The following is a 144,179-nucleotide window of genomic DNA, read 5'->3' on the forward strand; positions in this document are numbered from 1 at the left end:
TTATAATGCGTATAGATTCAAAAGTGTGCATACAATATAAAATCTTTGTATTTGAAAATTAAAATAAAAATTAAGAACTGATTATTAACCAGTCCAAATAATTATGACGTCTTGAAAGGCTATTATATTTTTTTTCTTTGACGCCTTACATCAACGTCATAACGCCAAACTCATATATTCAGTTGGACTTTGAAAGGGAATTTACTGCTTTATAAAAACGTTTAGCTGATTTCTCCTCAAGATGCTTCATTTAAGGTGTATAAAATATATTTTTGAACCAAACTCGGTACATTTTGACCAACCTGAATTTCCGGATAATGTAAAACAATGGTTCCGGAAATTCGGGTTTTACCGAGTTTGGTGTAAAAATTATTTTATAATCTCCTAAAAAGAAATCAGACAAACGTTTTAAAAAATGCAGTCGACATGTTCCCGCCTCGGATGGAATTGTTACTTATATTATTATTTCTGTAGGGATTAATTGGAAATATTTTGCACAAACAAACACATAAAAGGTAAGAATTTTCATATATGCATTTTGTTTGAGCCTTCATTGAAAATTTGATGGCTAAATTGGGTCTCAAAGTTGAGAGCAAAATATGCTCTCAAAGTCCAACCGAAAATGGCGGCTTCAGCATTATGACGTCGAAGTAAGGCGTCAAAGAAAAAAAAGAAAATAGCCTTTCAAGACGTCATAATTATTTGGACTAATTATTAACATCAAGTTAGGTTCCTCATCCACAGGTATGAGACAATACACCTTATCGCTAATCCTGAATCTGTCCCGCTCGAACTATGAACGTCATACAACAATCACTTTATCCATTGTGGCGTCAGATATTTTGTATTATGACGTCAAAATTTTACGAGAACCTGTTTCAGGGCCGTAACTACCTATGAGGCAGGGGAGGCAGTTCAGGGGAGGCAACTGCCTCCCCTGAATTTTCTACAACAATATTTTTTTTTGAAGTAATAAAATGAAATATGGACAAGATGTACCCAAAGAACTTGAATTTGTATTATAAACAACACAAGTTTACAGTTATTAACAGTTATCATGATACATGATATATCTGTCATTTGCCGGATTTTATTTATCGAAAGTTAACCATTCCTGAGTCAGTATTTGTTTTAGTTTTTTTTTAGTGTGGCCATGCATCCATCTGTTATACATGATGTATTTCCTACTGTATGTCGTACGAGAACGCTTATGAATCTTTGCTTTAAACAATTTTAAATAAAGCTTAATTAATCACATTTATTTAGGGGTGCATGCAATTAAGCAGAAAAAGTTCCCATTGTATTGTGAATCTTTTATGATATCGGGAATTTGTTACCAACTGAATCAGCTGTTAGATTTTTTTTAACGTGTCTAGTCTAGTCAGACAGTACGTCTCCCGATCAAACGAGAACATTATGGTCATTTAAGAAATAATTCATGGGGGCTTGAATATATCGTGATTTTACCACGGGTTGGCCCTTTATGACAAATATTTTACCCTGAGCGATAGCGAGATGTAAAATATCGGCATAAAGGGACAACCCGTGGTAAAATCTAGATATATTCAAGGCCCCATGAATTATTTCGATTCTAATAGGACAAATACGGCAATTATTTTGGATCGAAGCGCTCTAGGTGATGGCATTATTTGCCGTTCCAATATATAAACGCACTATTAAATTGACGTAAAATAACGGAGCAAACTGAATAAATGATGATGCTTAAACTATTTATAATAACATATTTAGATAATTTTAGATTAATCTAATTATTATCAGTGATTATTGTACTTATATGTCTCATATGTATACAAAAACGGCTATTCTAACATGACGTCCTTCAAACGCTTTGAGTACACACCCGTGGTAAAATTTGAATTTATTGCATTGGCTGTTCCGATCGTACTCCCACGTCATATTCTTTTTTATGAATGAGTTTGCGACGTCATAAAACGATGACGTTAGAATATGAGCATTTTACGGGAAAATACACGCTTGTATTTCCGAAAATCATCACAACATGGAAACATAAACAAACGATGCTAAAAAGTGTTATAAGCAACATTTGTTAAAACATTTAAGACAACTAAGTAAATTATCATTTAAATTAATTCAAAACTATCTATATATGTTACTTTAAATAGTTTAAGCATGTCACTAATTCAGTTTGCTCCGTTCTTTTACGCCAATTTAATAGTGTGTTTATTTCTGGGAATGGCAAATATTTGCCTCCACCTAGAGCGCTTCGATCCAAAATAATTGCCGTATTTGACCTATTAGAATCAAAATAATTCATGGGGGCTTGAATATATCTAGATTTTACCACGGGTTGTCCCTTTATGCCAATATTTTACCCCTCGCTATCGCTCAGGGTAAAATATTTGTCATAAAGGGACAACCAGTGGTAAAATCACGATATATTCAAGCCCCCATGAATTATTTCTTAAATATAACTCATTTTAGCATCATTTGTTAACGTTTCCTTGTTGTGATGATTTTCCGTTTCACAAGCGTGTATTTTCCCGTAAATTGCTTATATTCTGACGTCATTGTTCTATGACGTCGAGTCGCTCATTCATTAAAAACATATGACGTAGGGGTACAATGGGAACAGCCCATGAAATATATTCATATTTTACCACGGGTGTGTACTCAAAGCGTTTGAAGGACTTCATGTTAGAATAAATATTAAACACTCCCGTTCGTTATAGTTCTATACATGTCTGTTCAGCTTTCAACAATATTGAAATTCAAGGTCCTCGATAACAAAACATATCTTGCATTCTATTAGCTTGCTGTCAGTCACTAGTAGGTCTTGTGTGGACAAAATGCACTTCTGGTGTATTAAAATTTTAAACTTGTTGCCTTTTGTTAGCTGTTGTTCGTGTGATTATTTGTCAATTGTGTTCTCCAATTTATTTATATTGTAGTCCTGTAGTGTTGTGTTGTCATTTTGATATTATATTTCATATGGCGATAAAAGTTCGAGGTTTGGTATGCCACAAAAACATGTTCAACCCACCATTTTTTCCTTTAAAAATGCCCTGTACCAAGTCAGGAATATGGCCATTGTTATATTATAGTTCGTTTCTGTGTGTATTACATTTTAACGTTGTGTCGTTTGATTTCTCTTATTTTGGAGTGTAAATTCACATTGCGATAAGACGTGTCACAGTACTTGTCTATCCCAAATTCATGTATTTGGTTTTGATGTTATATTTGTTATTCTCGTGGGATTTTGTCGGATGCTCGGTCCGTTTCTGTGTGTGTTACATTTTAGTGTTATGTAGTTGTTCTCATCTTATATTTAATGCGTTTCCCTCGGTTTTCATGGATTTAGATTGTTACCCCATTTTTATTAGCTCACCTGGCCCGAAGGGCCAAGCGAGCTTTTCTCATCACTTGGCGTCCGTCGTCGTCGTCCGTCGTCGTTAACTTTTACAAAAATCTTCTCCTCTGAAACTACTGGGCCAAATCAAACCAAACTTGGCCACAATCATCATTGGGGTATCTAGTTTAAAAAATGTGTGGCGTGACTCGGTCAACCAACCAAGATGGCCGCCACGGCTAAAAATAGAACATAGGGGTAAAATGCAGTTTTTGGCTTATAACTCAAAAACCAAAGCATTTAGAGCAAATCTGACATGGGGTAAAAATGTTTATCAGGTCAAGATCTATCTGCCCTGAAATTTTCAGATGAATCGGTCAATCGGTTGTTGGGTTGCTGCCCCTGAATTGGTAATTTTGAAGAAATTTGGCTGTTTTTGGTTATTATCTTGAATATTATTATAGTTAGAGATAAACTGTAAACAGCAATAATGTTCAGCAAAGTAAGATCTACAAATAAGTCAACATGACCAAAATGGTCAGATGACCCGTTTAGGAGTTATTGCCCTTTATAGTCAATTTTTAACCATTTTTCGTTAATTAAAATAATCTTTTACAAAAATCTTCTCCTCTGAAACTACTAGGCCAAATTTATCCAAACTTGGCCACAATCATCTTTGGGGTATCTAGTTTAAAAAATGTGTGGCGTGACCTGGTCAACCAACCAAGATGGCCGCCACGGCTAAAAATAGAACAAAGAGGTAAAATGCAGTTTTTGGCTTATAACTCAAAAACCAAAGCATTTTGAGGAAATCTGACATGGGATTAAAATGTTTATCAGGTCAAGATCTATCTGCCCTAAAATTTTCAGATGAATCGGTCAATCGGTTGTTGGGTTGCTGCCCCTGAATTGGTAATTTTGAGGAAATTTTGCTGTTTTTGGTTATTATCTTGAATATTATTATAGATAGAGATAAACTGTAAACAGCAATAATGTTCAGCAAAGTAAGATCTACAAATAAGTCAACATGACCAAAATGGTTAGTTGACCCGTTTAGGAGTCATTGCCCTTTATAGTCAATTTTTAACCATTTTTCGTAAATTAAAGTAATCTTTTACAAAAATCTTCTCCTCTGAAACTACTTGGCCAAATTAATCCAAACTTGGCCACAATCATCTTTGGGGTATCTAGTTTAAAAAAAAATGTGTGGCGTGACCTGGTCAACCAACCAAGATGGCCGCCACCGCTAAAAATAGAACATAGGGGTAAAATGCAGTTTTTGGCTTATAACTCAAAAACCAAAGCATTATGAGGAAATCTGACATGGGATAAAAATGTTTATCAGGTCAAGAACTATCTGGCCTGAAATTTTCAGATGAATCGGTCAATCGGTTGTTGGGTTGCTGCCCCTGAATTGGTAATTTTGAAGAAATTTTGCTGTTTTTGGTTATTATCTTGAATATTATTATAGATAGAGATAAATTGGAAACAGCAATAATGTTCAGCAAAGTAAGATCTACAAATAAGTCAACATGACCAAAATGGTCAGTTGACCCCTTTAGGAGTTATTGCCCTTTATAGTCAATCTTTAACCATTTTGCATAAATCTAAGTAATCTTTTACAAAATCTCCACTGAAACTACTAGGCCACAATCATCTTTGGGGTATCTAGTTTGAAAAATGTGTCCGATGACCTGGCCATTCAACCAAGATGGCCGCCACGGCTAAAAATAGAACATAGGGGTAAAATGCAGTTTTTTGCTTATAACTATGAAACCAAAGCATCTAGAGCAAATCTGACAAGAAGTTAAATTGTTAATCAAGTCAATATCTATCTGCCCTGAATTTTTCAGATGAATGCTGCCCTCCAATTGGTAATTTTTAAAGAAATTTTGCTGTTTTTGGTTATCTTGAATAGATAAACTGTCAACAGCAATAATGTTCAGCAAAGTAAGATCTACAAATAAGTCAACATGACCTAAATGGTCAATTGACCCCTTAAGGAGTTATTGCCCTTTATAGTCAATTTTTAACAATTTTCATTAATTTGGTAAATTTATGTAAATTTTTACCAAATATAGTTCTCTGTTACTAATGGGCAAAGTTCATGATAGATATAATTGTAAGAAGCAAAATCGTTCAGTAAAGTAAGAACTTCAAACACATCACCATCACCAAAATACAATTTTGTCATGAATCCATTTGTGTCCTTTGTTTAATATGCACATAGACCAAGGTGAGCGACACAGGCTCTAGTTTGTTTTTTGTCCATGGATTTATGAGTTTTGAACAGCGGTATGCTGCTGTTGCCTTTATTTGGAAGTTTTTTTTCCAACTTACAAGTATGATTTCTAACAAAAATATAGATAATAAAGCAGATAATAAATGTTTGCAAAACAAATTACTTCCAGGTTCAACCATAACTGGTAAAGTAAGGAAATCGAAGGTAAACGGGCAATTTTTAGCCATTTTATTGAGAGAGAAAAAATCGGCGGACACAATGTATTTAATGTTAATAATTATAGTTCAATGTACGGCCTTTCAGGTCCAAACTCCGACAAAGAAATTTCCAAGTAAAGTGAAGAGTACAGAATATTTTTGCTAAAACCTCAATTGTTTTTATGTTTTACATGTTTAAATTGTAATATATATCGTATTGTTCTTGATTTGTCATGTTTTATTCAAATAAAATACATTTTATATCTTTGTTGTTACGTTAATCGTGTTAATTTGTCCATCTGTTTAGCAATCTTGAAATTTGCCAAGTATTAATAAAAACACAATAAAGCTTTTGCTGTCGATTAAATTGTGTTCCTTGTTGTCATAACTTACTGTTATTACATGTGTTCATCATAGAGAGTTGAAGAAAAGTGTATGAAAATTGAATTAACCACGCTTGTTTTGACAAGATAAATCAGCATTTTTTTCTTGGCTAATCCCGAACAGCAGTCTCAGTTTGTTTTTGCATAAAATTGCTTCAAGGTTCAAGATGAAATATTGATGAATTTTTAAGTAAGGAAATCGAATGAAAATTGGTTATTTTTAGCCATTTTACTGAGGAAAAAAATCGGCGGCCCCAAACCCCTCCCTCCCCTGAATTTCGAACCCTAGTTACGGCCCTGTGTGTGATGCCCAGTAATGGCCTGCAGACAAATAGCGATAGGGTGTATATTAAAGATTTTACATTATTATTTACCACCAAAGGTATGTATACATATAATTTAAACAAGTTATTTCAGAAAATAACAGGTATACTAGTACTGTTATTGGGGGAATTCTTATAGATTTATATCTCCTGTCATGAATTGTGTTGAAATAACCGGTTATTTTACAAAGAAACAATGTCTGTATGTCATGTATGTAATAACGCCTTTCAGTCATCACAGTGGGTCTCATTGGGGTCTTAGCGTGACACAGGATTGGCTGATTTTTGGTATTTGGACACATCAAAGTCAAATTATTGTGCCTGAAAACAGGAAACAAAGTTGAGCGGGAAATGTAAAATTACAAAAAAAATAGAATCATAATTGTAATAAGCGTGAAATCAAAAGTTGTTGTCAAAAGTAGTGATGACTTGTTTGTATGTACGGTTTACAATCATCGACATTCCGTTAATGGTTTTTGCATTTTGGAAAACTGTATCCCTAAATGACTTCTGTACATAAATACCTAATTATAATAAAAAGAACAACAAGATCCAGTCAAAGAGACCAAAGATCAAGAGGTGCATTGCAGGATTCTTCTGTTGAGAAATCTGATTTTTCATTCTGAAAGTAATAAAGACCGAGTTGGGTGGATCCATAAAACAATTCATTTTGAAAATGAAGCATAATTTAATCTTGGTTTCAGTAAAAAAATATACATGTACTTCCATTTATTCAATACTTTTATACGCAAAATATGCACTGCCACAATAGCAGATAAAAGGCACATGTGCAATACAATATACACAACCAAATAATGTGTGTGAAGTTAGCAGCCGGTTCGTTATTCGATATTCGATATTCAATATCCAACCGGCTGCTAGCAGTCGGTTGGATATTCAAAATTAAGTTGAAAATAAAAAAAGAATAATACTTAATAACATTAAAAGCATGATTTTATAGTTAAAAGAACTGATAAGATACGTAGGAAATAGTTTCATGACCTCTTCAAGCTGTCGCAACTTCTCGTTGTTCTCGAATATAAACCCTTTTCTAATTTGCATATTTGTCTAAATGTAATATAGATTGTTGTCAATAAAAAAAAAATCAAAGAGGTACAGTACTTTTATACAGGATTTTTCTTAAAAAAAACAAAAACAAAAACCGATTACTCTAGAAAACAATTAGGATTATAAATAGAAATATTTATGGAAAGCTCATAAAAGAAATATATAGTGAAAAGCTACCTGAGACCGCTTAAATGAGGGTGAGACCCCCCTGGTCTTTCAATGCCCACAAAATTTAAGTAAACCATAGACTCTGTATATATAAAGGTTGTATTAGAAGGATTGCCCAGAATAATGTCATATTCGATATCTATGGAGGGCTTGTATTGTCACTTTTCAGCTAAAAATTATCAAAATTTAAGGACAAAGGGCACAGGGCAATGATGAGAGCCCCCTTATTGTTCAATCTTTCTAATATTATGCAGACATTTAGTCAATAGGTAAATACACACGTGACTAAAAGGAATTTGGGTAGACTTCCTGTCTTTTATGTTTACGGAGCGCCCAAAGTGCCAGTTGGATATTCAAAACATATAGTGAAAAGCTACCTGAGACCGCTTAAATAAAGGGTGAGACCCCCCTGGTCTTTCAATGTCCACAAAATTTAAGTAAATCATAGACTCTGTATATATAAAGGTTGTATCAGAAGGATTGTCCAGAATAATGTCATATTCGATATCTATGGAGGGCTTGTATTGTCATTTTTTAGCTAAAAATTATCAAAATTTTAGGACAAAGGGCACAGGGCAATGGTGAGAGCCCCCTTATTGCTCAATCTTACTAATATTATGCAGACATTTAGTCAATAGGCAGATACACATGTGACTAAAAGGAATTTGGGTAGACTTCCTGTCTTTTATGTTTACGGAGCGCCCAAAGTGCCAGTTGGATATTCAAAATATATAGTGAAAAGCTACCTGAGACCGCTTAAATGAGGGTGAGACCCCCCTGGTCTTTCAATGCCCACAAAATTAAGTAAATCATAGACTCTGTATATAAAAAGATTATATCAGAAGGGTTGCCAAGAATAATGTCATATTCGATATCTATGGAGGGCTTGTATTGCCACTTTTCAGCTAATAAATATCAAAATTTTAGGACAAAGGGCACAGGGCAATGGTGAGAGCTTCCTAATTGCTCAATCTTTCTCATATTGTGCAGACATTTAGTCAAAAGGTATATACACACATGACTAAAAGGAATTTGGGTAGACTTCCTGTCTTTTATGTTTACGGAGCGCCCAAAGTGCCAGTTGGATATTCAAAATATATAGAGAAAAGCTACCTGAGACCGCTTAAATGAGGGTGAGACCCCCCCTGGTCTTTCAATGCCCACAAAATTAAGTAAATCATAGACTCTGTATATAAAAAGATTATATCAGAAGGGTTGCCAAGAATAATGTCATATTCGATATCTATGGAGGGCTTGTATTGTCACTTTTCAGCTAATAAATATCAAAATTTTAGGACAAAGGGCACAGGGCAATGGTGAGAGCCCCCTTACTGCTCAATCTTTCTAATATTATGCAGACATTTATTCAAAAGGTATATACACACATGACTAAAAGATATTTGGGTAGACTTCCTGTCTTTTATGTTTACGGAGCGCCCAAATTGCCAGTTGGATATTCAAAATATATAGTGAAAAGCTACCTGAGACCGCTTAAATGAGGGTGAGACCCCCTGGTCTTTCAATGTCCACAAAATTTAAGTAAATCATAGACTCTGTATATATCAAGGATGTTTCATAAGAATTGCCCAGAATAATGTCATATTCGATATCTATGGAGGGCTTGTATTGTCACTTTTCAGCTAAAAATTATCAAAATTTTAGGACAAAGGGCACAGGGCAATGGTGAGAGCCCCCTAATTGCTCAATCTTTCTTATATTATGCAGACATTTAGTCAATAGGTAGATACACACGTGACTTAAAGGAATTTGGGTAGACTTCCTGTCTTTTATGTTTACGGAGCGCCCAAAGTGCCAGTTGGATATTCAAAATATATAGTGAAAAGCTACCTGAGACCGCTTAAATGAGGGTGAGACCCCCCTGGTTTTTCAATGTCGACAAAATTTAAGTAAATCATAGACTCTGTATATATATAGGTTGTATCAGAAGGATTGCCCAGAATAATGTCATATTTGATATCTATGGAGGGCTTGTATTGTCACTTTTCAGCTAAAATTTATCATAATTTTAGGAAAAAGGACACTAGGCAATGGTGAGAGCCCCCTAATTGCTCAATCTTTCTAATATTATGCAGACATTTAGTCAATAGGTAGATACACATGTGACTAAAAGGAATTTGGGTAGACTTCCTGTCTTTTATGTTTACGGAGCGCCCAAAGTGCCAGTTGGATATTCAAAATATATAGTGAAAAGCTACCTGAGACCGCTTAAATGAGGGTGAGACCCCCCCCCTGGTCTTTCAATGCCCACAAAATTAAGTAAATCATAGACTCTGTATATAAAATGATTATATCAGAAGGGTTGCCAAGATTAATGTCATATTCGATATCTATGGAGGGCTTGTATTGTCACTTTTCAGCTAATAAATTTCAAAATTTTAGGACAAAGGGCACAGGGCAATGGTGAGAGCTTCCTAATTGCTCAATCTTTCTCATATTGTGCAGACATTTAGTCAAAAGGTATATACACACATGACTAAAAGGAATTTGGGTAGACTTCCTGTCTTTTATGTTTACGGAGCGCCCAAATTGCCAGTTGGATATTCAAAATATATAGTGAAAAGCTACCTGAGACCGCTTAAATGAGGGTGAGACCCCCTGGTCTTTCAATGCCCACAAAATTTAACTAAATCATAGACTCTGTATATATAAAGGTTGTATCAGAAGGATTGCCCAGAGTAATGTCATATTCGATATCTATGGAGGGCTTGTACTATCACTTTTCAGCAAAATATTATCAAAATTTTAGGACAAAGGGCACAGGACAATGGTGAGAGCCCCCTAATTGCTCAATCTTTCTAATATTATGCAGAAATTTAGTCAATAGGTAGCTACACATGTGACTAAAAGGAATTTGGGTAAACTTCCTGTCTTTTATGTTTACGGAACGCCCAAAGTGCCAGTTGGATATTCAAAATATTTAGTGAAAAGCTACCGGAGACCGCTTAAATGAGGGTGAGACCCCCCCCCTGGTCTTTCCATGTCCATAAATTTTAATTAAATCATAAACTCTGTATATATTAAGGTTGTTTCAGAAGGATTGCCCAGAATAATGTCATATTCGATATCTATGGAGGGCTTGTATTGTCACTTTTCAGCTAAAAATTATCAAAATTTTAGGACAAAGGGCACAGGCAATGGTGAGAGCCCCCTAATTGCTCAATCTTTCTAATATTATGCAGACATTTAGTCAATAGGTAGATACACACGTGACTTAAAGGAATTTGGGTAGACTTCCTGTCTTTTATGTTTACGGAGCGCCCAAATGCCAGTTGGATATTCAAAATATATAGTGAAAAGCTACCTGAGACCGCTTAAATGAGGGTGAGAACCCCTGGTCTTTCAATGTCCACAAAATTTCAGTAAATCATAGACTCTGTATATATCAAGGTTGTATCAGAAGAATTGACCAGAATAATGTCATATTCGATATCTATGGAGGGCTTGTATTGTCACTTTTCAGCTAAAAATTATCAAAATTTTAGGACAAAGGCACAGGGCAATGTTGAGAGCTTCCTAATTGCTCAATCTTTCTAATATTATGCAGACATTTAGTCAAAAGGTAGATACACACGTGACTAAAAGGAATTTGGGTAGACTTCCTGTCTTTTATGTTTACGGAGCGCCCAAAGTGCCAGTTGGATATTCAAAATATATAGTGAAAAGCTACCTGAGACCGCTTAAATGAGGATGAGACCCCCTGGTCTTTCAATGCCCACAAAATTTGAGTAAATCATAGACTCTGTATATATAAAGGTTGTATCAGAAGGATTGTCCAGAATAATGTCATATTCGATATCTATGGAGGGCTTGTATTGTCACTTTTCAGCTAATAAATATCAAAATTTTAGGACAAAGGGCACAGGGCAATGGTGAGAGCCCCCTAATTGCTCAATCTTTCTAATATTATGCAAACATTTAGTCAATAGGTAGATACACACGTGACTAAAAGGAATTCGGGTAAACTTCCTGTCTTTTATATTTACGGAGCGCCCAAAGTGCTAGTTGGATATTCAAAATATTTAGTGAAAAGCTACCTGAGACCGCTTAAATGAGGGTGAGACCCGGTCTTTCAATTTCCATTAAATTCAACCAGATCATAGATTTTATATATATAAATGATTGTATCAAAAGTGGAATGTTCTTGAACGGGCTGTTTGCTGCAGATCAGATCAGACCAGAACCCTAGGCCTAGAAGAATCGATTACCTAGTTTCAAATACAAACCATCACTATAGGTTGAAGGGAAAATATACAGACCTTTATCACGCACCTTCACACAGCTCACACAGCTTGATGTAAAATCCAGGTCCAAATGCATTGTTGATCGCTATTTTTCACAGACAACTTAGGGCTCCAACACCTCATGCTGACATGAATTGTGTTTGCAAACATAGGAAGGGCTCGCATTGCCCTTTCCGCTAACATGGATAGGAATCCACTTTCTTTTTGAATGTTTTCCTTCAATTGGTTAGTGCTTTTTTCCACTAGAACAATTTTGTAGGAGCTTGGTGATCTTTTCAATCTGTCGCGGGGTAAGCAACGTCTTGTGTACACCTTGCAGGTTTGTGTGGGATAAACGAATGGTGACCGGGAAACCTTTTTTGTCTGCTCTCTGTAATATTTAGATTGACCTTTTATAAAGTTCAAACCGTATTTCGATAAACTATTTATTCATGCCTCGCGAAGATGGAAGCGGATGGTAAGATGTTCTCTGCGGAGATTGTGGAGGATCGCCGTCTGGATCGGTGAGGTATGTCTGCATGCGATTGATGGTTCTCAAGATCACGGGTAAGTACACCATATTTTTTGGGGGGTTTGAATGATCTTTACCCCGGGATCGATTGCGGGGGGGGGGGGGGAGCTTCAGATAGTGGACTGTTGGGTGCCGTGTATGTAGCTGCTATTGATGATGCCACTGTTCACCAGGATGCTGTTGATGCTTCTGATGCTAACAATCTATTCACCCTCTTTGTAACATGTGTTGCCCGATCAAATGTGTAGAGCTGTCTCTTAAATCCCAATGTGGTGTTCGATTCCTTAAATTGTAGTGGGGGGAGAGGGGTTGACCCGAGTAAAAATGCGACTGTCGTTTCCAAAGACAAGGATGGAAAACCTTTGTTTTTGGTCTGTGTTGTGGACGATTTGCTGCAACAGTGTGGTGTCCATTTATCTATTAAAACACGACGTTCAACTACTAACCGACCGATTCGAACTGGAGGCCTAGGACTCCTACGTAGATTGGAAGTGCAAATGCTTCGGTGTTGGCGGGAACATAACGCTCGAATTCCACTCGAATCTGGATGTCCGCTCGGACTGTTGACTTACATCGATGACAAACAGCGGCTATATGTCAATGAAATCAGAGGGGTTGACACCATCGTTACTGAGGAGGGTGTCAATGTTGTAGATTTCTTTCTGAAGTCTATATCCTCCTTGAACACTATGGCAACCTTGTTTTGTGAAAAAAAACCGGCATTAAAGTCGACGGCTGAGTAGCGTTCAGCTTTGAGGGTGACATGGATATTTTGCAATCGACAGCGATTGAACACGGAAGCATTATGGGTTCTGTCATTATCTCTGTCGGTTTGAAAGGCAACGATAATATATTTTGTCTTTTCGTGACCACTATTGGCAGCAAGGCGGCAGTTAAACTGTGAGGCTTGGGGAACGGCTATGAAATCACACTGTCTCATGCGAAATCCACAGAGGATCGTGGATTTTTTCTGGATGGTTTTGTACAGTTGCATCTTGTTTTCGTCTGCAGGAGTGACGCTCCAGAGTTGGTAAGTTGTGCGCCGGCTTAAGGTTCGAATTCGTGAACCTAGTATTAATATTTTTGAAGACTTTCATCGAAGGTCAACCCTTCTGTGATTGTAAGGATGTCAGACATTATGTATTTATTTATAGCATTTGAGGAAGTTGGGATGCTACCGATGCCACGACCAGAGATGAGATTGTTTAACTGGGTTTGGTTGTTGGGCTTTCTGCGTTTAACACTGAGCTGTTGATTGGGCTTGCTGCGTTGGTCACTGGGTTTTTGAGTGCGGGTCACTTTGTCAACGACATGGTTGACGACTACCACCTACCACTCCTATCATGGCTGCATTGGTTGCAGTGCTCATAGGCCTGCTTTTCAATGTCTTGGCAGCAGAGGAGGTGAACATGCGACCAGCGATACTGGCGATAGTGTCAAAAAACTTCTACCACCGTATGCATACTTTCGAGCAAAACCTTTCTTAATTGAGGATATTACGATGGAGTTGCTTATATTCCTTGATGCTGATGTGTTCACCTTTCTTTATGGCATCGATGATCGCCATAATCGCGTTGCACACACCAATGTTTCCAGCACGGTATGCAGTGTTGCACAGATCCAAGCGATAGAGAAGCTGGTCAAAGTCGGAGGGTAGAAACACGGTTTGAAGTCCGCTACAATGCTTATCTTGCTTTAGTTGTGAGACACAATCTTCGTCCACTTTTAGATCTTTATCGCCTTAGGTATCTCGAGAGGGTTAATTGCCTTGATACATGGCACCGGAACTATTCAGGATCTCTGCATAGTCGAAAAGGTCTTAAAAACTTCGGGCTCGAAAGATTCTGATTTCTTTTTCACCATGAGTTACCAGAGGTTAAGGGTTCCTTTGTACCTCACTCCATCCACGAAAATATCATCGTCATCAGAAGTAACTGGTTAGCTTCCGATGAAGATACCATCGTTTTCAGTTTGAGATCCAAAGGTGTGGTCGGCGAAGGGTCGTCATTGATCTGCAAATACTGCTGTGCTCGAAGTCCGAGGATGGTGTCTATAGGTGGTGCAATGGGTAGTGGGTAGTCAAACTTGGGCGGTGGAGGATGGAGGGCTGTCACTGCTGCAGGAAGGTAAACGATCGTTTAGGTGATCGGTGAAGCTGCTTCTCGCTGAGCCTCAACCACAGGCTTAACACCTTGAAAAGGTCCCGGTTGAGTCCAATCTTCCCGAGGCGATGCTGCATGTTACTGGCTTGAATCTTCCGCTTGATCTCTTGCAACTCCCTGGCGAGCGCCTCACACTGTTTAGGGTCTGTCATCTTTATAAACGTTCATTTATTTAAAGCGTTGACGTGAACCTTCCTAAGTGAAGGTTTGAATACCTGTAAGCGTTTGTTTGAACGCCCCTAAGCGTTGGTTTGAACAGTTGTACCTTTCCTGAAACTATAGGCATATATCCATCGAAAGGTTAAAAAAAACCACATGCATTTTTGCTCGTATTTCCATAAATTGAATTGAAAAGGTCGAGCGATAAATATTTGTTGATAAACACTACAATAATTTTTGGACCTTTTGGGTGTTACGGCTATAAAAATACGGACTGTCAAACAGATAAATAAAATATAAAACAAAACATGCTAAAAACAATCTAAATGTTCATATAACCCGAATAAGGAGGCTATATTATTCTTCAATTATCTAAAAATCTATTTCATTGTACAAAAACTTTCATATTTAAAAAATCCACCTTGGCCATAATGCGACACTTAACTTGTAACTGTGTATTGCTACAGAACCTTATCGTTTTTGGTTTCAACTTTATCGGTAAATCAAAGCACTCAAAGTCCGCGTACACTACGACAGGGACTCTCATCGGGTGGGTGTTGTTGACAAAAGTCAGCTGGTATGTCCCTTCTTTGAGCAGCTCTGATCTTGACTGCCTTGTGGTTGACGCAACACTCTTTATTGGTTTTCAGAACTTCCTTGCTATAAACGTGGTTCAAGCACATGTAGCCTTCGATCAGCAGTAAGTTGAGTTCTCTCTCCCGCTGTTCACAACCGTTTGAAATGTGCAGCGGGTATAATTCACTATCATCTATTCTAAATACATTAACCGCCAGGGTGGAATTGGCCTTCTCAAATTAATTAATATCCTTAAGGCTTACCAGATTGAGCTCTGTGTAACCCTGTCCGTTTGTTTTGGGTCTACTTGCAAAGCCGAAAGTATGGCCCACTTGAAACACTCCTCGTCGTTCTTTTTCACATTGATTACAGCCTTCTTGGATTTGATCCACGCCGGCTAATCAATGTACTGTGACCTACCCAGCGGTCGTTAATAATATTGACTTGAAATTTTACAATTGCTTTCGATGTCCAGTCACTTTTTTCAGAGGTCCATTGTGCAATCTTCTCTCCGATCTTTTCATCCATCTTCTCAAGGGTTTCAAGCAAGTCCGTTGTTTAGGGGGAAATCTGGTTTCCCGAGTGAAAGTATCCCACGTTCTCATCATCCATTTTACCTGTTGGGTTAATCTTCACAGTGCAGTATCACATTGACGTGTTATCCTTTCAATGCCCAATCGTCTATAAGTTCCACCCTTGACATTTGAGAGACCTCAAGGAAGGTCTGCACATCCACGTCAATAATAATGGTCATCTTTCAGGTAGTAAATACATCTTTAAAGGCTTTCTGCAGTGGATGTACCTCAATTTTATCCCCAATGATTTCCTATCTTCTCTGATCTGTTCCTGTAACTTCTCCAGTAGTCGATCTTTCGACATCCTGATAACCTCTATCAACTCATGCTGTTTGGCTTGGGTGATAACATCCTTCCTAGTATAGGGTTGGGACAACGCTAAAAAAATGTTGGTCTTCGTTCCGATCAACTGATCCAACTGATTCTTCCTCATCCGGGAGTACCATCGGCGGTGGTTCATTTTGGCAATACCACTCAGGGCTTTGACGTTTTCAACAACTAATTCCAGCTATTAATAGCTATTGGATCGATGTCTTAATCTTTATATCAATCCAAAATAAAATCAATTTGTTTCACCCAAAACTAATATCCACGATTAAATGGTTTTTAGACCCAGTTTTGATCTTTCGATCCTATCGTCCATATCAAAATATATAAAATTCGTGGTAATCATACACGGTGCGCCTGTTTTTTTCATCCCATAGCTCACAATTTGCCGAGCTCAATCGGTCTCTCTCTTTGTCAAGACGCGTACGGTGGTCAGCTGCTTGTTTAATCTCTCACAACCCCAAGTGGGGATAGTTGCCCCCTTCCAACATCAGGTTGTAATTTCTGCCTACCTATTAACTAAATGTCTGCTTAGTAATACAAAGATTGAGAGATTAGAGGGCTAACACCATTACCCTGTGCCCTTTGTCCTAAAATTCTGATAATTTTTAGCTGAAAAGTGACAATATAAGCCCTCCATATATATCGAATATGACAATATTCTGGGAAATCCATCTAATACAACCTTTATATATACAGAGTCGATGATTTGGTTGAATTTTATGGACATTGAAAGACCCGGGGGGTCTCAACCTCATTTAAGAGGTCTCGGGTAGGTTTTCGCTATATATTTTGAATATCCAACTGGCACTTTGGGCGCTCCGTAAACATAGAAGACAGGAAGTGTACCCAAATTCCCTTAAGTCACGTTTGTATCTACCTATTGACTAAATGTCTGTCAAATATTAGAAAGATTGAGAGATCAGGGGGCTCTCACCATTACCCTGTGCCCTTTGTCCTAAAATTTTGACATTTTTCGACTGAAAAGTGACAATCTTAGCCCTCCGTAGATATAGAAGATGACGCTATTCTGGTAAATCCATCTAATACAACCTTTATATATACAGAGTCGATGATTTGGTTGAATTTTATGGACATTGAAAGACCCGGGGGGTCTCAACCTCATTTAAGCGGTCTCGGGTAGGTTTTCGCTATATATTTTGAATATCCAACTGGCACTTTGGGCGCTCCGTAAACATAGAAGACAGGAAGTGTACCCAAATTCCCTTTAGTCACGTTTGTATCTACCTATTGACTAAATGTCTGTCAAATATTAGAAAGATTGAGAGATCAGGGGGCTCTCACCATTACCCTGTGCCCTTTGTCCTAAAATTTTGACATTTTTCGACTGAAAAGTGACAATCTTAGCCCTCCGTAGATATAGAAGATGACGCTATTCTGGTAAATCCATCTAATACAACCTTTATATATACAGAGTCGATGATTTGGTTGAATTTTATGGACATTGAAAGACCCGGGGGGTCTCAACCTCATTTAAGCGGTCTCGGGTAGGTTTTCGCTATATATTTTGAATATCCAACTGGCACTTTGGGCGCTCCGTAAACATAGAAGACAGGAAGTGTACCCAAATTCCCTTTAGTCACGTTTGTATCTACCTATTGACTAAATGTCTGTCAAATATTAGAAAGATTGAGAGATCAGGGGGCTCTCACCATTACCCTGTGCCCTTTGTCCTAAAATTTTGACATTTTTCGACTGAAAAGTGACAATCTTAGCCCTCCGTAGATATAGAAGATGACGCTATTCTGGTAAATCCATCTAATACAACCTTTATATATACAGAGTCGATGATTTGGTTGAATTTTATGGACATTGAAAGACCCGGGGGGTCTCAACCTCATTTAAGCGGTCTCGGGTAGGTTTTCGCTATATATTTTGAATATCCAACTGGCACTTTGGGCGCTCCGTAAACATAGAAGACAGGAAGTGTACCCAAATTCCCTTTAGTCACGTTTGTATCTACCTATTGACTAAATGTCTGTCAAATATTAGAAAGATTGAGAGATCAGGGGGCTCTCACCATTACCCTGTGCCCTTTGTCCTAAAATTTTGACATTTTTCGACTGAAAAGTGACAATCTTAGCCCTCCGTAGATATAGAAGATGACGCTATTCTGGTAAATCCATCTAATACAACCTTTATATATACAGAGTCGATGATTTGGTTGAATTTTATGGACATTGAAAGACCCGGGGGGTCTCAACCTCATTTAAGCGGTCTCGGGTAGGTTTTCGCTATATATTTTGAATATCCAACTGGCACTTTGGGCGCTCCGTAAACATAGAAGACAGGAAGTGTACCCAAATTCCCTTTAGTCACGTTTGTATCTACCTATTGACTAAATGTCTGTCAAATATTAGAAAGATTGAGAGATCAGGGGGCTCTCACCATTACCCTGTGCCCTTTGTCCTAAAATTTTGACATTTTTCGACTGAAAAGTGACAATCTTAGCCCTCCGTAGATATAGAAGATGACGCTATTCTGGTAAATCCATCTAATACAACCTTTATATATACAGAGTCGATGATTTGGTTGAATTTTATGGACATTGAAAGACCCGGGGGGTCTCAACCTCATTTAAGCGGTCTCGGGTAGGTTTTCGCTATATATTTTGAATATCCAACTGGCACTTTGGGCGCTCCGTAAACATAGAAGACAGGAAGTGTACCCAAATTCCCTTTAGTCACGTTTGTATCTACCTATTGACTAAATGTCTGTCAAATATTAGAAAGATTGAGAGATCAGGGGGCTCTCACCATTACCCTGTGCCCTTTGTCCTAAAATTTTGACATTTTTCGACTGAAAAGTGACAATCTTAGCCCTCCGTAGATATAGAAGATGACGCTATTCTGGTAAATCCATCTAATACAACCTTTATATATACAGAGTCGATGATTTGGTTGAATTTTATGGACATTGAAAGACCCGGGGGGTCTCGACCTCATTTAAGCGGTCTCGGGTAGGTTTTCGCTATATATTTTGAATATCCAACTGGCACTTTGAGCGCTCCGTAAACATAGAAGACAGGAAGTGTACCCAAATTCCCTTTAGTCACGTTTGTATCTACCTATTGACTAAATGTCTGTCAAATATTAGAAAGATTGAGAGATCAGGGGGCTCTCACCATTACCCTGTGCCCTTTGTCCTAAAATTTTGACATTTTTCGACTGAAAAGTGACAATCTTAGCCCTCCGTAGATATAGAAGATGACGCTATTCTGGTAAATCCATCTAATACAACCTTTATATATACAGAGTCGATGATTTGGTTGAATTTTATGGACATTGAAAGACCCGGGGGGTCTCAACCTCATTTAAGCGGTCTCGGGTAGGTTTTCGCTATATATTTTGAATATCCAACTGGCACTTTGGGCGCTCCGTTAACATAGAAGACAGGAAGTGTACCCAAATTCCCTTTAGTCACGTTTGTATCTACCTATTGACTAAATGTCTGTCAAATATTAGAAAGATTGAGAGATCAGGGGGCTCTCACCATTACCCTGTGCCCTTTGTCCTAAAATTTTGACATTTTTCGACTGAAAAGTGACAATCTTAGCCCTCCGTAGATATAGAAGATGACGCTATTCTGGTAAATCCATCTAATACAACCTTTATATATACAGAGTCGATGATTTGGTTGAATTTTATGGACATTGAAAGACCCGGGGGGTCTCAACCTCATTTAAGCGGTCTCGGGTAGGTTTTCGCTATATATTTTGAATATCCAACTGGCACTTTGGGCGCTCCGTAAACATAGAAGACAGGAAGTGTACCCAAATTCCCTTTAGTCACGTTTGTATCTACCTATTGACTAAATGTCTGTCAAATATTAGAAAGATTGAGAGATCAGGGGGCTCTCACCATTACCCTGTGCCCTTTGTCCTAAAATTTTGACATTTTTCGACTGAAAAGTGACAATCTTGACCCTCCGTAGATATAGAAGATGACGCTATTCTGGTAAATCCATCTAATACAACCTTTATATATACAGAGTCGATGATTTGGTTGAATTTTATGGACATTGAAAGACCCGGGGGGTCTCAACCTCATTTAAGCGGTCTCGGGTAGGTTTTCGCTATATATTTTGAATATCCAACTGGCACTTTGGGCGCTCCGTAAACATAGAAGACAGGAAGTGTACCCAAATTCCCTTTAGTCACGTTTGTATCTACCTATTGACTAAATGTCTGTCAAATATTAGAAAGATTGAGAGATCAGGGGGCTCTCACCATTACCCTGTGCCCTTTGTCCTAAAATTTTGACATTTTTCGACTGAAAAGTGACAATCTTAGCCCTCCGTAGATATAGAAGATGACGCCATTCTGGTAAATCCATCTAATACAACCTTTATATATACAGAGTCGATGATTTGGTTGAATTTTATGGACATTGAAAGACCCGGGGGGTCTCAACCTCATTTAAGCGGTCTCGGGTAGGTTTTCGCTATATATTTTGAATATCCAACTGGCACTTTGGGCGCTCCGTAAACATATAGAAGACAGGAAGTGTACCCAAATTCCCTTTAGTCACGTTTGTATCTACCTATTGACTAAATGTCTGTCAAATATTAGAAAGATTGAGAGATCAGGGGGCTCTCACCATTACCCTGTGCCCTTTGTCCTAAAATTTTGACATTTTTCGACTGAAAAGTGACAATCTTAGCCCTCCGTAGATATAGAAGATGACGCTATTCTGGTAAATCCATCTAATACAACCTTTATATATACAGAGTCGATGATTTGGTTGAATTTTATGGACATTGAAAGACCCGGGGGGTCTCAACCTCATTTAAGCGGTCTCGGGTAGGTTTTCGCTATATATTTTGAATATCCAACTGGCACTTTGGGCGCTCCGTAAACATAGAAGACAGGAAGTGTACCCAAATTCCCTTTAGTCACGTTTGTATCTACCTATTGACTAAATGTCTGTCAAATATTAGAAAGATTGAGAGATCAGGGGGCTCTCACCATTACCCTGTGCCCTTTGTCCTAAAATTTTGACATTTTTCGACTGAAAAGTGACAATCTTAGCCCTCCGTAGATATAGAAGATGACGCTATTCTGGTAAATCCATCTAATACAACCTTTATATATACAGAGTCGATGATTTGGTTGAATTTTATGGACATTGAAAGACCCGGGGGGTCTCAACCTCATTTAAGCGGTCTCGGGTAGGTTTTCGCTATATATTTTGAATATCCAACTGGCACTTTGGGCGCTCCGTAAACATAGAAGACAGGAAGTGTACCCAAATTCCCTTTAGTCACGTTTGTATCTACCTATTGACTAAATGTCTGTCAAATATTAGAAAGATTGAGAGATCAGGGGGCTCTCACCATTACCCTGTGCCCTTTGTCCTAAAATTTTGACATTTTTCGACTGAAAAGTGACAATCTTAGCCCTCCGTAGATATAGAAGATGACGCTATTCTGGTAAATCCATCTAATACAACCTTTATATATACAGAGTCGATGATTTGGTTGAATTTTATGGACATTGAAAGACCCGGGGGGTCTCAACCTCATTTAAGCGGTCTCGGGTAGGTTTTCGCTATATATTTTGAATATCCAACTGGCACTTTGGGCGCTCCGTAAACATAGAAGACAGGAAGTGTACCCAAATTCCCTTTAGTCACGTTTGTATCTACCTATTGACTAAATGTCTGTCAAATATTAGAAAGATTGAGAGATCAGGGGGCTCTCACCATTACCCTGTGCCCTTTGTCCTAAAATTTTGACATTTTTCGACTGAAAAGTGACAATCTTAGCCCTCCGTAGATATAGAAGATGACGCTATTCTGGTAAATCCATCTAATACAACCTTTATATATACAGAGTCGATGATTTGGTTGAATTTTATGGACATTGAAAGACCCGGGGGGTCTCAACCTCATTTAAGCGGTCTCGGGTAGGTTTTCGCTATATATTTTGAATATCCAACTGGCACTTTGGGCGCTCCGTAAACATAGAAGACAGGAAGTGTACCCAAATTCCCTTTAGTCACGTTTGTATCTACCTATTGACTAAATGTCTGTCAAATATTAGAAAGATTGAGAGATCAGGGGGCTCTCACCATTACCCTGTGCCCTTTGTCCTAAAATTTTGACATTTTTCGACTGAAAAGTGACAATCTTAGCCCTCCGTAGATATAGAAGATGACGCTATTCTGGTAAATCCATCTAATACAACCTTTATATATACAGAGTCGATGATTTGGTTGAATTTTATGGACATTGAAAGACCCGGGGGGTCTCAACCTCATTTAAGCGGTCTCGGGTAGGTTTTCGCTATATATTTTGAATATCCAACTGGCACTTTGGGCGCTCCGTAAACATAGAAGACAGGAAGTGTACCCAAATTCCCTTTAGTCACGTTTGTATCTACCTATTGACTAAATGTCTGTCAAATATTAGAAAGATTGAGAGATCAGGGGGCTCTCACCATTACCCTGTGCCCTTTGTCCTAAAATTTTGACATTTTTCGACTGAAAAGTGACAATCTTAGCCCTCCGTAGATATAGAAGATGACGCTATTCTGGTAAATCCATCTAATACAACCTTTATATATACAGAGTCGATGATTTGGTTGAATTTTATGGACATTGAAAGACCCGGGGGGTCTCAACCTCATTTAAGCGGTCTCGGGTAGGTTTTCGCTATATATTTTGAATATCCAACTGGCACTTTGGGCGCTCCGTAAACATAGAAGACAGGAAGTGTACCCAAATTCCCTTTAGTCACGTTTGTATCTACCTATTGACTAAATGTCTGTCAAATATTAGAAAGATTGAGAGATCAGGGGGCTCTCACCATTACCCTGTGCCCTTTGTCCTAAAATTTTGACATTTTTCGACTGAAAAGTGACAATCTTAGCCCTCCGTAGATATAGAAGATGACGCTATTCTGGTAAATCCATCTAATACAACCTTTATATATACAGAGTCGATGATTTGGTTGAATTTTATGGACATTGAAAGACCCGGGGGGTCTCAACCTCATTTAAGCGGTCTCGGGTAGGTTTTCGCTATATATTTTGAATATCCAACTGGCACTTTGGGCGCTCCGTAAACATAGAAGACAGGAAGTGTACCCAAATTCCCTTTAGTCACGTTTGTATCTACCTATTGACTAAATGTCTGTCAAATATTAGAAAGATTGAGAGATCAGGGGGCTCTCACCATTACCCTGTGCCCTTTGTCCTAAAATTTTGACATTTTTCGACTGAAAAGTGACAATCTTAGCCCTCCGTAGATATAGAAGATGACGCTATTCTGGTAAATCCATCTAATACAACCTTTATATATACAGAGTCGATGATTTGGTTGAATTTTATGGACATTGAAAGACCCGGGGGGTCTCAACCTCATTTAAGCGGTCTCGGGTAGGTTTTCGCTATATATTTTGAATATCCAACTGGCACTTTGGGCGCTCCGTAAACATAGAAGACAGGAAGTGTACCCAAATTCCCTTTAGTCACGTTTGTATCTACCTATTGACTAAATGTCTGTCAAATATTAGAAAGATTGAGAGATCAGGGGGCTCTCACCATTACCCTGTGCCCTTTGTCCTAAAATTTTGACATTTTTCGACTGAAAAGTGACAATCTTAGCCCTCCGTAGATATAGAAGATGACGCTATTCTGGTAAATCCATCTAATACAACCTTTATATATACAGAGTCGATGATTTGGTTGAATTTTATGGACATTGAAAGACCCGGGGGGTCTCAACCTCATTTAAGCGGTCTCGGGTAGGTTTTCGCTATATATTTTGAATATCCAACTGGCACTTTGGGCGCTCCGTAAACATAGAAGACAGGAAGTGTACCCAAATTCCCTTTAGTCACGTTTGTATCTACCTATTGACTAAATGTCTGTCAAATATTAGAAAGATTGAGAGATCAGGGGGCTCTCACCATTACCCTGTGCCCTTTGTCCTAAAATTTTGACATTTTTCGACTGAAAAGTGACAATCTTAGCCCTCCGTAGATATAGAAGATGACGCTATTCTGGTAAATCCATCTAATACAACCTTTATATATACAGAGTCGATGATTTGGTTGAATTTTATGGACATTGAAAGACCCGGGGGGTCTCAACCTCATTTAAGCGGTCTCGGGTAGGTTTTCGCTATATATTTTGAATATCCAACTGGCACTTTGGGCGCTCCGTAAACATAGAAGACAGGAAGTGTACCCAAATTCCCTTTAGTCACGTTTGTATCTACCTATTGACTAAATGTCTGTCAAATATTAGAAAGATTGAGAGATCAGGGGGCTCTCACCATTACCCTGTGCCCTTTGTCCTAAAATTTTGACATTTTTCGACTGAAAAGTGACAATCTTAGCCCTCCGTAGATATAGAAGATGACGCTATTCTGGTAAATCCATCTAATACAACCTTTATATATACAGAGTCGATGATTTGGTTGAATTTTATGGACATTGAAAGACCCGGGGGGTCTCAACCTCATTTAAGCGGTCTCGGGTAGGTTTTCGCTATATATTTTGAATATCCTACTGGCACTTTGGGCGCTCCGTAAACATAGAAGACAGGAAGTGTACCCAAATTCCCTTTAGTCACGTTTGTATCTACCTATTGACTAAATGTCTGTCAAATATTAGAAAGATTGAGAGATCAGGGGGCTCTCACCATTACCCTGTGCCCTTTGTCCTAAAATTTTGACATTTTTCGACTGAAAAGTGACAATCTTAGCCCTCCGTAGATATAGAAGATGACGCTATTCTGGTAAATCCATCTAATACAACCTTTATATATACAGAGTCGATGATTTGGTTGAATTTTATGGACATTGAAAGACCCGGGGGGTCTCAACCTCATTTAAGCGGTCTCGGGTAGGTTTTCGCTATATATTTTGAATATCCAACTGGCACTTTGGGCGCTCCGTAAACATAGAAGACAGGAAGTGTACCCAAATTCCCTTAAGTCACGTTTGAATCTACCTATTGACTAAATGTCTGTCAAATATTAGAAAGATTGAGAGATCAGGGGGCTCTCACCATTACCCTGTGCCCTTTGTCCTAAAATTTTGACATTTTTCGACTGAAAAGTGACAATCTTAGCCCTCCGTAGATATAGAAGATGACGCTATTCTGGTAAATCCATCTAATACAACCTTTATATATACAGAGTCGATGATTTGGTTGAATTTTATGGACATTGAAAGACCCGGGGGGTCTCAACCTCATTTAAGCGGTCTCGGGTAGGTTTTCGCTATATATTTTGAATATCCAACTGGCACTTTGGGCGCTCCGTAAACATAGAAGACAGGAAGTGTACCCAAATTCCCTTTAGTCACGTTTGTATCTACCTATTGACTAAATGTCTGTCAAATATTAGAAAGATTGAGAGATCAGGGGGCTCTCACCATTACCCTGTGCCCTTTGTCCTAAAATTTTGACATTTTTCGACTGAAAAGTGACAATCTTAGCCCTCCGTAGATATAGAAGATGACGCTATTCTGGTAAATCCATCTAATACAACCTTTATATATACAGAGTCGATGATTTGGTTGAATTTTATGGACATTGAAAGTCCCGGGGGGTCTCAACCTCATTTAAGCGGTCTCGGGTAGGTTTTCGCTATATATTTTGAATATCCAACTGGCACTTTGGGCGCTCCGTAAACATAGAAGACAGGAAGTGTACCCAAATTCCCTTTAGTCACGTTTGTATCTACCTATTGACTAAATGTCTGTCAAATATTAGAAAGATTGAGAGATCAGGGGGCTCTCACCATTACCCTGTGCCCTTTGTCCTTAAATTTTGACATTTTTCGACTGAAAAGTGACAATCTTAGCCCTCCGTAGATATAGAAGATGACGCTATTCTGGTAAATCCATCTAATACAACCTTTATATATACAGAGTCGATGATTTGGTTGAATTTTATGGACATTGAAAGACCCGGGGGGTCTCAACCTCATTTAAGCGGTCTCGGGTAGGTTTTCGCTATATATTTTGAATATCCAACTGGCACTTTGGGCGCTCCGTAAACATAGAAGACAGGAAGTGTACCCAAATTCCCTTTAGTCACGTTTGTATCTACCTATTGACTAAATGTCTGTCAAATATTAGAAAGATTGAGAGATCAGGGGGCTCTCACCATTACCCTGTGCCCTTTGTCCTAAAATTTTGACATTTTTCGACTGAAAAGTGACAATCTTAGCCCTCCGTAGATATAGAAGATGACGCTATTCTGGTAAATCCATCTAATAAAACCTTTATATATACAGAGTCGATGATTTGGTTGAATTTTATGGACATTGAAAGACCCGGGGGGTCTCAACCTCATTTAAGCGGTCTCGGGTAGGTTTTCGCTATATATTTTGAATATCCAACTGGCACTTTGGGCGCTCCGTAAACATAGAAGACAGGAAGTGTACCCAAATTCCCTTTAGTCACGTTTGTATCTACCTATTGACTAAATGTCTGTCAAATATTAGAAAGATTGAGAGATCAGGGGGCTCTCACCATTACCCTGTGCCCTTTGTCCTAAAATTTTGACATTTTTCGACTGAAAAGTGACAATCTTAGCCCTCCGTAGATATAGAAGATGACGCTATTCTGGTAAATCCATCTAATACAACCTTTATATATACAGAGTCGATGATTTGGTTGAATTTTATGGACATTGAAAGACCCGGGGGGTCTCAACCTCATTTAAGCGGTCTCGGGTAGGTTTTCGCTATATATTTTGAATATCCAACTGGCACTTTGGGCGCTCCGTAAACATAGAAGACAGGAAGTGTACCCAAATTCCCTTTAGTCACGTTTGTATCTACCTATTGACTAAATGTCTGTCAAATATTAGAAAGATTGAGAGATCAGGGGGCTCTCACCATTACCCTGTGCCCTTTGTCCTAAAATTTTGACATTTTTCGACTGAAAAGTGACAATCTTAGCCCTCCGTAGATATAGAAGATGACGCTATTCTGGTAAATCCATCTAATACAACCTTTATATATACAGAGTCGATGATTTGGTTGAATTTTATGGACATTGAAAGACCCGGGGGGTCTCAACCTCATTTAAGCGGTCTCGGGTAGGTTTTCGCTATATATTTTGAATATCCAACTGGCACTTTGGGCGCTCCGTAAACATAGAAGACAGGAAGTGTACCCAAATTCCCTTTAGTCACGTTTGTATCTACCTATTGACTAAATGTCTGTCAAATATTAGAAAGATTGAGAGATCAGGGGGCTCTCACCATTACCCTGTGCCCTTTGTCCTAAAATTTTGACATTTTTCGACTGAAAAGTGACAATCTTGACCCTCCGTAGATATAGAAGATGACGCTATTCTGGTAAATCCATCTAATACAACCTTTATATATACAGAGTCGATGATTTGGTTGAATTTTATGGACATTGAAAGACCCGGGGGGTCTCAACCTCATTTAAGCGGTCTCGGGTAGGTTTTCGCTATATATTTTGAATATCCAACTGGCACTTTGGGCGCTCCGTAAACATAGAAGACAGGAAGTGTACCCAAATTCCCTTTAGTCACGTTTGTATCTACCTATTGACTAAATGTCTGTCAAATATTAGAAAGATTGAGAGATCAGGGGGCTCTCACCATTACCCTGTGCCCTTTGTCCTAAAATTTTGACATTTTTCGACTGAAAAGTGACAATCTTAGCCCTCCGTAGATATAGAAGATGACGCCATTCTGGTAAATCCATCTAATACAACCTTTATATATACAGAGTCGATGATTTGGTTGAATTTTATGGACATTGAAAGACCCGGGGGGTCTCAACCTCATTTAAGCGGTCTCGGGTAGGTTTTCGCTATATATTTTGAATATCCAACTGGCACTTTGGGCGCTCCGTAAACATATAGAAGACAGGAAGTGTACCCAAATTCCCTTTAGTCACGTTTGTATCTACCTATTGACTAAATGTCTGTCAAATATTAGAAAGATTGAGAGATCAGGGGGCTCTCACCATTACCCTGTGCCCTTTGTCCTAAAATTTTGACATTTTTCGACTGAAAAGTGACAATCTTAGCCCTCCGTAGATATAGAAGATGACGCTATTCTGGTAAATCCATCTAATACAACCTTTATATATACAGAGTCGATGATTTGGTTGAATTTTATGGACATTGAAAGACCCGGGGGGTCTCAACCTCATTTAAGCGGTCTCGGGTAGGTTTTCGCTATATATTTTGAATATCCAACTGGCACTTTGGGCGCTCCGTAAACATAGAAGACAGGAAGTGTACCCAAATTCCCTTTAGTCACGTTTGTATCTACCTATTGACTAAATGTCTGTCAAATATTAGAAAGATTGAGAGATCAGGGGGCTCTCACCATTACCCTGTGCCCTTTGTCCTAAAATTTTGACATTTTTCGACTGAAAAGTGACAATCTTAGCCCTCCGTAGATATAGAAGATGACGCTATTCTGGTAAATCCATCTAATACAACCTTTATATATACAGAGTCGATGATTTGGTTGAATTTTATGGACATTGAAAGACCCGGGGGGTCTCAACCTCATTTAAGCGGTCTCGGGTAGGTTTTCGCTATATATTTTGAATATCCAACTGGCACTTTGGGCGCTCCGTAAACATAGAAGACAGGAAGTGTACCCAAATTCCCTTTAGTCACGTTTGTATCTACCTATTGACTAAATGTCTGTCAAATATTAGAAAGATTGAGAGATCAGGGGGCTCTCACCATTACCCTGTGCCCTTTGTCCTAAAATTTTGACATTTTTCGAATGATTTGTTTTTGTTTTTCTGGCTTTCCATATATATTTCTATTTATAGTTATAAATATTTCTAGAGTTATGGGTTTTTCTTTTTGTCTTAAGAAATATTATACACAAAAGTACATCTTTGAAGTCGTTTTATTGACAAAACTCTATATTACATAAAGACAAATATTTAACATGGAAAAGGGTCTATATTCGAGGACAACGAGAAATTACGACGAGAAATTACGACAGCTTGAAAAGGTCATTTAACGATTTCCTACGTATCTTATCAGTCTTTTTAAATATGAAAATCATGCTTTTTATGTTATCAAGTATTTAATTTTCTTGTAATTTTTTCACTTAATTTTGAATATCAAACTGGCTGCTAGCAGCCGATTGGATATTGAATATCGAATAACGAATAACGAACCGGCTGCTAACTTCACATACATAACCAAATATATAATCATATTACAACATTTTCATTGACACATACATGTATATAAATACACATCCCTTAAATATTTTAATGTATGCTGATGATGTAGTTCTTTTATCATCATCAGAGCAAGGACTTCAAAATTGTGTTAACAAATTAAATAAATTTACAGTTGATTATAAAATGACAGTTAACACAAAAAAGACCAAGGTTCTTGTATTTAACAAATCAGGAAGACTTAAAAATATTAAAATATCATTAGGAAACCAGACTTTAGAATGTGTACAAAACTACACATACTTAGGTATAAATTTTTCATCATCTGGGAGTTTCCAAAAAGCCAAGAAAGAACTTTATAACAAAGGAATGAAAGCATATTTCAAATTAAGGAAGACCTTTTCAGTGGAAAGCCCAAAACCTAGTACTTTACTACACATCTATAACCATACAATCCGACCAATCTTGTTGTATGGATCTGAAATTTGGGGTTATATACCACATAAGAAACAAATACATTTGGATAACTTTATATCAAAAGAAACTGATTATCTTGTACTAGAGAAAATTCATACTAAGCTTTGTAAATTTTCACTTGGAGTTAACATAAAAACATCAAATATGGCATGTAGAGGAGAACTAGGTTCACTCCCTACACTGTATTATGTAATAATGAATATGATAAAATATTGGATCCATCTTATGAAAGATATTGAACCTTCAAATATTATTCTAAGGGAAGCCATAAATCTGTCTCATTCTATGGACAAACATAACCAGGAATCTTGGATAGGAAGTATTAAATATATATTTAAATTTCTAGACTTAGAATATCTATTTGTTAACCAGGCAAACTTTAAACAAAACCATATTCTAAAAAAATTAATAAAAATTATCTTATATATTGGCAATATCTTCCAAGTACCTTCTGTGAAAAACTAATTGCTGTACCCAGGAAGTATTTAAGAAATTCAAAAACAAATATATGTTTTGCAAACTTGGCATGGACAATGAGTTCATAATTCAGGGGTGGATTCAAGAGGTAAGGCGGTCATTTTTTTCTGGAATTTATTTTTGTTCATTTAGGGGCATTTTTGTCATGTTTTGCCTCCCACTCTTTGGCCAAAAATGTAGCTGTTTTTTTTTATTGACAGCTTTTCTCCGATAATTGAAAGATTGTCGTATTCATGCAAAAGTTTTAACTCTTATTAAGAGTTCAGGCCCTCGCGAGTGGGAGAGTCGATCACGGGGAGGGACTGAATTATTCGGGTTATTGGGAAACAAAAATCTTGGGGCCCTATAGTAACACATCAGCCATGAGAAAATACAAGGATTTGTATAGTGAGACAAATCCTTGAAAATGTAGTATTCTAGTAGTTGTGCCCATTTACAAATGGAAAAGTTGCTGAATTTTTCGTTTCCGTTCTCTAACTTAAGTTAGCCTCAACCAAATTTTGATAGTGATTTTACTGTTCTTCAGTTATGTCCCTTTATAACTTTATATGATATGCGAGCGGGGGCAACTTCTGTGTCCCATGGACACATTCCCAATTTATTTGTATATGGAATCATTATAAGGTGTACATGTCCAACTTGCAGCTGTCACCCGAGGTTGACCTCATTTTCATGGTTCAGTCAGTCAACGATATAACTCTCTCTATAGAGTTATTACAGAAAATTAACATACATTTGTTATTGTGGACTAAAAAATCAAAGAACTGTGATAACATATGTATGTTACATGTTTCAAAGGAACAATATACATCATTAGTTTTGTTAAAATGTATACAAGTTCTATTGATATTACTATTGTCTATACTCAACTATAGAAAGATGACCCACCGAATTAGACTATTTACCGGATTTGTAATCACATAAGCAACACGACGGGTGCCACATGTGGAGCAGGATCTGCTTACCCTTGCGGAGCACCTGAGATCACCCCTAGTTTTTAGAGGGGTTATTGTTGTTTATTCTTTAGTTTTCTATGTTGTGTCATGTGTACTATTGTTTTTCTGTTTGTCTTTTTCATTTTTAGCCATGGCGTTGTCAGTTTGTTTTAGATTTATGAGTTTGACTATCCCTTTGGTATCTTCCGTCCCTCTCTTATATAACAGTTCATAGTTTGCCAATCATGCATAGTACACCTATGTTATTACAGAAAAAGTACATGTATGTCTGTAATAACTAAAGGGTGGGGGTGGGGGGGGGGGGGGGCAGATGAAATGTGCCTCTGGGTGTGGAATTTTCTCGCTGTGTTGATGACCCATTGTTGGCCTTTGGCTGTTTTCTGCTCTCTGGTTTTGGTTGTTGTCTCTTTGACACATTCCTTAGTTTCCATTCTCTATTCTGTTTAATCTGTTTACATGTTTTAAATTTTAAAACTTTTTTTTCAGATTTTGATTGACTGATGGCTGAAGGGGTATGTTATATAAAGTGGCATTAAGACCTTGCAGACAGATCTAGACGTAATAATAACATGCTGAAGTTGCAATTACAGTTTGATGAAGGCCCACATGTAATCCCATATTGACTGTTGTAGAACTTGTACCAACAGATTTCACTTTGGGTATTTAATTGTATTGATACTTAGAAATCAGTCAGGGGACTTACTAAAATAAGTGATTTTTAAATAGCAAATTCGAGGTTTTGTCACAAATTGGGATTTTGTAGTTTTTTTCAAAATTTTTAACACATAGGTTTAAATAATATCTTTTAATTAGTAAAATTAAAAAATATGAACTTTTTGCTTCTTTTAAGTAGCAAGGTTTATGCCTTTGATGCAATCATTTAGCTGAAAATTCTATTTTAGTTGAAAAAATGCTATAATAATGGCTTTACATAATGAACTGATACTTTCTTAAAAGATTTTTCACAGCAGTGGGAGTATTTTTCCTGTGAAGTTCAAGGTTTCATCTTTCAGATTTTGTAATAAAATTCTACTGTTCGCGATAAAAATTTCACTGTTCGGGGGTGTTGAAATTAGTGGGGATTGTTAACAGAATGATACTTAAAGAAGTGATTTTTGGGAAGGAAATTGAGGTCTGATACTTAAACAAGAGATTTTTATGTCATTATCCTAGATTTAGTACAAGGTCATCACCTGAAATGACCTGGTCATCCTAGACAACACAGATGTTGGTTCTGATAAGTTTAGAAACATGATTAGTCCCTGGATCATTAGTATTCTATATTTAAAGCTACAATAAGATTAAATCACTTCTTCTAGTGATTAATTTGTACTACTTAAATAGGTGATTATTAAAGAAAGACAACTCTAACTTCCAACCTTTATGGAAATAATGTTACTTGAATCAGTGATTTAGAAAATCACTTGTTTAAGTAAGTCCCCTGACTGACTATAGAAAGATATAACAGTTCATAGTTTGCCAATCATGCATAGTACACCTATGTTATTACAGAAAAAGTACATGTATGTCTGTAATAACTAAAGGGTGGGGGTGGGGGGTTGGGGGGAGAGCAGATGAAGTGTGCCTCTGGGTGTGGAATTTTCTCGATGTGTTGATGACCCATTGTTGGCCTTTGGCTGTTTTCTGCTCTCTGGTTTTGGTTGTTGTCTCTTTGACACATTCCTTGTTTCCATTCTCTATTCTGTTTAATCTGTTTACATGTTTTAAATTTTAAAACTTTTTTTCAGATTTTGATTGACTGGTGGCAGAAGGGGTATGTTATATAAAGTGGCATTAAGACCTTGCAGACAGATTTAGACTTAATAATAACATGCTGAAGTTGCAATAACAGTTTGATGAAGGCCCACATGTAATCCCATATTGACGGTTGAAGAACTTGTACCAACAGATTTCACTTTGGGTATTTAATTGTATTGATACTTAGTAATGGACTTTATTTTAACACGTTTCTTTAAAAATCATCCTTAACCATTTTTCATTTTTTTTTTTAACAAGTTACTGTGAAAGTACTTTTGTTCGTGGGGTACCAATTTTCGTGGTTTTCGTGGGTGGCTCTATCCACGAATTTAAGTGTCCAACGAAGTATAAAGACTTGAGCAAAGTCAAAACACGGACATTTTAACCTGTGTAGAACCGAACTTGGATACGAGTATACAAACAACAAAATAATTTGAGTGCCATTCCTTCATGTACTTGCATTTTTTCTATAGTAATGCAGAGAAAACTATATACAATCGAAAGCTGTACTAATAAATTACAGTTCAAATAAAATGAATAATATTAGTTCAACAATGTTCAACAAAATAACAGATCAATATCACAAGAGCACTATAAAGTCAAATGGAATGTTCATAATAAACCGGCCTTGCGGAAACCTAGCTGAATTAGGTCCTTACGGGTTGACATCTTGTTGTGTGATGACACTATCAAATTGGCGTGTATTGGCTTAAGGACGGAGGTTCTCATGTTGACTACAACGTTGTCAGGTGCAATTTCCCCAGTACTGTCTTCTTGTTCGTTGATCTGGTGGATGACCTCTGCTGAATACCAGTCGTGAAAATAGGATTTCAGCTGTTCTTTATACTCTCTGTTGACTGAGAGATCTAGTGGTTGAAGTCGATCAGTACACGCTGGAACAAACAGAGGAACGATGTCGTTGTCTTTAAGTAGATTAAGCAGTCTCTCACCACGGTGTGCCTTAAAGACGTCGAAGATGGCGATAGCTTTCTGTGTTGTTGAGTTGTTGAGTGGCATAGAGTCTCTGATTTCATCAACATACGGTACTATGACTTTGTTGACGAACTGCATCATAGTGTCCTCGTTGCTCCAGTGTGTCTCTGTGCAGATGACATCCCAGGTTGACGGAAAGTCGACTCCCTTTGGTAAACAACGGTCAGTTTTTCCTGGGTAGATGAGTTGTGGTGGGAGAAGATCGCCACTCATGCTGACTGCAAGAAGAAGGGTAATCTGGCGTTTGTCGTCTAAGCCTGAAATGCTGATCTGTTGCGTACCTTTTTTCTCCATGGTCCAGTCGCCGCCTGGTACAAGCTGACAACCTGTCTGTTCCCAGTTGATGATCAGAGTGTCTGGGATGTTGTGTTTTTCTCGGACATTGTTGATTTTAGAGATGTACTCCTGGCGAATGTCGTCGAAATCATTGGGTAGGTGTTTTACTGCTTTGGTCCCTTTGCGTTTTACAATTCGCATGCGACGGAGTAGTGACGTGGCGAAGGTGTTTGTAATTGTGATGTGACCACCGTAACGTTCTAGACGATGATGAGCAAATTTGGTGACAATTGCTTCTGCAGCGGCCATGACGATCCTTGCGTTGATGACACCGCCGTTGATGCGAACTTTACGGATCCAATCCTGTACTTTTGTGTCTAGATCACCAAGGAGTAAGGGATTCACGCGAGGGGAATGTGGTAGTGTGGCAAGTTCTGTACCAACTGAAATACGAAACAAAATAAATTAAACAATGTAAAAATTTGAAAAATATTTTTATTCAATTTGAAAATAAAATCAATTTCCTTGTGAATTTTACTAGAAGAAAGTTTACCGTTATCATTGATTTTAAGTGACATGATTATGACCCAATTAACACCTTACTGTCTTTAATCTGTAGATCATTTAAAACCCCCCCGGCTATACAAGTGACAATAGGTGTGAAAAATCAATAGTAGAATGTTTACCTAACAATTTCCTATTTATAGCCAATTAACTTTGTAACACTCTCACCCTTTTTGACAATACGTACTTTTGATAATAAATAAAAAATATAAATTTACCATGGTCCATTGAACGTGCTACCGAGTTTTTATACGACCGCAAATTTTGAAAAAAATTTCGTCGTATATTGCTATCACGTTGGCGTCGTCGTCGTCGTCGTCGTCGTCGTCGTCGTCGTCGTCGTCCGAATACTTTTAGTTTTCGCACTCTAACTTTAGTAAAAGTGAATAGAAATCTATGAAATTTTAACACAAGGTTTATGACCATAAAAGGAAGGCTGGTATTGATTTTGATAGTTTTGGTCCCAATATTTTAGGAATTAGGGGCCAAAAAGGGCCCAAATAAGCATTTTCTTGGTTTTCGCACTATAACTTTAGTTTAAGTTAATAGAAATCTATGAAATTTTGACACAAGGTTTATGACCACAATAGAAAGGATGGGATTGATTTTGGGAGTTTTGGTTTCAACAGTTTAGGAATTAGGGGCCAAAAAGGGCCCAAATAAGCATTATTCTTGGTTTTCGCACAATAACTTTAGTTAAAGTAAATAGAAATCAATGAAATTTAAACACAATGTTTATGACCACAAAAGGAAGGTTGGTATTGATTTTGGGAGTTTCGGTCCCAACAGTTTAGGAATTAGGGGCCAAAAAGGGACCCAAATAAGCATTTTTCTTGGTTTTCGCACCATAGCGTTAGTATAAGTAAATAGAAATCTATGAAATTTAAACACAAGGTTTATGACTATAAAAGGAAGGTTGGTATTGATTTTGGGAGTTTTGGTCCCAATAGTTAAGGAAAAAGGGGCCCAAAGGGTCCAAAATTAAACTTTGTTTGATTTCATCAAAATTGAATAATTGAGGTTCTTTAATATGCCGAATCTAACTGTGTATGTAGATTCTTAATTTTTGGTCCCGTTTTCAAATTGGTCTACATTAAGGTCCAAAGGGTCCAAAATTAAACTTAGTTTGATTTTAACAAAAATTGAAACCTTGGGGTTCTTTGATATGCTGAATCTAAAAATGTACTTAGATTTTTGATTATTGGCCCAGTTTTCAAGTTGGCCCAAATCGAGGTCCAAAATTAAACATTGTTTGATTTCATCAAAAATTTAATAATTGGGGTTCTTTGATATGCCAAATCTAACTGTGTATGTAGATTCTTAATTTTTGGTCCAGTTTTAAAATTGGTCTAAATTAAAGTGCAAAGGGTCCAAAATTAAACTAAGTTTGATTTTAACAAAAATCAAATTCTTGGGCCTCTTTGATATGCTGAATCTAAACATGTTCTTAGATTTTTGATTATGGGCCCAGTTTTCAAGTTGGTCCAAATCAGGATCTAAAATTATTATATTAAGTATTGTGCAATAGCAAGTCTTTTCAATTGCACAGTATTGTGCAATGGCAAGAAATATCTTATTTCACAATATTGTGAAATAGCAAATTTGTTTTAATTAAGAGTTATCTTTCTTTGTCCAGTAAAGTAAGCAAGAAATATCTGCAAGATTTTTTTTTAATTGGAGTTATCTTTCTTTGTCCAGAATCAACTTAAATCTTCGTTATATACAATATACAATGTATATTCACTTTTTACTACCAACTGATAAATTTAAATCATCTTTACCATTCAGTGATAACAAGCAGTTTTTGTACATCTTAATATTTTATGATGTATTTAAATGAGTAGTAATTGTTGCAAACTCCATTAGAATATCTTAATTGAAATTAGTTTTGGAAAAAGGGAAAGGGGGATGTGATTAAAAAATTGGGTTCAATTTTTCTCATTTGAAATTTCATAAATAAAAAGAAAATTTCTTCAAACATTTTTTTGAGAGGATTAATATTCAACAGCATAGTGAATTGCTCTAAGAGAAAACAAAAATTTTAAGTTCATTTGAATACATTCATTCTGTGTCAGAAACCTATGCTGTGTCAACTATTTAATCACAATCCAAATATAGAGCGGACTCCAGCTTGAATGTTGTGTCCATACTTGCCCCAACTGTTCAGTGTTCAACCTCTGCGGTCGTATAAAGCTACGCCCTGCGGAGCATCTGGTTTCAAATTAATATGAATATTTATTGAAATATCTTTTATCTACAATTGCCTGGATAAAGTGTTTGCTTTCAATGCAATACCAATATTCTATAAACTTTATTACTGGAATTAATGTAAAAGTTTATTTATGAATTTAATTTTTAAGACAATGAAGCAGTTCGGTTTATTTATTCCAAGTTTTATTAATAAATCAAACATGACAACAATTTCAAATATCGCACCTTTCTTCTTTAATTTGACGTAGGTGTCTCTCATACTACGGATTGTAGTTTCACTGACTTTTCTGCCAAGGTCTGAGGTAAACTTTCTCGAAGCACGTGCTACCCCATTGTCTACTGCATACCGTGCAATCTTAGCACGAGTCTCTTCGTCGTAATTGATGTAGTCGCCTCTCTTTCTTTTGCGTGAAGGTGCAGATACAACTGTATCAACTGCATCATTTGCTGTCTGAACAATCAAAGCATCTTGTGTAGAAATGCACTCAGCTGGGTCAGGTAAACCTGGAGTAACTGGTGTACGGGTCTTAACAGAGCCCGTTTTCAACCACTGAGTAAGCGACATTTTGTAAACTGACTGGTCAATTAATTCCAGTGCTATTTATTGCAGAATTATTAGCTCGGGAGAAACTAAAATTCTTGAGCAGTTTTAAGCTTGGGACAATTCTTGATTAGGCTCATTGTCGGTGTTTTAATATATGGTTAATGACCCAATATCATTAGATTAATTCTTTTAATCATTTTAATTGAAAGATACTTAAAGATAATCAAACAAATTAATTCTTTAGCATGTTTTTATCATTGAAGTATAAATTATAGTGACAGAGAACAAATATAGTATTCTGACGACTATTACAGAATAAGTTGCAAACATATAGTTTGAAATGAACACTTTATTCTGCATCAATGTAAAGGTCATAAATTATCACGCAGTCATATAAAACACAATTTTCGTCATGCTGGATGCTACATTTACGTTGGCAGTCATAATATCTTATCAATTTAACTATTATTTTTTTTTCTCAAAAATCTGAAATCCACGAATTTAAGAATCCACGAACATGCAACTTTTCTCCAAACCACGAAAATTGATACCCAAGAATTAAAGTACTTTCACAGTATGTTGAATTTGAGGATCTTTTAACAGATGTTTTGGAACTTTTACAATGTAATTTGTAATCAAAATTTTGAAGCGTGTATGGAAATTACAAGGAAAATAAAAATGTCATACTAACTGTCTCATTAAATATATTATTCAACGTACAATCAGTGCAATAAGGAAAGATATGAGATGAACATTATATACATATATCGATATATGTGTAAAGGTAGAGACAGGGGTGTCCTGCTTTCCCTTGTAAAATGCTACCTATATTTTTAGATTTTAATCGTGTACAGTGAATCTTAAAATATATATTTGATAAGGCCCAGATATTTTTACCTTTTAATTGTGTATGGTGAATCTACAAATTTATTTTATAAATCCCCAAATATTTTTAGCTTACCTGGTCCGTCGTCTGTCGTCCATCATCGTCGTCCTTTTACTTTTACAAAAATCTTCTCTAAAACTACTGGGCAAAAATTTAACCAAACTTGGCCACAATCATCACTATGGTATCTAGTTTAAAAATGTGTCCGATGACCCGGCCTGCCAACCAAAATTGCGGACATGACTAACAATAAAACATAGGGGTAAAATGCAGTTTTTGGCTTATATCTCTGAAACTAAAGCATTAACAGCAAATCTGTAATGGGGTTAAAATGTACAACAGTTTTAAATCTATCTGCTCTGAAATTTTCAGACTAATCAGACAACCAATTGTTAGGTTGCTGCCCCTGAATTGGTAATTTTAAGGAAATTTTGCAAGTTTTGGTTATCTTAAATATTATTATAGATCTGTAGATAGAGATAAACTGTTAACAGAAATTTAATGTTCAGCAAAGTACAATCTACAAAATAAGTCAACATGACCAACATTTTCAATTGACCCTTAAGGAGTTATTGCCCTTTATAGTCAATTTTTAACAATATTTTTTATAAATTTTTGCAATCTTTTACAAAAATCTTCTTCACTTAATATACTGGGCCAAATAGAATTAAACTCTGTGAGTGAGCTACAATTTTCAATAGGGTATCTTGATTGAAAAATATGTCCGATGACCCTGCCATCCAACCAACATGGCTGACATGGCTAAAAATAGAACATAGGGATTTACTATACAAGTCTAACATGTCTAAGGGAAAATTGTAAAAAAAAACAATTTCAAATGGTCACAAGCCAGTAGCCTGTAATTCAGTGGTAATGTCTTTAGTTGCTGTACATGTATATATCATATTGGTTTTTCGTTTCATGATTTGTACAAAAATCTGGCCTTAAGTTGGTCCGAGGATACAGTTATCGTCCTTTGATTTTCGTTGTCTACAAATATAGTCCCTAGTGTGAACAGTGTATAACTTGAAAAATTTTTTGATACACTTTCCAAATTTATTTCTTTATAAGTTTATATGTTATGCATGAAATATAAAGTATGAGGATGAAATAACATGTGAAAAAAAGATTTGGGTGATGAATTGTAATGTAAAGTAATGATTTTGTCCAGTTGAAGAATTTTGTCTGAAGCTGTCAAACTGAATTATAGACCCCCTTAACATAGAATTGTCCATATTTTAAGTTAGAGCTGGTAGACTTTTCTATAATTTTGATATTATTTGTCCCAGAAGTAGTACACTACACTGTACAAATCTTTTTGTGATGCAGCAGATGTGATTTTTTTAATTTGAATTTATTGTCTAAAAGAAATGCACTACGAAATAAGTGTGTTCTCAGTCCTTTCTCGTTTGAAGTGCTTTACATTTGTCATTTTGGAGCCTTACTTATAGATTGCTGTTTGATATAGCTTTTGCTCATTATTGAAAGCTCTCTGGTGAAGAGTCGTCCCATTAGCAATCATACCACATCTTCTTACTTTTAACAGTATTTTACAAAAACAAGAAAAACATTTCTGACTGACAAACCCAATTTCGACAAATGGTTGCTACCAGCACTTTTACATTTTCATATTATGGATTAAGTAGTACTAGTGCTATCATCATGATCATGGCTATGGTCCTTGTGATTGATTGAAAAATCACCGTTTATGACATTTCTGTGTAATAACTAGCGAAACATTTAACCAAACCTTTTAAAGTTTTAATATTTGTTGTTTCTCATGTCAAAATGGAGGTTAAGTGTGATAGTGCAAATTTTCTTTTATGCTGTTCAGGAGTTATGGCCCTTGATTGTTTCAACAATGACATTAAAATGTAAGCAAAATTTGTACATCATTTTTACCGCATCTATTTAAAAAAGAGTAATTTTGTTTTAAAGTTTATCTGATTTACTTGTATATGGTGGAATGTAATAAAAGGACAAGGTTAGAGGATAATCATAATTTGAATAAAATACAGATTTTATCAACATTAATACTTAAAGGTATTGGGGCAATCTAAATATGACATCATGATTACAACAATAATTGAAATATATATTCCTTGTAAAATTACAACTCCTGTACAAACATGTTTAACCCCTCCTCATTCTTTATGTGACTGTCCCAAGTCAGGAGCTTGTAGTTCAATGGCTATCACTGGTTCTTGTCTGTCATATTTGTCTTTCATAAATTGGTTAAATTGTTATAAATTAGGCGTAAGTTTTCTTAATTGAATTGTTTCATATTTTTCATGTTATGGCCTTTGTAGCTGACTATACGGTATGGGTTTTTAGTTTTCACACTCTAACTTTAGTAGAAATAAAAAAAAATCTATGAAATTTTTACACAAGGTTTATGACCACAAAAGGAAGGTTGGGATTGATTTTGGGAGTTTTGGTTTCAACAGTTTAGGAATTAGGGGCCAAAAAAGGGCCCAAATAAGCATTATTCTTGGTTTTTGCACAATAACTTTAGTATAAGTAAATAGAAATCAATGAAATTTAAACACAATGTTTATGACCACAAAAGGAAGATTGGTATTGATTTTGGGAGTGTCGGTCCCAACAGTTTAGGAATAAGGGGCCAAAAAGGGACCCAAATAAGCATTTTTCTTGGTTTTCACACCATAACGTTAGTATAAGTAAATAGAAATCTATGAAATTTAAACACAAGGTTTATGACCATAAAAGGAAGGTTGGTATTGATTTTGGGAGTTTTGGTCCCAACAGTTTAGGAAAAAGGGGCCCAAATCAGGGTCCAAAATTAAACTTTGTTTGATTTCATCAAAATTGAATAATTGGGGTTCTTTGATATGCCGAATCTAACTGTGTATGTAGATTCTTAACTTTTGGTCATGTTTTCAAATTGGTCTACATTAAGGTCCAAAGGGTCCAAAATTAAACTTAGTTTGATTTTGACAAAAAATGAATCGGTTGGGTTCTTTGATATGTTGAATCTAAAAATGTACTTAGATTCTTGATTATTGGCCCAGTTTTCAAGTTGGTCCAAATCTGGGTCCAAAATTAAACTTTATTTGATTTCATCAAAAATTGAATAAATGGGGTTCTTTGATATGCCAAATCTAACTGTGTATGTAGATTCTTCATTTTTGGTCCCGTTTTCAAATTGGCCTACATTAAGGTCCAAAGGGTCCAAAATTAAACTAAGTTTGATTTTAACAAAAAATAAATTCTTGGGCCTCATTGATATGCTGAATCTAAACATGTACTTAGATTTTTATACGACCGCAAATTTTGAAAAAATTTTCGTCGTATATTGCTATCACGTTGGCGTCGTCGTCGTCGTCGTCGTCGTCGTCGTCGTCGTCGTCGTCGTCGTCGTCGTCCGAATACTTTTAGTTTTCGCACTCTAACTTTAGTAAAAGTGAATAGAAATCTATGAAATTTTAACACAAGGTTTATGACCATAAAAGGAAGGCTGGTATTGATTTTGGGAGTTTTGGTCCCAACATTTTATGAATTAGGGGCCAAAAAGGGCCCAAATAAGCATTTTCTTGGTTTTCGCACTATAACTTTAGTTTAAGTTAATAGAAATTTATGAAATTTTGACACAAGGTTTATGACCACAAAAGAAAGGTTGGGATTGATTTTGGGAGTTTTGGTTTCAACAGTTTAGGAATTAGGGGCCAAAAAAGGGCCCAAATAAGCATTATTCTTGGTTTTCGCACAATAACTTTAGTTAAAGTAAATAGAAATCAATGAAATTTAAACACAATGTTTATGACCACAAAAGGAAGGTTGGTATTGATTTTGGGATTTTCGGTCCCAACAGTTTAGGAATTAGGGGCCAAAAAGGGACCCAAAATAAGCATTTTTCTTGGTTTTCGCACCATAGCGTTAGTATAAGTAAATAGAAATCTATGAAATTTAAACACAAGGTTTATGACTATAAAAGGAAGGTTGGTATTGATTTTGGGAGTTTTGGTCCCTACAGTTAAGGAAAAAGGGGCCCAAAGGGTCCAAAATTAAACTTTGTTTGATTTCATCAAAATTGAATAATTGGGGTTCTTTAATATGCCGAATCTAACTGTGTATGTAGATTCTTAATTTTTGGTCCCGTTTTCAAATTGGTCTACATTAAGGTCCAAAGGGTCCAAAATTAAACTTAGTTTGATTTTAACAAAAATTGAAACCTTTGGGTTCTTTGATATGCTGAATCTAAAAATGTACTTAGATTTTTTATTATTGGCCCAGTTTTCAAGTTGGCCCAAATCGAGGTCCAAAATTAAACATTGTTTGATTTCATCAAAAATTGAATAATTGGGGTTCTTTGATATGCCGAATCTAACTGTGTATGTAGATTCTTAATTTTTGGTCCAGTTTTAAAATTGGTCTAAATTAAAGTGCAAAGGGTCCAAAATTAAACTAAGTTTGATTTTAACAAAAATTAAATTCTTGGGCCTCTTTGATATGCTGAATCGAAACATGTACTTAGATTTTTGATTATGGGCCCAGTTTTCAAGTTGGTCCAAATCAGGATCTTAAATTATTATATTAAGTATTGTGCAATAGCAAGTCTTTTCAATTGCACAATATTCTTTAATTAAGAGTTATCTTTCTTTGTCCAGTATAGTAAGCAAGAAATATCTGCAAGCATTTTTTTTAATTGGAGTTATCTTTCTTTGTCCAGAATCAACTTAAATCTTTGTTATATACAATATACAATGTATATTCACTTTTTACTACCAACTGATAAATTTAAATAATCTTTACCATTCAGTGATAACAAGCAGTTTTTTTACATCTTAATATTTTATGATGTATTTAAATGAGTAGTAATTGTTGCAAACTCCATTAGAATATTTTAATTGAAATTAGTTTTAGAATAAGGGAAAGGGGGATGTGATTAAAAAATTGGGTTAAATTTTTCTCATTTGAAATTTCATAAATAAAAAGAAAATTTCTTCAAACATTTTTTTGAGAGGATTAATATTCAAAAGCATAGTGAATTGCTCTAAGAGAAAACAAAAATTTTAAGTTCATTTGAATACATTCATTCTGTGTCAGAAACCTATGCTGTGTCAACTATTTAATCACAATCCAAATTTAGAGCGGAATCCAGCTTGAATGTTGTGTCCATACTTGCCCCAACCGTTCAGGGTTCAACCTCTGCGGTCGTATAAAGCTACGCCCTGCGGAGCATCTGGTTGATTATGGGCCCAATTTTCAAGTTGGTCCAAATCAGGATCTAAAATTATTATATTAAGTATTGTGCAATAGCAAGTCTTTTCAATTGCACAGTATTGTGCAATGGCAAGAAATATCTAATTTCACAATATTGTGAAATAGCCAATTTTTTTTTTAATTAGAGTTATCTTTCTTTGTCCAGAATAGTAAGCAAGAAATATCTTATTGCAAGATTTTTTTTTAATTGGAGTTATCTTTCTTTGTCCAGAATCAACTTAATTCTTTGTTATATACAATGTATATTCACTTTTTACTACCAACTGATAAATTTAAATAATCTTTACCATTCAGTGATAACAAGCAGTTTTTTTACATCTTAATATTTCATCATGTATTTAAGTGAGTAGTTATTGTTGTAATCTCCATTAGAATATTTTAATTGAGATTAGTTTTGGAATAAGGGAAAGGGGGATGTGATTAAAAAATTGGGTTCAATTTTTCTCATTTGAAATTTCATAAATAAAAAGATATTTTCTTCAAACATTTTTTTGAGAGGATTAATATTCAACAGCATAGTGAATTGCTCTAAGAGAAAACAAAAATTTTAAGTTCATTAGAACACATTCATTCTGTGTCAGAAACCTATGCTGTGTCAACTATTAAATCACAATCCAAATTTAGAGCTGAATCCAGCTTGAATGTTGTGTCCATACTTGCCCCAACCGTTCAGGGTTCAACCTCTGCGGTTGTATAAAGCTACGCCCTGCGGAGCATCTGGTTTTAATTACTTTCACGCCTGGACTGATTCGGATGTGTGTCTATTTTGTGATAAACTTGGGTTTAGTTTTCTGTAATTAGTTAATATTTCAGTTTCATTATGTATATCTCTTTCATATTCATTTGTTAAAATTAACGGTTTGCAATAGCATTAAGTATTCTATATAATAAGGATATTCTTATCCCGTGCATAAAAACAATGCCGTATTTGTCAAAACCTTTTCAACTTTTGATCTTCAGTGTTGTACAACTTTGTACCTTTTTCACGTTCGATCTTTTATATCTAGGCGTTATGTATTCAGGTTTAGTTTTCTGTAATTAGTTAATACTTTATTTTCTTTGTGTATATCTCTTTCATATTCATTTGATAAAATTTACTGTTTGCAATAGCATGAATTGTTCTATATAATATGAATGTTCTTATCCCGGGCATAAAAACAATGCCGTATTTGGCGAAACCTTTTCAACTTTTGATCTTCAGTGCTGTACAACTTTGTACTTTTTTCACTTTTGATCTTTTATATCTGGGCGTCACTGGTTAGTCTTGTGTGGACAAGGCGCGTTTTTGGCGTATTGAATTTTAAACCTGATGCTTCTTGTTATCTATTAATCATGTTTTTCTGTGTCTAATATGTTCTCCTATTTATTTGTATTGTAGTCCTGTAATATTATGTTGTCATTTCAATGTTATATTTAACTTTGCCATTAAAGTGCGAGGTTTGGCATGCCTTAAAACCAGGTTCAACCCACCACTTTTATTCCCCTTTAAAAGTGTCCTGTACCAAGTCAGGAAGATGGTCATTGTTATAATATTGTTCGTTTCTCTTTGTGTTGCATTTTAACGTTGAGTCGTTTGTGTTTTCTCTTATTTTTGAGATATTGAGATAAGACGTGGCACGGTACTTGTCTATCCCAAATTCATGTATTTGGTTTTCATGTTACATTTGTTATTCTCGTGGTGTTTTGTCTGATGATTGGTCTGTTTTCTGTGTGTGTTGCGTTTCGGTGTTGTGTCGTTGTTCTCCTCTTATACTTAATGCGTTTCGCTCGGTTTTGGTTTGTTACCCCGATTTTGTTTTTTGTCCATGGATTTATGAGTTTTGAACAGCAGTATACTACTGTTGCCTTTATATTCACTTTTACTACCAACTGATAAATTAAAACAATCTTTACCATTCAGTGATAACAAGCACTTTTTTTACATTTTAATATTTTATGATGTATTTTTAAAAATGAGTAGTCATTGTTGCAAACTCCATTAGAAATTTGAATTGAGATCAGTTTTGGAATAAGGGAAAGGGGGATGTGAAAAAAAAAATTGGGGGGGGGGGGGGGGGGGGGTGGCAGTTCAATTTTTTTCATTTCAGATTTCATAAATAAAAAGAAAATTTCTTTAAACATTTTTAGAGAGGATTTATATTCAACAGCATAGTGAATTGCTCAAAGGCAAAACAAAAATTTTAAGTTCATTAGAACACATTCATTCTGTGTCAGAAACCTATGCTGTGTCAACTATTTAATCACAATCCAAATTTAGAGCTGAATCCAGCTTGAATGTTGTGTCCATACTTGCCCCAACCGTTCAGGGTTCAACTTCTGCGGTCGTATAAAGCTGCGCCCTGCGGAGCATCTGGTTCTCATTGTTGAAGGCTTTACCGTTGCCTATAATTGCTTACATCCACTTTATTTGAACATAAGTGGATAGTTGTCTCATTGGTAATCATACTGTATCTCCTTATTGTTATAACAATACAATGATTTCTCTTTCTTTTACAGGATATAATGGCAAGTTGGGATAAGGTAAGTTTTTCTTCTTAAAAGTCAGTGGTCATGTGACCTATTTCATGTGACCTATGTTGTTTATTAAATTTACATGAAGGTACAGGCGTGCAGTATTCTTAGGGGGAGAACAGGAGAAATCAAAATGACTACAGTGAAAAGAATTTCAATATACAAAATTCCAGGGAACAAACAAAGAGACATAACATATCAAAGGACATTCACAACTCTTCGAAGAGTCGAAGAGAAACTGACGACGCCATGGCAAAAAATGAAAAACAATCAAAATACAAACAACATTCTTCAAAACATTACATAGAAAATTAAAGACCCTACAATATATATACTAACCCCAACAAAAACTGAGGCTCATCTCCAAACTGATGCATAATGCAATTGTCTAAAGATTTTTCTAAAAAAAAATCTGAAATTATAGACAATTTAATTCCCTCTTCATAGTCTTTGTATTTAATATAAGCTATTGAAACTGTAAACATGTAGCTTATTAAATTCAATTATTACATTTATAATACATTTGTATATTTTAGAGGAAAATGTAAAAACTTTGTTTTGCTTACAGAAACTTCTTAAAGCTGCAAGGGATGGAAATATAAAAGAGGTAGAATCATGTGTAAAGAACAGAGCTAATTTGGAATGTAGCGATGAATTTGTAAGTGAAGTAAAATGTATTTATTATATACATTATAAATAGTACACACAATATGAATCAGTTAAACATTGCTCTTGTTAGTGTTCAGTGATTCAATGTTAATTTCTGGTTATTGCAAATAGTCTTCAAAATATTCATGATATTAAGAAACATTATTACACATCCCGAATGTATATAGAACTCTTGTATTCCACAAAAACAGTGCAAAACATTAGTTCATAACACCAATATATACAACTCCTGTATTCAACACAAACAGTGAGAAACATCAGTACACGACATCAATGTATCCAACACCTATACCCAAATAAAACAGCGGAAAAAAACACATTAAGTACATGAAGTAGAAGAAGAATGCCATGGCCAGACGAAAAGACAAACAACAGCCCCAAACAAACTTGAAATACTTCATTACACTGATGAATACCTCTCCAGTTTGTTTGTCAAAGAGTTGCTGTCTGATACTTCCTAACTGTATACAACTGAAATATTGTGATTTACTTCATTACACTGATGAATACCACTCCAGTTTGTATGTCAAAGGGTTGCTGTCTGATACTTCATAACTGTATACAACTGAAATATTGTGATTTACTTCATTACACTGATGAATACCACTCCAGTTTGTATGTCAAAGGGTTGCTGTCTGATACTTCCTAACTGTATACAACTGAAATATTGTGATTTACTTCATTACACTGATGAATACCACTCCAGTTTGTATGTCAAAGGGTTGCTGTCTGATACTTCCTAACTGAAATATTGTGATTTACTTCATTACACTGATGAATAACACTTCAGTTTGTTTGTCAAAGGGTTGCTGTCTGATACTTCATAACTGTAAACAACTGAAACATTGTGATTTATTCATTACACATGTTACACTGATGAATACCACTCTAGTTTGTATGTCAAAGGGTTGCCGTCTGATACTTCTTAACTGCATACAACTGAAATATTGTGATTTATTTTATTATACTTTATGAACCTTAACATACACTGTCATGGTATTCTATAAAAAAATTCCTTTGGTTTTACATAAATCTTGCATCATCATGACACAAGACATGACACCTGATCATACAATATTCATTTACCACTCCTCTACTGAACATGACATGTAACACCACATCATACAACATTCATTAACCACTCCTGTACTGAACATGACATGTGACATCTGATCATATAACATTCATTCACCACTCCTGTACTGAACATGACGTGCGACACCTGATCATACAACATTTGTTACCACTTCTGTACTGAACATAACATGTGACACCTGATCATACAACATTCATTAACCACTCCTGTACTGAACATGACATGTGACACCTGATCATACAATATTCATCCACCACTCCTGTACTGAACATGACATGTGACACCCGATCATACAACATTCATCCACCACTCCTGTAATGAACATGACATGTGACACCTGATCATACAACATTCATCCACCACTCCTCTACTGAACATGACATGTGACACCACATCATACAACATTCATTAACCACTCCTGTACTGAACATGACATGTGACACCTGATCATACAATATTCATTTACCACTCCTCTACAGAACATGACATGTAACACCACATCATACAACATTCATTAACCACTCCTGTACTGAACATGACATGTGACACCTGATCATACAACATTCATCCACCACTCCTGTTCTGAACATGACAAGTGACACCTGATCATACAACATTTATTTACCACTTCTGCACTTAACATGACATGTGACACCTGATAATACAACATTCATTTACCACTCCTGTACTGAACATGACATGTGACACCTGATCATACAACATTCATTCACCACTTATGTTCTGAACATGACATGTGACATCTCATCATACAACATTCATTCACCACTCCTGTACTGAACATGACCTGCGACACCTGATCATACAACATTTGTTACCACTCCTGTACTGAACATAACATGTGACACCTGATCATACAACATTCATTAACCACTCCTGTACTGAACATGACATGTGACACCCGATCATACAACATTCATTAACCACTCCTGTAATGCACATGACATGTGACACCTGATCATACAACATTCATCCACCACTCCTCTACTGAACATGACATGTGACACCACATCATACAACATTCATTAACCACTCCTGTACTGAACATGACATGTGACACCTGATCATACAATATTCATTTACCACTCCTCTACTGAACATGACATGTAACACAACATCATACAACATTCATTAACCACTCCTGTACTGAACATGACATGTGACACCTGATCATACAATATTCATTTACCACTCCTCTACTGAACATGACATGTAACACAACATCATACAACATTCATTAACCACTCCTGTACTGAACATGACATGTGACACCTGATCATACAATATTCATTAACCACTCCTGTACTAAACATGACAAGTGACACCTGATCATACAACATTTATTTACCACTTCTGCACTTAACATGACATGTGACACCTGATAATACAACATTCATTTACCACTCCTGTACTGAACATGACATGTGACACCTGATCATACAACATTCATTCACCACTTATGTTCTGAACATGACATGTGACATCTCATCATACAACATTCATTCACCACTCCTGTACTGAACATGACCTGCGACACCTGATCATACAACATTTGTTACCACTCCTGTACTGAACATAACATGTGACACCTGATCATACAACATTCATTAACCACTCCTGTACTGAACATGACATGTGACACCCGATCATACAACATTCATTAACCACTCCTGTAATGCACATGACATGTGACACCTGATCATACAACATTCATCCACCACTCCTCTACTGAACATGACATGTGACACCACATCATACAACATTCATTAACCACTCCTGTACTGAACATGACATGTGACACCTGATCATACAATATTCATTTACCACTCCTCTACTGAACATGACATGTAACACAACATCATACAACATTCATTAACCACTCCTGTACTGAACATGACATGTGACACCTGATCATACAATATTCATTAACCACTCCTGTACTAAACATGACATGTGACACCTGATCATACAACATTCATCCACCACTCCTCTTCTGAACATGATATGGGACACCACATCATACATCATTCATTAACCACTCCTGTACTGAGCATGACACGTGACACCTGATCATACAACATTCATCCACCACTCCTGTTCTGATCATGACATGTGACACCTGATCATACAACATATATTTACCACTTTTGCACTTAACATGACATGTGACACCTGATCATATAACATTCATTCACCACTCCTGTACTGAATATGAAATACGACACCTGATCATACAACATTCGTTACCACTCCTGTACTGAACATGACATGTGACACCTGATCATACAACATTCATCCACCACTCCTCTACTGAACATGACATGTGACACCACATCATACAACATTTGTTAACCACTCCTGTACTGAACATGACATGTGACACCTGATCATACAACATTTATTTACCACTTCTGCACTTAACATGACATGTGACACCTGATAATACAACATTCATTTACCACTCCTGTACTGAACATGACATGTGACACCTGATCATACAACATTCATTCACCACTTATGTTCTGAACATGACATGTGACATCTGATCATATAACATTCATTCACCACTCCTGTACTGAACATGACCTGCGACACCTGATCATACAACATTTGTTACCACTCCTGTAATGAACATAACATGTGACACCTGATCATACAACATTCATCCACCACTCCTCTACTGAACATGACATGTGACACCACATCATACAACATTTGTTAACCACTCCTGTACTGAACATGACATGTGACACCTGATCATACAACATTCATCCACTCCTATACTGAACATGACATGCGACACCTAATCATACAGCATTCATTTACCACTCCTGTACTGAACATGACATGTGACACCTGACCATACAACATTCATCCACCACTCCTGTACTGAACATGACATGACACGCGATCATACAACAGTCATCCACCACTCCTGTAATGAACATGACATGTGACACCCGATCATACAACATTTATCCACCACTCCTGTCCTGAACAAAACATGTGACACCTTATCATACAACATTGATTCACCATTCTTGTTCTGAACATGACATATCACACCTGACCATACAACATTCATTCACCACTCTTGTACTGAACATGACATGTGACACCTGATCATACAACATTTATCCACCACTCCTGTACTGAACATGACATGTGACACCCGATCATACAACATTCCTCCACCACTCCTGTACTGAACATGACATGTGACACCTGATCATACAACATTTATCTACCACTCCTGTACTGAACATGACATGTGACACCACTTCATACAACATTCATCCACCACTCCTGTACTGAACATGACATGTGACACCTGATCATACAACATTCATCCACACCTCCTCTACTGAACATGACATGTGACACCACATCATACAACATTTATTCACCACTCCTGTACTGAACATGACATGTGACACCTGATCATACAATATTCATTTACCACTCCTCTACTGAACATGACATGTGACACCTGATCATACAACATTCATTTACTATTATACTGAACATGGCATGTGACACCTGATCATACAACATTTATTCACCACTCATGTACTGAACATGACATGTGACACCTGATCATACAACATTCATCCACCACTCCTGAACTGAACATGACATGTGACACCTGATCATACAACATTCATCCACCACTACTCTACTGAACAGGACATGTGACACCACATCATACAACATTCATCCACCACTCCTATACTAAACATGACATGGGTAACCTGCTAACATGTGACATAGTAATGACATACTTACACCAACATGTGACATTGCAAAAACACTTATATACTCAATACCAACCTCACATAGCAATAACACTCTTATACTCAACTCCAACATGTGACATAGCAATGACACTCTTATACTCAACACCAACATGTGACATAACCATGACATGCTTATCCTCAGCACCAACATCTGCATAGCACTGACACTGTTTTACTAAACATCATCATTTGACCTAGCCATGACACTATTTTTCTTAACACCAACATGTGACATATCACTGACACTCTTATACTCAACACCAACATGTAACCATGCCACTCTTATATTTATCAGAAACATGTGACATAGCACATTGTAGCAATGACACACTTATACTCAGCTCCAACATGTGACATAGCAATAACACTCTTATACTAAGCACCAACATGTGACATAGCAATAACACTCTTATACTCAACCCCAATATGGACATAGCAATCACACTCTTATACTCAACACCAATATGTGACTTACCAATGAAACTTATACTCAACCCCAATATGTGACATATCACTGACACTCATACTCAGCATCAACATGTGACATAGCAATGACACTCTTATACTCAACACCAACAAGTGACATAGCAATGACACTCTTATACTGCTCACAAACATGTGACATATCACATTTATAGGCAACGCAAACAAAAAGTAAAAACATGGCTTATTGAAGTTCTTCACTTATATTCCACACAAACATTTTACATGGAAATACCACTGAATTCTTTTTAAGCTTTTATTCTGAATCAACACAAAATACTGTTAATCGACAGGTTTCATGGAAATTAAATACTTGTTAGAATTATATAAAGTGGGGTCTTATTTTTCCTGTCTCATTAATCTGACTTAGAAAATATAACTCGTTTTTATTTTTCTTGAAATTTTTTTTTTTAATTTTGCTCATTCATCATTGTTAATCAGACAGATTTAATAACAAATATTTGACAGAATTATATAAAGTGGGGTCTCATGTTTATTCGTAACACAGAACTGAATCAGATAGTAAAGGTTTTATTTTGTTTTCTGACGAAAAATTATTTTATAAACATCTGATTTTAATGAGAAGTTGATGAGAATAAGTTGTGTTAACATCTTTAGTCAGATAATGTTAATTCTACAGATCTAATGTAAAACATCTTTTAAAAATAACAAATACTTGACAGAATTATATAAAGTGGGGTCTTATTTTTCTTGTCTTTTCGTACTGAATCAGAAAATATAACTTGTTTTAATGTTTCTTGAAAAAAGTTTTTTTTTTTTAACCTGACAGTTCTGATGGAAGTTCTGACATCTCACAATAAAACATGTTGTTTATTTGTTGTTAATGTAGAATATAAATACAAGTGTGACTGGTCATTTTATTCAGTTTTGACCACTGATTCATGTGTTATATATTTTGTTTATATTTATTACACAACATTGTCCAGTTTATGACACAAGTTTTGATGTCTGTTATATGTTGATATTACAGTTGGGAAGGACACCATTAATGTTTGCCGCTGAGGGAGGACACCTGGAGGTGGTGACCTACCTTGTCAGTCACGGCAGTCAGTTAGAGGCCACAACAAGGGTAATGATAGATATAATCACCTTACTCTGACTAAACATCACTTTATACAGAATCTACACAAAATCATGTTGTTAATCAGACAGGTTTAATGGACAACAAATATTTGTTAGAATTATATAAAGTGGGGTCTCATTTTATTCGTAACACAGAACTGAATCAGATAGTAAAGGTTTTATTTTGTTTTCTGAAGAAAAATTATTTTATAATTTTAATGAGAAGTTGATGAGAACAAGTTGTGTTAACATCTTTAGTCAGATAATGTTAATTCTACAGATCTAATGTAAAACATCTTTTAAAAATAACAAATACTTGACAGAATTATATAAAGTGGGGTCTTATTTTTCTTGTCTCTTGGTACTGAATCAGAAAATATAACTTGTTTTAATGTTCCTTGAAATTTTTTTTTTTTTTAACTTTGATCATTCTACTGAATCATTGTTAATCAGACAGATTTAATGGACAACAAATATTTGGTAGAATTATATAAAGTGGGATCTCACTTTAATTGTCTTGTCCAGCTGAGTCCATTGATATAAATATTGTTTATGTTTCTTGAAAAAAGTTTTTTTCAACCTGACAGTTCTGATGGAAGTTCTGACATCTCACAATAAAACATGTTGTTTATTTGTTGTTTATGTAGAATATAAATACAAGTGTGACTGGTCATTTTATTCAGTTTTGACCACTGATTCATGTGATCTATATTTTGTTTATATTTATTACACAACATTGTCCAGTTTATGACACAAGTTTTGATGTCTGTTATATGTTGATATTACAGTATGGAAGTACACCATTAATGTCGGCCGCTGGGGGAGGACACCTGGAGGTAGTGAAGTACCTCGCCAGTCACGGCAGTCAGTTAGAGGCCACATCCGAGGTAATGATAGATATAACCACCTTACTCTGACAAAACATCACTTTATACAGAATCTACACAAAATCATGTTGTTAATCAGACAGGTTTAATGGACAACAAATATTTGTTAGAATTATATAAAGTGGGGTCTCATTTTATTCGTAACACAGAACTGAATCAGATAGTAAAGGTTTTATTTTGTTTCCTGAAGAAAAAAATTATTTTATAAACATCTGATTTCAATGAGAAGTTGATGAGAAAAAGTTGTGTTAACATCTTTAGTCAGATAATGTTAATTCTACAGATCTAATGTAAAACATCTTTTAAAAATAACAAATACTTGACAGAATTATATAAAGTGGGGTCTTATTTTTTATGTCTTGTCGTACTGAATCAGAAAATATAACTCGTTTTAATGTTTCTTGAAAAAAGTATTTTTTTCAACGTTGCTCATTCTACTTAATCATTGTTAATCAGACGGTTTTAATGGTGACCTAATAATTGACAGAATAATAAAAAGTGGGGTCTCATTTTTCTTGTCTCTTCGCACTGAATAAGAAAATATAACTCGTTTCATTGTTTCTTGAAATTTTTTTTTTTTCAACTTTGATTATTCTACTGAATCAACATAAAATCATGTTGTTAATCAAACATGTTAAATGGACAACAAATACTTGTTAGATTTATATTAAATGGGGTTTGCTATTATTTTTTCCTGTTTTGTAAAACTGAATCAGAAAATATATATTTAGTTTATAATCTTAATCTACCATTTATCACTTTATACATAAGTATAATTGGATATTTTCTTCTCCGATGTTATATTTCTTACATTTTGATAGATTGTTTGACTCCTCTCTTGATTTATTATCACACACCATTAACATGTTTATGTTTTTATATTGTTATAGTATGGACGAACAGCTTTACATTATGCTGCTCAGAATGGACAGATTGATGTAACAAAATGGTTAATAGATCAAGGATGCAGTCCTTGGGTGAAATCATTGGAGGTAACATTCAGTTTCAATCTTATTAGATAGATACTTAATCTCTAAAAACTGAATACAAGTCAACAGAGTACAATTACAATATAAATACAAGTCTACAGAGTAAAATTACAATATAAATACAAGTCAACAGAGTACAATTACAATATAAATACAAGTCAACAGAGTACAATTACAATATAAATACAAGTCTACAGAGTAAAATTACAATATAAATACAAGTCAACAGAGTACAATTACAATATAAATACAAGTCAACAGAGTACAATTACAATATAAATACAAGTCTACAGAGTAAAATTGCAATATAAATACAAGTCAACAGAGTACAATTACAATATAAATACAAGTCAACAGAGTACAATTACAATATAAATACAAGTCTTCAGAGTAAAATTACAATATAAATACAAGTCAACAGAGTACAATTACAATATAAATAATAGTCAACAGAGTACAATTACAATATAAATACAAGTCTACAGAGTAAAATTACAATATAAATACAAGTCTACAGAGTACAATTACAATATAAATACAAGTCTACAGAGTAAAATTACAATATAAATACAAGTCAACAGAGTACAATTACAATATAAATACAAGTCAACAGAGTACAATTACAATATAAATACAAGTCAACAGAGTACAATTACAATATAAATACAAGTCTACAATGTAAAATTACAATATAAATACAAGTCAACAGAGTACAATTACAATATAAATACAAGTCAACAGAGTACAATTACAATATAAATACAAGTCTACAGAGTAAAATTACAATATAAATACAAGTCAACAGAGTACAATTACAATATAAATACAAGTCAACAGAGTACAATTACAATATAAATACAAGTCTACAGAGTAAAATTACAATATAAATACAAGTCTACAGAGTACAATTACAATATAAATACAAGTCAACAGAGTACAATTACAATATAAATACAAGTCAACAGAGTACAATTACAATATAAATACAAGTCTACAGAGTAAAATTACAATATAAATACAAGTCTACAGAGTACAATTACAATATAAATACAAGTCAACAGAGTACAATTACAATATAAATACAAGTCAACAGAGTACAATTACAATATAAATACAAATACAATAGTTGAGTGTAAACAGATGCAGTACAATAATGTAAAATGTAGTACATCTTTATGATGAAATACATGTACAATAAACAGATAAACTAAATATGAAGAAATCAGTCTGGTGCTTTACGTTTACATGGAGGGAATAACATGTTTATTAATATACTTAGTGAATAAAAACAGTTTTTTTCGAGCCTGCGACTTCTGTCGCAGAAAGCTCGACATAGGGATAGTCGGCTTAGGCAGCGTTAGTTCACTTCTTAAAAGCTTTATATTTTAGAAGGTGGAAGACCTGGATGCTTCATACTTTGTAAATAGATGCCTTATGTTAAGAAGTTTCCGTCTGTTACATGTCCATTGTCCTTGACCTCATTTTCATGGTTCAGTGACTACTTGAAAAAAAATAGAGATTTTTTGTAATGTTATTTTCTCTCTTATTATGAGTAATAGGATAACTATATTTTGTATGTTTGTACCTTGCAAGGTCCTCATGCCCGTCAGACAGTTTTCACTTGACCTCGACCTCATGTCATGGATCAGTAAACAAGGTTAAGGTTTGGTGGTCAAGTCCATATTTCAGATACTATAAGCAATAGGTCTAGTATATTTGGTGTATGGAAGGATTGTAAGGTGTACATGTCCAACTGGCTGGTGTCATCTGACTTGGACCTCATTTTCATGGTTCAGTAGTTATAGTTAAGGTTTTTTGTTTTGGTCTGATTTTCTTATACTGTATGCAATAGGTCTACTATATTTGGTGTATGGAAAGATTGTAAGGTATACATGTCAAATTGGCAGGTGTCATCTGACCTTGACCTCATTTTTATTATTTTTTTCTGATACTATATGCAATAGTTCAACTATATTTTTGGTGTATGGAAATATTTTATGATGTACATGTCAGTCTTGCAGGTTTTATTTGACTTTGACCTCATTTTCACGGTTCATTGCTCAGTGTTATTTTTTTGTGTTTTGGTCTGTTTTTCTTAAACTATAAGCAATATGTCAACTATATTTGTTGTATGGAAGGATTGTAAGCTGTAAATGTCTGCCTTGCTTGGTTCATTAGACCTTGATCTTATTTTTATGGTTCATTGGTCAATGTTTAGTTTTCTTGGTTAAGTCTGTTTCTTAGAAACTATAAGCAATATGTCAACTATATTTAGTGTATTGAATGATTGTAAGGTGTACATGTATTTCTCATTTGGTTTATATGACCTTGACCTCATTTTCTAGGATCATGTAAAGTTTGCATATGAATTTGATAGTTGTAGTAAAGCTGTATATTTAGGACTAGCAACATAATATCAATGGTTAGTAAAGAAGGCGAGACATTTCAGCGTGTGCAGTCTTGTCTTAAAACTGATTGTTTTTTTATTCACTATCTTTATTAACAAAAAAATGTCTACATTCTAAATTCATATATAAAACAAAAAATCACTTGATATGATTTGAACCAAGGATTTAACATGGTGTAGGGATCAACAATTATTAACATAAGTCATAAAACTGATAAACCACAATTCAAACAATGTCAGCACAATGATTACCAATAAAATCAAGGCAACTGAATGATAACGAATCAAATTGTAAACTTTGTAAATTGTAAATTTTATACAGTCGACTCTTGTTGTCTCGAAGTCCATTGAAGTCAGCCGGACCAGAGAAATATTTCGAGATACACGTAGTTCGACTCAAACGAAAACCGGAAGTTTGACAGAACAAGGGACACAACTCTTGCTTAGCTTGGTAAAGCTAAAATAAATCGGGATGAATATGGGAAGGGGATATATATTCTGGTATCAAATCGATGTATTTGTATGTCATGGTCTTTCATTATTATAATAACATTATTTTTACTTATTCAATTGTTTCAGTTACAATTTTTTCCTATGGCTTTTATCCGAGAGAGTAATTTCCAATCGATAGTTTTGTTATTCATGTCGTTTATAGTTGACAAAATTGTTTATTCTCGGATACAAGAGACTTTAGAAAATTTATATTCCTCTTCATTTTGTTTTATTTCACTTCTTCTTTTCAAAAGAAAATACAACAAGATTAAAGAAGCCGATTGAGTAGTTTTTAGGTGATCATCAACGGAAGTCATAATCCTTACTTTATACACACCCAAGCTCATTAGTGTAAATCACAATTTATTGTTTTGTAAACATTTTAAATACTTATTCATGAACATTAACAATGTATCACTAATTATTGATAAAATTTCTATAAAAGATAATCTTAGGTAAACACTCGTGGAAATAGCATGTCATAAATACAGTGGTCAGTGACTAGAAATTTAATTACACGTGTATTGTCAGATTAACTCTTCAATCCATTTAAATGCCGGATGTTATGTTTTGACATATGTGTATAAGTTCGAGATAAATAATGAATTTTGAATGCTTTTGTTAACTTTGGGAATCGTAAATTTATTTCGACTCAACCGAAATTTTGACTCATCCAATTTTGACTCATCAGGAGTCGAATTACTTACATTTATATGGAACGAAGTTCGGGACCACGTGAAAACTTAGACTCATCCGAAGTTTTGAGTCAACCGAGTTCGAGACAACGAGAGTTAACTGTATTTAATTTGTGTCATTTGTTGGCTAACACTACTAACATACCTTTCCACCAATCATACACTTGCAACACACCTTCCGACAATCATTCACTGCCAACATACCACCCACCAATCATACACTACCAACACACCTTCCACCAATCATACACTATCAACATACCTTCCACCAATCATACACTACCAACACACCTTCCACGAATCATACACTATCAACATACCTTCCAACAATCATACACTTTCAACATACCTTCCACCAATCATACTCCACAAACACACTAACACCAATCAGTCACTACCAACATACCTTCCACCAATCATACACTACCAACATACCTTCCACCAATCATACACTACCAACATACCTTCCACCAATCATACACTACCAACATACATTCCACCAATCATACACTACCAACATAACTTCCACCAATCATACATTACCAACATAACTTCCATCTATCATACACTACCAACATACCTTCCACCAATCATACACTACCAACATACCTTCAACCAATCAGTCACTACCAACATACCTTCCACCAATCATACACTACCAACATACCTTCCAACAATCATACATTATCAACATACCTTCCACCAATCATACACTACAAACACACTAACACCAATCAGTCACTACCAACATACCTTCCACCTATCATACACTACCAACATACCTTCCATTAGTCATACACTACCAACGCCACCGTCTACCAATCATACAATACTGACACACCTTCCACCAATCATACACTACCAACATACCTTCCACCAATCATACACTAACAGCACACCTTTCACCAACCATACACAATGAAGAACACAACTAAAATCTAATCATACTTTACCCACATAACTAACATCTGAACATACTTAACCCACATAACTACCATATTGTCATATTTTACCCACACACCTACCATCTTATCATACTTTACACACACAACTACCATATTATCATACTTTACCCACACACCTACCATCTTATCATACTTTACACACACAACTACCATATTATCTTACTTTACCCAAAGACCTACCATCTTATCATACTTTACACTGACAACTACCATCTTATCATAGTTTACCTACACACCTACTAGCTTATCATACTTTACCCACACACCTACTATCTTATCATTCTTTACCACACACCTTCCATCTGATCATACTTTACCCACACACCTATTAGCTTATCATACTTTACCCACACACCTACTAGCTTATCATACTTTACCCACAAACCTACTATCTTATCATACTTTACCTCCACACTTAAAAGCTTATCATAACTTACCCTCACAACTACCATATTATCTTACTTTATCCTGCAATTGGGTGTCTTACTATACAGATACATCCCTACAGATATCGCTATGCTGTATCTGTATACTATACAGATATCACTTTAAAGCTCCGCCCACTGCTGGACTGAGTGTTGTATGAACCTGCGTGACCTCAGAATGTGTATTGCAGTCGCATTCAAATGACGTATTGTTTGACCTGATGCGAACTAATGATTACTTTTATACGTTCTGTTTGTTTTCAAACTTTCTTTAGAGCAATAAGAATTAAACCAATTTTCTGATAACAGACAAAATGAGGAGCAGTACTTTCTACGACGACAATCATCGATTTCAAAACTTGGATGTGTAAATGTGTAACAAAATCAACCATGTCAATTTCAGCATGCATGTTAAAAGTAAATGTCAAGTTCAGTTCAAAATTCTGAAGCGTAGGACAACTCGTACACTTCTGTTTCAAATTGGATAATGTTTTGTTATTTGTTTTTACTGTTGAAATTAGTTGTTATGTTAAAATAGATAATTATTCACCTTGAGCAATGTATTATTGTTGACCATTCGAGATTCTTTTTTTGCGAACCTGTCTTCAGCTGAATGTGTGATTTTGATATTACTACGCTGGCCTCAAGGTATTTTAAATCGAAAATAATTGTAAAAAATGTGAGTTTTTGTGTCTTTCATAGCACAAACAATATACAGAATTAATTGGAGGATAAAGACAACCAGAACACACCCGCGAAATTGCGGGCATTTAGAGCTTGGTTGAAAGTATGTAAACTGTTGTAAGGATAATTTTTGTAAACGATTTCATGTCTGGAGAATTTCAGAAAAAGGTATCATAATTCATAGGTACTTGGAAACAGTTTAAGCCCTCTCCCTTGCTTCCAAAGTCCGTTATTATTTGTTTCTGTTAAATTCCATTATTTTTGCGTTTCTGTATGCTATGAACATACATATACTATAATTAAAGTGTATTTGCTATCAACTATCAAATTCAAGTTTCTTCTTAGGATGAATTTTTGTAAAAGATTTTATGTCTGGAGAATTTAAGAAATGATATCATTATTTTCGCGTTTCTGTATACTATGAACATACGTATCTATATTATAAATATTAAAGTGTATTTAATTTTCTATTAACTATTAATTCTAAGTTTATTCTCCATGGCGATCACTGCTATATTATATAGACAGTCTCTATATATTATAGTAGTATATTAATCATTGCAGATAAACGCGAAAATAATTGTCCTGTCCCCGACCAAGTACTTAGGAAAAGTATGTGCAAGTTTAAACCGAGGTATAATAGTAGTGGTTCTTACGATCTAAAAACCACGATATGGACAACGCCCTGATTGGCTTATATATTTTTTATTTTTGTTATCTATCATACGATTGGTTCTCAATGTTAAAACCGGAAGTCATATCTGACTTAAAAGTCCGTTTGAATACAGAATCAATATCAGGACGCCTTTATTTTCGTTTTTCTCCCAAAATAACCCAAACTGAATAGTCATAAGAATGGATGACAAATGGGACTATGCACGGTACCTATAGGACACAGAGGCATGATGATAAATTTATTGTGGGAGGAAGAGAAGCAACACACAAAATGAGGTCTTCTCGTTTAATAGTATAGATAACTGTTTAGTGTCTTTAACTATCAGCTGTATTTGTACTCGGCTCGAAACAGGAGTAATAGCTCGCTAAAGCTCACATTACACTTGTTTCTTAGCCTCGTACAAATACAACTGATTTTTAAAGACACTAAACAGTTATTGTCTATTTACCCACACAACTACCATCTTATCTTACTTTACCAACACAACTATCATCTTATCATACTTTACCCACATTACTGCCATATTATCTTACTTTACCAACACATCTTCCAGCTTATCATACTTTACCCACACAACTACCATCTTATTATTCTCCGCCAACACATCAAACACTACCCACACAACTACCATCTTATCATACTTTATCAACACATCTTCCATCTTATCATAGCTGGTAGGTGTGTGGGTAAAGTATGATAAGATGGTAGTTGTGTGGGTAAAGTAAGATAAGATGGTAGTTATTTAGGTAAAGTATGATAATATGGTAGTTGTGTGAGTAAAGTAAGATAAGATAGTGGGTGTGAGGTTAAAGTATAATTATATGGTAGTTGTGTTGGTAAATAAACTTAAGAATAAAAAGGGGGGATATATCAAAGAGATAACAACTGGACCAAAGAGCATGATACAGGTTAAGTTCTTTTCATATATTTTATGATGGTAGTTGTGCGGGTAAAGTATGATAAGATGGTAGTTGTGTGGGTAAAGTATGATAAGATAGAAGGCGTGTGGGTTATGTATGATAAGATGGTAGTTGTGTGGGTAAAGTAAGATAATATGGTAGTTGTGCGGGTAAAGTGTGATAAGATGGTAGTTGTGTGGGTAAAGTAAGATAAGATGGTAGTTGTGTTGGTAAAGTAAGATAAGATGGTAGTTGTGTGGGTAAAGTAAGATAATATGGTAGTTGTGCGGGTAAAGTGTGATAAGATGGTAGTTGTGCGGGTAAAGTGTGATAAGATGGTAGTTGTGTGGGTAAAGTAAGATAAGATGGTAGTTGTGTGGGTAAAGTAAGATAAGATGGTAGTTGTGTTGGTAAAGTAAGATAAGATGGTAGTTGTGTGGGTAAAGTAAGATAATATGGTAGTTGTGCGGGTAAAGTGTGATAATATGGTAGTTGTGCGGGTAAAGTATGATAAGATGGTAGGTGTGTGGGTAAAGTAAGATAAGATGGTAGTTGTGTTGGTAAAGTAAGATAAGATGGTAGTTGTGTTGGTAAAGTAAGATAAGATGGTAGTTGTGTGGGTAAAGTATGATAATATGGTAGTTGTGTGGGTAAAGTATGATAATATGGTAGTTGTGCGGGTAAAGTATGATAAGATGGTAGGTGTGCGGGTAAAGTATGATAATATGGTAGTTGTGTGGGTAAAGTAAGATAAGATGGTAGGTGTGTTGGTAAAGTATGATAATATGGTAGTTGTGTGGGTAAAGTAAGATAAGATGGTAGGTGTGTTGGTAAAGTATGATAATATGGTAGTTGTGCGGGTAAAGTAAGATAAGATGGTAGTTGTGCGGGTAAAGTATGATAAGATGGTAGTTGTGTTGGTAAAGTAAGATAAGATGGTAGTTGTGTTGGTAAAGTAAGATAAGATGGTAGTTGTGTTGGTAAAGTAAGATAAGATGGTAGTTGTGTGGGTAAAGTATGATAATATGGTAGTTGTGTGGGTAAAGTATGATAAGATGGTAGTTGTGCGGGTAAAGTATGATAATATGGTAGTTGTGCGGGTAAAGTATGATAAGATGGTAGGTGTGCGGGTAAAGTATGATAATATGGTAGTTGTGTGGGTAAAGTAAGATAAGATGGTAGGTGTGTTGGTAAAGTATGATAATATGGTAGTTGTGTGGGTAAAGTAAGATAAGATGGTAGGTGTGTTGGTAAAGTATGATAATATGGTAGTTGTGCGGGTAAAGTAAGATAAGATGGTAGTTGTGCGGGTAAAGTATGATAAGATGGTAGTTGTGTGGGTAAACTATGATAAGATGGTAGTTGTGTCGGTAGTGTTTGATGTGTTGGTGGAGTATAAGGCCAAAAAAATATATATATGTCTGTTTCCTGTTTCCCGACCGACCCTGACTCAAACCCCCCGACCCTAGATCTTTTTATTCAAATTCCAGAAAAAATCGTTTCCGGTCCGGAAAAATTCGTTTCCGATCCAGATCCGCATCTTACTATGCCCAAACAATCACAATGGCTGCTCCCAGTACAAATGTGCTACAATTAAAATTTAAAAAATGTCCGCACTGGGAGGATTATTCAATTAAAGCTTCTTTAAAGGGATTAAATCATTTTGGGGTACAGGACCCTAACCAAACATGACATTTAACCGACTGCAAATCTGACAGGGAGTGCAAAAAAAAAAAAAAAAAAAAAAAAAAATCCCGACCTACCGACATTGATTTATTTGCCTTGGCAGCAGGAAACAGACATTTTTTTTTGGCCTAATAAGATGATAGTTGTGTGGGTAAAGTATGAAATGTATTGCAACAATTACCTATTATTTATCGTTTTACATTTGGATAGGTAAAATTTATTCAACAATTACCTATTATTTATTGTTTTACAGTTTATGAAATAAAAGAAGATGTATATGTGTATGATTGATGAAAGATTATTTGGTTGTATTTCAGGGTCAGACTCCTTATGATATAGTAACAATGGAGTGGTATGACTCTTCTGAAGATAAAAGGAAGAAGAAACATGAGAAAGAAGTGATGGACTTCCTTAAGGTAAATATTTGTTCTTAATGAAAAAGAGATATTCACAAATATTTCACAGATTGTTAGTCACAACAGACTAGGTACAAAGAAGTTTCATTAAAACATTTGCCTTTAGTTGTCTATGTGGTATTTGTTATCAGTTAACAATGTAAGCTGACAATTCCAAGCTTGTTACCTAATGTAGATGTTGGCATATGTGAAAGAAAAATGTTTGAAAACTGTATACTCATCTGTTTGGATATCTTTTTGGTATTTGTGTTGTCGGCTTGCTGTCTTCTTGGTTTATACATCACATCTCCTTTTATTTAAGCAAAATATGTGCATTATGTATCAGTGTATGAAAAGATTGATTTAAACGTTCTCTAACTCTGTGGAAATTGATTCCTTTCCGAACCCATTGTATAAAAAAATTTAATCAACGTATGGTTGCCGGTGATCTCAAAAGATCATTGGATGATTTAAGGGTCATAACCTTTTTAGCTAACTGGATGAATCTAATTATGATAACAGGTGTTAATGAAATTGACAACTTCGTTGAATGTGAAAGGCACACGAAGGGGATTTTCGTTTAACAAAAAAAGACATTTATTTTTAATCATTAGAGAAACAGATTCTGACATAGTTACTCGTGGATTATTGGATTTATCCAATCTCGATAGTTAAATTATATATTTTAAAGTCCTCGATGAGGCTCAGACTTTAAAATTGATAATTTTACTATCTCGATTGGATAAATCCGATAATCCACTGTTATCAATGTAAGAATCTATAATATGTATGTAAGTATGTGATAAACATATATATAAATGCACTTCTTTACATAATTTTTTACATGTGTAGAAAAAACCTGTGTAAAATCTTTTAGAATAAAAAATTAGTAATACAATTACAAGTTAATCACATCATTATTAAATATGCTAAATTCTACCATCATGTTGTATTGCATATATATATAAGAAAAACAAATTATCATAAGTTTTTCAGTGTGTGCAAATACAAATATTTGAGACATTATTTGTAGCTATAGTAATGATGCTCTCAAAGATTTTATTAGTTATAAATGTTACCTCAATATTGATATTTTGATTAATTTTTCCACGTTTAATTAAAAAAAAAAAAGAAAACCTGTGTACAGTAGTTTATATACATACATGCAGATACAGTGAGGTATTTTCAGTTTGAACCTGGTACTCAAATAAAGCAAGTTATTTACAAATTTTAATACATCATGAATCTTGTCCTATGTGATTTATTTGTATGCTAATCAAATATAATAGTATTATAACAAGAAGATGCTTAACCCTTATAATGTAAATAGACTTTTTTGTGGTTTGTAAAAGATTTTAAAGATGTTGTTTTGATTGTTTTTATGCCCCAGCGACAAAATGTCAGGGAGCATATTAATTTACTCCTGTCTCTCTGTCCGTCGGTCTGTTCGTCCGTCCAGATTAGGATACATTGTTCGTTCAGCTATCTCTTCCTACATGGAGGTACAGCTTTAATATTTTGTAGGATGTTCATAATTATATAAACATCATAAAGGTGTGCATGGCCATAGGATTTTGATTTTTTTCAAATATTCTGAAATTGACAGGTTGTTGGAAATTTTGTTGGTACTAGCTGCATAAAGAGATCATAGTTTGTCCGGCTATCTCCTAGGCCTCCTACAGTTACAACATCATACAAAGTGTTAAATTTATAATTTCCTATGGTCAGGCGGAGGCATCATTTGAGTCTTACAGACAGCATAACAATTTCAAGTTGTATGCCAACATCACTGTTTGTCAAATCTAAAATATGTGGAACTATACTCGTGTATATGACAGAGCAGAACAGGGGGTGGAAGCATTGTCCGTATCTAGTATTGTGTATAGTCATGTTTACATTTTTTCATGGTTTTTAGCTCACCTGTCCTGGAGGGCCAAACACTGTTTTTTTCATCACTGTTCGTCCATTTCAAACTGATGCGTCAGATATTTTCAAACTGATATGTTGTTGTGTTGTGTTGTTGCACCACTGTCTCAAGTTTATGGGGATTGAGCAATCACAAACCTGTTTAACCACCACATTATGTATGTGCATGTTCCAAGTATGAAGTCTGTACTTCACCATTTGTTTTTGGTTGCTGTCTGATATATTTGTATTTCGATTATTGATTGCTCGATATCAGACTGTTGATTTTCTCGTCTTAATGGCTTTGCATTTTACCGTGGACACACCAGATTTATGAATTGTTATGTGATATCAGATTGTTTATTCTTTTGTAGACTGTCATGTTAAAGACTCCAGAAGGTAAGTCTAGTTATGATCTGCCAGTGTTCTGTTAAACTTCTGATCGGGAATAAAAGAAGGTTGGGGTTGAGATATCAAAACACTAATTTAAAACCTCAATATATTCTTGTGCCGTCCCAAATCAGAAATCCTGAAAAGTTTTGTATTTATGCTATACCTTTTTCGTTATTTTCAGAATTTGGTGTTTATGGCAGATCTTGTGTTGTATCTGTTTAAAACAACATATATACTAACATTTTAACATCAAAAGTAACTTTTATATTTATATTTGTATACCTCCAAGATTTTTTAAAAGAAAGGATATTTAAAAAGTCACATAAAGACCCATCATTAAGTGGTAAATTGGAAAAGTTAATTGTTAAGGGAGCATTAGCTACGAATTCGATAAGTAATCTAAACAGTTGGACGGCAAACGATTTAATGGCTTCTTAGGTCAAGACATTGGTCACATGACAGAAGGTTAGAGTTTGCGGTTTCTTTTGTAAACGTGCATGCCTCATGGTTTTTATACGACCACAAAAAATTTGCGGCCGTATATTGGTATCACGTCGTCGTCCGCATCGTCCGAAGACACTAAGTTTCCAGACAATAACTTTAGTTTAAGTGAATTAATCTCCATGAAATTTAAACACAAGGTTTGAAATCACAATAAGAAGGTTGGGATTGGTTTTGGGGTTATAGTCCCAACAGTTTAGGAACTAAGGGCCTAAAAAGGGGTCCAAATTAGCTATTTTTTCTAGTTTCCAGACAATAACTTGTGTTTAAGTGTATGGATCTTTTTGAAATTTTGTACCACAAGGTTCCATACCAAAAAAGGAAGGTAAGGGTTGATTTTGGGGGTTATGGCCCTAACTGTTAAGGAATTAAGGACCAAAAAGGGACCAACAACAATACTTTTCTAATACTTTGTATAAATTGCTTATTTCTTGACCAATTTCAATGGTGGTTTTATTCTTGAATTATTTGGGTTCTTTAATATGTTGAATCTAACGGTGTAATAAGTTTTTGGGTTTTGGGCCCCTTTTTCAAACTGGTCCACATTGAGGTCCAAAGGGTCCAAAATTAAACTTTGTTTGATTTCATCACAATTTGAATTATTGGGGTGTCTTTGATATGCCGAATCTAACCGTGTATTTAGGTTTTTTTTATTTGTCCCCGTTTTTAAATTGGTCCATATTGAGGGCCAAAGGGTCCAAAATTAAACTTTGTTTCATTTCAACAAAAAAATAATGTATGGGTTCTTTGATATGCTGAATATATCCGTGTATTAAGTTTTTGGATGTTACACTCGTTTTTAAAATTGTCTACATTGAGGTCCAAAGGGTCCAAAATAAAACTTTTTGTTTGATTTCATCACAAATTGAATTATTGGGTTTTTTTTTATATACCGAATCTAACCGTGTATTATGTTTTTTGATTTTGGGCCCTGTTTTTAAATTGGTCCACATTGAGGGCCTAAGGGTCCAAAATTAAACTTTGTTTGATTTCATCACAAATTTATATATTGGGGTTCTTTGATCAGCCGAATCTAACCATGTATTAAGATTTTTGATTTTTGGCCATATTTTTAAATTGGTTCACATTAAGGTCCAAAGGGTCCAAAATTAAACTTTGTTTGATTTCATCAAAAATTGAATTCTTGGGATTCTTTGATATGCTGAATCTGAACTGTGTATTTAGATTCTTAATTTTTTGTCCCCTTTCCAAATTGTTCTACATTAAGGTCCAAAGGGTCCAAAATTAAACTTAGTTTGATTTAAGAAAAACTTAATTCTTGGGATTCTTTGATATGCTGAATCTAAACATGTTTGTAGATTTTTTGATTATGGGCCCAGTTTTCAAGTTGGTCCAAATCAGGGTCCAAAATTAAAAAAAAGGAATAAATAGGGTTCTTTGATATGCTGAATCTATCCGTATATTAAGTTTATGGATGTTGAGCCTCATTTTTAAATTGGTCCACATTGAAGTCCAAAGGGTTCAAAATTAAACGTTGATTTCATAAAAAATTGAATTACTGGGGTTCTTTGATATGCCGATTCTAACCGTGTATTTAGACTTTAAATGTTTTGTCCTGTTTTCAAATCGATCTACATTAAGGTCCAAAGGGTCCAAAATTAAACTTTGTTTGATTTCATCACAAATTGAGTTATTGGGGTTTCTTTGATATGCAGAATCTAACCGTGTATTAAGTTTTTTTATTTTGGGCCTCGTTTTTGAATGGTCTACATTGAGGGCCAAATGGGTCCAAAATTAAACTTTGTTTGATTTCATCAAACATTTATTTATTGGGGTTCTTTGATATGCCGAATCTAACCGTGTATTAAGTTTTTTTATTTTGGGCCCTATTTTTAAATTGGTCCACATTAAGGTCCAAAGGGTCCAAAATTAAACTTTGTTTGATTTTATTAAAAATTGATTTATTGGGGTTCTTTGATACGACAAATCTAGCCGTGTATTTTGATTCTTAATTTTTGGTCCCCTTTTCAAATTGTTCTACTTAAGGTCCAAAGGGTCCAAAATTAAACTAAGTATGATTTAAAAATAAAATTGAATTCTTTGGATTCTTTGATATGTTTAATCTTAACATGTAATTAGATTTTTGATTATGAGCCCAGTTTTCATGTTGGTCCACATCGGGGTCCAAAATTAAACTTTGTTTTGTTTCAAGAAAAAGTGAATATATGGGGTTCTTTGATATGCTGAATCGATCCATGTATTAAGTTTTTGGATGTTGGGCCCCATTTTTAAATTGGTCCACATTGAGGTCCAAAGGGTCCAAAATTAAACGTTGTTTGATGTCATAAAAAATTAAATTACTGAGGTTCTTTGATATGCCGATTCTGACCGTGTATTTAGACTTTAAATGTTTAGTCCCCTTTTCAAATCGATCTACATTAAGGTCCTAAGGGTCCAAAATTAAACTAAGTTTTATTTTAACAAAAATTGAGTTATTTGGGTTCTTTGATATGCTGAATTTAAACATGTATTTAGATTTTTGATTATGAGCCCAGTTTTCAAGTTGGTCCAAATCTTTAATTTTTACAGAATACACTATGTTAAATCGTTTAACGGGTAAAGGAACTTACGAATCGTATGACATGCGCTGTATGGTTACTGGCCAGTTCGCCGTCGGAAAGTCTACTCTGGTGAAGCTATTAGTGGGGGACATCATTCCCGAAGGAAGACATCCTACAGATGGTATCTCTCTTCTTGAAGGTCGATGTGGCCTTGAAGTCCAGACAAGAGAATGGATTCTTATAAATCCAGGTAAGAGGTGAAATATACAAAATGTTTGTTTATGCCCCTGTGGCATCGGAGAGGAAATTAAGATTGTCCGTTCGTCTGTCCCGCTTCAGGTTAAAGTTATTGATCATTTAGATTTTTGACTACAATTTCACAGTCCACTGAACATAGAAAATGATAGTGCGAGTTTCAGGTTAAAGTTTTTGGTGAAGGTAGTTTTTGATGAAGTTGAAGTACACATGTTCCCTATGATATAATATTTCTAAATATGAAAGTGCGAGTGGGGCATCCATGTACTATGGACACATTCTTGTTTGAAACTGATATACATGCTCATTACCACAAAATTAACAACAATTTGAATTTTGGTGGCATCCCTTTTAACGTTCTTGAGTTATGTACCTTTATAACATTATATGCAAACAGGGCATCATATGTGTCCATGGACACATTCTCAATCTATTTTAAAAGATATAAGATGACCCGGCCCTTTAACAGTGCACAGTTTTTAACGCATTTTTCTAACGACAAGCGCCTTGGAAACGATCGCTTTGAGGGGTCTTCTCAAAAAATAGTTTTTACGACCTTGAAACGTGGATGTGTCTGAAAGCACCCTTTTCCGATGTCAACAAGCAATGCAAAACTTTCCATGTAAAAATGGAAATACGGTCAGAAATACAGAGTGGTTTGCTGATTTTTCACATAAAATTTTAAATATAAGTCTAGAAATATACATGATATAAGAATAAAGCATAACAATAAAAAAATAAAAAAAATAAATATTGACATGTTGTTGTACGACTGCCAATGACGCAATGTTAACCCGTAAACAAACTGTTAGGGAGAGGACTGCAATGTTAACAACTGCATGTCAAAAACAAGTTAAACCCATATATAGTATGCTATGAAGGTGTCGGAGTTCATCAGCACGCTATCTGTTTTGCGTATTACTACATTTTGTCACTGTTAAAAAATTCTTTTTATTTTAACATGAAATATTTTCATTTACAAGTATTGTCAGGATTTTATTCCGAATATATGTGAAATATTTTCTTACTGCAAAATTTTGGTAATAGTTAGGTATTTTTTTATACCGTTTTTGAACATAACAATTTTCAAGTAAAGACTAAATACTTGACAGTCACATCTAACATTTTAATTTACAGATGTATATACTCTATCAAATCATGGGCACGAAACAGCACTTTAAAACAACCACTGTCCTCTAACTGGAAATTTTGTTGTTGTATTTGTTACCGTAAAGAGGATTTAAAACATTTTTTTTCATATCATAATTCCATGATCTCCGGAACTTAACATAAAACCTAGGGGCCATTGTTTTCTACTTATGATATTATTTTTTACTTGTTTTGATATTTTATGTTTTATCTATCAATGTGCCAAGCGAGTTCACATTTAAAAAGAGGAAATATCAGCGTAAAAACGTTAACAATTGAATATTAAGAATGTGTTATAACAATAGACTACCGGCACTTGAGCAATACATTTCACTAGCAACACTAGATCTACAATTAAGACATATATAGAAAATCTTCCGATGACTCCTTATTGGAATTATTGCATTTTAAGGTGGCTCGGGTGTCTTCCTCCATCTTGAATTTTGAAGTAGCAGATAACAATTGGTCTAGATCTTTTCTGAAAGTTGTATGTAATTCATGTGTAAGACTTTTAATGTTGATGTAGAAAATTATCATATTTATTTTATGGACACCATCATGAATTGGTTGATCTATACTATGTGTCTGTGTCTAAACTAACTAATGACATTTTTACCACGTCTTAGATTGTGGTTTAATTTCTATGTCGTCTGTCTGCTTAATATTGAAAGTGACCTATTCCTTAATGTGAATGTTATACTGAGTGTGAATTTGCATTGCTATACGAAGTGTCTCGGTATTTGTACATCCAACATTCATGTATTTGTTTTTGATGAGTCTGATATGGTTTCGATTGGATAATGTGTTAGTCCAAAAAAATATAAAATTGCCTTTCAATACCATCATTGTTATGAAAATTGTTTGGACTGGTATTGTAAAAATAATTGTATAAAATTCGGGATTGCATGTTCCTTACATAAGTGCGATGTCCTGTGGTGTCTGTTGTTGATAGAAGATGCTCGTTGTTTTGCGGTTTGGATGTTGTGTGGACTATTATATTATTTGTTCGTGCGTTTCTCTGTGATGAGTGTTTTTGCGTGTGTTTGTGCTGTATTTCTGTCACAAATTGTTGTCATTTGAGCGATATTTTTAACATTGTCATATAAGCGGGAGGTTTGGCTAACCAGTACATAACCAGTGGTTCAACCCACCATTTTGTTCTTAAAAAGTCATGTACCAAGTCAGGAAAATGGCAGTTGTTATCAAATAGTTCGTGTCTATGTATATTGGCGTTTGTTTTTGTTGCACTTCATTATTCCTGTTGTTCCTTTGTTGTCCTCTTAAAGTTGATGTGTTCCCTCAGTTTTAGTATGTAACCCAGATTTGTTTTCTCTCAATCGATTAATGACTTTTGAACACAGGTATTCTACTGTTGCCTTTATTTACTTTTCTTGAGTTTATTTGTCCATTTATATCATTGTATGCAAGCGGGGGCATCATATTAGTCCCTTTTACACATTCCCTATATATTAATAGAACTTCACTTGATCTCTGATGGATAGGTCTCATGTTTTTGACCCGTTGTTTATAATGTCATCAGTCCATTAGTCCGTCTGTCCTTCCTGTTCTTGTCATCGCATAACTTCTCTGAAACCATACAACGTACATAATTTATAAAACTTTGTAGATAAAAACTAAATATATACTACTGCAACAGTTTGTCAGTGCAACTCCTCTGAAACAACACAGCAGAATTTTTTGAAACTTTGTAGTTAATGGGGACATAATATGTAGATGTACATATCCACAACAAATAACATTATCAAATGACGTTTGTTTGAGTTATCTGTTTTTAAACTTAGAAATCTAATGAGATTGTGTTTGCCAGTGACAAAATGAAGGCATGGGGTATGAAAGCGTGCTCACAACGGTTCCTTACTTTTTATATGTATGACAACTATGACAGAATTTCTCAGAATCAAGAAATAGCACACGGAACTTTTTTTTTCATTTTCTGTTTTTTTCTTAAATGGATTAAGTTTTTTAAACAATAGTTCCATAACAACAACAGCTGCAAGCGGGAAACATAGTTCTGTGGAACTCCTTAAACACTTTGGTTTTTTAGTGGTTTTTATACGACCGCAAACATTTTTTTTGGGATTGATTTTGGGGGTTATTGTACCAACAGTGTAGGAATTAGGGACCAAAAAGGGGTCAAAAACAAGCATTTTTTGCAGTTTAAGGACAATAACTTGTGTGTAAGTGTATGGATCTCTGACATTGTACCACAAGGCTGATGCATCCATCTTTACTGCTGAAGCAGAAGCAATAATTTTGGCCTTGAAATTTATTGCTTCTTCAGATAAATCCAAATTTATTATATGTTCGGATTCACTTTCATGCTTACAAGCTATACGAAATACTAAAATTAAAAACCCAACAATTCTCAAAATTTTATATGTAATGAGGAATTTAAAAATTCTTCTGAAAGAAATAATATTTCTATGGGTTCCGAGTCATGTTGGAATCCTTGGAAACACAGCTGTAGACCTTGAGGCAAAGAATGCCCTGGGTGACCCTCTATCTAACTGAGATATACCATATACTGATTTTAAATCTTATATAAGAGAATATGTTTTTAATATATTGAAAAATAAATGTAGTAAAAAAGATGATAATAAATTGCATGAAATTAAACCTAATTTAGGCAAACCTTTCAATAATATTATGTGCAGAAAAGATCAGTGTGTTATTACTAGATGTTGTATTGGTCATATTAGAATAACACACGAGTATCTTTTAAAAAATGAAGATGAACCACAATGTGTACCTTGCAACTGCAAGTATACTATTAAACATGTTTTAATAAATTGTATTGACTTTGCTGATATTCGTAAGAAGCATTTCAATGTCAATAATATGTATGATTTATTCAAAAATGTTCCATTTACAAATATTGTTGCTTTATTAAAAGAAATTGGAATTTATTATAGAATTTAAGAATGTTATTATATTTAAATCGATTTTAATTTTTATCACGTTATTATACTGTTGATTTTTATTTGTATATAATCAATTTGCTTTAGTCGAGAATTTTAGTACATTAAAGGACTTTTTGTCTAATTTTAAAAATATGCTTTAAATTGTAAAAATTATTCCAATTAGCTCTCGCCGCGATATAGCCTTTTATTGCTATATGCGGCGTAAAGCAACCAACAATCAATCAATCAATTATACCACAAGGTTCCATATCACAAAGGGAAGGCTGGGATTGAGTTTGGGGATAATTGCCTCAAACATGCAGGAATTAGGGGCAAAAAAGGGGCCAAAAACAAACATTTTTCTAGTTGCCAAACAATCACTTGTGTTTAAGTGTATGGATCTCACTAAAATTGTACTACAAGGTTCCATACTACAAAGGGAAGGCTAAGATTGAGTTTGGGGGTAATTGCTCCAAGGGGGGAGGGTAATTTTCATTTTTGTCGAGCCTTCGACTTTAGTCGAAAAAGCGAGACTAAGCGATCCTACTTTCCGTTGGCGGCGTCCATAAATATTCACTCTGTGGTTAAAGTTTTTGAAATTTTAATAACTTTCTGAAACTATACTGGATTTCTACCAAACTTGGTCAGAAGCTTGTTTATGATCATAAGATAGTATCCAGAAGTAAATTTTGTAAAAATAAAATTCTATTTTTTCTGTATTTTACTTATAAATGGACTTAGTTTTTTTCTGCGGGGAAACATTACATTCACTCTGAGGTTAAAGTTTTTATACGACCGCAAATTTTGAAAAAATTTTCGTCGTATATTGCTATCACGTTGGCGTCGTCGTCGTCGTCGTCGTCCGAATACTTTTAGTTTTCGCACTCTAACTTTAGTAAAAGTGAATAGAAATCTATGAAATTTTAACACAAGGTTTATGACCATAAAAGGAAGGCTGGTATTGATTTTGGGAGTTTTGGTCCCAACATTTTAGGAATTAGGGGCCAAAAAGGGCCCAAATAAGCATTTTCTTGGTTTTCGCACTATAACTTTTGTTTAAGTTAATAGAAATCTATGAAATTTTGACACAAGGTTTATGACCACAAAAGAAAGGTTGGGATTGATTTTGGGAGTTTTGGTTTCAACAGTTTAGGAATTAGGGGCCAAAAAGGGACCCAAATAAGCATTTTTCTTGGTTTTCGCACCATAGCGTTAGTATAAGTAAATAGAAATCTTTGAAATTTAAACATAAGGTTTATGACTATAAAAGGAAGGTTGGTATTGATTTTGGGAGTTTTGGTCCCAACAGTTAAGGAAAAAGGGGCCCAAAGGGTCCAAAATTAAACTTTGTTTGATTTCATCAAAATTGAATAATTGGGGTTCTTTAATATGCCGAATCTAACTGTGTATGTAGATTCTTAATTTTTGGTCCCGTTTTCAAATTGGTCTACATTAAGGTCCAAAGGGTCCAAAATTAAACTTAGTTTGATTTTAACAAAAATTGAAACCTTGGGGTTCTTTGATATGCTGAATCTAAAAATGTACTTAGATTTTTGATTATTGGCCCAGTTTTCAAGTTGGCCCAAATCGAGGTCCAAAATTAAACATTGTTTGATTTCATCAAAAATTGAATAATTGGGGTTCTTTGATATGCCAAATCTAACTGTGTATGTAGATTCTTCATTTTTGGCCCAGTTTTAAAATTGGTCTAAATTAAAGTGCAAAGGGTCCAAAATTAAACTAAGTTTGATTTTAACAAAAATTAAATTCTTGGGCCTCTTTGATATGCTGAATCTAAACATGTACTTAGATTTTTGATTATGGGCCCAGTTTTCAAGTTGGTCCAAATCAGGATCTAAAATTATTATATTAAGTATTGTGCAATAGCAAGTCTTTTCAATTGCACAGTATTGTGCAATGGCAAGAAATATCTAATTTCACAATATTGTGAAATAGCAAATTTTTTTTAATTAAGAGTTATCTTTCTTTGTCCAGTATAGTAAGCAAGAAATATCTGCAAGATTTTTTTTTAATTGGAGTTATCTTTCTTTGTCCAGAATCAACTTAAATCTTTGTTATATACAATATACAATGTATATTCACTTTTTACTACCAACTGGTAAATTTAAATAATCTTTACCATTCAGTGATAACAAGCAGTTTTTTTACATCTTAATATTTTATGATGTATTTAAATGAGTAGTAATTGTTGCAAACTCCATTAGAATATTTTAATTGAAATTAGTTTTGGAATAAGGGAAAGGGGGATGTGAATAAAAAATTTGGTTCAATTTTTCTCATTTGAAATTTCATAAATAAAAAGAAAATTTCTTCAAACATTTTTTTGAGAGGATTAATATTCAACAGCATAGTGAATTGCTCTAAGAGAAAACAAAAATTTTAGGTTCATTTGAATACATTCATTCTGTGTCAGAAACCTATGCTGTGTCAACTATTTAATCACAATCCAAATTTAGAGTGGAATCCAGCTTGAATGTTGTGTCCATACTTGCCCCAACCGTTCAGGGTTCAACCTCTGCGGTCGTATAAAGCTACGCCCTGCGGAGCATCTGGTTAGAATTTTAATAACTTTCTTAAACTATCCTTGGTTTGTTCCAAACTTGGACAGAAACTTGTTTATGATCATAAGATAGTATCCAGAAGTAAATTTTGTAAACAAATAAATCCATTTTTTCTGTATTTTACTTTTAAATGGACTTAGTTTTTCTGCGGGAAACATAACATTCACTCTGTGGTAAAAGTTTTTAAAATTTTAATAACTTTCTTAAACTATCCTGGGTTTGTACTAAACTTGGACAAAAGCTTATTTATGATCATTAGATAGTATCCAGAAGTAAGTTTTGTAAAAAGACAACTCCATTTTTTCGAAAATGACGCAGTCATTGTTCCATAACTGCCGACCTGATTTCTCTGCCTACCGCGCTTGGTTTCGTATTTACTAATTTCAATACAAACTGGAATGTGCTTGTGTTATCATTATGCATGAGCATTGTGTAGTAATCAGCCAGGAACCAGTTTACAAACTAGCTGGTTTCTGTTTGTATTCCACTACAGTCGAACAAAGTGTTGTAGTTTGACAGGAACCAGTCCAGAATTTTGTAAACTACAAAACGTAATCGGTTATTATCATTCCGTTTTGTTGTTTCATACCGACTTATATGGTTTGAATAAGCTTAAGACCCTTCAAACATTAATGTGATAGGTATATTAAAGACTGTTTTACAAAAGGACGAAACTGTTTTGCTTTAAAAGTCGTACTAAAGTGATATATGTTATGTACGGATTTCCACTCTCACCGGTTAATTTCTTCTTTTACACGTGCTTTTGAAACTTCCTGTTTAAACATCGCAAGTTTTAAAATTGTTTTTTGAGATAATTAAACTTATTTTAACAATCACGAAGCGTTCGGGAATCATTTCAAGCAGTTTCTTCTTCTCTTTGATGATGGAAAATAGGTTTTTTCAAGAAAATACCACAAACGATCGCAGAGGAATTGAAACGTACAAGTCAAGTCGGCACCTGGTTAAATTGGCATCTAGTCAAATCGGCACCTATTTGACGTCAATTCGGCTTCCAATAATATTTATTATAATATTTTCTATTCAATTAATTAATAACTGTTACCAAGTACATAGTGAATATTAGGTTAACAACGAAACCAAAGTGAATATGTTGTTGTGTATAAAAGTAAACAACGAAGCTATTGTTTTAACCATTAGACAATTATTAAAATTAAATGGAAAACTATGAGTCCCTTTCAATAAATCAAACTTTCATGCCAAATAATTAGCAAATTTAAGGTTTTTCAGTAATGTTTAAACAGCATTTAACAAACAATCCTGTAAAAGACTCGACTGGTTAAATAATGCATAAAAATATCCAATATCTCATGTATTAGTCCAAATAATAATGACGTCTGACAAGGCTATTTTATTTTTTTCTTGGACGCCTTCCTAAGACGTTCGCCTTCCTAAGACGTTCGTAGGAAGGCTTCCTAAGAAGGCGTCTCAGAAAAAAATTAACATAGCCTTGTGGTCATAGGAAGGTGTCCCAGAATAAAATTTAAAAAGCCTTGCCAGACGTAATAATTATTTGGACTACTCATATATATCATTAAAAATACACCAAAAAATTCATGTAGTTGAGAAAAATACATACATACAAAATGTACATGAACATCCAAAAAAGTGAAAGTTAGTATTAACTCTTTTTGCTTTAAAAATTTACAACTGCATTTAAGTATTGAATGCTTTTTTTTTGTAAATTCATTGAGGTGTAAAAGCGTTGACCAAAGTACTTTTTGTATGAAGCGCGTAAGCGTAAGCGCTTCATTCTAAAAATGTGCACACGGTCAACACTTTGGCAACCCTGTGAGGTTACAAAAAGAAACATTCAATACTTATAATTACTTTTTTTTAGCTAGGATCATGAAAACACGAATTTTATAACTTTTTTATTCAATTCATCTGTGCACTTTATTGTGGGACCACGTGTTATCATGAATGAAAAGTTTTATTGAGTGATGCAATTGCTTGAGGAATAACATGTGATGTGCAGTTAGCCAATCAGAATAAAGTATTATAATGAAACATATATCAAATGTTATTATAACAAAATACATTACGTTGTAAGAGTTATCTCCCCAAACACTGTTTTTCTTGTGGCCACCTCTCCTTCGTAACTGTAAAAGATTTTACCAAATTGCTCGTTACATATTTAGGATAAGAATATTCGTTTGAACCATAGCTCTATGGGGACTCCATATGAGAGTTATTCCCCCTTTTTCATTTGATTCATGCGATATGCATTTTCAACTGGTAAACCATAACTGATAGAGACCTAGGGTCTTCATGAGGTCATTGGTACTAAAAATGAAAATGAGGTCAATGTCAAAGGTCAAGGTCATATAAATTTTGATTTTGGCTTATTTTCACTTCTTTCCAAATACTGTATGACATTTTGACAAATAATTTTTCATAAATTATTAGTTGCGACATGTCCTTACTTGTATATTTTGGTTGAAAGGCTGTGCATACAATAAAAGGGAGTTTTTGTCCATCTTACATTTAAAATTACGCGTCAAGTGGTAGTACTCATTAACCAAACATATTAAAGACCTAGGATATTTTGATTCAAGGTCCATGGTTTGTGACCTTGAAATTGAGGTCAAGGTCAGAGGTTAATAGGACGTCATAAAGCCATAGGAACTGACATTTTAAACTGATTTTTCATATTTCAATATAAAAATAGATCTTTTCTAGTGGAAAGACTTCAATTGTTCTCTGACCAATTTGTTTTTAATTTACTTCATATTTTGTGGGAGAAGGGGGTTCAGACTATGTGGTATCAGGTCTGTTTGCACCCAATACACTTTAGCACCTCGCACGTTCACACCCAAGGTCCATTCGCACTCTACTCATTCGCGCCCAATTTTAATTCAAATTCAAGTTGAATAATTGGAAAATCATGATTGTTGTTTTAAATTGCTTTGGTGTAAATTCTGAATGTATTTATAGCTTGGTATGAGTAAAACATTGAAGATTTTAAAGGAAAAACACAAAAGATAATTGTTTTTAAGCCCTTTGATCTGAAACAACGAAACAATAAAATATAGGAACCAAAATATAGCAATCCACTATTATAACCAAAACATGATAAAATTTATTCAACACACAGAAAAATGAATAGTCAGAATCTCACTTCATTATGAAAGAGGTCAATGAAACAAAGTATAGCAATACACTAACCAAAACATGATTAAGAGTTATTCAACGCTAAATAAAACGTTGACAAAATACCACTTTATTTAGAAAGGATTATTATTATCTTTAACAATACGCTATCCAAAACATGATTAAGATTTATTCAACACAAAAAAAAATGCTGTCTCAATTTATTTCGAGACAATGACAACAATTATACTTATAAGAAAACACTTGCTTACAGAGTTATTAAACACAAAACCAATTAAGATTAGTTGCGAACATGTAGGGTGTGAAAGTGAAAGGGGGCGAACATGAGTTGGCGCAAACGTGAATGGGCGCGAACGGACCCGGATTCAGCCTATGTACCAGTGAGAAATATAGAAGCCTTTCTACGGTATTTATTTGTACAATTCAGGTAGTCTTGACCTATTCATTTGTCTTAAAAAAAAAACCAGCCAGTTGGCACCTTCACTTCACACACACACATATACGAATATCAATTATATGCTTACGAGACATGTTGCATTGTTAAACTAATTACGGTATGTGAAAATCAAGACTTGCATAAAAACTATCCCAATATTAGAGACAGTGGCGTCATTTTTCTTCATAGCTTTCAGCTCTTTGATTCTGTATTTTACTTTTAAATGGACTTAGATTTTCTTCCAGTGAACATTACATACAGTCTGCAGTTAAAGTTTTCAAAACATTTATTAGATTCATTAATTATTCTAGATTTTTACCAAACTTGGACAGAAGCTTCTTACAATCATAAGATAGTATCAAGAGGAATATTTTTATTGATTTTTTTCCTCATTTTTGTTTAGCCTGTAATTTACAGCAAAAGTAGGCGAGACACTGGGTTCCGCGGAACCCTTACATATTTTTTTAAAGGGGTTCATATTTCATGTATTTATTTTTATCAAAATTTTTCGAATTTCAAATTATTGACAAGTTTGAAGAACACAGTATCATGAGTATTGCGCAATAGATTTTTAAGATCTTTGACCACATTTATTTTGTGTCAGAAACCTACATTATGTCAAAAATTTGATCACAATCCAAATTCAGACAGTATCAAGCTTGAATATTGTGTCCAAAAATGCCCCCAACTGTTCAGGGTTCGACCTCTGCGGTCATACTAAGCTGCGCTCAGCAGCTTAGTATTATATTATTTTTGGTAGGGGAAGGTTTTTTTTATTGTAATTTTTGTTTTAGAAATATGTATAAGTTATGTAAATGCAATTTAAGAAATATGCATGCAAGCCATCGATTTGTTGTACATTTTGGCATGGCCTGAGCTGTTGAAGATTGAAATTGAAATTTTATACAAAGTGTTAGCCTTATTTTCAAGACTGTCAACATCAAATCAATCAGGGTTAGTAAAGCAGCCGAAACATTTTAGCATTTTTACACGACCGCAAATTTTGAAAAAATTTTCGTCGTATATTGCTATCACGTTGGCGTCGTCGTCGTCGTCGTCGTCGTCGTCCGAATACTTTTAGTTTTCGCACCCTTACTTTAGTAAAAGTGAATAGAAATCTATGAAATTTTAACACAAGGTTTATGACCATAAAAGGAAGGCTGGTATTGATTTTGGGAGTTTTGGTCCCAATATTTTAGGAATTAGGGGCCAAAAAGGGCCCAAATAAGCAATTTCTTGGTTTTCGCACTATAACTTTAGTTTAAGTTAATAGAAATCTATGAAATTTTGACACAAGGTTTATGACCACAAAAGAAAGGTTGGGATTGATTTTGGGAGTTTTGGTTTCAACAGTTTAGGAATTAGGGGCCAAAAAAGGGCCCAAATAAGCATTGTTCTTGGTTTTCGCACAATAACTTTAGTTAAAGTAAATAGAAATCAATGAAATTTAAACACAATGTTTATGGCCACAAAAGGAAGGTTGGTATTGATTTTGGGAGTTTTGGTCCCAACAGTTAAGGAAAAAGGGGCCCAAAGGGTCCAAAATTAAACTTTGTTTGATTTCATCAAAATTGAATAATTGGGGTTCTTTAATATGCCGAATCTAACTGTGTATGTAGGTTCTTAATTTTTGGTCCCGTTTTCAAATTGGTCTACATTAAGGTCCAAAGGGTCCAAAATTAAACTTAGTTTGATTTTAACAAAAATTGAAACCTTGGGGTTCTTTGATATGCTGAATCTAAAAATGTACTTAGATTTTTGATTATTGGCCCAGTTTTCAAGTTGGCCCAAATCGAGGTCCAAAATTAATCATTGTTTGATTTCATCAAAAATTGAATAATTGGGGTTCTTTGATATGCCAAATCTAACTGTGTATGTAGATTCTTAATTTTTGGTCCAGTTTTAAAATTGGTCTAAATTAAAGTGCAAAGGGTCCAAAATTAAACTAAGTTTGATTTTAACAAAAATTAAATTCTTGGGCCTCTTTGATATGCTGAATCTAAACATGTACTTATATTTTTGATTATGGGCCCAGTTTTCAAGTTGGTCCAAATCAGGATCTAAAATTATTATATTAAGTATTGTGCAATAGCAAGTCTTTTCAATTGCACAGTATTGTGCAATGGCAAGAAATATCTAATTTCACAATATTGTGAAATTGCAAATTTTTTTTTAATTAAGAGTTATCTTTCTTTGTCCAGTATAGTAAGCAAGAAATATCTGCAAGAATTTTTTTTAATTGGAGTTATCTTTCTTTGTCCAGAATCAACTTAAATCTTTGTTATATACAATATACAATGTATATTCACTTTTTACTACCAACTGATAAATTTAAATAATCTTTACCATTCAGTGATAACAAGCAGTTTTTTTACATCTTAATATTTTATGATGTATTTAAATGAGTAGTAATTGTTGCAAACTCCATTAGAATATTTTAATTGAAATTAGTTTTGGAATAAGGGAAAGGGGGATGTGATTAAAAAATTGGGTTCAATTTTTCTCATTTGAAATTTCATAAATAAAAGAAAATTTCTTCAAACATTTTTTTGAGAGGATTAATATTCAACAGCATAGTGAATTGCTCTAAGAGAAAACAAAAATTTTAAGTTCATTTGAATACATTCATTCTGTGTCAGAAACCTATGCTGTGTCAACTATTTAATCACAATCCAAATTTAGAGCGGAATCCAGCTTGAATGTTGTGTCCATACTTGCCCCAACTGTTCAGGGTTCAACCTCTGCGGTCGTATAAAGCTACGCCCTGCGGAGCATCTGGTTATTCTTGTTTTTAATTATCATTTTAACTCAGTGAAATTGAAAAAGTGTATTGCGCATAGGTTATCATACATGTGGATTTATGTGGAGGTAAATTGTGACAGTCAATAACATCTGCGGTAGGTATATTTATATGTATAGAATTTTATTACCCTCTTATGTACAAAGCGAAAAAAGCACTTCATATAAAAATTAGCATTTATATTTATCTTTTTATACTTCTATAAAGTGGTGTGGGGTTTTTTTTCATACAGAAACTTATAATGCCATGGATGTGGTATACAATAAGGTTTTAATGACTTCAACAGAAGAAAAGGATCCTCATCCAATAGAAAAGTTGGACAAACATCAAACATCAGATATTAGTCCTTCTAGAAGTAAAGATGATGACATGGATAATACAGGTGTTCTACAGCAGTCACAAGCTATTGCATTGCCTCTCCCATTAAACACATTAGTTAATCTCACCAACCAATCTCCAGCAGCCCTTAATTTGTCACCTCAGGCGTCCTCTATTGTGCCTCTATCACGACATCAGCTGAAACAGAAAATGAAAGCAAAGATGACTAAAGATGAAATCAGAAGAAAAATGGAAATAGTTCTAAAGAGTGGAAAATACAAGATGAAAGTGGGACGACTTATTTTCTGGGACTTTGGTGGACAGTACGTATATTATACTACACACCAGACCTTCATGACCTACAGAGCTTTGTTTCTGGTTGTATTTGATGGAAGTAAAGGATTACATGAACAGGTTCCAGATGTCTTGTGTTTTCCAGGGCAGCATATGACTCCAACCCCAGCAGGTAATACAGTAAAACTATTCATTATATGATTGACCTATTCAGAAATTTTACTTTTGCCTCATAAATGACTTTTCACATGCAGTCCTATTTGAAACATTCTGATTTGCTTACTTTTATATAATATTGAGATAGATCAGAAAGTATCATTTAGTGATGTACCCATTACGCATTAATATTGATGAATTAAAACCCATCTTACAATTTTAACAGACTTAACGTGTAAAGACCAGATGGATGGATAGATTGTTCTTAACGTCCAATGTTAAAAAATTGCATGTATTAGAAGAGAGAAGATGTTATTAAAGTCAAAATATATTTTATTGGCGAAGTAAGATCATGGCTTCTGTCGGTTACCAACCCACAAACAAAGGGTCTTTGGGCAACCGTAAATCAAATGCAAATAAAATAGATAAATAAAATTCAAAATTCAAATAAAAACTGTAATCATGGTAATGGCAACAGATGTCCAAAATCAACATGTGAAATTTCGTTTGAGGTGAAAATAAAGATTACATGGATTAATGTTCTAAATTAAATAAAAATACAGTGATAAATCAAGTTCATCGGTACTGGTGCAGCCTTTAAAGTCCGACCTAGTGATGAACTCTTCTAAAAGACTGTCATAACATTATTTATCGGTTCACTATGACTGTTAATCCGTTATCACTCGACTGATGTACGTCATAATGTGGTTAATTGTGTTTATAGACTGGTGAAGAGTTGTAAATCCAGAAGCCGTGACAGGATTTATATGTTGAGGTTAAAAACAAGCCGAAATCTGTAAAATAAGACATAAAACAGCAGTATCGAAAAACTAAAAGAGGAGGGATGGGTGGGTTTACATTAATTATGCGTACAATAAGCTCAACAATCTGACCTTAGATATAGGTATTTACTTCCTAGCAGATCGTGCATTCAAAATATTGTGAGGAGTGCTTTAGCTGGTAAAATTGATATGCCGTGTAATCGAATTAAGACATTTGGTTACATTGACCTGTGCATGAACTATCGCAAGTCTTGCCTTTCTCTGATAACGCGATTTAACCGTCAAGCCCTTTAAATCGAATTATTACGGAAACATGTTAATGACTATGATCATAATATAACTCATATTTTTTATGAGACAGCAGGGCTCGACATTACTGTTTGTCTGATTGTCTTGGACATGTCGACATAGTGGTCGGACGAGTAGAATCATCATATTAGTTAAAAATATGAAAAATCCTTGATATAAAACATATAAAACTTTCAAGACTAACAAATTTCTAAAACATGAACTATTTTTTAGCTCACCTAGTCCAAAGGGCCAAGTCAGCTTTTACCATTACTTTGCGTTTCTCGTCCGTCGTCCGTTGTCCGTCGTCGTTAACTTTTACAAAAATCTTCCCCTATGAAACTATTGGGCCAAATTAAACCAAACTTGGCCACAATCATCAATGGGGTATATAGTTTTGAAAATGTATCCGGTGACCCGGCCTACTAACCAAGATGGCGGCCATCGCTTAAAATGTAACATAGAGGTAAAATGCAGTTTTTGGCTTATAACTCAAAAACCAAAGCATTAAGAGCAAATCTGACAGTGGATAATACACTTGATGCTTATGATATGATATTTCTAATTTTAAAGCCAAATTAGACTTTTGACCCCAATTTCACGGTCCATGGAACATGGAAAATGATAGTGCCAGTGTACTTTGGACACATTCTTGTTTAAATTTATTACAAATCTATGACATATTACCGACAAATACTATTTCATTCAGTGAATGATGTTCACCTTAGCTAAGGCCACACCAATTTGATAAATAGTTCTTCGGACATTTACTCTAAAAAAAAAAATGGGGTGAGCGAGCGAATTTTTTTTGTTTTTAAAAATTTTTGAAAATGAGTTTTTGACAGGCGAGTGGTCTGCAAGAGGAGCGAGAGATATCTTTTATTTTAAAAAGTGTTACATGCTAGGTTTATCAAACAGAAAAAGAAGGAAAAACACTGATGTTTTGATGCATAAGGCCTGTTATCCCATTTGAATACATTATTCTGACTCTTATCAAACAACTGTGGACTCTTTCACCTTGCAGCAGGAAATATTTGAAAAAAACCCTGTTAAATGAGACTTAGAAATGGCAATACCAATGACCTTCACCAATGTAAAGAGCACGCAAAACACATGCCAATTATTAAATTGATACTTTCAGTGTGTAACCTTTAAATGAACAGCCTTTTTTGACAATGTTTCAGGTTTTATTAAATTCCACGAAGGGCTGTTCCAAAAATAAATGTATGGGAGAGGAAGGGCACTTTTTATTTGACCCCACCATGCATACATTTTAAATTGGATTTAACATTTAAATGTTCAAGCAATCTTTTTTAAATACCCACCACCCATCAATATTTTAATACAGGTGCCTTCCTTCCCATATAATTAATTTCTGGAAAGGCCCTAAACAAAACATTGGATTTTCTCATGGTTGAAGAATTTTTGGTTAATTGCCTATAATCATGATAATTGCTAACATCTACTTCTTTTGAATATTGGTGGATAGTTGTCTTATTTGCAAATAATCACAAAAATGATCTCCTTATTGTTTTATTAAGAGCTGTGGTTGGAAACTTAAAGACAAACAGAATGATATGTGTTCTCATAGCTACTAGCTACTACTGTGAACTGTAAGATGCACCCTGGGAAGGAATACATTTTTAATTATATCGCCTCGGATAGATTTTATTTTGATAGTAGGATTTTGACATATTTCACATTATTAAAATTGCAGTCTTTTATGTATGTGGTCTATATACCTCAAAGCATTTTTAAATCTATTTTGCACAAGTGTCCCTGCTTCTAAAGTATCTGACGACCATCCACACTATATTACTATGTCAACAAGGTCACACAACAGTTTATCTAGGCCTGTCAATTTCTCCTTGCACTGTTCACACGATTTTGGTTTAGGTTTTTAAGGATGTTCTATTGTTTTTTTCATTAACACTGCAAACACATTTTTTAGGGGGACCTGTTGGTATTTCTTTTAAATTTTTGTTTTGATCGAAATGTGTTCTTCTATATATTTCAAAATTCACAAATTACCAGTTTAACTCTCCCAACACCGAAATATATAGGTCAGCGCCAACATTGATAGATGTAGTCCGAAAATACTCTGACGTCCAACGGCTGTTTTGTCAGACAAGCATCATCCTCTGACTATGATAGGTGAAATCATAACAACTGATGGCTTGACATTTAGATTTTTTATATTTCCTTTCACTTTTTATAGATTGATCACACGTGCTTTTCAACCTAGATTTCATTATATGCAAAAAGAAAGCGTCAGTGAGAAAACAAAAATTTCAAGGCAAGACTAATTTTGAAGCAGCATGCGGACCAAAAAAAATACGAAAGCGGTAGTTTTTTTTGTTTGTTGAAAACTTCATTTCTCGAAAACAGGAGCTGAAAAATCCATAGAACTATAAATCAAATAATAATAAACTTTCAAGTTTTTTGCTAAAGTTTACTGGATCCTGACATTAATAAATAATAAAAACAGAGCACATGCAAAACATGAAAAATAAGTGAATTTTATATTATATTCATTTATTTTATTTTCAGTATTCTTACAACACTGGGTCAACTGTATCCTTACCTATTGTAAGGCAGTCTATACAGGCATTCCAAAGATTTTGTTTGTTGCTACTCATAAAGACAAAGTACCAAAGGTAAGTGAACCAATTGTAGCTGATATAAAGGCATTCTTTAGATAATGTTAGCTGGTCTGAAGTCATAAGTTAGATAATGTACTCTCGTATTAAGGCATACGTTATATACTGTACTCTCGTATTAAGGCATACGTTAGATAATGTACTCTCGTATTAAGGCATACGTTAGATAATTGAAAATGATCTAGAAACATTCTTTACATCACTTATTTACACAAACAATTCAGCAAAATTGCAACATAATCTATGAAAATGAGAGCTGTCAATCAAACTAATACATTTTATGTATGACATAATAACTACTGTCCCTACTGTGACAAGGTTGCAGAGGGGGTAATACTAATTGTTGTGTGGTATAGGTGTCAAAATTAGTGAATTAATGTAACCACTTATCAAGGCAATACTTTTTGTTTTGAAGTTTCACTAGCTTTGGTAGATAGTGCTACGAATGAGCAATGCACGTCGTACCTTTGATGCATAAGAAACCGTGAAGTAAAATTGATATGTAAAATCTTTAAATCATGTGTCAAACCTTCAACATTTGCTTGATTTGTCCATTGTAATGGAAAATATTCCTTCTTTTTTCGGGGAAATTGTTAAATAATAAACCAAACTTAAGGTAAAAATGGTTGTGTTAAAAAATTATGTTACACAAATGTTTGGACAAATATCAGACCACTTGTGGATGAAGCATTGTTTCATACAAAAATCTAGAGTCAAAGGTCAAAATCACAGCAGCAGATTGAAATTAAGGCATTTTTGTTGTTAGTATAAAACAAAAAAAGGCGAATTTATGTTTGAGAATACCTATAAATGATATGACATCATCGATTTAATTGAACCAGATGCACAATTCTACAATGTATCTTTACTGATGCTAAAGGGTCAAATATTTGAAAATCAAGAATGTTTTACAGACTTTGAAGAAAGGCTTTTACCAACAAATTGAAAAAATCGAGCTTTTTGCATACAATATTCAAGTTTTAATCATGACACAATGGAAATCAGTTTCAATATTTACGTATTTCACTGTAACTGTTATCGTGTTATGGTCTTTATTTGTTTGTAAAATGTACCAGAACGTCGTTTCTGTGCGAAAACTTCACAAAAATCTATATCCAGTTCCCTTCCAAAATGTTGTTTCTGAAAAATTATGGAGGTCAATTCAAATATTCAAAATTCCATTTATGCTGTTTTTGAGGATTAATCCAGATTCATTGAAAAATAACACTTTATATCGATTCTGTGCAATACATAAGAACACTTAACATATTTTAATGTAATCACATAATCCGCCCTTATTTTGTTTTTCATTAAATTGTTTAAGAATATTAAACATGTCCAAGATCATCGACTTTTTATTTTGGATTAATGGATTCGGTGATAAATTAGTTTTACCTGAACTAAGTCAGTGCATACATTGCATTTCACCATAACATTTCATTACTCTCTGTACTTCTGTTTTTGTTAATAGGAAGATATTGAAACACGGCGTGCCGAGTTATATAGAGGAGTAGAAGAGTTATTTAAAGACCATGAAGGACGACGACATCTGGTCATCGACAACCAAATATTTGTCAATGCAACAGACAACACAGATCCAGAGATCAATGTTCTAAAGAAAGCAATCACAGATCTAACCTTTCAACATCCATGTTGGGGAGAGTCAATGCCCAATGCCTCTGTTCCCCTTGAACTTGAGATTGCTAACCTGGTAGCAAAAGGGACACAAATATTGTCATTGAAAGAAGTTGAAGAATTAAATTCCATCAGCAAGGTGTCCGTCTTGTCAAACGAAGAGCTGAGAAAATTTCTAAAATTTCACCACTCACTGGGGAAATTAGTCTATTTCGATACCCCACAGTTGAAAGGTTATGTGATCATCAGTCCGCTCCTTCTGGTCGAAGTGATGAGATCCTTTGTTACAGGTATTATATGATATAATATCCACCTATATACTCTTCATGGTCATCAAACACAGCCAGGTGTCTATATAATATGATTATAATCTAATTATCGCCTTAGGCTAGATAATTGTCATAACAATTCAAAAGACTTTCAAAAATAAAAATTTGCAGTCATAAACTTTCTACAAAAAATTGCAAACACAGACTTAGACATTAACCAATCATGATTATAGATATGATGTTCAAAGAAGTACAAATGAAAGTTTTAGGACTAAATGGCCTGCTATTATCTGAAACTACAGAAACAGTTGTAACCAAATGTTCATTGGGTTGTCTCTTTTAAAGAGTGTTTTATTGTTCCTGTCAGTCAATCAACTGGCTGCCAAGGCTAGAAATATTACAAATGGTTAATATGTGTGGGTTAATGATCTCAATATTTTGAAGTATAATAGATAGGGGGTAAAAGATTGAACATAGGTGTGACATGCAAGTTTTGTTTATTTTTATGAATATAAATAGAGAAAATCTGAAAGGGCCAAGAAATATCAGAAGGTTGAGATCTACTAAAAAGCTACTGTCTGATTACATCTTATAGATGTTATTGCCCTTTAAACACAAATGCTACCAGTATTTTGTTGTATATGTTTGCCTATGCAGTTATAAACTATAAAACAAAGATCGAAACGTAAAAATGCAGACATGATCAGCAAGACAAGATCTTCAAACAAGTCACATGTTTTCCATAATAGTAAACTCTTTATAGCGGAATTATTAACTTTCAATGGCTCATTTTACCTGTTTGTGTTTTGATAGATATAGGAAGATGTGGTGTGAGTGCCAATGAGACAACTCTCCATCCAAATAACAATTTAAAAATTAAACCATTATAGGTTAAAGTACGGCCTTCAACACGGAGCCTTGGCTCACACCGAACAACAAGCTATAAAGGGCCCCAAAATTACTAGTGTAAAACCATTCAAACGGGAAAACCAACGGTCTAATCTATATAAACAAAACGAGAAATGAGAAACACGTATATATTACATAAACAAACGACAACTACTGTACATCAGATTCCTGACTTAGGACAGGTGCAAACATTTGCAGCGGGATTAAACGTTTTAATGGGCCCGAGTTCGTTTCTTTAAGATACTTTTGATACTTTTTTTATTGTTTTTGTATTTTACTTTACAGATATTGCATTCTGGCCAAAAAAAGGTCTCATAAGAAATACTTTTGAAAGGATGTCAGGAAGTGGAATAATACAAAGAAAAGATCTTTATCTTATTTGGGAACAAAAGCACTTCAATAAGATATCACCCTACAAAGAGTTCATATTTGATATGCTCATCCATCTTGATATTCTATCAGAGCAGCGAAGATATGATACTTATACAGGAAGCCGGTTACCAGTGGAAAACTTCTTTGTTCCCTGTATGCTCACTCAAAGAAATGACACAAGATTCATGACCAATGAATGTACACCAGAGAAAGCCATCAGTCTAGCTTTTGTTTTCAAAGGGACAATAATACCACCAGCCTTACCGAATCGTCTCATTAGCGCATGTCTAAGTATGTGGACCGTAAAGACGTATGAAGGAAAACAACTCCTGTTTTCAGGATTCGTTGGTTTATCATTCGATAAAGCACATGATATTGTAGTATGTGTTGAAGGTAACAAGATATTGCTCTACATAGTCCATGAAACCTCCAATGGACTGATCGTGCCAGATATCGCCACTGGTATCAAGGAATGCATGTATACAACACTAGAGAGAATCTCAGAATTCTATAAGTCCACAGTCTCCTCCAGCAGCCAGAAACTACCCTTCCATATTGAATATGCATGCTCCAGTTTAGAATGCCATATACCTGAAGAGGCAGCATTTACAACTGATGAATGGATCTGTGAGGAACATCAGATTGTACATACTAAAGACAAGTGGAATGTTTGGAATCAAGATCAGGTAAATATAGTTATGGGATAAACATCGGATTGTACATACTAAAGACAAGTGGAATATTTGGAATCAAGATCAGGTAAATATAGATCTGGGATAAACATCGGATTGTACATACTAAAGACAAGTGGAATGTTTGGAATCAAGATCAGGTAAATATAGATCTGGGATAAACATCGGATTGTACATACTAAAGACAAGTGGAATATTTGGAATCAAGAGCAGGTAAATATAGATCTGTGGTAGACATAAGATTGTACATACTAAAGACAAGTGGAATATTTGGAATCAAGATCAGGTAAATATAGATCTGGGATAAACATCGGATTGTACATACTAAAGACAAATGGAATATTTGGAATCAAGATCAGGTAAATATAGATCTAGGATAAACATAAGATTGTACATACTAAAAACAAGTGGAATATTTGGAATAAGGATCAGATAAATATAGATGTGGGATAAACATCAGATTGTACATACTAACGACAGGTGGAATATTTGGAATCAAGATCAGGTAAATATAGATCTGTAATAAACATCAGATTGTACATACTAAAGACAAGTGAAATATTTGGAATCAAGATCAGGTAAATATAGATCTGTGATAAACATCAGATTGTACATACTAAAAACAAGTGGAATATTTGGAATCAAGATCAGGTAGCTTTTGTAATAAGTGTTTCTAGTTTTTTGATTATTTTGTGCTTCTGATACAGTTTCCATCTGAAGCACTTATTGCGTTGTGCTGTGCATTGGTTGCAGTTAGAAAATATTTTGCATGTCCTCTTGTGAAAAACACATTAAATTTATTTTCATTCTTGTAAACTGATGTTTTAATAAAAATAGACAATATAAATCGCTATTGCTTTTAACTATATGTAAAATATTATTTTTTTCTTATCCTGATATGTCATTCCCACTCTGTTTCTTCTTGTAGAAAAAAAAAATCCGGATATAGACTTTTGATATACTCTTTAAGCATAACAGCCTCATTTTGTACTTTGGAAGAAAGGATTAGTCCAAAATAACAAAAACATGCATCTTAATACCAATATTGTCATTAATGTATTTATATAGAGCAAGATCTTGTTTCAGGCAAAAGAACAATGTGAAGTGGACTGTCCAGGTAAATAGTATAAATAGTTATTGTCAAACTGGTTTTCACACGGCCGTCAAAATTTTGACGGGACATATTATGGTAAACACATGTCCGGTGTCCGTCCGTACGTCTGTCTGTCCGTCCGTCTGTTTGTCTGTCCGGCGTAAACATGTCGCACCGTAACTTGAGAACGACTTATCCAAATTTCATGAAACTTAATATAGTTGTTTCTTATGATGGTCAAATGATCTGTATACTTTTTGGTGAAAATTAGATTTAAACTTTTTGATTTACGGCACTTTGTAACTAAATCAGGGGTGTGTTTTTTTTAAATGTCGCACTGTATCTCAAAAACAATTCTTGGTTATGGCTTAAAACTTTAAACACTTCTGAGTTATATTAATCTTATTATGATTCAAAATTTCATTTTCAAGTTATTGAGTATTTTGTAAAAAAAAGGGGGAGGGTTTTTTACATGTCGCGCCATATCTCCAAATCGATTTATGATTATTGCTACAAACTTTACACATGTCTTTGATATATTAATCTTAAGATATGTATACTTTTTGATGATGATTCAAAATTTCATTTTTTAGTGATTGAGTATTTTGTAAAAAAGGGGGAGTTTTGTTTTTTTACATGTTGTGCCGTATTATATAACAATTTATGATTATTGCTTAAAAGTTTACACACTTCTTTGTTATATTGATCTAAAGATTTGTATACTTTTTGGTGATGATTCAAAATTTTATTTTTGAGTTATTGAGTATTTTGTTAAACAGGGGAGGTTTTTTTTACATGTCGCGCCGTATCTCAAAAATAATTTATGATTATTGCTTAAAACTTTACACACTTCTTTGTTGTATTAATCTTAAGATCTGTATACTTTTTGGTTTTGATTCAGAATTTTATTTTAGTGATATTCAGTTTTTTGTAATAAAAAAAAACCAGGGTGGGGGGTTTCCCGCCGTGTCTCAAAAACTATATATGGTTATTGCTTAAACTTTCTCAGAAACTATTTATGATTATTGCATATAACTTTTACATAAGATGTCGGGCGTATTATGCGCTCATAGCGCAGCTGTTTATTTACAATGGAAACAGGTGTACAAACAGAGTACTTACAAGCATGTAATGCCTATTCTGTAGTATTATCATCAACATTCTTCAGTTTTGAACAGAATATATCAGGTTGTTTCTTGTCAACTTTGTGTTTGCATAACGTACAGGTTAAAGTTATAAGAATTTGCTTTCAACATGTGTCGCTAACGATGAAATAAGGTCTAGTAATTATATAACTGCTCCATTCCGATTGGGTATTTGTCCAACAAACATTAATTATAGAAAATATTGTCAAAGTGTACTTTGCCTTTATGATAGAAAGTGATTTGATATATATATGGTCCGCGTTGATATCAAAAAGTTGTAGATAGTAAACAGTTTTTACATCTACGATTCAGCCACGTCCTGTCTTTCGATTGTTCGGATCTTACATCATTAATTGTAGAAAGACATTTTCCTAAAATTGTTTGACTTCTATTAAAAGAGAATATAATATATTTCGTTAACATTTTTCAATTTTAACATCTGCCAGTGTGACACCTAATGTACACATCAAAATGTTTGTCGAAGTTTTCTTGGTTTCTATGAAAGGTAATGATTCTATATTGAGTGTGTAGTTGAGTTGTAGCGTTGTTTTACATCTGCCGTGCAGCCTTAAAAACTTTAACACAAGTCATTGTACAAGGAAACCTTTCATGAAAAGATTTTTGCACCTTTTTAAATATGAATGATCAGCTATGTTTCAGTATACATGTTACCTTAATCAGTTACATGCAAAAAAGGGGGACGAATGATACCAGAGGGACAGTCAAACTCAGAAATTGAAAATAAACTGACAACGCCATGGCTAAAAATGAAAAAGACAAACAGACAAACAGACAAACAATAGTACACATGACACAACATAGAAAACTAAAGAATAAACATCATGAACCCAACCAAAAACTAGGGGCGATCTCAGGTGCTCTGGAATGGTAAGCAGATTCTGCTCCACATGTAGCACCCGTCGAGTTGCTTATGAGATAACAAATCCGGTTAATAGTTTGATTCCATAGGTCACATTTATGAAAAGGAGATGATTGTAGTTCCGACGTAAGGAACATATCCGATATCGTTTGTGAAACGGTAATTCCAAAACGGTCAACCAACTCGTGATTGCGTCCGTAAAATTTAAGTAGACATGATTTCAACTTCACCATTTGGAACTCTTGATTTAATAGCTTCCTTGTGAGCAACAAACCTCTATCAATAAAATCATGATAGGAAATTCAAGCACAGGAATATCGTATCAATTGGGAGATATATACACCGTATACAGGTGCTGCTGGAATGTTGCTACTTAAAAATGGAAAGTTCACAATTGGAAAGCTACGTAGGTCCAAACCCCGTATTGATTGTGTTTTCATATTGTATTGATACTTGCAATACATGTATTTTAAATAACGAGAAATTAAATTTGTACAGCATTCAAATTTTATATTTGTGAATTCAAGTGAGGAAAAAATACTATAAAAAAGTTATGCATTATCAATAATGTATCTTAATCAAAGCAGTAAATAGCTAACAAAGGTACCAGGATTATAATTTAGTACGCCCGACGCGTGTTTCGTCTACACAAGACTCATCGGTGACGCTCATATCAAAATATTTATAAAGCCGAACAAGTACAAAGTTGAAGAGCATAGAGTATTCAAAATTCCAAAAAAAGTTGTACCAAATACGGTTAAGGTAATATATGTCTGAGATAAGAAAATCCTTAGTTTTTCGAAAAATTCAAAGTTTTGTAGGTTGCACTTTGTAAATACAGCTGTTGCTCAAAACACGCCTCTTTTGGGGAGAAATTGAATATTCATAGAACATTAATTTTGTTTACATACTGGTTCTCAGTTATGCTCTCTGTGTTTCATATCGCAGAGACAGAACTTGGGAATGTTACCAGTAAATAAACACGTGCATATTGTTTACATTGAAATCTGTGGTAACCTTTCATTCGAGCTGGAGGTAGTTAAGGAAATTAGTGTAAGTTTAAACTCTGAGAAGTTCAAGGCATATAAACGTTGAAAATATGCCGCACAGCCCTATATTTTGACCTTTGAAAAAAATTGTGGTGCATACGAACTTTTAATTCTAGGATAAGGTTTCAGTGGTACAGTTTTAGCCGTAAAAGGAGTTCCTATGGGAAATTGCATTGTCAATATTTACAGAAATGCAACCTGTAACAGGAAATTTATAAAAATGACCACATTATTGATATTCATGTCAGCACCGAAGTGTTGACTACTGAGCTGGTGATACCCTCGGGGACGAAACGTTCACCAGTAGGTAAAGGTACCTTATTTTTTAAATGAATTTGCTTTTAAAGACTTCATGTACTAGTAAATGCAATTTTGTTTACGTGAAATAGCGAGAGCATAATTTCCATTCTACAGTTCTTTTAAGATCATGTAAAAGTATGTGCCTTCTTGACTTTTGTTTTGAAATAAAGTTCATTGGATTAGGCATTCCTCTAACATAATATTGAAATTAAAGTTTTACAGGTAACTCTTTTACTTGGAAATTTTAAAACTTTAAAGGTTACATAACAGATTTCATTTAGGAACGCAGTGATTCAAGAAATACAGCGCCCTCTATCGTTTTATCTTAATTCGTCATTCATCAGTGTAAAGAATGATAACATCGTATTGGTAATGTGTTTGCAATTAGTCGTTTTTATTTCCACATGGTATTTGTGGTATTAGGAAGTAGGAATACTGGACTGGTTTACGTTGCTGGTATTTCGTAGTGAAACAGTTAAAAAGAATCAATCTAGATTTCTTCTACAAGATAAACGCCAAGTGCCTTCTTCAAGTGCTTTAACTCTTTTGTTGTTATTTATTTACCGAAATTATCGTTTTTTTTGTATGAAAAGATAATATGGGATGCATATTTGGCGTATTTCAATGACTATTCGTTTTGATAGACGTGAGGGATTTAAAAGTAGAACTAGTGGTGTTGAGGCCCTCTTTTTTAGTTTTTGAGCATGTATGTACCATTCTTTCATGTAAATGAGTTTTTGGGTGGGGCTGGGACCTTTTTTTATCATTTTTTGTCATTGTCGTTTTCCATCATGGTTGTATAAAAGCTTTATTCATGAAACCAAACTTGGACACAATCAATGAACCAATTTGCCAACTTACATGACTGTCAAGGGTTAATATATAATAAAGGTGTGAACTGTTTTGAATTCACTATCATATTGTAAACTGTTATAGATAGAGAAAATATAATTGGATGCAAACGTTCACAGTGTCAAGATCTTCCAACTGTCCAGGTTGATTAAAACTGTAAGACCTCCCCTGAATTGAGTTATTGCCCTTACATGTAAATTTTTACCATTTCAGTTTCCAGTTGTGCTTTTATCTTCAAATTTGTACATGCTGACTTGTAAATATAAAGAGAAATCCAGAATTATAGTTATAACACAACAGTGAATAATAGTAAACAAGATACAAAAGGTCTGAGCAGCTAACAAGACAAGTGAAAAAATGTAAAAAGAAGAGAAAGCAACAAAGGGGCAGTCAAAAACCAAACAATAATGACCTTAAGGTCATTTTTTTTAATTCTTTAATTCCAATGGAAATGAATAACTGTTATATTATATGAACGTATTTACAAAGCTTGTTTAATACGGCAGGGCGTTGCTCTGAAGCTTGACTGCTTAGGTTACTAATTGGAACAGTAAGACCACATAGTGCTACAAATAGAAAAATATTGAAATTTTGAATCTAGATAAGGGATGAAAAGTTTCTATCGAGAAGTCGTTTTAGATATATATAGTTAAGCAGATCAAAAGTATAACTTCATTTGGTCCACTTTTCAAATTGTCCCACCAAAAAAAATATATTACTATATTCTATAGACTTTGTTGTGACACTTTTAAGTTATCAGCAATCTCTTAATCATTAGCCTTCTCATGATAGGTGAATTCTGATGTTATTATCATTTGGAACCATATTTTCAATTTAAGCATCTCTTCTGTGTGAAGTTTTTCATCTATCTATACACAACTTGTTTACTTTGGTAAATAATAAGATACAGATTGATTGTCATGGGATATTTTCATGCACTCAGAAGTTTATTCAATATCTACTATGTACAATCATCACACGAGTTTCTTACCTTTTAAGGAGTCTAATGTTGTGGATGCTTTGTCCTTTCTTCGAGACTTACATGTTGTTGTTCCAGCAAACAATGCATCAAACAATAATATTCACTTGTTTTTGAGTATTAAAAAATCTTACTGAATCCCACAACAAACACACCGATAGGATACCATTAAAATGCTAGACATGTTGATGGACAACCAATTTATGGAATTTGATAGATTGATAATTTTATCTGACAACCAGTATTCTAATTCCTTCTACGTGTGCACTATTTCTGGACGATCTTTTTAAATACTGATATAAAGCATAGCCGGAGACGCGTCGTCTGTCATGTACCCAGTCTTGGTCCACTTGAATTGTATGCACTTCCCTTAAATGTTTTATGGATTCATTAACTTTAATATAGGTCAACTACTTTCACCTTTATTTATTCAACTAGTTTTTATGATCCCTTGGTGTCTTCGTCATTTTTCTGGTTTGAGATATTAACAGTAATTTACCAAACATAAATGCATATAAGTATTCATAATCATCAAGTTTTATTCTCAATAAGACTACTTGTGAGGACTTGCATGTGTTATTATCTGTTGTCGAGTACACGTTTTGATATCTTTTTAATATGTTTACCAAATAAGTGTTTTGAGCCGTATGTCATAGATCAAACAGGGGCATACGATATTGTGAGCGTGAAATCGAATCAGGCTATTAATTTTCATAGTTGATCATGAATCGTTTCGCATTTTTTATGGTGTGTTTTGTTCTTCTTATTGTTGAATGTTATACAGTTACCTATAATTGTTAGCATTCTTGTTACTTAGTATTTGAATTCTGGATGATAGTTGTCTCATTGAACTTTATATCACATCTTCTTATTTTTATACATTTTCTTGTTGTTTTTTTTTTAAATTAACATCCCAAATAGTTCTAAATCTGCTAGTTACTACTATAAAACAGAATTTACCCTTATTTTAAGGCAAATAATGAAAACTACAAAAATATAGTGCTTACGGTTTATGTACCCTTCTGTAGCCATTTTTGTACGAATTTTTCAAACCTCAATTGTATCAAACCTAAAGATATATTAAATAATATAGATAGGCCATTTAGTACATGTTCCAAGGGGAAACTTGATGCAAAGCATTATTTTTTACTGTTTCATTGCATTTGATAGAAAAAGAGGACTTTGTGGCAAATAAATCAAGATTTTTATAGAAAATCCACAGCCTTTAATACAGAGATTTTCGTTACAAAATTTGAAACATAAATTACTCACTTTATATTCTATGATGTGCTAGTGTTTATTTTTTATAAAAAGTTCTAAGTAACCTGTAAATTCCAAAACACCTCGTGCTGAGTCACTAAAGTCGAGCGCACCCTAAAAGGTGTACTTGATTTTGGCCATATTTATACTTGTCTTAACCTAAAACTACATTTATAAACGTGTTTTAAGGAAATCAATGCTAGCACTGCATGCAATAATCCTATATCTATCAGTCATCAAATTGCCAAATATGAGAGTACATGGATAAAGGCTGTGGATTTTCTATAAAAATTTTGATTTATTTGCCACAAAGTCCTCTTTTTCTCATAAATGCAATGGAACAGTACAAAATAATGCTTTGCATCAAGTTTCCCCTTGGAATATGTAAAAAATGGCATTCATTTTATCTGTTGTTTTGGTACAATTGAAGTTTGAAAAGTTCGTACAAAAATGGCTACAGAAGGGTACATAAACCTTAACATTGTTTAAACATATTCTCGAAAAGTTGGTACTTATATGAACTAAAATATAGTTCAATTATATATGCCAGTTTCTTTAGAAATACTAAATATTCAACTATTAAAAGAAATAATCGCCTGTTCAAAGTACAGTATCTTTAAAAAGAATGAATTTTCACTTAGTATTAGTTTGTACATGTATTTACTACATGTAAATGGTACATCTGATATCTCGTTATGAATGTAAAAGCTACACTACAAGTCTGTATAGACTTTTTTCTTGTATCATGTAGTGCAATGACTGTTTGGTGGTTAATCATCCTGATGTGTATTTTTGTTTTAAATCGGGTAATCAAAAACAACATATCCAATACAATTATGCAATACCATAGTCAAAAATAAAAACGACGAAAAGACAAATAACAATTGAATATCAATGCACAAAAACCATTGAGAATGGGCTTAGATGCCAGTGTTACCCAAGGAGAAACAGATCCCGCCAACACCAATGCATAAGACACGAAGGTGACATTGAAAACTACGAGTTGAGATAGACTGACTTGAATAAAGTGTACTCTTGTATCAGGCTGTTCAGTGAACATCATGTGATAAATTTGTTCAATGGACACTATACTCTTTCATTACAGAATACAGTGAATATTCTGTTGTTATTTGTACTGTTTAGACTGTACATTTGTATTCATCATGTGTATAGTGTTTACTTGTATGAGTAAAGACATTGATAAATTCGATTCGTTACAATTGATGCTAGGTAAACTATCATAAGTATACTTTGGTTTCATCTCTTGTAAACAAAGCAACAATCAAATTAGAACAATATTTAAGCAGTCCTTTCATGGTCTGATTCTCTGTATAAGAAGTATATTTTGTACATACTTTATTATAGGTTTACATGAAGGTGCCTTAAATCAGATACCGAGTGATATTGAACTCCAAAGATTTGCCTCAACTTGTGATGAAAACACCATACGTGAATTGGCTATACATCTTGGGATGACGTTCAAAGCATGGGAAGAACTTCAAAGGAATAACCCTGATTATATTCAGATTGTCAAGTACAGAATTCTGGTCAACTGGAGAGAAAAATTTTCAGGAAAATTTATCAACATAGCGAAGGCTTTAACAGAAATGAAACTAACAACACACATGTTGTGTCAGGTAAAGTAACAGAGATAAAACTAACTACACACATGTAGTGTCAGATAAAGTAACAGAGGTGAAACTAACAACACACATGTTGTGTCATGTAAAGTAACAGAGATTAAACTAACAACACATATGTTGTGTCATGTAAAGTAACAGAGGTGAAACTAACTACACATATGTTGTGTCAGATAAAGAAACAAAGATTAAACTAACAACACATATGTTGTGTCATGTAAAGTAACAGAGATAAAATTAACTACACACATGTTGGGTGATGTAAAGTAACAGAGATAAAATTAACTTCACACATGTTGTGTCAGGTAAAGTAACAGAGATTAAACTTACAACACATATGTTGTGTCATGTAAAGTAACAGAGGTGAAACTAACTACACATATGTTGTGTCAGATAAAGTAACAGAGATTAAACTAACAACACATATGTTGTGTCAGGTAAAGTAACAGAGATAAAACTAACAACACATATGTAGTGTCAGGTAAAGTAACAGAGATAAAACTAACTACACCTATGTTGTGTCAGGTAAAGTTACAGAGATAAAACTAACTACACATATGGTATGTCAGATAAAGTAACAGAGATAAAACTAACAACACATATGTTGTGTCAGATAAAGTAACAGAAATGAAACTAACAACACACATGTTGTGTCAGGTAAAGTAACAGAGATAAAACTAACTACACACATGTAGTGTCAGATAAAGTAACAGAGGTGAAACTAACAACACACATGTTGTGTCATGTAAAGTAACAGAGATTAAACTAACAACACATATGTTGTGTCATGTAAAGTAACAGAGGTGAAACTAACTACACATATGTTGTGTCAGATAAAGAAACAAAGATTAAACTAACAACACATATGTTGTGTCATGTAAAGTAACAGAGATAACATTAACTACACACATGTTGGGTGATGTAAAGTAACAGAGATAAAATTAACTTCACACATGTTGTGTCAGGTAAAGTAACAGAGATTAAACTTACAACACATATGTTGTGTCATGTAAAGTAACAGAGGTGAAACTAACTACACATATGTAGTGTCAGGTAAAGTAACAGAGATAAAATTAACTTCACACATGTTGTGTCAGGTAAAGTAACAGAGATTAAACTTACAACACATATGTTGTGTCAGATAAAGTAACAGAGATTAAACTAACAACACATATGTTGTGTCAGGTAAAGTAACAGAGATAAAACTAACAACACATATGTAGTGTCAGGTAAAGTAACAGAGATAAAACTAACTACACCTATGTTGTGTCAGGTAAAGTTACAGAGATAAAACTAACTACACATATGGTATGTCAGATAAAGTAACAGAGATAAAACTAACAACACATATGTTGTGTCAGATAAAGTAACAGAGATGTAATAACAACACATATGTGGTGTCAGGTAAAGTAACAGAGATAAAAATAACTACACATATGTGGTGTCAGGTAAAGTAACAGAGATGAAATAACAACACATATGTGGTGTCAGATAAAGTAACAGAGATGAAATAACAAAACATATGTGGGTAAAGTAACAGAGATAAAACTAACAACACATATGTTGTTTCAGATAAAGTAACAGAGATGTAATAACAACACATATGTGGTGTCAGGTAAAGTAACAGAGATAAAAATAACTACAGATATGTGGTGTCAGGTAAAGTAACAGAGATGAAAGAACAACAAATATGTGGTGTCAGATAAAGTAACAGAGATGAAATAACAAAACATATGTGGTGTCAGATAAAAAAACAGAGATAAAACTAACAACACATATGTTGTGTCAGGTAAAGTAACAGAGATAAAACTAACAACACATATGTTGTGTCAGGTAAAGTAACAGAGATAAAACTAACAACACATATGTTGTGTCAAGTAAGAAGCAGAGATAAAACTAACAACACATATGTGGTGTCAGGTAAAGTAACAGAGATAAAATAACAACACATATATGGTGTCAGATAAAGTAACAGAGATAAAACTAACAACACATGTGTTGTGTCAGGTAAAGTAACAGATATAAAACTAACAACACATATGTTGTGTCAGATAAAGTAACAGAGATGAAATAACAATACATATGTTGTGTCAGGTAAAATAACAGAGATGTAATAACAACACACATGTTATGTCAGATAAAGTAACAGAGATGTAATTACAACACATATGTGGTGTCAGGTAAAGTAGATTATTAAAACACCGCTAGATGAATTACCTTCAGATTGTCTTTTAGAATCCAATCAAATCTGTTTTTACACACAATCGGTATTTTTTTACTAGCTTGATCAAATAGTTGTTGAGTTAACTAAGAAATATTTCCAGATATAGTATGAGCATTGATTTCTCTAACCATGTAGCTTCCTGACATCCATTTAAATACTTTCTTGCACAAACTTGAGGGTATATATTCTCCCATTCTCTCAGCAAGCAAAACATTAAAGTGTTATCAATTTAATTACTTTTTATACCTCCCGCTTACACCAGTATAGTTATCATGTTTTCCAGTCTGTGCGTCTGTCGTTTCAAGTTCAAGACTGCTATCTATGGAGTTGTAGTCACATCAACTTGAAACTTAAAAAATATATATGTTTATATATCTATTTTATTATTCTTGTAGGTTAAAAGAATACGAAAAGGACAATGCGGTATGTATCTAGATAGGAGTTAGGGGTCGAAAAGAAGCCAAAACAAGCATTTGTCTAGTTTCTAGTACAATCCTTGTGTATAAGTATTTTAAGTGCTTTGAAAGTTTACCAAAAGATTCAATACCACAAATAGAAGGTTGGGATTCATTTTGGGAAATTATTGCCCAAACCGTGTTATAATTAGGTGCTAAAAAGTGTATAAAACAAGACAATAACTTGTGTTTAAGTGTATGGATAAATCTTAATTTGAACGACATTAAAAAAAAAAAAAAAAATCTTCAAAATAATTATTTTGCAGGGGGTAAAAAAAATATTTATGGTCAACTGTTTTACCCTCAACAACTACGAAATTGTCCATTTTCCAAAGAACAAAATTTGGATTCACAATTGAATTTGCCATTCCTTTGAATATAGTCTGAAAACATTTTTACTAAGCATTGCATAACAGCACATAGATATAGGAAGATGTGGTGTGAGTGCCAATGAGACAACTCTCCATCCAAATAACAATTTAAAAATTAAACCATTATAGGTTAAAGTACGGCCTTCAACACGGAGCCTTAGCTCACACCGAACAACAAGCTATAAAGGGCCCCAAAATTACTAGTGTAAAACAGTATATTACACAACAGCCAGACATCTTCAATTGAGTATCAATTCAAATCTAACGTCTGGATCCCGGATAATAACTTAAGTTTAAGTGTATAGATCGCTATGACATTTAATCAAAATGTTAAATACCACAAAAGGAAGGTTTGGATTTTTTTGGGGGGATGATGGTCCCAATCGTTTAAGAATTAGGGTCCAAAAAGAGGCCAAAACAAGCATTTGTTTTATTTCAGGACAATTATTTGTGTATATTAAACTCATCATAGATACCAGGATTAAAGTTTTATTTATATTTACGCCAGACGCACGTATTGTCTACAAAAGACTCATCACTGACGCTCGAATGAAAACATTTACGGCAAAATAGACTAAAATAGAGCAAAAAAGAGTACGGAGTTGAAGAGCATTGAAGACCAAAAATTCAGAAAAATTTTGCCAAATACAGCTAATGGTATCTATTCCTGAGGTAGAAAAGCCTTTGTTTTTTCAAAAATATGAAGTTTTGTTATATTAAACAGTTTATCTATAATTATAAATGTATCAATGATAACTGAAGTCAACACAGAAATGCTGGCTCGTGGGCTGGTAATACTCTCGGGGAAGTAAATCTCCACCAGCAGTGGCATCGACCCAGTGGTTGCAAATATACTCATCATAGATAACAGGATTACAGTTTTAAATTTACGCCAGACGTGCGTGTCGTCTACAAAAGAGTCATTAGTGACGCTCGAATCAAAACATGTTTAAAAAGCCAAACAGAGTACGAAGTTGAAGAGCATTGAGGACCAAAAAGTTTTGCCAAATACAGCTAAAGTAATCTATTCACGAAGTAGAAAAGCCTTAGTTTTTTAAAAAGTATAAAGTTTTGTTAACAATTAATTTATAATTATAAACATATCAATGAGAACTGATGTGTTAACTACTGGACTGGTGATACCCTCGGGGAAATAAACCTCAAACAGTATAAGTTTTTTGACTGCTCTGAAATTGTACCAAAAGGTTCAATACCACAAGACGAAAGGAGTAGGTCCGGTAAGACCCTTTTTTGGCCCCAAAATATGGCAGTTTTACAAAATTGTTAAATTGTAAACTTTTAGTTATTTATTGGATAGTAAAATGGTTCTGCTACATAAATATGGGCTGTTTTTGACAATACAATGCACATATATTGGGTACTAGCACCATGCAGTAATGGTAAATTACTGAAATCTTAACAATTCCAGCATTTTACTTGAATTTTAGACGGTTTCCGTGTAAAACGAAAGTGGCCGCATTCGTGTTCATCCAAAATATTGAAATGGAAGTTGTATTTGATTATCATACATAACATATATAAAGGTTGAGGACGAACACGGATGCGGCCACTTTTGTTTTTGACAAAAACCATCTGAAAAGTGACATTTTTTTGCATATTTGGTAGATTTTTCATATTTGAGCTTGAATCAGATCGTTTTTAATGACGAAATCAGTTAAAAACGTTCACATAAATTAATCGAAACACATAAAATAGACACTTAAGTGTTTAAAAAGTGGTCAAAATCTTTCGTCAGATGAAATTGAAATTTGAGGCCAAAATCGGTCCTTACCGGACCTACTCCGTTGGGAATCTTTTTAAAGGGTAATTGCCCAAACCGTTCATTTAATAATAAGCGGCCTACAAGGGTATTAAACAAGCATGTTTATACTTTCAGACAATAACTTGTGTTTAAGTGTATGGATGTATCTTACTAGTAATTTGTACCACATTTTAAGATAAAATCATTTTTGAAAAGGGAGGGGAGGGTAACATCTGTTTTTTTGTGGGGAGATGCATATTTTTTCCTCAATAGAAAGGTCACATTTTGGAGGGGATGGAAATGATAAAAAAAACATTGGGAGGGGGGTCAACTGTTTTCCCCTCAAGATTTAAAAAATTGTCAATTTTCCAAAGAAAAAATTAGGGGTCACAATTCATTTGCTAATTTGTTGTATATTGTCTGAAAACAGATTTACAAAATGTTGCACACCAGCACAGTGTATTGCACAACAGCAATTAATCTTCTATTTGACATAAATTCAAATCCAACAACCAATTTAAGGTTCTTTGACTACATTAATTCTGTGTCGTTTACCTAATAGTTATCAAAGGTACCAGGATTATAATTTAGTACGCCAGACGCGCGTTTCGTCTACATAAGACTCATCAGTGACGCTCATATCGAAATAGTTATAAACCTAAAATCTGTCAAAAAAATAATAAAAATCCAAATTCAGACTTGTATCAAGCTTAGATATTGTGTCCATTTTTGCCCCAACTGTTCAGGGTCGGACATCTGCGGTCGTTTCCAGCTGTGCTCGGCGAAGCAGTTTTTTGTTTCAGCTCTGATGAATTTTTTACAGAGTTATAGTCCTTGGAATAAGAACATTCACTTATGTTCGAAGATATTGACTTGATATTTATTTTATAGTTAATCATGAAACGTTATAAATGTTGTTTGATTTTTATTTTCCTTTCAGATGATTTTTTTTATCAATCTGTCTACAACTCCTTCAGTGAAGTTTTATTCACATAAACAAAAATCATTTGTTTTAGTATAAATATTTGCACCCGGAGATATTTGGACTTTTTTTATAAAGAATTTTACAAATTTCCGATTAAGTTATCATTTTGATCCAATACAATGCAATTTTAACCGGTTTAGGGACTATGTATTGGCGTGCAATACTCTAAGAGTGTTTTTTCAAAGCAATTATAACCAACCTACCTATAAATTCTGTCGAGGATCATACATTCCTTCGTCAACTTCTTTAGCATTGTCAGTGTTCTCAACATTCAGGTTCAGTTGGTATTTAAACTTTTTGTTTATACATTGTTGTACATCAATAATGTTGTCAGACTTTCATGGATTTTTTAAAACTTGAACAGAAGCTTGTTTATGTTAAAGTAAGTATCATAGGTATATTAATTGTGTTATATTTTCGTTCGTTGTTCCATATTTTGCTAATAAAAGGACTAAAAGGTTTATTTCATAGTTTACATAGAAATACTATCAGGGGTTCACATTTTTCAGACATAAAATGTTTTGTCAATCCTTCATGGAATGACATAACACTAAATTGTTCAGAAGTCTTTTTTATCAAATTAAAGACAATTTCCACAGCAAACCTTTGAGCACTGTTTTTTTTTCATTATATTTCTGATAAAAAGACTTTACATTTTTGAAGTTAATATTTAGCTACAGTCTGTGTTTAATGTCTTTTTCTGTCATCATTAAGTTAAACTTTAATAGAATGTAATATGAAACTGCAGGAGCATCTGCAATATGGAAAGATTTTAATTTTTCCTGCAGTTGACATATAAATGGCCTTGGTTATTTGCAATAGAAAATAAACTTTTACACTCTCAGCAACATTTTATGGCTAGACACAGGTTTTCACGGAACGCGTTACAAACTTTCAAATAAGTGGTGTTAGCTTTTAAGAATTAATGTTTTTACACCTGTGAAATACTGTGCGTAAGTTTTTGCTCATGTAAACTAATATTAGTGAGCTTATGTGAATAAATGCATTTAGGGTGAAAAAGTGTGTGTCAGATTTTGTAAATTAATGTTTTTATGAAATAATTTCTCTTATAATTGTCATTTTTACAGATATTACTGCAGAATATATGGATTTAATTCCAACAGATGAAATATTGGATGAACTAGCACAAGTCATAGGAGTAGTATCCTTCCAACTGGGTATAGAATTGGGATTATCTATATCATCATTAGATGCAATTCAATACAACAATGGAAGAAATTTAGTCGCTCAATGCAAAGATATATTATTCCAGTGGAGAGAAGATCAACGAGTGAAGCCAACCATTGGTGTACTGGTCCAAGCTCTAGTTAATATTGAAAGAGGTGCATCATGTTTGGGGGAAATCATTAAAACAGTAGGCGTGAAGAAATACATTCCACACGAAGAAGATGAGAAGGAAGGAAAGGTTAAGACACTTTTTAAAAGATTGAATCCTTTTCAGAAGAGGAAATAGTACCAGAACTTTTTATGAGTATAATTATCAAGACTTAAGCTAGGAATTTTCTTGGCTGCATGTTCATTAAAAAAAGAGGTAACCGTTCTGATACACTCCTTGTGTTAGTAATAATTGTCTAAACTAAATATAGTTATGCAGACAATACAAGGCAAATATGAAATTCAACTCAGAGCAGACAAAACATAAGAAATCGTGTTCCTTTTTTTAAATACTTTCTTTTCCAAAACCCTTCACAGAGAGCACTTTTTGAAATTGACCCTCCTGTTATAAAAAAAAATCAGGGGAAATTGGCCCTTCCTCTTTGTTCCGGTCTGATGATTTTGTGCAAAGTTATGGTCCTTGGACTTAGAAAATTTACTTAAATGATCAGTTTACCACACATGTTTTCATGCTTGAAGATATTGACATGATATTTGTTATGTAGTTTACACTATGACAAGTTATTTAATGATCAAGTTAGCATTCTGTTACAGTACAATGAATGTTAAACCGGTAGGGGACTATATAAATGTATTGCTATGCATTCCTATTAGAACGCTTGTTTAAATCTTATTATATATTGTGAATGTATATTAAAATTGTATCTTCCGTAGTAAAAACACTACATGTCAAAAACTGCAGGTATTTAAGGTGCATCTTTAAGACAAGAATGATTGGATAAACGCGTTGAATCACTAGTTACAATATAAGTCCTGTACATTCCGTTGACAGAAAATGTGAAACATCCTCATCAGGAAAGTGTACATTTCTAAGATGTTTTTGTTTGTTTTGTTTATGCTCTTTAAAAACATGCTATTACATCAGTATTGCGTATGAGCAAATTTAGCTGTACAGCAAACTGAAATGCTATGCTATTCATCACTATGGTATGCAATATCTAATACAGATAGAAACCCATACCAATATCGCATACGTTGTATTACAAACCACGTATCGCATCTTTTTTGGGGAATATCAATAGTTTTATGATGTTGATATATATTGCATTGTTTAATTACAGTCTTGAAGATCTGATTGGATAGAAAAAGTCTTAAATGTTAGATCACTTTATTATTAGCGGTGTGTTAATGTTATTCTTGGTTTAGTTAATATATATCAATTACTGTTCTAAAGATTTCATCAAATATCCAAAATATTCAATATACGATACTTTTGATAATTATAGATTATCTTTGATCATCTCAACGAGATTGCTGTTCTCGCTTGAGCTGAAACAGCGAAAGTGAGAAAAGCAATCGAGTTGAGATGACCAATGATAATCTGTTTATCGCTATTTTACCTATGACGACGTTGTCAATTTCAATGTCAATTTCGTTAGCAACGCCACGTGGTCTCCTTAGTTTCTAGCAATATTTTTTCCATCTCAAGCGAGAAGCATGATATGAAAATTATCACAAAAAAGATCAAAGGAAAAACGCACACAATAGCGATAATTGTTTATTATAATATAAATATTATACTGTATTATTAATTTGTACATAACAACTAATTTAATTTGTCAAGAGAAAGTCGCAGGGTCAGCTATATTTCATGGGTAGACTTAAAACGGTCGATAGCATAAGGATTTTGCACAGCTATTTTTAAAAATATCTAAGATATCTAAAAACCACAATAATTTATCAAGAAATCGTAACTACGACAATGAACTAATCTGATGCATTTTTATTGTTTTGACAATGATAATATATAAAAACAATAGCCCCAAAAAGCTTTTTACTGGTTTGCAGACAATAACCTGTGTATAAGTCTATAGATCGCTAGGAAATTTAAGCACAAGGATCCATAGCTTCAAAGGAAAGGTTGGGATTGATTTTGGGAGTGGTGACCCAAACTATTTAGGAATTAGGGGCCGAAAAGAGATCAGAAACTATGATTTTCTAATAACTAGAAATATTTCGAGTATAAGTCTTATGGATTGATATTTAATTATACCACAAAGTTCAATACCGTAATAGAAAGGTTGGGATTGATTTTCGGGATTATTGTCCTAGCTGTTTAGTAATGAGCGGCCAAGAAAACAAGTATTTTTCTTGTTTCATGACAAATACTTGTGTATAGGTGTATGGATCCCTATGACATTTTATCACAAGGTTCGATAGCATACAAAGAAATCTTGGGATTGATGATGGGGGTCGTAACCCAAATAATTTAAAAATTAGGGGCCGAAAAGTAGTCAGAAACTCGGATTTTCTAGTAATCAGTTATATGTATGATTTAATAAAAAATCAATAAATATGGGGTATCAAGCTTAAGTGTAGTGTACGTATTTGCCCGAACTTTTCAGGGTTAGACCTTTTGTAATTGTATCAAGCTGCATACAGCGGAGCATTTTATTTTACCAAGTAAAGTTTAACCAAGTAACGTAAGTAGCCTGAGAATAAAATTTTCTATAACTTTCATTCTATTATTCTATTCTCATATGTCTTGATCGGTGTGAGTAAAGTAGTTCTCATCTCTAAAGAAAACTTTGTTTTCGGCAAATCATTGGTCGATGACATCACATATAAAGAACAGAATTTACTGTAAATATTTGAAATGATAAAGTGTATGTAGATATAGTCTAAAATCATAAGGGAAAACAATTCCACCACGTTTATGTCGTGTGTTAAGATATTTATCACTCTCAACAGTTAAGTATTTAGAAAGAAAAACTCGTTAAGCCTCACGTTTTAAATTTCTAAAAATAACTGTCTCGAGCAGAGAAATATCGTAACACACTTGATGCAGTGGTGAAATCTATATTACTCTTGCAGTGGTATACAAATATTGAGCAATCAAGGAAGGGTGTATATATTTTATTTGTTCTATATTGTAAATAAAAGCATGTTGAAATGTTTCTATGTTGTTTGTACACATATTTTGCACTATCGATGTAGATCATTGCTGCATATGATTGACGAATGTATCATGTAAATAAAAGCTTTTTGTTCAACTGAAACATGACTGATGTTTTTTTATATCCTTAATTTTGGTAAATGACATGACTGAATACAATGAGGGCGAAGATGAAAAAAATACAATCAAAATCAATAACTTGGAAAAAAAACGGATTAAACCAAGCAACAAAAAAAAATTACAAAAAAAAAACACAACAGTCTCATGGTCTCTGCAACATTAAGCAAAATGGTAGAAAAAACGCAACACGATCACAAAAAAATCCAGGTGATCAGAAAAATAAGTTGTTCCTGCTCCACTGTTGTCAGTGAGTATACTACCGGAATGATCGCAGGTGCTCACAATGAGTATAAAACGGGAGTGATCGTAGCTGCTCATTAAGGATAAATAGTTCATAGTTCCTGCTCCACTATTGTCAATGCATATATTACGGGAATGATTGCAGGTTCTCATAAAGGGTAAATAGTTCCTTCTTTGCGATTGTCAATAAGTATAAAACGGGAATGATCGCAGGTGCACAGGAAGGGTAATTAGTTCCTGCTTCACTTTATATGTCAATGCATATAAAACGGAATTATCAAAGGTGCTCCGAAATGTTAAGTAGTTCTTGTTCCACTACTGTGGATTCATTTATTTTTGTGGGTAAAAATTTTCGTGGATTAAGGAAAACTTACATGTTCGTGGATATTTATTTTCGTGGTTTTGCTGAAATCTGCATACAAGCTTATAGAAAACTTGCTATTCGTTGAACATTTAATTTCGTGGTTCACCTGTAACCACGAAATCCACGAAAAGTGGTATCCAACGAATAATAATGAATCCACAGCTATAATCAATGATTAAAACACGGGAATACTCGCAGGTGCTGAGGAAGGGTAAGTAGTTTCTGATCCACTATTGTCAATGAGTATAAAACAAGAACGATCGCAGATGCTGACGAAGGAAATTGGTTCATAGTTCCTGCTCCACTATTGCTAATGAGTATAATACGGGAATGCTCACTGGTGCTTAAAAAGGAATTATAGTTCCTGGTCCACTATTGTCAATGTGTATGCAATCGGAATGGTCACAGGTGTTCATAACGGGGGAAGTAGTTCCTGGTCCACTATTGTCAATGTGTATGCAATCGGAATGGTCACAGGTGTTCAGAACGGGGTAAGTAGTTCCTGGTCCACTATTGTCAGTGGGTATAAAACGGAAATGATTTCAGGTTCTCTGGAAGGGTTAGGTTAGTAGTTCCGGTTCCATTATTTTCTAGAAGAATAAAATGGTAGTTATCGCGGCTGTTTATGAACAGTAAGTGATTCTTGCTATTCTTCAATTTAATAAATTTGTAAGAAAAAATTCATAAAATTGAGATAGCTGTAGAGTTTATTGAAAGTCGATTTAGAAAAGTTAAACTTATGTTTGAAGACGACTATCTAGATTTAGCCTTAACTGAAAATTCTAACTTTTTTTACTTATTAATCAAATTGATCAATTTGACAGCAACAAACTAAACTACCAAAAATCATGGCATTCTGTAAATTAATGTACAGTTGACACAGTTGATTTGAAAAAGTTATACACATTTGTTAAGGTGACTTTCTCAAATTTGTCCAACCTGAAAATTTAAGCTCTGTTTTACCTATTTTAATATTAAATCCTTAAATTTGACAGCAATAAACCAAACAACCAAATGACCTGGTATTTTGTAAGATCAATATAAAATTAAGGTAGCTGTATTTTTTTTTATGAAAATATAAGTTGATATAGAAAAGTTATACAAATGTTTGAAGATGACTCTAGATTTAGCCTTAACTGAAAATTCTAACTTTTTTTACCCATTAATTAAATCGATCAATTTGGACAGCAACAAACCAACCTCCTACCAAAGAACATGACATTCTGTTAATAAATATAATGTTGAGATAGCTGAATAATTTTATGAAAATTCAAGTTGATTTGAAAAAAAAATTAGACATTTTTTTAAGGTGATAATTTAGTCTGAACTGTTGTTTGCCTATTTTTCAAATCCTTAAATTTGACATTAATGAACCGAACTACCAAACAAAATAGCAATTTTGAGGGAAGGATATATAATTGAGACAGATTAAGACCAGTCAATACTAAATTTAAAGGTCCAACCAAGTTCAGATCAAATTTTTGCATCAGTCCCACCTGCCTGATAATATTGCACGGTCCCTAAAGAAAGAGCATGACATGTCTTCTATCTTGGTTTTTATAATAAGCATAAGTAATGTAGGAAGGAAGAAACAAATAAGCTGCAGAGCAGCAATTGTTGGAAATTGGAATTAACATGCATACCAAATGAAAAATCAATTTGTGTCGCTTACAGACACTGCCAATTTATACAATCTCCAGCAACAAATAACCTTCATTTGAAAGTGATTTCTCTTCTCATGCTTCTTCAGAATCGAAAAATTTTGCGCTGTCAAAAGTATTGGTAATTCTATTTCAAATGTATATATGCGTCTTGTGTAGCAAATTATATGCCTAGTATCTTCGATAAGTTTAAAATTTGTTTGTATGAAAAAAGGACGTTTCTAACTAAATGTTACTTAAAAAAGAAAGAAAAAAACACATTAAATAACTTCAGGCGTGCGTAGTTTGTATTCACGTGATATAATTGAAAATGAAAATGGGGAATGTGTAAAAGAGACAACAACCCGACCATAGAGCAGACAATAGCAGAGGGTCACCAACAAGTCTTCAATGCAGCGAGAAATTCCCGCAGCCGGAGGCGTCCTTCAGATGGCCCCTAAGCAAATATATCTGTAACACTCAGAAACGTGTCCTTCTTCCCAAACGTGTCAACAAAACGTCATTGAACTGCAAAACATGACTAAATGTGAAAGGGCGCCACACCGTGTTATATGTATAAACGCCCAAAACGTGTCCACATCAAGCTTTTTCTTCTTTTCCTATCATTCGTGTCCATTTCATAAATACGTATAAGTAGTTATTTTTTTCTTAACGAATACTCATTATACTATTTCATTAATAAAAAGAAATAAATAACTTTAGGCAGTATAACCCTAGTAAAAGTGTCCGTTCGGCTATGTTGGATGTAAATGTAAGCAGCCATGCTATATTAAATTGTATTAAATCAGATACATGTACCTCGTGTAGATGAATGTCTTATACTCTGCGCATCAAAACCATTGTAGCATGTCACTCTTTTATTGTGCCATCAGATTTATTTAGAAGCCAGCATATTTTTTAATTTCCGCAACTGTAATGGCCTCTATTACATAACGTAGTTTCTTACTGAAGTCACAATCAAATAGGTCTTTACTCGGTCTTTTTATTTTTTAAATAAAAATCCCAGCTAGGTTAATCCCTAATAACAATGAATAACCGTAAAAATGTAGGCCCAATCCAAAATTCCTTGTATCATAATAGAACCTGAAATATTTGGCACTGGACGTTATGGCTATTGTTCGTGTGTATTCAGTGATACTCGAAACCTAATATTCATTTAAGAAAATGATAACCAGTTTATGATTTGAAGAGCTCTTTAAATACCAGAATTCTGCTAAAAGTCAGCCGTGCAATATTTGGATTAATATAAAAGGTACCATTGAAGTTTATTAGTACAAAATTGTGACGATTAATTCAACTGTACTAAAATTATTTGTCTGTTCGTTCTTAATAAGCATGAAATACTTGCAACTGGACAAGGAGCTCGTTTCAGTTTAAAATTTGCAATTATGATAATCGTTAACAACAGGCATTGAACAAACAAATGATAATATGACCTCTTCATCAACTGTGTCCCGCATCACCGTAAACGTTATTGATGTCATTTGGGACATTCATGTATTAGCACTAAAAGACGTGATAGCAGTGGACACGCTTCGGCAAATAACAATAATCGGAAACGATTGGGGGTTATGAAATCGGACACGTTTGGGAAAACTCAAGTATAACGGACACGTTTTGGGGAATTGCAAACGTTTGGGGGTATCGGGCACGTTTGGGAGTGTTACATATACTTGTTCAGTGATAATGAACGCCATACTAAACTCCAAATTTTAAACAAAAACTAAAATTAAAAATAATACAAGACTAACAAAGGCCAGAGGCTCCTGACTTGGGACAGGTGCAAAATTGCAGCGGGGTTTAACATGTTTATGAGATCTCAACCCTCCCCATATACCTCTAGCCAATGCAGAAAAGTAAAGGCATAACATTACGCACAATAAAATGCAGTTCAAGAGAAGTCCAAGTCTGGTGTCAGAAGATGTAACCAAAAAAAAAAAATGACAAAAATACATAAATAACATCAGACTACTAGCAGTTAACTGACATGCCATCTCCAGACTTCAATTAAACTGATTGAAAGATTATGTCTTCTTCATATGAATCCTCCCCGTGAGGATTTCAGTACCATACCATCATAACATATATGAGAAGAACGTAACCCGTGTAATGCAAACAACTGGTTTTTAAATAAATGTGTTTAGTTCCGATGCAAAGACCCTATATGTGAATCAATATTAACGCCAAAATATGCAATCTTTAATGACCTGACAACAGTATCGTAACTATATCCTTTCTTAAGTCCATTTAAAGGTTTTGTTAGCTTCTGAGGTGAATACTGACATGTTTGTGATTTATAAAGAATATTTCCATAAAATATCGGATGTGAAATACCTGAACGTATAAGAGGTATGCATGTTGAGCTATAGGTACGAATGATTTCCTTATACCGATGATAAAATTTAGTAAATGTTTTGACTAGTTTGTGATATCGAAAACCCTAGTGTAATAATTTTTCAGAAATACATAAATTGCTCTCATTAAAATCGAAAACATTGTTAAATACACGAGCGACTCGTACAAGTTGAGATATATATCTATAAACACCGTAATATGGTGACAAGGGAACGTCACCATTTAAAAATTGATAATTATCGACAGGAAATGAGCAATCATCTCTTTTATCATATCAATTTTAGAATTAAGCTTTCCGTTAATGATATAGATATCAAGATCAAGGAAAGGGCAGTGGTCATTGTAAGTATTAACTTTATTCCAAGTTAGTTCAACAGGATAAATTTCTTTAGTATATTTACTGAAGTCGTCATTATTCAGAGCCAAAATATCATCCAAATATCTAAAAGTATTATTAAATTTGTGTATTAGATGTTGTTTCGATGGGTCTTTGCTAATTTTTGTCATGAATTGTAACTCATAGTAATACAAAAACAGGTCCGCAATAAGTGGTGCACAGTTTGTTCCCATTGGAATTCCGATAACCTGACGATATACGGAATCTCCAAAGCGAACAAAAATGTTATCTAGTAAAAAAAATCAAGGGCAGATATAGTATCAAAGCATGTCCAATTGACATAGTTTTTTGTTTATTGCTACTTAAAAATGACCTAAAAAAGTTTGAACATATATATTCACATTCTGACGTTTTAAGTGCCCATCTAGTCAGGGGTGTGATTTTTTTCTTAATGAGAATGTGAGGCAATGTGGTATATAGGGTAAAAAAAATCAAAACTTTGAACAGATTCAAAATCACTAGTATAAGCATGCAATTTATCAAGTACTTCCAACGAGTTTTTGGCACTTCAAAAGTAATTAATTCCACTATTTTCGAAGGCCTTATTTGAATAATTTATTATCAGGTTTTTGATTGTACCATGTGAACTGGTAAGTAGAATAGATAATTTAGTAGTGAAACAATGACTTGAAGACGAAATAAATCTATATTTGTAAGGTGTAATAGTATACAGCTTTACTTTTTACATAATTCTGATTTTTGGTAAACATTTCCTTTTTATATAGTTTTGTGTAGATACTTTGAATTTGTCGAAATATATAAAAACAGTTTGGTCACATGTTTGAAAATATATCATCGTGGTTACAATATTAGTATATGATCATTGATATGGTCATAATCATAAATTTATTGTTTATAAAATTTATAATTTTTCGTTACATTAAGGATTTTCTACTAAAAAATTTGTCACCTTAGCTGTTTTTGACAAAAACTTTCAGAATTTATTGTCCTCAATACTCTTCAAATTCGTACTTTATTTAGCCTTTTCAACTTTATTTTGAGCGTCAGCGGTTGGTCTTTTGTACATCAAACGCGTGCCTGGCGTGCAAAATTGTAATCCTGGTATCCGTGAATTTTATTTTTCAAACATACTGTGAATTTATTTTTATATGATTGAAGAGATTTTATAAAATGGCTTAGTAAATATCATGTTTTTGAATAGATTGGTTTATACTAATACCCTGCAATTCTTCTTTTGCATTCTCATTTGAGAAGTACAAAAATGTATGTATGTTACAGTAAATAGGTGAAATTGGGAATTGCACGTAATTACGAAGATTAGGAATTATATGTTATCCCTGATGCACTTAGTTAATACAAAAAATTCACGAAACTGGCCAGTTAACTTATTACCAGTAATAACTAATTTTTAAAAGGAATTTATACACCTATTTTCTAACTGTTAAAACAATGTTGTAAAATGGTAAGCTGATGAAAGTTATGGCAATACTGATTAAAACATCTGTCAATTATAGGTAAGTTATTTAAAATGATCATTCTTAAATATACCTTCTAATTTAACTATCTCAAAACAAATTTGTGGAAAATGAGAAAAAAAAATATACTGGCCGACTTTAGAAACGCAAAACTTGATTATTCGTTTAAAAGATTTGAATGAATGTGGCACCGTCAAAACCAATGACTGCCTTAAGTAAACGCCAAAATTATTGTAAGAAAGGTCAGCCAATTCTCTTCGACATGTTTTGGGTTCTGTTTTTCACCTTCTGATTTTGTGTTTGTTCCAACCATTAAATGGGTTTTGGCAATTTTGCGGTTGAAACTTTAGGGCTTCAAATGTTTTTTCTTCAGTCGATTCTTGGGCAGTTCAAATTATGGGAAACGTTTATGGCATGAAGCTGTGCGCAATGGCATTCGGAAATTTAATTGGCAGTTGACGTTGCGGCCGTAAACATGTCTCGCAAATGACATTACGTAATCAAATTATATTGACGTTACATTGTCACTTCATGTTGATCTGGTCATTGATGGTCATCAACAAATCCCGCCTACCTGTATCGTTGTCTAAAGGACAATACGACGAGTTTCTGAAGTCAAAGTCTATGGTTGCAGCACCTTTACGTTTTCCTGTTTGCAGTGTTCTTATGGGATGATTCAGTTTATTATTCCTCAGTCTTTGCAATATGGAGATGCAACATTTTTTAACTGATTTAAGTGTGGCCAAGGATTGAAAGAACTGTTTCACGAAGCAAAACAAAAAACTAAAAATCTCTTATGGGATCGAAATGTCGCTTTTAGAAATTCGAGAGACTTAACAAAAAATTATTATGTTCAATAACCATAGGTAAATCAGATGTTGATTTTCTGAAGAGAAAGACGTATGGTAAGCATGAGTTGTATGAGAGTCAATCATGATTTGGTAGAATAAAGGAACAACATGAGTGTTGCGTATTTCAAGTCAGTCAGTATATATTAACAGGAGAGTTGTTCAAAATGCACTAAGAAACATGTGAAAGTGTCTGGCGTATAAAATTATAATCCTGGTACTTTTGATAACTATTAATACGGATGGAGAAGCAGAACAATATCGTAAGGAGATTTTAAAATTTTGTTTGAAATTGAAACAACAAAAATGTCTATCGATGACTACAGTCTGCCCTAAAGGTGTTTCTGTCGAAGTTTTCAAATAATCTATCCCTTACAAGCTTTTTAACAGTCATGTCTAAAGGGTACAGTTATGAGGAAGTGCATGTGAAAAACGCATGTGCTAATCGTTAGCCCCTTCCAGGTCCGTTTCCTTTACCCTTTTGAAAATGGTCGACGAGTCGACCATTTCTGATGTAAAAGACCCATTACTTGAAACCTTGATACCAAAAGCTCAAAGTGACCCCGCAGAAGATCCCACTCCAGATGAGGTGCAAAGATTACAAGCGGAACCTGAATTCAACACATGTTCTGCAGCAAACAGTTTTGAAGAACCTTTGATTCCTTAATCCTAAAGAAAGGCCAACAAACCCTTCCCCTTTACTTTATTAATCGGAAAATTAGAAAATATAGAAAATTTTGAAACAAAATTATCAGTAAAGTAAGTATATGTAAAAGTGACAAAAAATTAGTTATTACAGGTAATCAATTATCGTTCAAATATTTTGCTAATTTGTTGTATATTGTCTGAAAACAGATTTACAAAATGTTGCACACCAGCACAGTGTATTGCACAACAGCAATTAATCTTCTATTTGACATAAATTCAAATCCAACAACCAATTTAAGGTTCTTTGACTACATTAATTCTGTGTCGTTTACCTAATAGTTATCAAAGGTACCAGGATTATAATTTAGTACGCCAGACGCGCGTTTCGTCTACATAAGACTCATCAGTGACGCTCATATCGAAATAGTTATAAACCTAAAATCTGTCAAAAAAATAATAAAAATCCAAATTCAGACTTGTATCAAGCTTAGATATTGTGTCCATTTTTGCCCCAACTGTTCAGGGTCGGACATCTGCGGTCGTTTCCAGCTGTGCTCGGCGAAGCAGTTTTTTGTTTTAGCTCTGATGAATTTTTTACAGAGTTATAGTCCTTGGAATAAGAACATTCACTTATGTTCGAAGATATTGACTTGATATTTATTTTATAGTTAATCATGAAACGTTATAAATGTTGTTTGATTTTTATTTTCCTTTCAGATGATTTTTTTTATCAATCTGTCTACAACTCCTTCAGTGAAGTTTTATTCACAAAAACAAAAATCATTTGTTTTAGTATAAATATTTGCACCCGGAGATATTTGGACATTTTTTATAAAGAATTTTACAAATTTCCGATTAAGTTATCATTTTGATCCAATACAATGCAATTTTAACCGGTTTAGGGACTATGTATTGGCGTGCAATACTCTAAGAGTGTTTTTTCAAAGCAATTATAACCAACCTACCTATAAATTCTGTCGAGGATCATACATTCCTTCGTCAACTTCTTTAGCATTGTCAGTGTTCTCAACATTCAGGTTCAGTTGGTATTTAAACTTTTTGTTTATACATTGTTGTACATCAATAATGTTGTCAGACTTTCATGGATTTTTTAAAACTTGAACAGAAGCTTGTTTATGTTAAAGTAAGTATCATAGGTATATTAATTGTGTTATATTTTCGTTCGTTGTTCCATATTTTGCTAATAAAAGGACTAAAAGGTTTATTTCATAGTTTACATAGAAATACTATCAGGGGTTCACATTTTTCAGACATAAAATGTTTTGTCAATCCTTCATGGAATGACATAACACTAAATTGTTCAGAAGAATTTTTTATCAAATTAAAGACAATTTCCACAGCAAACCTTTGAGCACTGTTTTTTTTTCATTATATTTCTGATAAAAAGACTTTACATTTTTGAAGTTAATATTTAGCTACAGTCTGTGTTTAATGTCTTTTTCTGTCATCATTAAGTTAAACTTTAATAGAATGTAATATGAAACTGCAGGAGCATCTGCAATATGGAAAGATTTTAATTATTCCTGCAGTTGACATATAAATGGCCTTGGTTATTTGCAATAGAAAATAAACTTTTACACTCTCAGCAACATTTTATGGCTAGACACAGGTTTTCACGGAACGCGTTACAAACTTTCAAATAAGTGGTGTTAGCTTTTAAGAATTAATGTTTTTACACCTGTGAAATACTGTGCGTAAGTTTTTGCTCATGTAAACTAATATTAGTGAGCTTATGTGAATAAATGCATTTAGGGTGAAAAAGTGTGTGTCAGATTTTGTAAATTAATGTTTTTATGAAATAATTTCTCTTATAATTGTCATTTTTACAGATATTACTGCAGAATATATGGATTTAATTCCAACAGATGAAATATTGGATGAACTAGCACAAGTCATAGGAGTAGTATCCTTCCAACTGGGTATAGAATTGGGATTATCTATATCATCATTAGATGCAATTCAATACAACAATGGAAGAAATTTAGTCGCTCAATGCAAAGATATATTATTCCAGTGGAGAGAAGATCAACGAGTGAAGCCAACCATTGGTGTACTGGTCCAAGCTCTAGTTAATATTGAAAGAGGTGCATCATGTTTGGGGGAAATCATTAAAACAGTAGGCGTGAAGAAATACATTCCACACGAAGAAGATGAGAAGGAAGGAAAGGTTAAGACACTTTTTAAAAGATTGAATCCTTTTCAGAAGAGGAAATAGTACCAGAACTTTTTATGAGTATAATTATCAAGACTTAAGCTAGGAATTTTCTTGGCTGTATGTTCATTAAAAAAAGAGGTAACCGTTCTGATACACTCCTTGTGTTAGTAATAATTGTCTAAACTAAATATAGTTATGCAGACAATACAAGGCAAATATGAAATTCAACTCAGAGCAGACAAAACATAAGAAATCGTGTTCCTTTTTTTAAATACTTTCTTTTCCAAAACCCTTCACAGAGAGCACTTTTTGAAATTGACCCTCCTGTTATAAAAAAAAATCAGGGGAAATTGGCCCTTCCTCTTTGTTCCGGTCTGATGATTTTGTGCAAAGTTATGGTCCTTGGACTTAGAAAATTTACTTAAATGATCAGTTTACCACACATGTTTTCATGCTTGAAGATATTGACATGATATTTGTTATGTAGTTTACACTATGACAAGTTATTTAATGATCAAGTTAGCATTCTGTTACAGTACAATGAATGTTAAACCGGTAGGGGACTATATAAATGTATTGCTATGCATTCCTATTAGAACGCTTGTTTAAATCTTATTATATATTGTGAATGTATATTAAAATTGTATCTTCCGTTTTTGTTTGTTTTGTTTATGCTCTTTAAAAACATGCTATTACATCAGTATTGCGTATGAGCAAATTTAGCTGTACAGCAAACTGAAATGCTATGCTATTCATCACTATGGTATGCAATATCTAATACAGATAGAAACCCATACCAATATCGCATACGTTGTATTACAAACCACGTATCGCATCTTTTTTGGGGAATATCAATAGTTTTATGATGTTGATATATATTGCATTGTTTAATTACAGTCTTGAAGATCTGATTGGATAGAAAAAGTCTTAAATGTTAGATCACTTTATTATTAGCGGTGTGTTAATGTTATTCTTGGTTTAGTTAATATATATCAATTACTGTTCTAAAGATTTCATCAAATATCCAAAATATTCAATATACGATACTTTTGATAATTATAGATTATCTTTGATCATCTCAACGAGATTGCTGTTCTCGCTTGAGCTGAAACAGCGAAAGTGAGAAAAGCAATCGAGTTGAGATGACCAATGATAATCTGTTTATCGCTATTTTACCTATGACGACGTTGTCAATTTCAATGTCAATTTCGTTAGCAACGCCACGTGGTCTCCTTAGTTTCTAGCAATATTTTTTCCATCTCAAGCGAGAAGCATGATATGAAAATTATCACAAAAAAGATCAAAGGAAAAACGCACACAATAGCGATAATTGTTTATTATAATATAAATATTATACTGTATTATTAATTTGTACATAACAACTAATTTAATTTGTCAAGAGAAAGTCGCAGGGTCAGCTATATTTCATGGGTAGACTTAAAACGGTCGATAGCATAAGGATTTTGCACAGCTATTTTTAAAAATATCTAAGATATCTAAAAACCACAATAATTTATCAAGAAATCGTAACTACGACAATGAACTAATCTGATGCATTTTTATTGTTTTGACAATGATAATATATAAAAACAATAGCCCCAAAAAGCTTTTTACTGGTTTGCAGACAATAACCTGTGTATAAGTCTATAGATCGCTAGGAAATTTAAGCACAAGGATCCATAGCTTCAAAGGAAAGGTTGGGATTGATTTTGGGAGTGGTGACCCAAACTATTTAGGAATTAGGGGCCGAAAAGAGATCAGAAACTATGATTTTCTAATAACTAGAAATATTTCGAGTATAAGTCTTATGGATTGATATTTAATTATACCACAAAGTTCAATACCGTAATAGAAAGGTTGGGATTGATTTTCGGGATTATTGTCCTAGCTGTTTAGTAATGAGCGGCCAAGAAAACAAGTATTTTTCTTGTTTCATGACAAATACTTGTGTATAGGTGTATGGATCCCTATGACATTTTATCACAAGGTTCGATAGCATACAAAGAAATCTTGGGATTGATGATGGGGGTCGTAACCCAAATAATTTAAAAATTAGGGGCCGAAAAGTAGTCAGAAACTCGGATTTTCTAGTAATCAGTTATATGTATGATTTAATAAAAAATCAATAAATATGGGGTATCAAGCTTAAGTGTAGTGTACGTATTTGCCCGAACTTTTCAGGGTTAGACCTTTTGTAATTGTATCAAGCTGCATACAGCGGAGCATTTTATTTTACCAAGTAAAGTTTAACCAAGTAACGTAAGTAGCCTGAGAATAAAATTTTCTATAACTTTCATTCTATTATTCTATTCTCATATGTCTTGATCGGTGTGAGTAAAGTAGTTCTCATCTCTAAAGAAAACTTTGTTTTCGGCAAATCATTGGTCGATGACATCACATATAAAGAACAGAATTTACTGTAAATATTTGAAATGATAAAGTGTATGTAGATATAGTCTAAAATCATAAGGGAAAACAATTCCACCACGTTTATGTCGTGTGTTAAGATATTTATCACTCTCAACAGTTAAGTATTTAGAAAGAAAAACTCGTTAAGCCTCACGTTTTAAATTTCTAAAAATAACTGTCTCGAGCAGAGAAATATCGTAACACACTTGATGCAGTGGTGAAATCTATATTACTCTTGCAGTGGTATACAAATATTGAGCAATCAAGGAAGGGTGTATATATTTTATTTGTTCTATATTGTAAATAAAAGCATGTTGAAATGTTTCTATGTTGTTTGTACACATATTTTGCACTATCGATGTAGATCATTGCTGCATATGATTGACGAATGTATCATGTAAATAAAAGCTTTTTGTTCAACTGAAACATGACTGATGTTTTTTTATATCCTTAATTTTGGTAAATGACATGACTGAATACAATGAGGGCGAAGATGAAAAAAATACAATCAAAATCAATAACTTGGAAAAAAAACGGATTAAACCAAGCAACAAAAAAAAATTACAAAAAAAAAACACAACAGTCTCATGGTCTCTGCAACATTAAGCAAAATGGTAGAAAAAACGCAACACGATCACAAAAAAATCCAGGTGATCAGAAAAATAAGTTGTTCCTGCTCCACTGTTGTCAGTGAGTATAATACCGGAATGATCGCAGGTGCTCACAATGAGTATAAAACGGGAGTGATCGTAGCTGCTCATTAAGGATAAATAGTTCATAGTTCCTGCTCCACTATTGTCAATGCATATATTACGGGAATGATTGCAGGTTCTCATAAAGGGTAAATAGTTCCTTCTTTGCGATTGTCAATAAGTATAAAACGGGAATGATCGCAGGTGCACAGGAAGGGTAATTAGTTCCTGCTTCACTTTATATGTCAATGCATATAAAACGGAATTATCAAAGGTGCTCCGAAATGTTAAGTAGTTCTTGTTCCACTACTGTGGATTCATTTATTTTTGTGGGTAAAAATTTTCGTGGATTAAGGAAAACTTACATGTTCGTGGATATTTATTTTCGTGGTTTTGCTGAAATCTGCATACAAGCTTATAGAAAACTTGCTATTCGTTGAACATTTAATTTCGTGGTTCACCTGTAACCACGAAATCCACGAAAAGTGGTATCCAACGAATAATAATGAATCCACAGCTATAATCAATGATTAAAACACGGGAATACTCGCAGGTGCTGAGGAAGGGTAAGTAGTTTCTGATCCACTATTGTCAATGAGTATAAAACAAGAACGATCGCAGATGCTGACGAAGGAAATTGGTTCATAGTTCCTGCTCCACTATTGCTAATGAGTATAATACGGGAATGCTCACTGGTGCTTAAAAAGGAATTATAGTTCCTGGTCCACTATTGTCAATGTGTATGCAATCGGAATGGTCACAGGTGTTCAGAACGGGGGAAGTAGTTCCTGGTCCACTATTGTCAATGTGTATGCAATCGGAATGGTCACAGGTGTTCAGAACGGGGTAAGTAGTTCCTGGTCCACTATTGTCAGTGGGTATAAAACGGAAATGATTTCAGGTTCTCTGGAAGGGTTAGGTTAGTAGTTCCGGTTCCATTATTTTCTAGAAGAATAAAATGGTAGTTATCGCGGCTGTTTATGAACAGTAAGTGATTCTTGCTATTCTTCAATTTAATAAATTTGTAAGAAAAAATTCATAAAATTGAGATAGCTGTAGAGTTTATTGAAAGTCGATTTAGAAAAGTTAAACTTATGTTTGAAGACGACTATCTAGATTTAGCCTTAACTGAAAATTCTAACTTTTTTTACTTATTAATCAAATTGATCAATTTGACAGCAACAAACTAAACTACCAAAAATCATGGCATTCTGTAAATTAATGTACAGTTGACACAGTTGATTTGAAAAAGTTATACACATTTGTTAAGGTGACTTTCTCAAAATTGTCCAACCTGAAAATTTAAGCTCTGTTTTACCTATTTTAATATTAAATCCTTAAATTTGACAGCAATAAACCAAACAACCAAATGACCTGGTATTTTGTAAGATCAATATAAAATTAAGGTAGCTGTATTTTTTTTTATGAAAATATAAGTTGATATAGAAAAGTTATACAAATATTTGAAGATGACTCTAGATTTAGCCTTAACTGAAAATTCTAACTTTTTTTACCCATTAATTAAATCGATCAATTTGGACAGCAACAAACCAACCTCCTACCAAAGAACATGACATTCTGTTAATAAATATAATGTTGAGATAGCTGAATAATTTTATGAAAATTCAAGTTGATTTGAAAAAAAATTAGACATTTTTTTAAGGTGATAATTTAGTCTGAACTGTTGTTTGCCTATTTTTCAAATCCTTAAATTTGACATTAATGAACCGAACTACCAAACAAAATAGCAATTTTGAGGGAAGGATATATAATTGAGACAGATTAAGACCAGTCAATACTAAATTTAAAGGTCCAACCAAGTTCAGATCAAATTTTTGCATCAGTCCCACCTGCCTGATAATATTGCACGGTCCCTAAAGAAAGAGCATGACATGTCTTCTATCTTGGTTTTTATAATAAGCATAAGTAATGTAGGAAGGAAGAAACAAATAAGCTGCAGAGCAGCAATTGTTGGAAATTGGAATTAACATGCATACCAAATGAAAAATCAATTTGTGTCGCTTACAGACACTGCCAATTTATACAATCTCCAGCAACAAATAACCTTCATTTGAAAGTGATTTCTCTTCTCATGCTTCTTCAGAATCGAAAAATTTTGCGCTGTCAAAAGTATTGGTAATTCTATTTCAAATGTATATATGCGTCTTGTGTAGCAAATTATATGCCTAGTATCTTCGATAAGTTTAAAATTTGTTTGTATGAAAAAAGGACGTTTCTAACTAAATGTTACTTAAAAAAGAAAGAAAAAAACACATTAAATAACTTCAGGCGTGCGTAGTTTGTATTCACGTGATATAATTGAAAATGAAAATGGGGAATGTGTAAAAGAGACAACAACCCGACCATAGAGCAGACAATAGCAGAGGGTCACCAACAAGTCTTCAATGCAGCGAGAAATTCCCGCAGCCGGAGGCGTCCTTCAGATGGCCCCTAAGCAAAAATATCTGTAACACTCAGAAACGTGTCCTTCTTCCCAAACGTGTCAACAAAACGTCATTGAACTGCAAAACATGACTAAATGTGAAAGGGCGCCACACCGTGTTATATGTATAAACGCCCAAAACGTGTCCACATCAAGCTTTTTCTTCTTTTCCTATCATTCGTGTCCATTTCATAAATACGTATAAGTAGTTATTTTTTTCTTAACGAATACTCATTATACTATTTCATTAATAAAAAGAAATAAATAACTTTAGGCAGTATAACCCTAGTAAAAGTGTCCGTTCGGCTATGTTGGATGTAAATGTAAGCAGCCATGCTATATTAAATTGAATTAAATCAGATACATGTACCTCGTGTAGATGAATGTCTTATACTCTGCGCATCAAAACCATTGTAGCATGTCACTCTTTTATTGTGCCATCAGATTTATTTAGAAGCCAGCATATTTTTTAATTTCCGCAACTGTAATGGCCTCTATTACATAACGTAGTTTCTTACTGAAGTCACAATCAAATAGGTCTTTACTCGGTCTTTTTATTTTTTAAATAAAAATCCCAGCTAGGTTAATCCCTAATAACAATGAATAACCGTAAAAATGTAGGCCCAATCCAAAATTCCTTGTATCATAATAGAACCTGAAATATTTGGCACTGGACGTTATGGCTATTGTTCGTGTGTATTCAGTGATACTCGAAACCTAATATTCATTTAAGAAAATGATAACCAGTTTATGATTTGAAGAGCTCTTTAAATACCAGAATTCTGCTAAAAGTCAGCCGTGCAATATTTGGATTAATATAAAAGGTACCATTGAAGTTTATTAGTACAAAATTGTGACGATTAATTCAACTGTACTAAAATTATTTGTCTGTTCGTTCTTAATAAGCATGAAATACTTCGACTGGACAAGGAGCTCGTTTCAGTTTAAAATTTGCAATTATGATAATCGTTAACAACAGGCATTGAACAAACAAATGATAATATGACCTCTTCATCAACTGTGTCCCGCATCACCGTAAACGTTATTGATGTCATTTGGGACATTCATGTATTAGCACTAAAAGACGTGATAGCAGTGGACACGCTTCGGCAAATAACAATAATCGGAAACGATTGGGGGTTATGAAATCGGACACGTTTGGGAAAACTCAAGTATAACGGACACGTTTTGGGGAATTGCAAACGTTTGGGGGTATCGGGCACGTTTGGGAGTGTTACATATACTTGTTCAGTGATAATGAACGCCATACTAAACTCCAAATTTTAAACAAAAACTAAAATTGAAAATAATACAAGACTAACAAAGGCCAGAGGCTCCTGACTTGGGACAGGTGCAAAATTGCAGCGGGGTTTAACATGTTTATGAGATCTCAACCCTCCCCATATACCTCTAGCCAATGCAGAAAAGTAAAGGCATAACATTACGCACAATAAAATGCAGTTCAAGAGAAGTCCAAGTCTGGTGTCAGAAGATGTAACCAAAAAAAAAAAATGACAAAAATACATAAATAACATCAGACTACTAGCAGTTAACTGACATGCCATCTCCAGACTTCAATTAAACTGATTGAAAGATTATGTCTTCTTCATATGAATCCTCCCCGTGAGGATTTCAGTACCATACCATCATAACATATATGAGAAGAACGTAACCCGTGTAATGCAAACAACTGGTTTTTAAATAAATGTGTTTAGTTCCGATGCAAAGACCCTATATGTGAATCAATATTAACGCCAAAATATGCAATCTTTAATGACCTGACAACAGTATCGTAACTATATCCTTTCTTAAGTCCATTTAAAGGTTTTGTTAGCTTCTGAGGTGAATACTGACATGTTTGTGATTTATAAAGAATATTTCCATAAAATATCGGATGTGAAATACCTGAACGTATAAGAGGTATGCATGTTGAGCTATAGGTACGAATGATTTCCTTATACCGATGATAAAATTTAGTAAATGTTTTGACTAGTTTGTGATATCGAAAACCCTAGTGTAATAATTTTTCAGAAATACATAAATTGCTCTCATTAAAATCGAAAACATTGTTAAATACACGAGCGACTCGTACAAGTTGAGATATATATCTATAAACACCGTAATATGGTGACAAGGGAACGTCACCATTTAAAAATTGATAATTATCGACAGGAAATGAGCAATCATCTCTTTTATCATATCAATTTTAGAATTAAGCTTTCCGTTAATGATATAGATATCAAGATCGAGGAAAGGGCAGTGGTCATTGTAAGTATTAACTTTATTCCAAGTTAGTTCAACAGGATAAATTTCTTTAGTATATTTACTGAAGTCGTCATTATTCAGAGCCAAAATATCATCCAAATATCTAAAAGTATTATTAAATTTGTGTATTAGATGTTGTTTCGATGGGTCTTTGCTAATTTTTGTCATGAATTGTAACTCATAGTAATACAAAAACAGGTCCGCAATAAGTGGTGCACAGTTTGTTCCCATTGGAATTCCGATAACCTGACGATATACGGAATCTCCAAAGCGAACAAAAATGTTATCTAGTAAAAAAAATCAAGGGCAGATATAGTATCAAAGCATGTCCAATTGACATAGTTTTTTGTTTATTGCTACTTAAAAATGACCTAAAAAAGTTTGAACATATATATTCACATTCTGACGTTTTAAGTGCCCATCTAGTCAGGGGTGTGATTTTTTTCTTAATGAGAATGTGAGGCAATGTGGTATATAGGGTAAAAAAAATCAAAACTTTGAACAGATTCAAAATCACTAGTATAAGCATGCAATTTATCAAGTACTTCCAACGAGTTTTTGGCACTTCAAAAGTAATTAATTCCACTATTTTCGAAGGCCTTATTTGAATAATTTATTATCAGGTTTTTGATTGTACCATGTGAACTGGTAAGTAGAATAGATAATTTAGTAGTGGAACAATGACTTGAAGACGAAATAAATCTATATTTGTAAGGTGTAATAGTATACAGCTTTACTTTTTACATAATTCTGATTTTTGGTAAACATTTCCTTTTTATATAGTTTTGTGTAGATACTTTGAATTTGTCGAAATATATAAAAACAGTTTGGTCACATGTTTGAAAATATATCATCGTGGTTACAATATTAGTATATGATCATTGATATGGTCATAATCATAAATTTATTGTTTATAAAATTTATAATTTTTCGTTACATTAAGGATTTTCTACTAAAAAATTTGTCACCTTAGCTGTTTTTGACAAAAACTTTCAGAATTTATTGTCCTCAATACTCTTCAAATTCGTACTTTATTTAGCCTTTTCAACTTTATTTTGAGCGTCAGCGGTTGGTCTTTTGTACATCAAACGCGTGCCTGGCGTGCAAAATTGTAATCCTGGTATCCGTGAATTTTATTTTTCAAACATACTGTGAATTTATTTTTATATGATTGAAGAGATTTTATAAAATGGCTTAGTAAATATCATGTTTTTGAATAGATTGGTTTATACTAATACCCTGCAATTCTTCTTTTGCATTCTCATTTGAGAAGTACAAAAATGTATGTATGTTACAGTAAATAGGTGAAATTGGGAATTGCACGTAATTACGAAGATTAGGAATTATATGTTATCCCTGATGCACTTAGTTAATACAAAAAATTCACGAAACTGGCCAGTTAACTTATTACCAGTAATAACTAATTTTTAAAAGGAATTTATACACCTATTTTCTAACTGTTAAAACAATGTTGTAAAATGGTAAGCTGATGAAAGTTATGGCAATACTGATTAAAACATCTGTCAATTATAGGTAAGTTATTTAAAATGATCATTCTTAAATATACCTTCTAATTTAACTATCTCAAAACAAATTTGTGGAAAATGAGAAAAAAAAATATACTGGCCGACTTTAGAAACGCAAAACTTGATTATTCGTTTAAAAGATTTGAATGAATGTGGCACCGTCAAAACCAATGACTGCCTTAAGTAAACGCCAAAATTATTGTAAGAAAGGTCAGCCAATTCTCTTCGACATGTTTTGGGTTCTGTTTTTCACCTTCTGATTTTGTGTTTGTTCCAACCATTAAATGGGTTTTGGCAATTTTGCGGTTGAAACTTTAGGGCTTCAAATGTTTTTTCTTCAGTCGATTCTTGGGCAGTTCAAATTATGGGAAACGTTTATGGCATGAAGCTGTGCGCAATGGCATTCGGAAATTTAATTGGCAGTTGACGTTGCGGCCGTAAACATGTCTCGCAAATGACATTACGTAATCAAATTATATTGACGTTACATTGTCACTTCATGTTGATCTGGTCATTGATGGTCATCAACAAATCCCGCCTACCTGTATCGTTGTCTAAAGGACAATACGACGAGTTTCTGAAGTCAAAGTCTATGGTTGCAGCACCTTTACGTTTTCCTGTTTGCAGTGTTCTTATGGGATGATTCAGTTTATTATTCCTCAGTCTTTGCAATATGGAGATGCAACATTTTTTAACTGATTTAAGTGTGGCCAAGGATTGAAAGAACTGTTTCACGAAGCAAAACAAAAAACTAAAAATCTCTTATGGGATCGAAATGTCGCTTTTAGAAATTCGAGAGACTTAACAAAAAATTATTATGTTCAATAACCATAGGTAAATCAGATGTTGATTTTCTGAAGAGAAAGACGTATGGTAAGCATGAGTTGTATGAGAGTCAATCATGATTTGGTAGAATAAAGGAACAACATGAGTGTTGCGTATTTCAAGTCAGTCAGTATATATTAACAGGAGAGTTGTTCAAAATGCACTAAGAAACATGTGAAAGTGTCTGGCGTATAAAATTATAATCCTGGTACTTTTGATAACTATTAATACGGATGGAGAAGCAGAACAATATCGTAAGGAGATTTTAAAATTTTGTTTGAAATTGAAACAACAAAAATGTCTATCGATGACTACAGTCTGCCCTAAAGGTGTTTCTGTCGAAGTTTTCAAATAATCTATCCCTTACAAGCTTTTTAACAGTCATGTCTAAAGGGTACAGTTATGAGGAAGTGCATGTGAAAAACGCATGTGCTAATCGTTAGCCCCTTCCAGGTCCGTTTCCTTTACCCTTTTGAAAATGGTCGACGAGTCGACCATTTCTGATGTAAAAGACCCATTACTTGAAACCTTGATACCAAAAGCTCAAAGTGACCCCGCAGAAGATCCCACTCCAGATGAGGTGCAAAGATTACAAGCGGAACCTGAATTCAACACATGTTCTGCAGCACACAGTTTTGAAGAACCTTTGATTCCTTAATCCTAAAGAAAGGCCAACAAACCCTTCCCCTTTACTTTATTAATCGGAAAATTAGAAAATATAGAAAATTTTGAAACAAAATTATCAGTAAAGTAAGTATATGTAAAAGTGACAAAAAATTAGTTATTACAGGTAATCAATTATCGTTCAAATATTTTGTTTGTTCTGAGATAGTTCAGTAGCTAGAAATAGAGTCTGAGGAATGACAGAAAGAGTAGCTAGATTTAATGTTACGTTAACGGTATTGAAAATTGGGAAATAAATCTCCACCAGCAGTGGCATCGACCCAGTGGTTGTAAATAAACTTATTATAGATAACAGGACTAAATTTAGTATATACGCCAGACGCGCGTTTCGTCTACAAAAGACTCATCAGTGATCTCGAATCCAAAAAAGTTAAAAAGGCCAAATAAAGTACGAAGTTGAAGAGCATTGAGGACCAAAATTCCTAAAAGTTTTGCCAAATACAGCTAATGTAATCTATGCCTGAGGTAGAAAAACCTTAGTTTTTGAAAAAACTAAGAAAATTTGTAAACAGTATATTTATAAATATAACCATATCAATGACAATTCATGTCTGCACAAAAAGTGCTGACTACTAGGCTTGTCATACCCTCGGGGAAATAAATCTCCACCAGCAGTGGCATCGACCCAGTGGTTGTAAATAAACTCATTATAGATACCAGGACTAAATTTAGTATATACGCCAGACGCGCGTTTCGTCAACAAAAGACTCATCAGTGACGCTCGAATCCAAAAAAGTTAAAAAAAAAAAGAAAAAAAAAAAGGCCAAATAAAGTACGAAGTTGAACAGCATTGAGGACCAAATTCCTAAAAGTTTTGCCAAATACAGCTAAGGTAATCTATGCCTGAGGTAGAACTGTGTCTTTCATCTTGTATCGAGGAGTTTGATATGATATATCTGGCCGTTCCCAAATTGACATAGTTGCTGTTACTGCCTCTGGATATGTATGGCATTATTAATGTTGATTTTTGTGTTGGTGTACGGAATACCTCTTGATCATCTGGATCAAATCCCTCGTCAAAGTAAATCCGACGTCGCGTGTCCCTGTTATTGGTTTGGTGAAGATGTTACTGGCGATGGCATGCCTTCCTGTGGTTGAATAGTTCATATGCAAATTACCGATTTGATTCTATTATTACACACTTTTTAAACAAATTACTTCCCTTTGTCAATCGTAGACTGGTTCCATACCGGACAAAATTGGCTTTGGCCAATGCAAAGCATGATTAACTGAAAGTGATGTATCGGCGGTTTAACTACTTTTTCATGAAAAATAATTTCTGATGTCAAAAGTATTTAGCTAAACAACAAATTAATGTAATTAAAAGATTTAAAAATCTTATAGATTACTCACATTACGCACAGGTAAATTTGCTCTTTTTGCTAGCTCTCCATTGTTAATAAAAAAAAATCAATGTGCCTCATAAAGGAAGACAACAAAAATAAAGGTCTCTAATAATAGGGTCAATTACGGGAATTAGCAAAGAACTATTGACTGATAAAAATGTCCATCTTCTTGACGATTCCCTCAGGTTTACCATGGTATTTGGTAGGCTTCAGTGTCTGTTTGGGTTAACTGGAGGGAGCCTCTGGTTTCTTCGCCTTGTTTCACGTTAACTGATCTGTCACCTGGTCAATACTTTCCCAAATGGCAAAATTTCGGGTACTATGCTAATTTGCACAGCGCCATTTTGCCTTTTTATGACGGCAGTCATTACAACATGTACAATAGAATTATATGTGCCCCTTAAATAAAAAAACCAATATACCAATTCCTATGTCGAATCAATAATTTGTCCGCATATAGGTAGATTGTACTTGTTGTTAAGGTTTCTGTCCGTTTACAAATGAACATTGTCTACTTTGAAATCTTTCGGCCTTTTTAGTTCGAAAATTAGAAACGTAACCGTAGTATAATTGCTTTATAAGATCATATAAAATGACGGAAAATCGTAAAAAAGAAAGATTGAAATACGAAATACATATGCCAGAAGATATTGCTCATACTTTGTCGGCATATCATATAGGGAAACACCTTGTAGGTTGAATTTTAAAGTTAAATAACTTGTAACTTACCTGCTTTTTTAAGTTTTCGGTCGAATTCTTTTAAAAAAATATGATTATCTCAACCTTCCCATTTCGTAAAAATTTAAGATTTAAGCAGTTTCCCTTAGAATTACACATGTTTGTAAATATCCGCCAAAGGAAGACACGGAATAGGACTGGATTCTCAGCAACTTTAAGATAATCTATATGTTCAATCTTAAACTAAGGGAAGTAATTTAATCGAGAAGACCAAATTCTTGGTGGACCTTGGTATTATGTTTTGTGTAAGGACCTTTTATTTATCCATGTGCCATGTCATATGCATCTTGATATGGTTTGGGTTTTTCTTATAAACTATAAGGTCGAGGGTGTTTCTTTTGTTTGTTTTTTGTATTTTTCTGTGTTTATCATATTATTTTGATTTTCAATAAATAAGTAGTTGTTTGTTTGTTCAATAATTTACATTAAAAAGGAAATGGAATAAATCAATGTATCTAATATACCATAATGTGTATACCATGTATTTATAGTTCGTTCTTATGTTGTACTGTTATACCACCCCAGATAACAATACTTTGTTGGGCCAACATTGGTTATTGGTTGGTACAGTTGGTAAATAGTAGGCGTTGGCACTACAAAAAGAGACCGACGTTGGCCCAACAAAACTCAGCCAACAGTTATTTTGACACTATTGGCCCCTTGTTGGACAAACATTTGCTTACCAACTGTTATTTAAGTAGCGTGCCAAACGATTTTCGACTTACGTTATCCATTGGTTTAGTGTAAGATCTTCGGACTGAAACTACTGAACAAATTTTAATCAAACTGTATTTGAATTATTCTTAGGTAATCGTAGAGAATATTGATTGTGTTTGAAGAGCATAAAATCAAATAATAAAGTCTTGCCAAATAGGACAATGTTAACCCGTCTGTGCCCAGAGCTAGAATTTTTTTAAAAACAGTATGATAAAGATAAATATTATTGATATTTCATGACAATATTGAAATATTAGCTAACATTGTGCCAACAATGTGCCAGCGTATTAAGTACTTATCTCCCCGCTTTATACCACGGATTTATATAAAAAAAAAAATGGATATTATTCCAAAAGAGGGACGAAAGATACCAAAGGGACAGTCAAACTCATAAATCTAAAATGAACTGACAACGCCATGGCTAAAAATAAAAAAAGACAAACAGACAAACAATAGTACACATGACACAACATAGAAAACTAAAGAATAACAACACGAACCCCCACCAAAAACTAGGGGTGATCTCAGGTGCTCCGGAAGGGTAAGCAGATCCTGCTCCACATGTAGCACCCGTCGTGTTGCTTATTTGGTAACAAATCCGGTTAATTGTCTAATTCGGTAGGTCACGTTCATGAAAGGAAAGGGGATTGTAGTAACGACGTAAGGAACATATCCGATATCATTTGTGAAACGGTTATTCCGTAACGGTCAACCAACTCGTGGTGGCGTCCGTAAAATTTACGAAGGGATGATTTCAACTTCACCATTTGGAACTCTTGGTTTAATAGCTTCCTTGTGAGCAGCAACCCTTTAACAAGAAAATCATGATAGGAAATACAAGCACGGGAATATCGTATCGATTGGAGATATATATACCACGTATGCAGGTGCTGCTGGAATGTTGCTAGTTAGAAAATGGAAAGTTCACAATTGGAAAGCTGAAATCATTTCTTTTGTCGTAAAGTTTTGTTTTCAACCGACCCTCATTGTCAACTTCTAGTTGTAACTCAAGATATGAGGCCGACTTAACTGTATCTGTAATGTCCTTTATCTCAAGTTCGATGGGATAGTTGCATTCAACATAGTCACCAAATTTTGAAATATTTAGTAAAAGCACATCATCTATATAGCGGAAAGTAGAGTTAAAGGATATTGCTACCTTCTTATCTTTCTTCCTAAGAAGTTCCTGCATGAAGTCAGCCTCATAATAATAAAGAAACAAGTCGGCAAGTAGAGGGGCACAGTTTGTTCCCATTTGAATGCCGACAGTCTTTTGAAAAATACGTCCTCCGAACGTAACAAACATGTTGTCAGTCAAGAAATCAAACATCTTGATAATATCAGTTTCAGAGATTTTTTTGTTTGAATCAGAGTGATCCTTTATAAAGTATGATTTATTCCTCCCTATTATCCAAGTTGGTCATTCTTTTTTATGAAGCAAAGCAATACCAACCCTTTCAATTTGTCTTTTTGTTTGGAATGTGGAATACTTATTTAAAGAGTAGAAAAGTCAAATGTTTTAATACTGTTACAAGAATAGATGAAAGAGAGTTAGATTGTGTGTACTCTAAAAGATCTTTGGAATTTTTAAGTATTCCTATCTGATTCACGCCACCTCTAGAATACGCAGTTTCACAATAACTTTGAAGCCCGTCTTTAATTGCTGATAAAACAGATGTTAATAATTTAGAAAAAGGTTTCGTGGAGCACTTGGAAGACCCAGCAATATACCGTTGTTTGTAAGGACACTTATGTAATTTAGGTATCCAATACATTCTGATTAATTAATTTTAATAGAGTTATGTCCCTTGGAAACATTAATTATAGTTGAAATTGCATTGCATTTGCTCTCAAACCTTCATTTCTTCAAGATATTTATATTAAAAAGATTGTCTTAAAGTTATTGCACTGGGACTTCTATTAAATTACAGATGTGTAACTGTAGTGTATTTTTTTTAAGGAAAAATAAAAAAAAATGGCAAAAAATAATTTATAGCTTAAAAAAAAAGGCCAGAAGTGTCATGATATTTTAAGGAATTTGAAAATAGAGGAAGGGATGGTTGTTATAAACCATTTATAAATTGTATAAACCTTGTATTTTCTTTTAGTTTCCTTCTGGTGATTGTTCAGATACCTCTTCAAAAGATTGTAAAGTACGAGATAGAAATACCAACAAGCACAATAAAAAGGTAGATATACAATTAATCAGGAGACTGTATAGATTTGTAGAGGTCCATAGCTGAATTAGACACAACTTTTCATAATTTTTGGTGTTTAACACTTTTGTTTTTCATGTATCTTGACATAATATTAATAATTCTTTCTTTCTATAGTTGATACTCAATTCTTTCATTAAGTACCTTTCTCTTATTCTTAGCAGATTTATTCTTTTCATGACCTGTTGAATATGTTTGTTCATAAACATAATGTCTGTTAGATCTTAGTTCTTCAAGGATCAAAATTCAATAAGGCCAAACAAAAAAGTATGTGTGTTTACTGTACCCCTACCTACCCTAATTTTTATAAGACCGCAAAATTTGAAAAAAATTTCGTCGTAAATTGCTATCACGTTGGCGTCGTCGTCTGCAACGTCTGCGTCGTCGTCGTTGTCCGAATACTTTTAGTTTTCGCACTCTAACTTTAGTAAAAGTGAATAGAAATCTATGAAATTTTAACACAAGGTTTATGACCACAAAAGGAAGGTTGGGATTGATTTTGGGAGTTTAGGTCCCAACATTTTAGGAATAAGGGGCCAAAAAGGGCCCAAATAAAGCATTTTCTTGGTTTTCGCACTATAACTTTAGTTAAAGTTAATAGAAATCTATGAAATTTTGACACAAGGTTTATGACCACAAAAGAAAGGTTGGGATTGATTTTGGAAGTTTTGGTTCAAACAGTTTAGGAATTAGGGGCCAAAAAAGGGCCCAAATAAGCATTATTCTTGGTTTTCGCACAATAACTTTAGTTTAAGTAAATAGAAATCAATGAAATTTAAACACAATGTTTATGACCACAAAAGGAAGGTTGGTATTGATTTTGGGAGGTTAGGTCCCAACTGTTTAGGAATTAGGGGCCAAAAAGGGACCTAAATAAGCATTTTTCTTGGTTTTCGCACCATAACTTTAGTATAAGTAAATAGAAATCTATGAATTTTAATACAAGGTTTATGACCATAAAAGGTAGGTTGGTATTGATTTTGGGAGTTTTGGTCCCAACAGTTTATGAATAAGGGGCCCAAAGGGTCCAAAATTAAACTTTGTTTGATTTCATCAAAAATTGAATAATTGGGGTTCTTTGATATGCCGAATCTAACTGCGTATGTAGATTCTTAATTTTTGGTCCTGTTTTCAAATTGGTCTACATTAAGGTCCAAAGGGTCCAAAATTAAACTGAGTTTGATTTTGACAAAAATTGAATCCTTGGGGTTCTTTGATATGCTGAATCTAAAAATGTTCTTAGATTTTTTATTATTGGCCCAGTTTTCAAGTTGGTCCAAATCGGGGTCCAAAATTAAACTTTGTTTGATTTCATCAAAAATTGAATAAATGGGGTTCTTTGATATGCCAAATCTAACTGTGTATGTAGATTCTTCATTTTTGGTCCTGTTTTCAAATTGGTCTACATTAAAGTCCAAAGGCTCCAAAATTAAACTTAGTTTGATTTTAACAAAAATTGAATTCTTGGGGTTCTTTGATATGCTGAATCCAAACATGTACTTAGATTTTCGATTATGGGCCCAGTTTTCAAGTTGGTCCAAATCAGGATCTAAAACTATTATATTAAGTATTGTGCAATAGCAAGAAATTTTCAATTGCACAGTACTCAGCAATAAGAAGAAATCTTCAATTGCACAGTATTGTGCAACAGCAAGAAATCTTCAATTGCACAGTATTGTGCAGTAGCAAGTATTTTAAATTGCACAGTATTGCGCAATAGCAAGAAATATCTAATTGCATAATATTGTGCAATAGCAAGAAATTTCAATTGGAGTTATCTTTCTTTGTCCAGAATAGTAGTTGAATCAACTTAAATCAAGGTTTTATACAATATACAATGTATAGTCACTTTTACTACCAACTAATAAATTAAAACAATCTTTACCATTCAGTGATAACAAGCACTTTTTTTACATTTTGATATTTTATGATGTATTTAAATGAGTGATTATTGTTGCAAACTCCATTAGAAATTTGAATTGAGATCGGTTTTGGAATAAAGGATAGGGGGATGTGAAAAAAAAATTGGGGAGGGGGGGGGGGGGGTTCAATTTTTCTCATTTGAAATTTCATAAATAAAAAGAAAATTTTTCAAATTTTTTTTTGAGAGAATTAATATTCAACAGCATAGCGAATTGCTCAAAGGCAAAACACAAATTTTAAGTTCATTAGACCACATTCATTCTGTGTCAGAAACCTATGCTGTGTCAACTATTTAATCACAATCCAAATTTAGAGCTGAATCCAGCTTGAATGTTGTGTCCATACTTGCCCCAACCGTTCAGGGTTCAACCTCTGCGGTCGTATAAAGCTGCGCCCTGTGGAGCATCTGGTTATCCCCTACCCTAAAGTTTTTTTCACCATTTTTGATTTTAAGCACTGTTTAAGTTGCAATGTTGCTCCCATAGACATGATAGACTCGATGTAAAAAAAAAAAACTATTACATTTGTTTTTAAATCTCTACGTACTACTTCAGCATGTGACAGTCAACACACAAACTTTTTTGTTTGGCCTTATGGCATCAACATTTTCTTTCCTCTGCATTGTCTGTTGTGAAGTCACAAAAAAAGTGATCATGCTTGATGAAATCACATAGAAAAAAAAACAAAAAATCACATCTTTTTGCAGACCATTGGAAAAGAAGTATCAAGTTTATGTGGATATTTTCAATAAATCATTACAGAACCAGACTTCACGACTAAATCTTTTACATTACAATATTTCTTCACTCAAAAGTTAAACTTTAAATATTTTTAAAAAGACAATTTCAGCTGTCTTCAGTAAAAAAATGTTGTATCATGCTTTAAGTAGTGGTTACCGTAGAACAATCCTGTAAAATCATGTATTTATCATTGCGATTTCAAGAAAATCTGCTTACAGACATATATGTACCGGAGATCAGAGTTCTTATTGCGAAACCTACCCAGTTGCATAATTCGCATTAATAAAAATCACACTAATTTCTGAATTTACAGTATGTATACTAAATTATGCAGCTGTTTTAATATATCTGATTTCTACAGAATGTGAAAGAAACGAGAGCATTTATAAAGAAAAGTATCGAGTTACTACAGATGTTCCTTATTAGTCAGTTTGGATGTGGTGGGAGGGACTTCCAGAGAAACTTACTAAAGAAAACAACAAAAGGCAATCATTGGGGGTAGGTATTTAGTCAGTAAGGATGTGGTGGGAGGGACTCCAGAGAAACTACTGAAGAAAACAACAAAAGGCAATCATTGGGGGTAGGTATTTAGTCAGTTTGGATGTGGTGGGAGGGACTTCCAGAGAAACTTACTGATTAAAACAACAAAAGGCAACCATTGGGGGTAGGTATTAAAGGAAGTAAACACAAAAAACCACTCAAATCCTTTCTTAATCCAGTCTAAATCTCTCAAAGTAAACTTATTACCAAGTCAATATGTCTTGATTAAGCATTATGAAAAAAATATACGTAATAGAGAAATATCGACTTGATTTTAGTTTGATGTTTATATTTGTAGGGACTTAAGCTGGGATCACACATTCACGATTTTTACTACCGTTCTTGACAGGACCATTCCCGATTAAAATTTATTAAAAGTCTGATCAAGATCCTGTGAATCGTGGATGGAAATTTAAATTCAAACTTAAATTAAAATTTCTAAAAAAAATAATTTCATCACGACAACAATCAGATAGTGTTCAGGAAGCAACGATATTCAACCGTTTCTGAGCGAATAAGTCCCGATAATCCCGTTCTTCATCCGCTTCTAATCCGATTTGTATTTTTCGCCAGGTAAAATTCGACCGAGTCTGTCACGACTGCGTCCCGACTCTACCGAATGTAATCCGACTGAGATCAGACAGTGACCAGACTGTGCACCGACGCTGACGGAAGTTATTTGTTCAAAAACTGTCGGCATATTCGGGATGATAAGGTACTGTAATCCTATCACGGTCCGCTCTATCGCATTGCAAACAGCTTTGTCTGGTCTCAGTCGTATTGTATTATGTAGTTGTCGGGACTCTGACGTGGGTATCGTTGACGAATTTCGTATTAATAACGGGACTGTTTCGGAACGGTTTCGTCAAACAACGGTTCGCAATCGACAAGATCTGGATGCAATCTGGACTCAATCGGCAGAGAAACAGCTATGAAAAATTACTCCGGATCATTCCCGTTCCACAGGACACCGTCCAGAATACACAAGACATTGTTCAGAATTCGATCCGATACAGCAGAATCTGTCACGACATAGCCACGATTGTAATCCGATTAGACAAAATCGGCTGAGTTGCCGAATGTTACGGGACGCACCCAACTGTCGGGATGCTTTGCCGAACTATTCGGTCCCTTCCCGATCCGTAGGAATCTATTACGAACTAGAACGAATGCGTTCAGACAATGATAGGACATTCCATATAATTGAGGATACCAATCCGACTTTTTCACTTTTCATATCGTATTGCTGTCTGATCTCAAACGGGAGCAATAATCGGCAATGTGTGAACCCCGCATTACCAGCAAGGTTAGAGGTAGCTATAAACAAAGTATTAGAAGAAGCAGTAGAGGAGGAATAAAATCTGGAGAAAGACGACAGGTTCAGTGAATATGGCAGTGATTCAGAAGAGGTAATAATGAATGGGCCATAGGGGGACCTATAAATATTGATTATCGCTGGTCATCACAGTCGGTCAGGCGAAAGTGAGAAAGGCAATGGAGTTGAGATGACCAATGATAATCTGGTATATCACTATTTTACCTATGGTGACATTGTCAATTTCATTGAAGATTTTGTAAACGTGTTGAATTAGTACAATAATATTTTATCCCCTTTTATGTACAGCTTAATGTGAAATATTAATTTGCAGAAATAATTGTTTGTAAATACTTCACATACACTGCACAAAACATTTAAATGAATACAAAATTTTAACAAAAATTATCTTTGAAGCAAATTGTGCAATGTTAACCAGTATACATAAGGGCTTTTCCAGATTAATTTTACGAGGGTGGTGTAAGCAGGCACCTTTATTGAAATTTTAAAGACAGTCGTTATTTTAGACAGGTAGCCTTTATACCAGTTATATGAAATCATCTGTTAAAATTTTATGCATGGCAGAGTTAAATATAAAATGCCTTCTGACCCCGCATACTTTATTTCTGGAATAGCCCTTATATCAGTTAGCTTGTTTATTTTGTTTATTTTACCAACCGTTTTACAGAGTCAAGAACAATGCAGTGCTTTACTTACACAGACTGTGAGAAGAGATCTGTCAATAGCCATTAGAGATTTGATAGAACATGGACTCATGGAGGTATGTCACAGGCCATTCTTAATAAGGGGTGGGTGGGTGGGGGGGGGGGGCTCAGTAGCCGAGTGGTCTAAATAGTTACTACTGTAATCACTAGCCAGTCAACACTGAGGTTGTGAGTTCAAACTGCGCTCCTACAGGAGCACTTGACTCCAATCTTAATTGACTAGGTTTTTTTAGTTTTCCTATTGAATGTCATTGTTTTATCAGGGCACTCTGGCTTCCGCTACAAAATAGCCCTGCTTAAAAGTGGTGTTAAAACACAGAAAATTAACAATCAAAAAAGTAATAAAGGGTTAAATTTTGAAATTGAGAATAGAAACTCAGGGAATGTGCCAAAGAGACAGCAACGGGACCAAAGAGCAGATTACAACCCAAGGCAACCAATGGGTCTTCAACACAGTAAACAATCCCGAACCCAAAGGTGGGCTTCAGTTAGATCCTAAATAATATGTTCCATATACTAGTCACACTAAACTCTGAAAGATATAAATGAACCAAACTTTAAATAAACATGTATGACTAACAAAGGGACATGTTATCTTTCGTGTAAATTTGCATGTTAACGATTTCTCCTCAGTGTGTTGAAATCAGGGTTCATACTTTCGTCACATTTAAATGTTCGAGTCCTGAATATACGTTTATATTTTAGGGACTTTGCACATTGCAAATATTGTGAATATAAATTGTTGTGAAATTATCAAACTTTGATCTTTCTTTATTCAAATACGACATCAAGGTTATTTAAGAACAAAACATTTTTTTTGGACAAATCTGGTGTTTTATATAAAGCTGAAGAGAAAATCAACTTTTTCATTTATATTTTTTCATATTCAATCGTTAAATTTATTTCTTAATATTTTTTTTTGATCAAGTTATTGTTTATTTTACTTTATTTGTGTTTTATGTTTATTTATGTTATATTTATATTTGTCTCTCAAAATTAGATTAATTGCCATAGGGTTAAAATGAACTTATATCTTTGTCTGTGTCATTTTGGTCTTTTGTGGATAGTTGTCTCATCGGCAATCATACCACATCTTCTTTTTTATATTATATCTAAACGCCCAAAAAGCAGTAGACCTGGGCCAACTGTATGATACCCTTATTCGTAGCCAAGGTTGTTCAACACCCCTAGCTAAAGTTGGTTTAGTATGAGTATTAGCCTGATGTTTATCGACTGATCTTTGCCCTAGAACACAGTTATTTCGTAGTTCATTTCTTTTAGACAATAAATTCAAAGTAAAAAAATTGCACCTGCTCTTTCTCATAAACAATTTTACAGTGTAGTGTACTACCATTGAGACAAATAATATCAAAATTATAGAAACTTCTACCAGCTCTAACCCAAAATATTGACAATTCTGTGTTAATGGGGTGTAAAATTCAGTTTGACAGCTTCAGACATGATAAAATTTGACCTATTAGAACTGGACCAATTCACTACTTAACATAAAGATTTAGCACTCAATTTTTGTTGACATGTAATTACATTCCCCTTCTTAGTATTTCATGCATTTAATATCAAGAAATAAATCGGGAAAGTGTATCAAATAAAACATGCCATTTATACACTGTTTACACTTGGCCTATATTGGTATACAACGAAAACCAAAGGACGATAACTGTGTCCTTGGACCTCGACCTCACAGAATGTCAACAACAATTTCATTGGTTTATACATGTTTCTATCAAGAAACAACACATCTTCTATTTACTTTTCAACCAATTGTTTTGTAGATAGGACAGAGTAAGAGCGTAGTACCATAGGGATGTTTTTCTATTTACTTGTCAACCAATTGT

General features: G+C 34.0%; 3 protein-coding genes across 3 annotated transcripts; 2 read left to right on the forward strand and 1 right to left on the reverse strand.

The window, feature by feature from the left end:
• Nucleotides 1–33,733: 33,733 nt before the first annotated feature.
• Nucleotides 33,734–37,777, reverse strand: LOC134684939 (uncharacterized). Its single transcript, XM_063544258.1, has 2 exons — nucleotides 37,391–37,777; nucleotides 33,734–34,833 (listed from the first exon to the last, which is right to left on the reverse strand). Exons 1-2 carry the CDS (start codon nucleotides 37,728–37,730, stop codon nucleotides 33,734–33,736), a joined length of 1,440 nt encoding a protein of 479 aa, XP_063400328.1. The 5' UTR covers nucleotides 37,731–37,777.
• Nucleotides 37,778–46,341: 8,564 nt separating this feature from the next.
• On the forward strand, nucleotides 46,342–89,726 carry LOC134684940 (uncharacterized). Its single transcript, XM_063544259.1, has 11 exons — nucleotides 46,342–46,359; nucleotides 46,919–47,008; nucleotides 53,405–53,503; nucleotides 54,285–54,383; nucleotides 55,274–55,375; nucleotides 64,619–64,717; nucleotides 66,976–67,000; nucleotides 70,046–70,267; nucleotides 83,525–84,076; nucleotides 87,681–87,787; nucleotides 89,262–89,726. The coding sequence occupies exons 1-11, from the start codon at nucleotides 46,342–46,344 to the stop codon at nucleotides 89,724–89,726; spliced, it is 1,878 nt and encodes a 625-aa protein (XP_063400329.1).
• A 1,170-nt stretch (nucleotides 89,727–90,896) lies between these two features.
• Nucleotides 90,897–111,071, forward strand: LOC134683415 (uncharacterized). Its single transcript, XM_063542702.1, has 5 exons — nucleotides 90,897–91,661; nucleotides 92,754–92,784; nucleotides 100,591–100,862; nucleotides 103,485–103,512; nucleotides 107,751–111,071. Exons 1-5 carry the CDS (start codon nucleotides 90,939–90,941, stop codon nucleotides 108,134–108,136), a joined length of 1,440 nt encoding a protein of 479 aa, XP_063398772.1. The 5' UTR covers nucleotides 90,897–90,938; the 3' UTR covers nucleotides 108,137–111,071.
• Nucleotides 111,072–144,179: the final 33,108 nt, after the last annotated feature.

Source organism: Mytilus trossulus, chromosome 9 (assembly GCF_036588685.1).
Source record: "Mytilus trossulus isolate FHL-02 chromosome 9, PNRI_Mtr1.1.1.hap1, whole genome shotgun sequence".
Classification (NCBI taxonomy): domain Eukaryota; kingdom Metazoa; phylum Mollusca; class Bivalvia; order Mytilida; family Mytilidae; genus Mytilus; species Mytilus trossulus.

Excerpts from the sequence above, each read along its gene's own strand:
- LOC134684939 (XM_063544258.1), bottom strand. The coding sequence starts at position 37,730 with ATGTCGCTTACTCAGTGGTTGAAAACGGGCTCTGTTAAGACCCGTACA. Across the intron at positions 34,834-37,390 it reads CGTCAAATTAAAGAAGAAAG|TTGGTACAGAACTTGCCACA; the intron begins GTGCGATATTTG and ends TTCGTATTTCAG.
- LOC134683415 (XM_063542702.1), top strand. The coding sequence starts at position 90,939 with ATGTCAGGAAGTGGAATAATACAAAGAAAAGATCTTTATCTTATTTGG. Across the intron at positions 92,785-100,590 it reads ATGTGAAGTGGACTGTCCAG|GTTTACATGAAGGTGCCTTA; the intron begins GTAAATAGTATA and ends ACTTTATTATAG. Across the intron at positions 100,863-103,484 it reads CAACACACATGTTGTGTCAG|GTTAAAAGAATACGAAAAGG; the intron begins GTAAAGTAACAG and ends TTATTCTTGTAG.
- LOC134684940 (XM_063544259.1), top strand. Across the intron at positions 54,384-55,273 it reads AGTTAGAGGCCACATCCGAG|TATGGACGAACAGCTTTACA; the intron begins GTAATGATAGAT and ends ATATTGTTATAG. Across the intron at positions 64,718-66,975 it reads AAGTGATGGACTTCCTTAAG|ACTGTCATGTTAAAGACTCC; the intron begins GTAAATATTTGT and ends ATTCTTTTGTAG.